Source organism: Camelus bactrianus, chromosome 18 (genome assembly GCF_048773025.1).
Source record: "Camelus bactrianus isolate YW-2024 breed Bactrian camel chromosome 18, ASM4877302v1, whole genome shotgun sequence".
Lineage (NCBI taxonomy): Eukaryota > Metazoa > Chordata > Mammalia > Artiodactyla > Camelidae > Camelus > Camelus bactrianus.
The window spans coordinates 21,243,640-21,387,818 of NC_133556.1; the positions used below are offsets into that span (position 1 = coordinate 21,243,640).

The 144,179-nt window shown below is 38.6% G+C and overlaps 3 protein-coding genes and 1 pseudogene across 6 annotated transcripts; 3 read left to right on the forward strand and 1 right to left on the reverse strand.

The window, feature by feature from the left end:
- Nucleotides 1-13,775: 13,775 nt before the first annotated feature.
- Nucleotides 13,776-14,453, reverse strand: LOC105073772 (protein spire homolog 2 pseudogene; annotated as a pseudogene).
- Nucleotides 14,454-23,139: 8,686 nt separating this feature from the next.
- Nucleotides 23,140-111,215, forward strand: SMG1 (SMG1 nonsense mediated mRNA decay associated PI3K related kinase). Of its 3 annotated transcripts, XM_074346281.1 has the most exons (64): nt 23,448-23,586; nt 42,912-42,970; nt 46,201-46,361; nt 46,900-47,055; nt 49,029-49,165; nt 50,133-50,191; nt 51,198-51,411; nt 53,591-53,716; nt 54,128-54,200; nt 54,864-54,961; nt 56,157-56,330; nt 58,196-58,420; nt 59,651-59,752; nt 60,431-60,700; nt 62,213-62,343; nt 62,507-62,668; nt 63,119-63,237; nt 63,711-63,798; nt 64,024-64,125; nt 64,600-64,740; nt 65,302-65,501; nt 65,907-66,103; nt 66,272-66,433; nt 67,353-67,507; nt 69,201-69,343; nt 69,483-69,684; nt 72,547-72,656; nt 73,349-73,496; nt 73,872-74,031; nt 74,756-74,876; nt 77,780-78,028; nt 78,345-78,629; nt 79,275-79,419; nt 79,541-79,679; nt 80,609-80,839; nt 80,953-81,130; nt 81,825-81,986; nt 82,538-82,755; nt 83,074-83,228; nt 84,691-84,913; nt 86,877-87,123; nt 87,550-87,779; nt 88,672-88,920; nt 89,399-89,537; nt 89,620-89,729; nt 89,850-90,068; nt 90,669-90,859; nt 91,602-91,774; nt 91,911-92,190; nt 92,642-92,914; nt 93,140-93,374; nt 94,483-94,709; nt 96,647-96,797; nt 96,916-97,105; nt 97,279-97,748; nt 98,444-98,581; nt 99,852-100,004; nt 101,171-101,350; nt 102,079-102,306; nt 102,953-103,164; nt 103,325-103,431; nt 104,197-104,376; nt 104,458-104,564; nt 106,629-111,215. In XM_074346281.1, the coding sequence occupies exons 2-64, from the start codon at nt 42,921-42,923 to the stop codon at nt 106,704-106,706; spliced, it is 10,938 nt and encodes a 3,645-aa protein (XP_074202382.1). In that variant the 5' UTR covers nt 23,448-23,586; nt 42,912-42,920; the 3' UTR covers nt 106,707-111,215. The 3 variants fall into 3 exon arrangements, with proteins under 3 accessions (XP_074202380.1, XP_074202381.1, XP_074202382.1); XM_074346279.1 differs by lacking the exon at nt 42,912-42,970 and having other exon boundaries at nt 23,140-23,586; XM_074346280.1 differs by lacking the exon at nt 42,912-42,970 and having other exon boundaries at nt 23,140-23,586; nt 104,200-104,376.
- Nucleotides 111,216-113,424: 2,209 nt separating this feature from the next.
- Nucleotides 113,425-121,688, forward strand: ARL6IP1 (ARL6 interacting reticulophagy regulator 1). Of its 2 annotated transcripts, XM_010961089.2 has the most exons (6): nt 113,425-113,581; nt 115,844-115,977; nt 116,433-116,552; nt 118,737-118,854; nt 119,480-119,564; nt 120,002-121,688. In XM_010961089.2, exons 1-6 carry the CDS (start codon nt 113,546-113,548, stop codon nt 120,118-120,120), a joined length of 612 nt encoding a protein of 203 aa, XP_010959391.1. In that variant the 5' UTR covers nt 113,425-113,545; the 3' UTR covers nt 120,121-121,688. The 2 variants fall into 2 exon arrangements, with proteins under 2 accessions (XP_010959391.1, XP_045377183.1); XM_045521227.1 differs by lacking the exon at nt 116,433-116,552.
- A 3,184-nt stretch (nt 121,689-124,872) lies between these two features.
- On the forward strand, nt 124,873-131,133 carry RPS15A (ribosomal protein S15a). Its single transcript, XM_010961090.3, has 5 exons — nt 124,873-125,016; nt 126,068-126,205; nt 126,662-126,741; nt 129,631-129,716; nt 131,001-131,133. The coding sequence occupies exons 2-5, from the start codon at nt 126,073-126,075 to the stop codon at nt 131,092-131,094; spliced, it is 393 nt and encodes a 130-aa protein (XP_010959392.1). The 5' UTR covers nt 124,873-125,016; nt 126,068-126,072; the 3' UTR covers nt 131,095-131,133.
- Nucleotides 131,134-144,179: the final 13,046 nt, after the last annotated feature.

Genomic DNA, 144,179 nt, shown 5'->3' on the forward strand with positions numbered 1-144,179 from the left:
TCTCTAGTTGGTCCCTCTAGTTAGAAGAGGGGACAAAAATTAGGGAAGCTGTCAGTAATTAATCAAGTCCTGGCTATCTGGGACCAGTTGTTATAGGGGTTATTATTTGGCTTCCTGGGCTGGTGGCTGGAGATAGTGGTCTGACTTCCTCCAAGTCTGACTTAGAGATAGCAGGCTGGCTTCCTGGACCAGTTCCTGGAGACGACGGGGTGGTTTCCTGGGCTGGTTGATGCAGATCTGCAGATTGTGAGTCAGAGTTCTATTTTTATACCCGATCTGGGTTGTATATTCATTGCATTGTCTGTTTGTATATTCAGTCTCTCAAGGTGCAGCGGTAAACACACCTGCAGGCCTGGCTCTCATGGCCCTTGCACTCACAGAGGTCAGTCAGGAATTATGCAAGCAAACAGATGCATTATTAAGACCCTTTTGTCCCGGCCTCAGTCCTTTCACTCTCCTATCAACTCATTTGTTTGTTTTATTTTGTTTTTTTCAGACACTTAGCACTGTCTCAAAAGGTCTTTTTTTGAGGGGGTGGTAATTAGATTTACTTTTCGAGGAGGTACTGGGAATTGAACCCAGGACCTTGTGCATGCTAAGCATGCACTCTACCACTTGAGCTATACCCTCCCCTTCAAGGGTCTTGATACTAGAAATTTGACAGGTTTTCAAACAAGAATATGGATGGGAATGCTCATCAGCCAGGCACAAAAGGCCACGTACTGCGTGATGCCACTTAAATGAAATATCCAGAACAGGCAAATTCATGGAGAGAGAAAGCAGATTAGTGGTTTCCAGGGATTAGGGTCAGGGGAATCGGGAGTGACTGCTTAATGGGTACCAGGTTTCTTTCAGGGCTGATGAAAAAGTCCTGGAACTGGGTAGTGGTTATGGCTGCGCAACATTTTGAATGTACTCGAGGCTACACAATCGTACACTTTAAAGCGGTTAAATTAATTAATTAATTAAATGGTTAAAATGGTAAATATTATGTGTATTTTAAGTGCAGGATCAGCTCTGAAGATTTAATTTGATTATAAACATTTATAGCCAAGTCAAAACTGATCAAACAGGAAAATTTATTTTTTTGGGAAAAAAATAACAATATTAGCTCCTGGATAATTAATAAACTTCGACAGTAAAATTCACAGTGATGCCTTGGAAAAGACAGTTTTCGCTCAGTAAGGACTTTTCACTTTCTAAACAAGCTAAATTATGATTCCTGCTCAATGGGTTATTATTTCCAAGACTTTTCTATGATAACAAAGCCAAAAATTAATCATGAGTAAAAGAATGATCTTGTATTTGCAGCTTTCACATTTGAAAGATAGGTAATGCAGAAGGGTAATTCAATTTGAATTGTTGCAAAGTGACTTTAATGACATAATAATGTAACCTCTTTAAGGGAACAGCAATGAGCATTTTTTTGGTTTTGTTTTACAGATACCACAGGAGACTGTGGGCTGTGCATAGTCACCTAATCTCCATCATCACAGTCCCCTGCAGGGTAAGATTTCTTCGCATTACAGCGAGGTGATGGAATTTGCCCAAATTCTCTCCAGTAGCTAATAATAGATCCAGGTTCAAACCTAGCTTTCTTTGATTCTAAATCTTATTCTCTTAATCAGCAAACTTGTTCTGCAACAAGTAAGTAAATATTTGAGGCTTTGCCAACCACATGGTCTGCTGTTGCAGCACAAAAGCAGCCACATTCAGCACACAAGCAAGTAAGCACAGCCATGATCTGTATTCCAGTATGGGCACTGAAATTTGAATTTTATTTAATTCTTTGTGTGTCATGAAATGTTCTTCTTTCACTTTCTCCCTCAGCAATTTCAAAATGTAAAAAGCCATCCTTAGCTTGCAGGCCATACAAAAACAGGTAGCAATCCAAATTTGGCCCAAGGGCTATGGTTTGCTGGCCCCCTGCTCTTAATCCCTGCGAGGTCCCCAAATCCAACATCTACAGTGGACAGGGAAATAATAAAGTGAGTGAAACAGGCTGGGCAAGACGTTAGGGGTTAGTGGGGACTGTGGCCCAGGACTGCCAATCCTTCCAGGTTTTCAAAGGAAAGAAGCTGGTAATTTAGATTTGTATTTGCAATCTCCCTGTTTCAGTATTAGCAGTGAATTTAAATTTCTGAAAGAAGACACTGTCTTGAATCAGATACGGTCCATAGGTCCTCTTGTTTGCAACCTCTTCACTTGGTTGTGTGGATTCTCCACCCTGGCTACCCTTGGGAATCACTTTGGTCTAAAAAATACCAAAACCCATAGAGCTGTCTGGGCCTCACCGCTAGAAATCAGATATAAATGGTGTGCAGTGAAGCATCCGTATATTTTTAAAGCCCTAAAGCTCTGTGCTCCCCCCCAACCAGATGCCACCCAGCTGGTTCTGAAATGTAGCCACTACTGCCTCCTTTGGCCGGTTTCATGTACTCCTCCCAGAGCGCTGTCCATACATCCTCCGGGAAGGCAGATTTCCAGCTGCTCTTGGTGCAAAAGTCACCTCATTTAAACTGTTCCTACGTCTACCCTAAAGCTACTGCATATAAACACCTCCGCCATAAAGGACTGGAGTCTCCTCTTGCACGTTAATCCTTCTACTTGTTAGGCACCAACACCACTCTTCTTGTTCGGACTGAGAAGCAGTACCCTAGTGACCCCTGGCCAGTGAAGCAGGAACGCACAGGAAAGCAGCTGTGGGGCAAATTTGGGAAATAGTGTGATGGCAGTTTTTCTCTGCACAGTGCTCTGCTTCGTTTAGAGTCCCAGGGTCCTTGAACCCTGGCTGCAGTCAAGGGAGCCCCACCCATAGACACAGGCCACTGCCTGGCTCAGAGGCCTTTGATTACTCTCTTTGTTCTTCACCTTGGCCTTCGTGGTCTGGTCCATGGCATCAGTCAGGGTTCAACAGAGAAACACTATGGATTATGAGATGAGAGATTTATTCTAGGAATTAGACCTTACAGAGCTATGGGGGGGGGCAGTCCAGGAGGGGAGCCGGGGGAGCAGAGAAGGCACCAGCCAGTCCACCTGGGCAGCCAAGCACATCCGGCCACCAAAATAGGACAGCCAAAGGAAGACCCTGGGGCAAGCTGTGCCCCTATGCAGTGCCACCACCAGACATCTGATGGTGCAGAGCTGGGAGCGGAGCAGAGGAGAGCAAGGACAAGTGGAGACCTCAGGCCTCTCGGCATCTTATTGTCTGACCACAGTGACTTTTCAGCGGTGGCGGCTGCACTTGAGCATGCCTCTTTCAGCCGAGTCTGACAGGGAGGAGGATTCTAGGAACATATTTCCAACTGAACCATTGACACAATACAAACCATACATCCCTGCCTACCTCTCTCACCTCTTTTGGCCATCACCCTCTGTGACGGTTCAGTTTAAGTGTCAGCTGGACTGGGCCACGGGATGCCTGGATACCTCGTTAACCATCACTCTGGCTGTGTCTCTGAGGGTGTCTCTGGAAGAGATCAGCATTTGAATAGGTGGTCTGAGGAACGCAGGTTGCCCTCACCATTGTGACTGGGCCTCCTCTAATCAGTTGAGGGCTTTCATAGAACAAAAACTGGAGGAAGGGAGCATTCTTGATCTCTGCCTGGCTTCTTAAGCTGGGGCATTGGTCTTCTCCTGCCCTTCAGCTGGGACTTACACCTTTAGCACTACTGGTTCTCAGGCCTTTGGGTTGGACTGGAACTACACCACCGGCTTTCCTGGGCTTCTAGCAGATTGTGGGACCTCTCGGCCTCCGTAATTTTATGAGTCAATTCTTGATAATACACTTCTCTTTCTCTCGCTCACTCCATATATATATATACATGTACTATTGATCCTCTTTCTCCGAGGACCCCAAGACACCCTCTCTCCTATACCATGCTTCTTTCAGTTTTCCAAAGTTGCCAAGTTCTTTCCCACCTCAAGGATCTTTCATTTCTAGGTGAAATATTATTCTCCTCACCAACTCTTCGCCTAGCTCCTTTTCTCCCATCCTCTAGGGCCCAGCTGAAGTCATTCTCCCTAGACTTCCAATACAAATTATCTTCTAACTGTATTTCTCTCATATACAACTTGGGGTTATATGTACAACAAAGAGGCAAGTCTCCACACGCAGCTCGCGGTTGTATATTTACTTGCAGCGTCTCTTTCTTGGGTCAGTGCTGAAGCTCTCTGAGGGCGAGGATTGTATCTGTTTTGTTCACCACTGTAAACCCAGTGCCTGGCACGTAGTAGGTCCCAAAACATTAAATGAACAAACATAGCCATTTTCAAGGCCAATGTTTCATTTAGTATTTTGAAGAAAAAAAAGATATCTCTGGCCTAATCCATGGCTTCATTTTGCTGTGTAATTTAGGGTCTGACATATAACATAACAACAAAAAATACAATACTTAAAGTCTCTGCCGGCAGGCAAAAATTAGCCATACCACCCAGCAGCCCTGAGGGACCTCACAGGCCTGGAGAAACCCTTGGAAGCAATTGCTCAAACTTTGTTGGTGGTGTAGTTAAATCACTCACTCTCAGCAGGAATTTTAATGGCCACCACACGAGGTCCAGAAAGTTTCTATGGCTTAATTACCTACATATATTTATAGCTCTGCGTGCTTCTTTAATGTTTACATCATTTTCTGTGTGAGGATGCTTTATCTTTAGTTTGCTTAAATTTTTTTTCCAAAAAAAATTGCAGACATTCACAGTTACAGTGATAACAGAGCTTTCTACTCCAATACTTGAGCTAATAAACACAAAGAGGTTTGTGGAATTCCTGAGACATAGTAGGTACTAAATAAATAGTAGTTTTCTTCCTACATCTCTAGGGCTGTTTTCTTCTAAGTATTAAACAAACTTGTAAAAAATAGTAAATAAATCCTAGAGATCAAATGCATAGCAGAATGAATAGAGACAGCAATGTATCATAATCACCAAACTTGCTAAGAGACGAGATCTTAATTATTCCAACCACTAAAAGGAAATGATAATTATGTGAGGTGCTAGTTAGCCCTACCACGGCTATCACATTACAATAGATAAATGTATCAAATCAACAAATTGTGTACCTTAAATGTATACAATGTTATATATCAGATATATCTCAATTTTTTAAAAAGTGCTACTTAACTCAGACTACTGATTATGAAAATGTCCCTCAAAGAAAATAGACAGGTAAGAAAAGGAATTTTCTTTGGGGAAGATACAAATGAATATTTGAAAAGAACTGCTGGGTCTTACCTCTGCTCCCTGTTGAAACTTAGTTATAAATCTATAGCATGCTTCTTTCTCCCTTCTTTTTTAATGTAAAAAGATGGAGAAAACATTACACTAAAGACATTACATTCAGAAAATAATTCTTTGGAATATAGAGCTCAGTGTTTTCAGGGACAATCCTGGAGGTTGAACATTCTTTTATCTGGTCCCCATAAAAGAATTCTTTCTTCTTCCACCACATCTCAGCATCCCTGTGGTACCTGAGCTCTTCCACCCTTTGCATAAGAAACAGGGTAGCTAAACCATCCCTGTGGAATGGAATCATAGGCTTTTCCTGAGGCAAGGGGGGATGTCCTACCACCGTCTGGACTTGGTGGGCGACCTGCAGCTTGCCCCAGTATAAGACATTCATTCTCCCCATCAGCATCACCTCTCTGAGGATGAGGCCATCACCCTCTACTCCAGAGGGGCTACAGTGGATCTGAACCATGGCAAAGGAGGTTGTCCACATGGAGCAGATGGACAGACTGGCTATCTGGCAAGTCATGCAGCATGAAACAGGGGCCATAGGCTGGCTGTAATTGGTGGACAATCCTCTCCATGTGGTATGAGAAGGACAGCCACTGCAGCTTCCAAACACTGGTAACTTATGCTTCCTTAAGTTCGTAAGTGAAGATTAATGCCACCCCTTAGTGACACAGCTCTGTGTTCCTTCTCCTCTTCCTCAACCCACAGACAGTGGCTCTCAAAGTATAATCCCCAAGCCAACAGCATCAGTAGCACTTTGTTAGAAAAACAAATTCTATTTAAAAAAAAAAGAAAGAAAGAAAAGAAAGAAAAAAAAAGAAAAAAGAAAAAAATTAAAAAAAAAAAAAAAAAAGGCCCATTCTCAAGCCCCACCCAGACCAACTGAAACCCTGCAGGGTGGGGTCCAGCAATCTATATGGTTTAACAAACCACAAACCCTCCAGGTGACTTTGAGAACTACAGCTCTAGTCTAAGGCAGTGCTTCCCAAACTGCTTTGTACAAAAATCTTTTGGGAAGCTTTGAAAAATTCTAACACTGGGGCGTCACCCACACTAATTAAATCAGGATCTGGCAGTGAGACTCGGGCATCAGGATTTCTTAAAGATCCCCCAGGTAATTCGCATGGGCAAGTGAGCTTGAAAATCACTGCTCTACTCTAGGGCCTCGCTGCTCAAGCGTGTGGTCTCCCGCCCTGCAGCATCCATTGACATCAACTGGGGGCTTGTTAGAAATACAGGGTCTCAGCCCCCAGGCCAGTCTGCACTTTAACAAGACCTCAAGTGACTCATAAGCACTTTAAAGTGTGACAGGGAGGGGCAAGGGTATAGCTCAGTGGCAGAGTGCACGCCTAGCACACCTGAGGTCTATGGGTTCAATCCCCAGCACCTCCATCAAAAAAGTGAGTGAACCTAATCACCTCCCCTCCCCCCAAAAGATAATAAAGTAAGAAAACTTTAAAAAAATAGTTGGACAAAGTGATTTTAAAAAAATAAAATGAGACAAGCACTGGCCTGGGGTACAAAAAAATGCAATCTGGTGAGCGTCTGAAACTTTCTGACTTCTAGATCAATGATTCACTGAAGCAGGTCCAGAGGTTGCTGCCTTTGTTTTTCTCATTCTCTGGTGACACTCCCCCTCCCCCATCAATGGATGCTCTGGCTGGGGGAAGGGGAGAGTGACTGGGGCAGGGGAATTAAATTCAATGAGCACCTCAGGAGGGCCCTACGGAGCGAGTAAGGGAAGAAGAAGCACTTCAATTAGCATTTGGACGTATTCTGGACATATTCTGTTCACTATATTATTAATTACCACGTTGTCTCATAAGTAGCTACTCCCAGGAGGCCTCCCCATAAACCAGCTGTTTCTTACTCTCTCTCCTCCCCACCCTCCAATTTCTTATTTCATAATTTCTCAGCATCTCACCAGACCACTCCCGAATGATTTAGAAAGTGAAACCAAGGCTGATTCAGAATCGGAATAAATATTAACCTAGACTTACTATTTCCTAAAAGAAGTAGAAAGAGGTCCAGATTAAACTAGAGCAACATCGTGACCAAAGGCAACCAAATAGAAACTTTACTGTCTTGCAGTGTTTTGAATCTACAAGATCATTTTTTTATTAACCCAATTCACATACTTACCCTTTGTCCTCATCTCAAAGGTGAGGCATGGCTGTACACTCTTCTCTGTATCCATGTGTTTGTGTTGTGTAGTCACGACAAATATGAATTCTCAGGATGCCTGTGTCCAGGGCAGTGAGGTGTAGAAAGAGCCTACGGCTGGGAGTGAGGACACCTGGGTCCCTTACAGCAAGTCACTTTTCAGTGCTGGGCCTCAGTTTTCTTGCTTCTATATTAAGGGACTTTATAGTTGAGGTTGCAAATTCAGATGCCTACAGGGGCCTAGGTAAAAATCTAAATGAGGCAAAGACAGCCCCAACTCAGCCCCTCTCTCTCCTTATCAACCTGTGAAAATGTGGGTCCAGTGCTGCCAGATTTCAAGGGAAGAAAAAAAAAATCTGGATTTTTGTTTGCAATTTCTCAGTTTTTGAATATTAGGAACTAATATAACTCTCTTTTTTCTCAGAATTTGGAAACCACACCAAACACTCCTGAGGCTATAGTCCATCTGGGGCTAGCCAGGTGAGGACTTCTAGACTCAGTGACATCCCTGGGCTCTTTAAAAATTCCAATTCTACTCATTTAATGAATTTGCTGTTCTTTGTGTAGTCATAAAGTTCATTCCTTCAATAAATATTTGAGTACCCATTATAAGCCAGAAAACATAGTTGATTGGAAAAAAAAAAAAACGAGGCAAGGTTTTTACTTTTAGGTGAGCAAATGGGAAAGCTAAATGAGATACCCCAGTAAATGATAAGGCTTCGTGAATAATTAGACTTGTTGAAAAGTCTAAGGAAAGACAGATTCGATTCTTTAGCTGGATACATAATCTTTCTGAGGCTTGGCATTTTCATCTGCAAAATGGACAACATAATATGTCCTCATCAAGCCTGTGTGAAGATTAAAATTCTGTCACATACTTGGCACATAGTAGATGTTCAATAAATAACGTCATCCAGTGCTAATACTTTAGTTACATTATAAACTTCTCGGAATTATGGGTTGTGTCTGATTAAAACCATACGATGGTGGAAGGTATAGCTCAAGTGGCAGTGTGCATGCTTAGCAAGCATGAGGTACTGGGTTCAATCCCTGGTACCTCCTCCAATAATAAACAAACAAACAAACAAACAAACAATCTTAATTACCTACCCCTGCAAAAAAAAAAAAAAATCATATGATGGCAGTTCTTGACTTGGAACCAGCAGGCTGTGTCCCCAGTGTGTACCTTCGAGATTGTTTTCCAGTGGAGGCAGCATCAATTGGTTACTTCTGCAAGCAAATCCAAAAAAGCCTATTTAAACTGTAGGATGGCCTAAATATTGTACAATTGCCATTAAAAAATAAACAAAACAAAACCAGAAAATAGCCCTGATGTGATGCAAATGCAGCAGAAGAAGCTCTTCCGGGTTCTTTTCAACAAACAACGTTAAAGGCTTTTTGCTTATTGTGAGTGGTGCTTGACCGTCTAAGGCAGATTTAATTAAAAGACCAAGAGCAAAGAGTTGCATACTTGATGATTCTGAAGGGGGCTTCTAGGGATGTTTAAGGGCCTTTAAGATGGATGATTCTACATTTGCTACTTTGTCTAATGGCACTTAAAAACATATAACTTTCTTTTCCCTTGAGCCAATTATCTCTAACATTGTTTTCACGCTTACCCTTAAAGCACCATCTTTAGGCTGATGACTCTCAAATTTGTATCTCTGGGCCACATTTTCATATATCCAGCTCTTGGCCTGGCGTCCCTACTTGAAGATCTTCTACATGTCTTAGATTTGACATGGACAGTACAGAACTCTTGACCCAAATGTGCCTCCTCCTAAGCCTTTCCTACATCAATAAATGGCATCACCATATGCTGGTTGCTCAGGTCAAACCCTGGGAAATATTCTTAATTTTTCTTATTCCTATCACCACATCCAATCCCTCAAATAGCCCTGTGTATTTTGACTCCAATACTCCATGGCATTATATGAAAAATGGGATCACTTCTCACCATGTGCACTGTAAGGTCAATTCAAGCCACCATCCTCTCTACTCCAGCAGCCTGCTACCCTTCCCTCTGCATCTCCCATTTCTGTCCTAACAGAGCAGCCACTGGAATCTTCTGAAAGCATAAACGACTTCTCTTTCTTGCTCAAAACCCTCCAAAGGCTTTTCGTTGCAAGTGGAATAAAACCCGGACCTGTTACCATACCCCACACACAGGTCTCTACGTGACCTTGCCTCTACCTGTTCTCCCCACGACTGGACTTACCAGCAGCTCAGAGCCCTCGCACATCTCCATCTCCTGCCAGTAACTTCTTTCATGGCACCCTGCCCCCTTCTCATCATTGTCTCTTCCTCAGAAGGGCCTTCCCTAACCTCTCTGCCAGAGCTTCTAGCTGTTTCCCGATACCCACTCTTCCCCTTTTCAAAGAAATGGAACCTCCTATTTTTAGCTGAGTCCATAATTAGTCTTCCTTAAACTGGTTATGGCTACCCAACTAAGTTGTCCAATGCAATGTAAGTGGAAATAAAATGTAGCAGCATCCAAGAACCATCCTTTAAATATCTTTGGTATATAACTTTTGGTCTTTTTTCCTCCCCTTTTATTCATTCTGCTGGCTGGAATATGACCTGACGGCTGGAGCTGGAGCAGCCACCTCAGACCATGAGGTAACCTTGGAAATGGAGGCCAATCACAGCAAAGCAACAGAATAGAAGGAGCTTGGAACACTGAGGACTTCGTGGAATGAACTGCCCTAACAGCCCTGGATTACTTGCTTCTGAACTTCTACTTGAGAGAAAAACAAGTTTTTGTTTTATTGAAGCCAGTTATTTTGAATTCTGTTACCAGCTTAATTCCAACCAATAGACTACTCTAGCTGAGGCGACCCTCTTTCATATTTATGTGAATTTTTCCTTTGAAGCACTTAGAACCTAAAATTACCCTGTATATTTATTTATGCTTTTATTCATATTTTTATTATCTGTCTTCCCCTCTCTGGAATATAAACTTCTTTTTTGTTGTTGTTTTTACTTTTTTTTTAATTGAGGTATAGTCAGTTTACAATGTTGTGTCAATTTCTGGTGTACAGCACAATTCTTCAGTCATGGAATATAAACTTCTTCAGGCCAGGGATTATCTAATGTTCAGTGCTGTATCCCTGTCTCCAGCAAGAGTTCCTAGTACATAATAGGTGCTTAATAAATATTTGTGGAATGAATGGGTAAGTGAACACCTACTGTGTGCTAGGGAGAGAGATACAAAGATGATTGACACATGTTTCCGGAGTCCCTTGCCTCAGAAGCTCACAGTCTAGTGGGAACTGACTCTCCGTTGGAAGGGGCAATCATTCTCATTGGGTTCGTCTAACCGTGGTTCTCAGCCAGGGGCAGTTTTGTTCCCCAAGGAGTGATTGTCGATATCTGGAAATATTTTTGATTGTTACAGGTTAGGGGATGCCACCAGCATCCAGTGAGTAGAGGCCAGGGAAGCTGCTAAACCTCCTACATTGCATGGAACAGCCCCCACAACAAGTAATTATCTGACCCCAAATGCCAATAATGCTGAGGTTGAGAAACCCTGACCTAGCAAAGGTCAGTGTCATTTAGATTTGCCAGGGAGTAAGTTGTTTGGGCTGCGTGAGAGTGGAAGCCATGGAGTGTAGGGGACACGTGCCATGTGGCCTGTTTGATGTTATTAGTGAGATTGTGGGATTAAGCCCCAAGTAGAGGTCAGCTGAGTTGTCAAATTCTGCCAAAGCTCTCCATTGAGAGGCTGGCTCCAATCATTAATCTTTACTTGTCACAGGGCTATGTTTTGGGGACATTCAGTGTGCATCCAGAACAGGTAAAGTTATGTCCGGAACTCTAGAAGCCAAGCCAGAGAAGCTCTTTGAACAGCATTTTTTTTTTGGTGGGGGAAGTAATTAGGTTTATTTACCTATTTATTCTTATAAGAGGTACTGGGGATTGAACCTAGGACCTCATGCTTGCTAAGCATGTGCTCTAACACTTGAGCCATACCCTCCACCCACTATTGTTATTAACATAGAAAAATCCTAGATGAGTTCTCAATTTGCCTGGCCTCAGGAAGGCTGAGAGAGCTCAGAGGCTCCACCGCTCTCTGCTGTAATAATTCTCTTCTCTATTTCTGTTCGGCTGAAAGGAGTATATCCACATTCACGGCTCTCCCACAAAATGTAATTTTCTCTTGCAGGTGAACAAATGATAGATGAGGGTAGTTGAAGGGACAGATTATGGAGGAGCTAGTTCTGGGCCACTTCATATTTTAACTTTTTTTTTTTTTTTTTTTTTTTTAGCTTTCCAATTTGTTGGACATGGATGTACTTGGTGACCTTGGGTAGGGCACTTAATCTCCCTGAGCCTCAGTTTCCTTATCAGCAAACTCAAGGGGTTGGGTCAGGCCATGGCTTAGTTGCTTCCATTCTAAATAACCATGATGACTCATTTATCACCTGTTAACCATCAGATAACTGATGGCAACAAATGCCTGGGTTTGAAGAAATAAATTTGAAAATAAGGGGAAGATTAGAGTGATTCTTAGCATCAAGGTTCTTCTCTGCCACCTGCCCCTGACCTGTGTTCAAAAACAAAACGTATCAGCATTAATCTCTGGAATGGTAGTTCCAGAAATATGTTTCTTAGAACATAGCTCCTTAAGATATGAAAATGGAACTCTATGTGAAAAAACAGAAAACAAAAAACAAAAGAACTGAGAAGCATACTAGCTCCCATTCTTGGAAAGTAATAAAAAGTCATTTTAACATTTTATAAACCCAATGTTTCTCACTTACTTCACTAGAGAATTCGTTTTTCCTTGAATGATTTTTTTCTTTTTAACATTCTGTAGAACTACAGAACTAGTATTCCTTGAAACTCACTTTTGGAATTTCACCTGCCTTGGTCTATAATGACATTACCCTTTGCTCTGTACCTACTTGGAGGAGTGATGGTACCTGCTAAAAAGTATCCCAAAGAAAACAGAAAATGTGCTTCACAACTTCCTTGGCCTTCAGTACAAACATGGGCATCACCCATATACCTGATATCAGGCGACGATAACATGCTTGGACACACTATTAATAAAATCTACTTATTGGTCTCATTTTGTTTTTACATAGCCTATGATGCTAAGAAATAAAAATTTAAACTTATGCTTCTTTGCTGAATTTACTCCACCAGTCTTATTCACTAAGTGACGCTATTGCACAGATGGCAAATAGGTTATTTTCTCTCATGACAACTTTGATCAATAGGTAGTAGCTGCCTAGAGCTCTGTATTAAAAATAATATTAAGACCTTGAATGGGCTTGGAGGGAAAAATATGCTGTGATTGATTCTTAATGTCTGTTGTGGGTGTACTGCTGTGATTGATTATTGATGTCTGTTGTGGGTGCAGACTAGTGAAAGGCATAGGATGCTTGTTGCATGTTTCCTCACCAAAAATCAGAGGCTTCTTACAAACTACCCACGTTGGCGTGGTTGGAGGGTTAATACACCTAAGTACCTAAAAGAGTGGCTAAGCTAATTCTATAGTGTTCGAAAAGGGAGAGTTCCTCCAGGTCTTGAGGTAAAGATAAACTGTATGCAAGAGTTGATTTGGGCCTTGATGGTTAGAAAGGTTAGGTCTTGTGAGAGAAAATTTTTAGCAGAGACAGTGGAAGTGCTGCCAATGCCCCAGGGATGGCTTGTATCTCTGGAGCTGCCCAGAGACAGTGTCAGCATCCCTTACACAGTGCTCAGTAAAGATGCATTTTTACCCTTTGTCTAGCACAGCTCCGTCCAATAGAAATATAATTTGAGTCACATACTTTTAAGCTTTCTGGTAGCCGCACTTAAAAAGTAAAGAGAAACAGGTGAAATTAAGTTTAATAATATACTTTATTTAACCCAATATATCCAAAATATTATCACTTCATATAATCAATATAAAAAATTATTAATGAGATCATTTACATTCTATTTTTTGTAATAAGTATTTGAAAGCTGGTGTATATTTTACCAACAAATGTATCTCAGTAGGAACCAACCACATTTCAAATGTTCAGTAGCCCCAGGTGGCTGGTGGCTACTGTGTTGGACGATGTCAATCTAAACTACCACTCTTATTCATATGTTGTGTTCTCCAAAAATTTGTTTGAATACAGTTAATTTAATTTCAGCAGTTTTCCCAAACTCTATGCTGATGGACACAACTGGTGCTAGAAATAGTTTTTAATGTAAAAACTATTCATTTAAATAGCATATAAGAAAAATCCATTAATTCATTACTTTAAGATAATTTAAATTATTAATTTAATATTTGAGATTGTTATTTTCGCTTCCTGTTAACATTAGGAAGACAAAGTTATTAAGTAGAGAACAGTAAGAGTTCCTATGACTTGTTATTTCTCTCTCTCTTTTTTTTTTTAAATCATTTTTTGGCCCAGTGTGTAGACGGGGATGTGTGCAAACTTCTTAGAAGGCATTTCATCTTTACGTGGCCGGAAGTGCAGACAGCTGTCTTGCAAAAGAGATAGGGCAGCCATGAGGACAGCGTGAACTCGGTTCCGTAGTAGCAGCAAATATTCCCTTCTTCAGGCCACTGAGGAGCTCCTTGTTCTGTAGGAACCTCTCCAAGTCGGCCTTCACCAGTACATGGCGCACATCCATCACCTCCAGAGTCAGAACAAGGCTCTCTACCTGGTGGCTGAACTCCAGCCACAGGTGATTGGCATCTGGGGCAGCGGAGGCCCCTAGCCTGTCTTCAGCTGAGCCCAGGTCACTGCGTGAGGGGCAGCTGGGGTCAGGTTAGGATGGGACACTAACTGGAAAGGAACCCTGCTGCTCGGTGCTCGGCCTCCAGGAGTGCACGCTACCCGCGCTGGGCCACAGTGGTGTCAACCCTCCTGAGGACCCAGTGGCCGGCTACAGGGCAGAGGTCGCTTCTCTCCAGAGCTGGGCCCAGGTCGTGCTGTGAGAAAGAACTGTCTTGTTTCAGCGTCACCTCCCTGCACGGAGACTCTTCCTCCTCGGACGTGTTCATCTCCTCCATCTTGGCCAAGGTGCGTGCCTTGAGCAGGACCTGGGGCCGCGGGCACAAGGGCTACTCCCTGCATCCAGGATGGATGGGTTGATACAGAAAGTGGACTTGACGTAACCAGAGGAGGTGTTGAAGATGCAAGGCACAGAGCCAAACCCCCGGGCATCCCAACACCTGCCCTCCACAGGCTGCAGCCTCTGTTTCTGCTTTATGTCCTTAATTGAGGTAAAATGTACATAACATAAGATGTACCATTTACATGTACAGTTTGGCGGCATTAAATACATTCACACTGTTGTTCTCTCACCAACGCATCTCCAGAACCTTGTCATTCTCCCAAATTGAAACCCTATACCTGTTAAACAATAACTCCCCATTCTTCCCTCCTCCCAGGCCCTGACAACCACCATTCTACTTCCTGTCCCTAAGAATTTGATCACTCTAGGTTCCTCATATAAGTAGAATCATACAGTATTTGTCCTTTTTTGTAGAGCTTATTTCAATTAGCATAATGTCTTCAAAGTTCATCTATATTGTAGCATATGTCAGAATTTCCTTTCTTTTTAAGGATGAATGATATTCCGTTGTGTGGCTATATTACATTTTATTTATCCTTTCATCCATCGATGGACACTTGGGTTGCTTCTATCTTTTGGCTGTGTGCTATGAATATGAGTGCACAAATATCTGCTTGAGTCCCTGCTTTCAATTCTTTCGGGCATATACCCAGAAGAGGAATCGCTGAATCATATGGTAATTCTATTTTTTAATTCTTTCAGAAACTTCCACACTGTTTTCCAAGGTGACTGCTCTATTTTACATGCCCATCAGCAATGCCAAAGGGGTCTAATTTCTCCACAGCCTCACCAACACTTGTTATTTTACATTTGTTGATAGTGGCTGTCCAAATGTGTGTGAAGTGGTATCTTATTGTAGTTTTGTTTTTAATTTCCCTAATGAGTAGTGATGTTGAGCATCTTTTCATGTGCTTTTGGCTACTTTTATGTCTTCTCTGTTTTATTGAAGGATAGTCCGTTTACAATGTTGTGTCAATTTCTGGTGTACAGCATAATAGGTCAGTCACACATGAACATACATATATTCATTTTCATATTCTTTTTCATCATAGGTTACTGTAAGATACTGAATATAGTTTCCTGTGCTATACAGTATAAACTTGTTGTTTATCTATGTTATATATAGGAATGGTCAGAAAAAGAGTCCTCTTTTATATGCCCCTCAAGTGGTTTTCAGGTATGGGGTGTCTTATCTTTGACATCAATAGCCCAGTGTTCAAAACCAGGTTCTACCCCTTACCATCTGGGTGGCCTGGGGCAAGTTACTCACTAATCTTTCTGAGTTGCAGTTTCTTCCTATGTAAAAAAATCAGGATTTGATACTATTTACCTCCCAGAATTTGAGGAATGGTGGCAGTTAGAAATAAATATAATTAAAATTCTCAGTAAGTAGTCATTATTACTTTAACAAAATGGTGATAAAGGTGGTTTCTACTTTAAAATTAGAAAGGGTGCTCAGGACCAGGCTTTGTCTTTTCTTAGCTCTTTTCCATACCCAGTATTTGCTAGGAATAAACACTTTCCAAACACTTGCTGATGACTTGGAGACTAGGCTATTATTTTCCTACAATCCTATTATTTTCACATTTTTCTGTTTCTCTTACCCAAGGTGATGTCATACTCAGCCATCTGCTTCCCCTGCATCCAAAAGCCACCTCAAGTCATGCTTTTTCTGAGAAGCTTCTTCCGGGGGCCCAGCAGGAGGGTCCTCTGGTAGATGGTATGTCTGGGGGATGGTCCAAACACCATGCAGAGAGCAGTGTGACCTTCAAATCACTGTAGCACAAAAGACCTCCCAGAATAAGCTTTCATTTGCCTCCTTGGCTCTGGACGAAGGTTTCAGTTACAACACATAGAGCAGTCTAGTAAGAGATTGAAGAGTTCTATTTCAGCAAGATACTCTGAATATTTATCCCTCCCTTACTTGGTAGGCTCTTTAACTCTTTAACCCTAGTGAATTAAATTTGTGGCAACTGATTGCATCTAAGAAAATGGCTATCACACAAATTGATAAATTAAGTTGATTGTTGGCTAAAAATTTAATGATAAGGGCAGCATGGGGACTGGCAACTGCATGTGAATTTAAGCTTCATCTCTACTGTGTCACCTTGGGCAAGTCATGTCCTCTGTAAACCTCTGCTTCTTCATCTGAAAAATGGGACTAAGAGCAACCAACCTTATGTGGTCATGGTCACTGAGGATTCCATGAGCAAGGAGCTAGTTCTTGTAGAGACCTTAGCACCATGCCTGAAAAATTGCAAGAGCCCAATAATTGTTAGTTATTGTTACTATAAATTGTATCATTGTATCATTATCATCATCACCATCATCATATTTGGGTGACTTCCAACAGTGACAACAAATGCTAAAGCACCACTCTTCTTTGCCCTGGGTTAACTTCCATTTGTACACGTCCTCTACCCGCCCCCCCCCGCGCCCCCCCCCCCCCCCCGTTAATATCCTTTTTCTTCAATCCAATCCTGGTGGGCCCTGACTTTAGGCAAGACGTTTGAAAGGCTGGAGTTTGGTAAGAGACCAGGAAATGACACTTAAAGCCACAGATTTAAAAATGAGGGAAAACCTAAGGTTACACTGATAGGAGCTTCTACTAAAAATCGTGAGTGAGAAAGGAAGATACACTATCTCTGGCCAGACAATGCTTAACATTTAGCATTCGAACTAAAAAGTTTTGCTCACCTACAATCCAATTCTTCATGAAGATATTTACTAGGTACAGGAAGGAGATATATACAGGACATCTTTTTAAACTATTAAATGATAACTGTATAAACAATAGACAGCAATGACTTGCTGGGGAGACTATTTACATAATCTGCATTTTATTTGCATATGAGCCTGATACTGCTTTAATCCTTTATTTTTTTTTTTCCTCCTTTATGATATTGCTTTAATGTTAAAAAGCAAAGGGTCTGGCTCCTTTAGAATCACCATGCAAATCCCTGGGCACCTCAGAGCCAAGAATGGGGGAATCTCACCCTTGTGGTTTCTGCACTTTATAAGTCACAGATAGCTTTGGATGAACATCATTGTCGTCCTATTTTATTGTTTGGAGTGTGCAGGAGTCACTGGGCAACACATCTTGTGCCCTGATTTATAGAAGCTTGGCCTTGCCTCAAGCTGAGGCAGCCTGAGTGCAGATTTCAAATGTGTCTAAAGGTTTCCCAGCCAAATTCCTGCAGCACCAACTTGAAAACTCGCTATAAAAATAGCCCTTACTGAGGGAGCCTGACCTGTGACAAAGCTTTCCTAGCTGGGAGCAGGACTAAGAGGGCTGCTGTTTTTCTTTTCAAAAAATTTACTTTAATGTCTCTGTGATGTGGATTTGCTTTTAACATTGTGTTTTAAAAATCACTCTTGTACTCCAGTCTCTCGTGTGAGAATGAGGTCCTTCATTTTTGGAGACTAATTGGGGTTAATCCTACACCAGGTCTGGGGATTATAGGAAACAAAAGAGCTTTATTGTTTGTTTACTCAGGATATAAATTTGAGAATCTATCTAGGAAATTTGGAAGATCTATCTAGGAAAATCCTGGTGCCTGTGTTCAAATCTTGATGCCAGGGTCTTTCAGAAGTTAAAGGCTCAGGTCAACTTACAGCTTTTTGGGATTTTTTTAAATTTGGGTTTTTTGGGGGGAAGGTGATTAGGTTTGTTTATTTGTTTATTTATTTTTAGAGGAGGTACTGGGGATTGAACCCAAGACTTCATGCATTTTAAGCATAAGCTCTACCACTTGAGCTGTACCTTCCCCGCAACTTACAGTTTTTGAGTTTCTGAGTGTATTAAAAATTTAAGAAATGGCAAACAGAGCACAAAATTTTTGGTATATTTTAAGAGTTTCCTTTTTGCAATTGGCCACTTTTTTTTTACAATTGAACACAAGGAGGGAAAAAACTGCAATGCAATAGAATTACCTACTCATCAGGTGAATAATATAATGTATTATTAAGGGTAAATGCAAAACCCCCCAAGGTGTGTGCACTGGGAAGGGGACACTATTTTTAAAATCTGGGCATCTTTCCTGTCAGTGTGTCTCTGGGACTCTGTGTATAACCTCATTAGGCAATAACGTCAAAGGTCTAATCTGAGGCCTTGACGAATGTGAAATCGGGACCAAATGTCCCTTCTGTCCCTGCCTGTGACAGTCCCTGCCTGCTACCAGCTGGGCAATTTTGGACAGGCTGCTCAGTTTCTCTTGGCATCAGAGACACCTACCTCATAGTGTGGTTTTGGAGAATTCCATGAAGTAAACTGGTAAATTAGGCATTAGTAAATGCTCAATAAATATTAGCTAGATTTGGTCACCACTATTAGAGCTAAGACTCTGTGCCTTGGCCAAAGTTTATTTAATTGGTCTCTGTGGGTCACTGCCACATAAGAGTACTCCTACTATTCATTCATTCGACACATATTTATTGAACGCTTTCTCTTAGTTCTTTTAAATTGTGCTTTCAAATACTACTGCTACTTTTTAATTCGAAAACTAGCAAAAAGCAGGGTGGAAATATCACCCATAATCCTGCTTATCACAGGACATCAATATTAGGTGAATTTAATACAATTTCTTCTAATCTTTTTTCTATGAAACCTCCCCCTCCCTTTTTTAACAGAGCTGAGGTCATAGCACATGTTCACATTTCAATCTCATGCTTTTTTTAAAACATGTAAACAGAATATTTTCCTGATTCCATTAAAAATTCCTCTTAACTATAATGTTTAGTAATCTGCAGAAAATTCCAAGTACAAAAGTACTGTTTCCTAATCAGGTTTCTATTGTTGTGCTTTGAGATAATGCTCTTTTTTTTTTTTTTTGGCTACTAATATGTAAAACTGAGACCCACATTTTTATATCAACCTTGGTCCATATTTTAGTTGATTTCTATTTCATTCCTTCCATTAACAACTGTTTTTTGAGTGCTTACTCTGGGTCGGGCTCTGTGCTGTGTGCAGGGGATTGAGGGCCTAGAGGTGGGACAGCTGTGGACTTGAATCTGACAGAGCTCATATCCTAAGGGTGAGACAGATAATAAATATGCAAAGTAACCCAATACTTGCAGATGGTGATGGGTGTTACCAAGGAAAGAAGTAGGGTGTGTGACAGCATTGGACAGCTTTTTGGGGCAAGGAGGTTGAGGAAGACCTCTCAGAAGACTTGACATGAGCCATGGAAAACAGGGCCAGGACTAGGGTAAGACAAATGGGTGCCTCAGGGCCCTCATGTAAGGAGGCACTCACTCGCAGGCCCATGCATTTGCAGGGTTGGCACTTGACCGACCTCGAGAGTAAGTGCCTCCTTGAATTTGGTACCAGAGGTACACTGCTCTTTCCATCCCAGTCCCAACCCGATGGGAACAAATGTAGGAAAGGTATTCCCGGCAGAGGGAACAGCAAGTGCAAGAGCCCAGGGTCTGGAGAGGCTCAGTGTGTCTCAGGAACAGAAATTCTGTCTCTCTGATTGACATGGAACCAGTAAAGCAGAATCACCAAAAGAAATGAGAAAAAATTCTGGGAAGTTTTGATCGTTGATCATGTTTGATGTATATATATATTTGAAGTATCCAAGTAGTTGCCAATGGGAAAAAAAATGGGCTTTTAACTCCTTTTTTCCCGGTGGTTTAGAATTGTCCTCATAACCCACATACATTGAGAGGTAAGCTTGGGGTGGGGTCCCCAATAACTTTTTCAGTGCTTAGGGACTCAAAAGTGGTGTTTCTCAATCTTGGTGGCACATTAGAATCCTCTGAGAAAGTCTTTAAAGTACTGATGGCTGGGCCCACACTGAGAGTTCCTGAGTCAATTGGGGTACAGCCTAGGTGAGAGGATTTTACTATGAAGACAAAATTTAGAACCATTGTTAGAATCCTGTTTTGGGTATAAGCTGCTGTGGGAGGTTTGCAATGTAGGAGAAACCAGATTTTCACAGGCTCTTAGTAATGATGAGTCTGGATTTATCCTAAGAATGGGAAGCCATGGATGGGTTTTAAGTAGGATGGTCACATGATGTGATTTTTATTTTAAGAAAATCACTTTGTCTGTAGTGTGGCAAATTTCCTTAGGACAGATTCCCAGAAGAGGAATTACTGGGGGGAAAGGGTATTAATTTTATGTTTTTGGACCACACACTTTTAAATTCCTTTCCAGGAAGATGCTGCCAATGACACACCCACTTGTGTCCTCACACCTTCCCGGGGCCAACACTGTTTTTGAGGGTTAATTATTTCTGTGAAAGAAGTACAAAAAACAATGATAACGAAGAAGCAATTATTTGAGCCACTGGGCACAACCCCTGCCAGCTCCTTTTTTTCCCCTCCTTCTTCATGGGTCAAATATTATCCAAATAGCCATTTTCTTCAGAGAAGTTGTAGATCTGTTTTTTAGCTAACATTTTTCGATTGCTTACCCATGTGGCAGGTCCTGTTAAAAAGCACTTTACATGCAAGATCTCTATTACTCCTCTCAACAGCCTCAAGAGGTTAGTATTAGTACTATCACTTCCATTTTACAGATGAGAAACTGAGGCACTGTGAGAGTCAGGGGCTTTGCTGACGCTCCCTCAGCTTTCAAGCGGAGGAGTTGGAATTTAAATACAGAACCCTTCCTTGACTCACTCTGCTATTGTTTTTGCAATTTGCAAAGGTTAAAGGACTCCTGACATTTTTCTCAGGGGTCTAAGTTCTAGTTACCCTGCTGCAAATCATTTTGGAATCTGAACAACTGACATAATTTGGTCACTGCTCCATTGTTGCAATCAAGTGTTGAAGGAAGTCAAAATGATTAATTGGCCATAAAATCAGCCATTTGCTCATGAGTCTCAGAGTCCCAAAGAGGAAGAAAGCATCAAATCACTTGGAGCACAGAAAGAAAAGGATTTGAGAAAAATGGGTCCAAGAAAGGTCAAAACTTACAAAAAAAAAAAAAAAAGGCTTTGGGAGAGGGGGCCTTTTTAGTCAGATCATGACACAGGCTGGTAACATGGTGGGGAGAGGGGAAATTGATCAAATATAAATATTTCAGTCATTTCCAGTAATAGAGCTATCTGTTTGATCTGTGCTCCCAGAGTTCTTGAGGACAGGGATTGAGTCTGGATCACTGTCCCTGTCCCCAGGGCTTAGCTAATAGGTGCTCAATAAATTTTCCTGAATGTAGAATGAAAGAGTAAATCATGATTAGGGTGTACATTAAAAACATATGTGAGGACAATGTATTCACTGTCGTTTATGTAATAGACATTAACTACAAATAAACCAAAATACCTTGTGGCAGGATTAACAGTTCCCCAGAGAGGACCATACTGAGTGAGGGGACCCTAATCTTGGGACTCCATTCAAAAGGGAATTTTTCTCTTCATAGGAGACTAGGGAAGAAAGGGCACCTCTCATAGAGCTGCTTTTACAACTGATGGGACCCTTTATCACCAGCAAGTGTGGGGAACCTAGGGCAAATTTCAGGTTGGAGTGTGTACCTGCAGCATATATTCCTCTTCACTCAGGTATTTTATTAACATTTTTTTTTTACACATGTGGGTGACCATGCTTGGGTCTGATATACTGGGACTTTCTCTGTTGAGTCAAATAGCCCCAGTTCAGAGAAAGAGTTTCTTTTCCTCTGAATGGGTGGAGTGGGGGAAGGGGAGAAAAGTTTACTTGAAAATCTAACTTTCCTTTAAAACTGGCAGGATCATAACTTAGTGGGGAGTTGGTGGGCATCAGCAAAGAGCCCAGGGTCTAAGGGGGGATGTGTGGAACACCTCATAGTCGCAAGTACTTTTGGTAACAATTTTTAGTTACACAAGCAACATATATAAAGACTTTCTCCTTACAACATAAAACAGGTTAAGACCCTTGGTGCACATAAAGGTAAGACCCTCTTGACTATCCACTCCCCTAAAGGTAACTTGTGTTACTTGTTTGATGTGCACTCTTGCTGACCTATTCTCTTTATGTATGGCATCGGCATTATGTATCAGAGGCTTTAGTGAAGTCTTTTGGGATGGGGAACTGTCCGGGGTCAGGGGGAGAGTGGTCAGGTTTGCCCACCCCTCCCTCTCCCTTTTTGGAGGGGAAGATAGGTGTTGGGATGAGAGGATTTAAAGGAAATTTCAGGTTGCGGGGTACAGGCGTTGGTGGTCGTTGAGTACTCCACTTTCTTCCTCTATTTAGTCGTTTTTTGCAATGTGAAGAAATGGTGGTGTCAGGAATCCGTGGGCACTTTTCAAGTGGGGACAGGGCAGATGGGTATCCACCCCCTCTCTGTTATTTTCACTTTTCACCGTAGAAGGTGTGGAAGGTGGACGCACGTGAACCTAAGGGCACGCCTGTGTGCGAGCGCACGCGCGCACGCGCGACCACAAGCTCACCCCGGGTTCTTGATTGGATGCCAGTTTACACCTGACTGCCCGGCCCTCAGGGGTCAGGTGCTTTCCCGGGCGTGTGTGGGAGGGTGTGCGTATGGGGGTGGGGGCGGAGATCCCCTCTCCCGTGATCCCTCGCGGCGGGGCCCGGACCTCGGCGCGATTCGCAGAGTGAAGGCGAGCCCTTAACGCGGGGGGGCGGTCCGCCTGCCGCGCTCGGCCCCGCCCTCAGGGCCCGGCCCCGCCCCTCTCCTCTGGCCCGGCGGGCGCCGGCCCCGCCCCTCGCTCCCAGCATGCCGTGCGGCAGCGGCGCAGCGGGCGGAGCCTGGAGGCGGGGAAGCCGTGGCTGTGTGAGCGTGAGGAGCCGCTGCCACCGCCTCCTCCTCGCTGTCCTCCTCCTCCTCCTGGGCCCCGGCGTTGCGGGCCGCGCACGGCCCTGGAAGAGACGTCGCCTCCCCTTCCTCCGCCTCCTCGTCCTGCGCTGCGGGCTCAGGCGGAACCCGGAACGGCCGTCCACCTCCCCCGCCCTCCGCCGCCTCTTCCTCCTCTTCGGCTTCCTCCTTAGCCCCGGGCCGGAGCAGAGTGTCGGCTGCGGCCGGTTCGGGCGGCGACTCGCGCTTCTTCGGGCGGCGGCGCTTGGCCATGTCGTGTCGGGGAAGGTAATGAGCCGCAGAGCCCCGGGGTCTCGGCTGAGCAGCGGCGGCGGCGGCGGCACCAAGTACCCGCGGAGCTGGAATGACTGGCAACCCAGGTGGGTGAGCCGGCGCCCAGCCCTCCGCCCCGACCCCGGGCCCCGCCTCGGGCGGGCCGAGGCCTAGGGCCGCCGGGCTGGGAGGCGCGGCCTAGGCTGTCCACCCCCCCACCCCCCGGGAACCGGGCGCGGCTTCCTGGGTCCCCTCCCGCCCCGGCTGGGGGAAGAAGGCCGCTGGGAGGCGAGGCCTAAATGCCTCCCCTCTCCCTGCATTTTAGCCTCGGGGCTGGAGCCGAGACCCAGGGGCTCCGGGAGGAGGCACTGGCCTAGGAGCTGGGTCAAGGAAGGTGAAGGAAGGGAACCTGGTTGTGGGGGCACTTTTTCTTGCCACCTTCCCTTCAACTTGGGATTTGAGTTGGGGGATCTTGAAAGTACGGGACCCTTTATGTTACCCATTCACTTCCCTGGTCCCTTACTCAGTTCCCACGTGAAAGACCTCCTTAACAGTAATCCCTTCGGTGACCCCCACGTGTTAATATTAAAAAGCAAAAAGCCAAAAAACCCCCAAACACTCCAAGGCCTTACTCTGACTTTAGGCAGGGCAGTTGTGGGCCATGAAATGAGACTGTGGCTGGATTAATGAGGCCGACCCACTCTAGTTCTGGAATTTGAAGTTTTCCCCAAGAGTAGGGACAGTTACTCTAGCTGAGATCAGTTCTTACCTGAACGCTTGAGCGAGCACTCACTTAGAGAGTAGAGAATTTGATTAAACTTGTGACAGATTTGGGGCCTAGTTGACTATGAATATATTAGGAGTTTCGACTTTTTAAAAAAATTTAATTTTCGTGTCTTTCTGATTAATCATGGGGCACTTGTACCTAACTTGGGACTGATTTATTCTTACCTCTCTTACTGAATGAGTACTTGTAATACTCAGACTATTTTGGAACTTAGGCCAATACCTAGAAGAACTCCCTAAATGTATATAATGTTTTAGGGTTAGTTGATTCATGGAGCTTTAATATGTTGAAACACTTGTATTAAGATTGTCCAGGAACTGGCCAAGTAAGTGTGAGAGACACACGTTGTTGGGATGACTTTTGCTTCCTGGTGGTTTCATGTAATTCCAGTAGTGTTTGGAAATTGGTATGATGTTGGAATGTTAACACTGTAAGACTTGGTAGAAAAATCAGAATAATCTTTTGAATGATGGTTGGTACACCTCTTACTCTATTTATTAACATGTCTTCCCAAATGCTATGTCTGTTGAGAACTGATGTAGACCTAGATGACTTTAAAAGTTAATGCCTGAGTCTGGAATTGAGATGGTAAGTCATTTTTAAAAAGTTATTCGAAAAGCATCGTTTTACTTTGCTTAGCTGCTTTTTCCTTTACCACTTAGGGTCTGTAAGTGCTTTAAAATCAGTTGACTAGTTTTTGTATTTTTATCTGTAATTGGCATTCTTAGTTGTACAAAAGTACATATGTTGTAATATGTGATTTTTTTTGCATGTAATGAATTAAGTGATAAATGAGCTTGGATTTGGCATTTGAGAGCTTTTTGACAGTGGATTGTACATTATTTTTTAGTATTGTGGTCAACATTGAAAGAATGTACGTAGTATCCGTTTAGAGGACTAAATGAAATGCCCTTCACAGATAATCCTAGAGCTTTTGGAAAAGAATAAATTGTAGCTTGTGGTTCTAAATAAATGAAGTAGTACAGTTGCAGCCATGGGTTGAGAGCACCTGGCTGCTTTTGACAGGTATGAAGCAGAATGCCTTATATAGATAAGGAATATGTGTATGGATTATTAATATTATCTATGTTTTCTTTTTTCATGTACTTTATTTCTTACCTGTGTGTGGGGGAGGATGAATGCATTTTTTGAAGCTGTGTTCTGTAACAAAGTCTCAGAACTTAATGCCTAAGTAGACAGATACTGTGAGATGCACTTGGTTACATGGAGTAACAGTTGATTAGGATGTTGGAAATACTTGACTGTTCTGTAGAGGAGGGAACAGAGAAGTATGGATAACACGCCATACATGATTTCTTCACACAGTTGCCTAGTTGTTTTGTTAAAAAGCCAATAAAAAACCGCAGGTGTTTGCCAAGTCATACATTTTCATGAATTAAATTTGAGGTTGTTATTCTGGCCCCTATTCACTTCAGAAAGGTGACAGACTCCAGTTAACTGACAGAATGGAGCTGGATTTTTCCCCTTGCTAAAATGGGGGTTTATTTTTCTAAATGTCTTCAAACGCAGGCAGATTCTTTACGGTTCATTTGAATCATTTTGGTTTAAAAAAATTATTTGCCTTTCTGTACCATTCCTTCTCTGATTTTTTTGGTTCTATTTTTGTAGACTTAATGCTTTGTAAAAAGTAGGACTTAAAAAAGTAATTCTTGTCCATTTCTTTTAGTGTTAGTTTGTCAGTTAGTCTGGAAACTGACTGTTGGATCAATCATGGCCACACATGATACTTCACATATTGACAGGAAGTGTTCCACGTGGCTGAATAGATTAGTGTCATATGGCAACAGAGGAAGCCCACCTTTGCTAAAAGCATACCTCTAGCAGAAACTATTTATATAGTACTGGCTTATAGTCTTCCTTTTAGTTTTCTTTTCTTTTAGTTTCATCCGTTAACATTTTAGTATTCTCCGTTAACATTTAAAAATGATTAGGCAAATGAGTAGTTTTTTATTGCCACTAGCCATTCTGTCCTTTTCTTGACTTTATTTTGGGAAGTAATCTTCTAGGGGCACCAGTCAAGATAGAGATAAGAATGATTTGTTTTAAAATTACATGTATAATTAGTTATATTGTTCATTTTAATACTGCAAAGTGACATGATTAATTTGACATTGGAGTTAAGTATAGATTAGTTCAACAAATAAGAGGAACCATTTGAGTCAACAGAAAACAGATTTTACTTCTATACTTGGGAATCTTTTAAGACTTTATTCATTTAACAGATACATATTGGATGTCTTACTGTGCCCAAACTTAGGTTCTTTTTACAATTCTAAAAGGATGAAACTGTATATTAAAAATAGCTTCCATTTTTGGTTAAAATGTAGACAAGATTAAAGTTCTCACAAATACAAATACCTTCATTCTCCATCACAGACTAGAAGATGGGGAAGAAATGGTGCTGTGAAGATAGAAAAGCCAGACACTAGTATTCTGACAATGTGAGAAGCTGGATTTTTGAAACCAGAGTTGTCTGTTCAGCCTTTTATGAATCTATACTGTCTGATGTCCATAAGTACATAGCATAGTGAAATACACAAAGGATAAATTAAGTGGAGTTACATATTTTATTAACTATAAATAGGGCTTTAGTTAAATAGAATTTAATGATTGCCAGTTCTCTACCACAGATTTCCAAGTATACTGAGTTTCAAATAATTGTGTATGGGTGTTGAATTTTGGGACAAAGTTTTTTTTCCCCATTATAGAATAAAGTATATTCCTTATGAAACATTTGTCAATAGTATCTTTAAATTGAACCTTTTTTCCCCTTCCCTTTTGGATCCTTTCTAAGTTGGGAGTATAACTGAAGACTTTTTTAATAACAAGATTATGAAATATTCTAATTAAATGAAAATATTGTAATTCAAGAAATAGTGATGCTGTAAGGATTTTTATGACTAGTAGAGTCACTGTCTTTAAGGTGGTTAGTGGTTAATACAGGAGATAAGAAAGGGCTTTGTAAAAGGCAAAGCACTATATGGGTATTAATTGTGATAAAATTCTTGATATAATTATTTTTATATTTTATATTTGTGATTAGCAGAGTTTAAAACTTGGAGAATCAGGAAGGAAAGCTATACAGTTGAGTAGGGGCCAGTGGGGTCATGAAATTGATCCGTACTATTTTGGCAGTAAATTTGGGGGAAATCTCTCAAAAAACAGAAGGAAGTAGGGAGATGGCAAAGTGCAGGTTGTGGTTGGTAAAAAAAAATTCCCAATTTGGTTAGAAGGACAGATACAAAAAGGAGATGAAGCTCAAGAGCTGGAGTGGGGCTGTGTTGTAGGTCTTGAATCAGTGTGTAGGTGTCTTTGGAATGACTTTAGGGAACCATTGAAGTTTTACCAGCATGAAAGTGACATAATTGAGGAAGATTATAATTAGTTGGGGTGTGTGTGTATGTGTGTGTGCATATGTAACCACACTAGGAGGCAGTTGGAACAGTGTAGACGAGAGACTTGAGGACCTGAATATTCTGTTTATAATTCATGGCTTTAATTCAGACAAAAATATTCAGCTCAATATGTAGAATTTCCATAATCAAGAGCCCCTCATTTGTTTTTTGGTGTTGCTTGAGGATAATCACTAAAGTGATACTTTTTGTCTGCTCACAATTAAATTCAGGTTAGTACACTTAAATTATATGGAATGATCATACCCATAAAATGGAGTGTGGTTGCTAGTGGTATTTTTGTGTGAACACTGAATTCTCTGTCACAACGTTCAAATTTAGGATTTCCTGCCTTTGCTGCATGGCATATAATAGGCACTTGCTTATTCGCTTTTCTTTCCCTATCCTAATCGCCTAAAATAAATCCCTGAGGCTCCTTCTTTCAATGGACCTTCCTATATGGATTCACACAAGCTGTCATTTGTTTGGTGTTTCTTCATATTGTTATTCTGGTTACCTGTCTTTGGCTATCTTAAAGTTTTCTCAGGACCTATTTTATTTTGGGGACTACAAAATAAAATATATCCCCTCTCGTATCAAAGTCTGTAACAGTGAAGATTGTGGGTATCTTGTGGTTTAACTCCTATATGAAGTACTCTAGCTTATTTTATTTTATTTATTTATTTAAATGTAGAGGGTAACTAAATTTTTATGGTGACATTTGTGTTTTTCTTTATTGAGGTATAATTGACATACAACATACTAGTTTCAGGTGTACGTATGTTTTTATGATCTGCTCCATCTTGTATTAGTTGATTGTACTTTTCCTCTCTTAGTTGAATTCTTTTTGAACTCCATTGTGTTACCTTTTTAAGATAAAACTTATGCATGTATAGGTCTTCAGTTCAATGATTTTGGAAAAATGTATACACTGTGTAACTTCGTCCCCAATCAAGATACAGATACATGACGACTTTGCAGTTGGATTACTCCCCTTCCTGCTGCCCTCCCCCACAAAAAAACCGAAACCCAAAACCCCTGGCAGAATGTACAGGTAGATTTTGCCTTAAAACTTAACATAGAAAGGAAATCTTTGAATACCAAATTACGGTCTCTAAGGATTGATAACATCATCTTCAACATAGTTCTGTTATTTCTCTTTTGCTATAAACATACTTGGGATATCTGAAGATCCTTGTGAAAACAGTTTTAGATGGTGGATCCACTGTTTACGTTTTCAGGCATTTGAGTCCTTTCCTGAAACACAGAGGAGCTCTTCTAAGTTTGGCTAGGCTGACTAAATTTATTCCTGTGAGCTACAGGTTCATGGGCCTTTCTTGAACCTCTCACACCTGCTGTTGGTTAGGTCTGTTTTTTGCGCTCTCCCCAGTCTAAATCTTGTGTTCCCTTAAGACCTCTACCCTGCTACCTCTGCCTTCTGTGATCCCTCTCGTTTCCATATCTTGCCACAGGTCTGCAGTAAAAACTAACTGTGCTCCAATCTTCAATTTTTTTGGTTCCCCCAACTAGTTTAAGTCCCTGAGGGATGAGCCTGAGTCATTTTCTGTACTGCTTCAGTGTATTTGCCCTAAAGCACTCTGAAAACTCATTTCTGCTTTAGGGCCTTTGCGTATGCTTGCTCTTGTTGCATAGATTGCTCTTCTCAGAGTGCTTGGCCTGGGTGCTTTCATGCTATCTCAGCCTAAATGCCACCCCGTCAGTGAGAAGCAGCAGCCTTCTCTAATAACACTTCACACTGGGCTTTCTTTGTAGCATATACCACTGTCTGAAATTTTTGTGTGTGTCTTCCTCAGTAAAACATAACCATTATATGTGCATGCATCTTGTGTAATGGTTTTACGTTCGTATCCATTCTTGCCTACCTATGCATCAATAAATACTATACACTCTAGTGTGTTTTCTCAAGTAAATACATGAAAATGGAATTCTGCAGGTTTGTTTCTGTATTTATAGTTAACTCTAGGGTTTACCACACTGTTACTATAGGAGGCATTTTGAAGGAAACTATCCCTTGTATAACAGCCTGGTCGGCCTGAGGCAGCAACTTAAAGCTGATTGAACAGGTTCAAAGGGACAGTGTTCTAGTGGACTGAGGTGGCCAGATCTTTCGTAGAAGACTATGGCCATTTAAGATTCATAGGTTTTATCCATTTTGAAAAAATACCTTGGTCACATGTTTAAAATTACTTTGCACATTGACAGTTTATCCCATATCTATTGTATCTATTTGTATATTATTTAAACAGCCTAATCACTAAAAAGTTAAGCACTGGATTGAACCTTTTTGGGCATTCCATTAGAATGCCCGAGGAAACAGCTCTTTTGCCAGTTGTGTGCCTGCTGATTGGGGAATGAGTGAAACCCTAATTTTGCAGAATCAACAAGTTTCTTTCATAGTGAGTTCCTTCTTATATATTGATCTTCATACCTTTTGAAAAAACGAGATTTTATTCCTGTTAAAAGTTATTCCTTTAGAGGTTAACGTTGCTATTCGTAGTATGTCTAGGACCTTATGTTTGTTATTTACAAATCTTTTACCAATTTTTTCGTGTTTATGACTTAAAAACCTTTTTCAAAAGAGAAGTTTCTGGTATCAGAATTATAGATTGCTTTTTGATATGAAACTTACTAAATTATGCTGTTTCTTTCTTTATAAGGAAGGGCACTACTTTTTCCTTTGACCCTTTTTTTCCTTTATCATCGTGAGGAACCTCAGTAGTGCTCTTACAGGTCCACAAGAAAATTATTAAAGGTTCTGTAGTGGCCTAAGGTCATTGTATGTATATGTCCACAGATCTTAAAAAAAGTTGTTTAACTTAGTATTTACTAGATTTTACACACACACACACATACACACATATATACATATACACAGATACTTTTTCTGTTGATTAGGCAAAAGCCTTCACTAATAAATGTCTTGAACTTTGTAGTGATGTGTATTAGTTTTTCCTTCATGTTTGACAACATTGGCAACATTTTATTTTTTACTGAAGCTCTTTGAGTTAAAAAATTTCCCTCTTATTTAATTCTTCTCTTTAGTGTTTTAATCTTCTGATTTTAGAAGATGTGTGTATATGGTTGTGTGTATGTGTTTGGAATTTTAACTTTCATCTTGGAATATTTAGTTCTTTGAAGCAACCTACGACTCTTACTATTCAGCCTCTGAGGGCCTCCCTGGTTTATATTTCTGATAATATGAACCCTGGCATCCTTGTCTGAAATATAACACTTTATTTCCAGCCTCTCTGGTTTGATTCTAACACTGAAAATTCAGATTCATTGCCCTAATAACAGAGTCTATGTTGACTTCCTGCAGTTTGCCAGAACTTTGCCGGAAATATCTATTAATTTGAGGAAAGATGTCAAGATTTTTTTTGTCTGTCCTCTATAGAATGGGACTCTTTCCTGATTAGATGACTAAAAAGATCCAAAAATGATCCCCTGTATCACATAGTACGGTGCAACTGATTAATAATACATATTTAATTGGAAAGAAAACACATCTTGAATTTTCTTTCCTGAAACCATCGATTGTTTTTCTTGCCTGTCCTCGTATTCTTTGGATGAATATGAAGAAAGGTGAAAATGGTTTCCCAACAGTAAGACTATGAAACTTGAGATTTAGTGTCTATTCATTAGCCAAGTTTAGAAGAATCTACCGTGAAACACAGTTGGTATCGTTTTTGAAGGACTTGAGTTAGGATTCTGACTGTTTTATAAATGATTGTCATTATTTGAAATATTGGTGTCATTTTAATATGTGGAATCTTGTTCCTTTTTGAAAATTAAAGATGAACTTATGCTTAATAAAGGTGTATATGGGGGGTAATCAGTTGACCGACTATAAAACAAATTTTTGTAAAAGAAATGTTTATTTAGAGTGGCCTGTCTTGTATAGTTACTATAATAGTAGTATCCCTGTGTTTTTATTCTAATCTTATTGAGGATATAAAAATTACACCATAGTGCTCTTTTGGTCCATTTAAAAATCCACTTGTTGTCTTAGTGTAATTGCATTGGAGAAGTAAGAAGTAGAACCAGAGTGTTTTAGATTCTTCTGTAAGGTGTATTATTTTTAAGAATGTGTGCATTTTTAGTATTGATCTGTCACAAATATTTATCTTAGGAGAGGCTGGTGTCATGAAAATAGCAGTGGACTAAGAATGGGAAGACAAAGGTCTTTTGTACTGGCACTGCCAGCTGTCCCTCTGAGGAGGTAATTCTTGCCTTCCCTAAGACAAAGGGTTATGAAGGTTGAAGGTAAAGTTTTGGAAATTACTTTCAAAACTATAAAGTGCTACCCAAATGCTATTTATGTTGCCACACTTTAAATCAAATTTAGAATTTTAAAGAACCTCCCTCTTTTTTTTCTCTTCGTCTTTAGAATTTACTACACACATGCATCCACATACTGGTTGAAATTTCACTTTTCTAGTACTCTGAGACTAGAGTGTGTATGTGTATTAAAAATTTCCATAAAAGGTATTTACATCAAGTCTTTTAGAGGATGCATGACTGGAAGCTCACGTAATTGTTAAATTCCTGTTAAGTATGACTTTTGCCATACTTAATAGCAACTTATATGCATTCTTTTAGAAGAATATTGGTGGAGATGCAATTAATTGCTCTCCATTATAGTGGTGGTTCTCTTTCTACATTTTCTACTGTAGGGTTCTAGGGAGAAAATTTCCATTAAGCTGTAAGCCTGTTTCAAGTTAGGTAATAAGGAATTTGGCTGTAGATCTGCATCCTTTATTATTTTTTGCCATGTCTTATTATTCACACTTTAAGAACTTGATAGTCAGTTGAAATTGTGAGCCAGCAAAAATAATCTAATCTTTGTGACTGCATTTGTTGTAGGGCAGGTGCAAATGGAGTTAAATAGAGACAGAGTAGGTTAAAAGGTAGCTTGTACCTTGCTTAACTTTCATTATATAGTTGAAATTTAAAACCTAATTCTTTTAAAAACGTCAGTTAAATGCTGCAGTGCTCTTTCTTCCCTAATGTAGAATGTATGTATATTTGTTTTAAAGGGAGTAGGGAGGATGGTCATTGATCATGGAAAGGATATACTCTGCCAATATCATAGTTTGAAGTACTTTAAGAAAAGAAAACCACATGTATCTTTTAAATAGATAGGAATTAATGAAATTTTGCATCATTATATAATGTATATACAGTATTAAGCTGTCATGACTGCTTAGTACCAATAGAATTTTGGTACCATTTTAAATTATGGTGCTATAAATTTACTCAAAATGAGTAAATGCTGTCTCCTGAGGAACTTCATATATAGAAACATTGATTTTTCTCTTTTATTGCACAAGGGAGTAATGGAAGACTCTTATTTTATACCACTTAAATCAGTCTATCAATCTGATAAAAGTATGTTAATATAAAATGTTACAGGAGAAAAAGATGGTTTGTATAGACCTTGTGAGTTTAAAGTGGCTTAAGTGAGGATTTTGAACTGTTTCATGGCTTTCTCAAACTTAAGGCTGAATACTTCAAATACCTCAGTATATTTCTGGCTACTGCTAAGCACAGTGGGAGCATTGTTTCCTGGCTCTTGATTGCTGCTTACTAGTATGTTTCAGTAACTACCCGAAACTGTCTTAATAGCCCTACAGTTAGAAGAATTAATAGAATTTTTCTACAAAATATCTTCCTTTCCCAACTATTTGACTTAGGAGTCATATCTTTTGAGATTTATTTATGTTTAAGTAGGAGGAAATGGCTATTTCAAGATCACTTCTGAAAAAGAAGTCCCAATGCTTAAGTAGGGGGGTTTACCATACATATTTTACCGCAGGTAGTATGTTGGTGTTTAATAGTGTATTTCCTACCACAGGATACCTAAGGAGATAGGTCCTAGAGGAGTTACTGGAGATGTTGAAAGGAACCAGAGTCCATTTAAAAATCTGCTTGTTGTCTTAGTGTAATTATGTTGGTAAAGTTAGAAATACAACCAAGATGTTTTAGATTCTTCTCTAGGTGTCTTCATTTGTTAAGAGAGTTGGGGTGGGGGTCATGTGTATAATTTGAGAATGCCCTAAAGATATTTCTGGTAATGTTTTTCTGTATTGAGGATCATGTGTGGAATATGAAATATAGTGTCTTTTCCATATTTGCCGTTATATTTAAGATATGTTACATGATAAAGGTTACATGCTAGAATATAGATCTTTTGATGCCCAAATCCTTGACTGTGCCCAGGATTTGAAGGATATGCATTACCATTGTGGCAGTTGGGCCTAACTTGATAATAGTTTTCTTTGAAAGTACTTATATCTAAATGGCATAGTATTTTTTTTTAATGTGTTACGAGTGATTTTTGGCAATCACGTAATTTTTCTTGACTTGTTTAAATTAAAAAAAAAGGCGGTATTGTTGTTATTTATTACACTAAATTTGTTTTTAAAAGAGATCACAGTGCTTTTTAGAATAATTCTTTAAAAAAAAATTTTTTTTTTTTTTTGTGGGAGTTGAACCCAGGACATCCTGCATGCTAAGCACACACTGTACCACTGAGCTATACCCTCCCCTCTTTTTACAGTAATTTTTAAGGGAAGATGTAAAATATGTAATTGTTAGAGAATCTCACAAACATGTTAGTTCCTTGGGAATATGCTTGAGTCTATTAGCTAGAAGAACTTTATCAGAATAACTCTACAGCATTACTCGCCTGTTTTCAGGACTTTTAAAAGATGGTTGCACACATTTCTTATAAAATACTGCGTTTCCTTAATTAGAGTCTCACTCTGGTTTCAAGACTCTTCCTTTTAGGATTCCTCTAGTGTTTAACTCTTAATATTCTCTGTCCTAAGGGGCTATGTTTGGCATTTAACCTGGAGATTCTGGGTGGGGGAGTGAGGGGATGGGACTTGGTTCTTTGTGGACTTTTCAGTCTTTTTGTCCTTCCTCTGCTAGGGAGGTCATGGAGTAAGAGATTTCCTTTCAATCTTGGCAATTTCCCAGGCTGAATGGGATGTTTCTAAAGTACTTCCAGGACTTGCTGACAAAAGGGGAAGATAAGTGATGCAAATAGTAGCCGAAACAGGGTTTTGTTTAAGGCTGTAAACTAGCTTGGGTTAAAAATAAAGGCCAGGAAGAAAGTGAGTCAAATTGATGTGGAGCCTTAGATCCAGGGGCCTTTAGGTGAATGATTATTTAGCATAAACAGAATTATTTTTGTTAAATGCTGAACATTGAATTCATGTTTGTATCAGAGGTTAAAAGCATACCAACTTTCCTGACTATCAATATTCTTAATGCCTAGTAAGAAATAAATTTATGCCAGATGAGATATAGGACTTCAGAATACTTAAATATGTAAAATAAATCATAAGTGGATTGCCAATCTCTCTTGGCCCATAAGCTTCTGATTTTGTCAGCCGTAGTGCTTTGACTCTTTAAATTTTTTTGAAAGCTATCAAATGGGTAGGCAATAAAATATTAAGAATTTATTAGGTTTTTTTTTTAAAATAAAGTGCTATAAAGACTTATCTCAGGCATTGATAAAGAGTAAAATGGCTATTTTGCTGGAAATTGAGAACTTTTAATATTAGTATAGGTAACAACTCTTTTACTGATATGAGTGCAGTTTTATTTCTTACTGTACCTTGGCTAGGTTAATCCTTGCCAAGCTTTAAAGTTCCAGCTCTTATGCCTGATTAATTCGGACACTAGCAGTCATTGGTTTCATAGAAAGCATGGTGACTTTAAACCAATGATACATTTCTGCTTTTCCATTGAGAATGGCTACTAAAATATGGTTGACAATGTAAGACATGAATCACTGAATTATGAAAAATAAATCAGTTATTAATAACTCAATACTTTTATGTGTTTACTATAAAGAAGTACACTATTTCCTTTAAAATCAGGTTTATTGAGGTATGATTTACATGCTGTAGAGTTCTCGAGTTCTGACAGTACTGGATAGTATTGTAACTGTGACCAACACAATCAAGCCATAGAATGCTTCTGTCATCCCCCACCGTTTCCCTGTGCCCTTATGTAGTCAGCTTCGCCCAGTCCTTGGTAACCACTGGTCTTTTTTCTTTATAATTTTGCCTTTTCAGGAATGTTATAAATAAGGTTCTAAAAAATTTTGGTAAAATGTACTATTTCACAATTTAGTGGTACTAAGTACATTCACAATGTGTGCAACCATGACCAGTTCCAGAATTTTTATCGTCCCAAATGAAAACCCAGTACAAATTAAGCAGTCACTCCCTATTTTCCCCTCCTCTCAGATGCTGGCGACTACAAATCTACTTTTTCTATGGATTTGCCTATTCTGAATATTTCATATAAATGAAATCATATAATAGGTAGCCTTTTGTGTCCAGCCTTTTGTGTCTGGCCTCTTTGATTTACTGTAACATTTTCAAGGGTCATCCATGTTGTAGCAGGTATGGCTGAATAATCTTCCATGGTATAGATATACCAGTTTGTTTATCCATTCCTTTGATGGACATTTGGGTTTCTGTCTTTTTGCTATTGTGAATACTGTGGTGATAAACATTCATGAACAAGTTTTTGTTTGAACACCTGTTTTCAGTTCTTTTGGGCATATACCTAGACGTGAATTTGCTGGATCTTGTGGTAATTCTATGTTTAATTTTTTTGAGGAACTGCCAACTATTTTCTAAAGTGGTTTGTGCCATTTTGCTTTCTCACCAGTAATATATGAGGGTTCCTGTTTCTCTACCTCTCACAGTATTAGTTGTTTTCTGTTTCTTTAAAAAAATTATGGTTATCCTAGTGGTGTGATTTCTCATTGTGGTTTTCCTAATCACTAACGATGTTGAGCAACGTTTCATGTGCTAATTTTCCATTCGAATATCTTTGGAGAAATATATTTGTTCAAGTCTTGCCCATTTTTAAATGGATTGTTTGTCTTTTTGTTGAGTTATAGGAATTCTTTATATATTTTGGGTACTAGATTCTTATGAGATATATAATTTGCAGATATTTTCTCTTGAGTTTTCACTCTTTTTAAAATTTTATTGTATTAAGTTATAGTCAGTTTATAGTGTTGTGTCAATTTCCAGTGTAGAGCACAGTTTTTCAGTTGTACATGAATTGAGTTTTCACTCTTGATAGTGCCCTTTGCACAAAAATAAATAAGGCTTTTAAAATGCATATTAAGTAGGTAGAATTTTAGAATTCATTAAAATATATTGCTGAAGCCATCCCTTTCTATTACTGGCTTTTTTTGTGTTCAGAAGAGTTACTCTGAAGATCATGTACATAGACCAAATTTTAGTTATGGAAGTTTTAACTTAGAAGATGAAATTTTTACTTAATTTAAATGGTTGTAATGGATTTTGATCCAAGGTCATTTTCTAGTCAGTTCCCCTTCCCTCTCCATGCAGCAACCACTGTGCTGTTCTCTTTTCTCTATGAAAGGTGTGTGGTGCTAGGTAACTGCTTTTAATACTAACATCTCAAGTGAGCAAATTGAAGCTATTATATACCTACTAAAATGCAAGCTAGTGTGGTACACACTTTGAGTGCTGTAAGAGTTTGATGAAGGAGCTGAATGATGGGATTTTTTTTCCCCTGAAATCACAGAGCATTTTATACTCCTGATTGGAACTTATGCTGACTTACAGTTCTTTTCTTTTTAGATTGTAAATTCTGAGAGGACTGGAACTATCTTAGTTCACCTTTTGAAGTCATTAGCTTTTAATTACTGCTCGTGTTGTAGAAAATAATCAAGAAAATATTGTTGATTTTATTTTTATTTATTTATTTTTATGGAGGTACTGGGGGTTGAACCCAGGACCTCATGTACTCAGGCTCTGCCACTGAGCTATATCCCCACGCCTTGTTGATCTTAATAGAACATTTTGGAGAGGGAGTATGGGTTCTGAGTTAAGAAAAGTTAGTGTTGGGTTAGGTTAGGGGACTGCATTACAGAGTCAAGAGAAAGGCCTCAGTTATGATAGTAGGGAATCACTTAGACAATAAGTAATTTGTGTGCCATCTCGGCAGTGGGGTTACAATGATAAGCAACATTGACAGACTCCTGCCCTTCTGGTATCTACAGTCTCCTGGCAGAACACAGTTTAAATAAGCTTCTCAAATGATGTAAGAGCTAAGGAAACTATTAGATTCTCCAATGGCACTTATATAGCAGGGACTACTAGCCAGCCTCAAGGTAATCAAAAACTTTGCAAAGAAAAGCTGAAGCTTGAAGGACAAAGAAATTAGCTACGGTCAGGGAGGGCTGAGAATGAGGCTGTGCCAGGCAGAGACTGAGCAAGGAGATTCTTTCTAGGGCACTGAAAGATTGGGATGGATGGGGCATAGAGTGTAAAAGGACTACGGGAGTATAGATATTTAGCTGAAAAGGGAAGTAAGGTACATAAGATGATAAATGAAGGACATCAGATTTTATAAGAATTGTTTGTGTTGTAACATGGAGGAGAAATGGGATAGAGATGAGAATTGGAGGTGGGGAACGTACTATGTCTGACAGACCAAATAGTGCCATTTATTGGAAAATAGCTGATGATGTTACCATTTATTATAATGGGAGTTCTGAGAGAAAAGAAGCCAGTTGTTGTGTTTGAGGCATTAGAACATGAAGATTGTTTTTTTGAACTGTTGGGTATATATAGGTCTGGGCCTCAGAGTGGGCAACTATGATGGAGGCCAAGATTTGGGAGTCAGTGTCATACAAGTGATGAGTACTGCCATCAGCATAGATTGAGGGAGAGAGTACCAAGTGAGATGAGTAGAGGGACCAAAGGCCAGGCTTTGAGAAACTCCAAGATTTAATGGTTTGGTAGAGGAGGCTGAGCAAACCTTCAAAGGTTCCTGAAAAAGCACAACTAGAGAGGTAGGAAGAAATGCAGAGTATAACATCCTATAAGCCAAAGGAAAAGAAGAATTTGGTTACTTTGAATTCTCGGGATCTGAGCGCAAGTTACTATAAGGATTTTAAAAAGAAATTCTCATTCAGCTCACTTCAATCCTCTGCAGGGCACCTTTGTGCAGGCCACAACCTGCTCAGCCGTTCTCCGCAGCCCTGTGAAAACTGCTGTGAGAGAATAAGAAAGAAGCAGCCTGAAATATATCTTGCATTTAGCAACCTGGAGGTCTTAGTTGGTTTTGCCAAAGGTGTGGGGGCTGGAGTTGAATTAGTGTGGATAGAGGAGCTAGTAGAGGTAAAAAAATGGGATGGGAAGTGGAGACAATTCTTAGTTTGACTGCAAAGAGCGAGTGCAGATTGGTTGGTTGGAGGGATATGGGGTTGATGGTTTTCCTGTCTGTGTATGTGTGTGTGTTTAATATGTTTTTATATTTTTAAATGGGAGATATTAGAAAATTTTACATGTTTAGAGAGAGGATTCAGTTTGATGGGAAAGGTAGACTCCATAGGAGAAAGAATATTTGAAAAAACAAAGTAGAAATAGATGGAATCCTAATCAAGGCCTAGAGCTGGCTGCACATGTGTTATGGTATTTTGCCGTCCTTGGTCAAATAGAGGGAATGTTACAGAGTTTGTATGTGTGTTGGTGGGTAGGGGGGAGTGATGTGGAGGAGAGGAGGAGAGAGAGGGGGAGAGGGGGAGAGGGAGGGGGGAGAGAGTGTGTGTGTGTGTATGTAAGGGATTTAGGAGAGTACTTTGGAATGAAGAGAATGGGAAGGTCTGAATAGTGCATGTAGAGAATGGGGGATGAACTTTAGAAGACCTGGGAATGTGGTGCTTACTGGTGGATGATGGATAATTGATAATTGGGTTTTTCCAGGGTTAGGAGTTTACCAGATCGGTGTGAGGAAAATATTAAGGGAGGTTAAAGGAATTGGCAAGAGTTATTGAATGATAGGCCATGATATCTAAACTGGTTAAAGAAGGAACTGAAGAAGAAAGAAAGTACTTGGATTGGGAAAAGTAGAGAAGGGCACTGGAATTCAAGTTACTAAAAAAAACCCTTTAGAGTGGCATTGAGAAAGAGTGTGAGTAGAGAGTTGTGAAAAGCAAGTCATCAGGGGGCATTGAGCAAAATGAACTGAAAAGGGCTTAAGGGATTTTAGAGGCAAGTAGGCCACCAGCGACAGTTGCTGTTTTGGCAGGAATAGTTTAAGTGGAGTGTTGAGGGTGGGACCCTGGTTACAGTTAGTTAAAAAGCGAGTGAAGGCAAGGAAGGTAAATTTTTCTCAAGAGGTTTGGCTGTGAAGAGTCTATGTAAACACTTAGATTTAGAAGGAGAAAGAGAGTTAAGGTTTTGATTTCTTTCTTTCTTTTTTTTTTTTTAAAGGAAAGCCCTGAATGTGTTCGTATGTTGAGGATATGATGAGCAGTAGGAAAGTTGGAGATCCAGGACATGCCTCAGAAGAGTGCATGGATCCCGAAGGTTAAAGCAGATAGGAGGTTTACTTGTTCCATTATGTGAGTGTACTGGAAAGAAAGGCTGTGTTTCCAGATATAGGTGAATTTGTGGATTATTGGAAGGAAGTTGTCAGGCAGTGGTGGAGTGTTGAAGAACTTGGGAGTTAGAACTGAGTTTGAGTTCTTGCTCTGCCTTTTAGTAGCTGTGCAACTCTAGGTCATTTATGGAATCTCTGTTACCTCATCTGTAAGATGATAGTTTATCATCTTTAATAATCACAATAGGATTATGTTCCAGATTAAATGATATGATATATGTATGTAAACTGCTTGGGTAGGTTGCTTGCCAGACTTGATACAAGCTCAAAATTTACCTCTTACTATTGAATGTGCTACAGAACAACTTTCTCATGTAGTAGGACTCTGTAGGATCATCACTGGTTGCGTGAGGGAAGGAGGAAGGTGCAGAAAGTTTGAAAGCTGTTTTGGAAAGCAGAGAACCCTGGCTAGGGGATTATGGGCAACATTGAAGACCCAGTTTGTAGTCAGAGAACTACATGGGAGTGGTGTGTTCAGCGTTTTCACCAAAGACAATTGTGCACATGAAGCAAAGGTTAAAATGTAACGTAGTACACTCCTAGTTACTTGGTTTGTTTGTCCCTTCTGGTCAATATGATTAGAGGTCTATCAGTAGGGATTGTTTGAGATTCCTTGGAAGGGAAATAAACTATACTGAAGTTGAATCTTTACTATGTTTTGTAACGATATTATTTTAAAACAGTATTTAGAACCTTTAAAATTTTGAGTTAGAGTGCATTCAGTGATTTTATTTTTATTTTTATTAAAAAAATTTTTTTGGTGCGGGGAGGTTATTTACTTATTTATTTTTAATGGAGGTACTGGGGATTGAATCCAGGACCTTGTGCATGCTAGGCATACACTCTACCATTGAGCTGTACCTTCCTTCCCAGTGATTCTAAATATAGGTGCTGAGTCAGAGGGAGCATATCCATAAGACCACCCTTATTTCTGACAGCAGTTGCAAGTTTGGGGTCTTGAAGACCATTCTTGGATTAATTCACCGGAAGGACTTGCAGGACTCATTGAAGGCTGTTCTACTCATGCTTCTAGTTTATTACAGCTAAACGATACAGATTAAAATCAGTCAAGGATAAAGGCACATAAGGCAGAGTCTAGGAGAGTTCCAAATGTGGAACTTCTTCTTGTGGAGTAGTGAGCAATATTACTTTCCTGGTATTGATATATGATAATACACATGGTGTATTACCACCCACGGAAGCCAGCCTTGGAACCAACCCAGCCTTGGTGTCCAGAGTTTTGCCTGGGGCTCCGTGATCAACTGCCCAAATGCTTGAACTTAGTCTCCAGCCCTTCTGGAGGTTGAGCTCATCCATGTGACTCAAAGGCCCCACCATAGATCACACTGGTGTGGCCCAAAGTTCCCAGGTAGACAAGGACACTCTTATTAGGCCTTATAATCTTCTAGAAGTTGAAGCTTAAGTCCAGACCTCTAACTGGGCAAGGTAAAATTCTTTACAGTTTTACAACAGTAATTAAATATATTTTGATATTTTGAAGCTGCAGTGACTGTTGAGGTTTGATGGTTAAAAATTGGTAACAAAGAACCTATAAATAGAAAATTAAGGTTTGGTATCATAGACACTTAATACTTAAGTAGCTAAGGAAGTTTCATCACGAAATTATATTAACTGTTAATATTTCATTATTGCATTATTGCAAAACTGAGGTAAACTCATTCATAATTTTGGCATGGTAGTTCAGTTCTGTTTTATTAAATTTGAACTTACAATTGTCTCTGGTGGGAAGAGTTTAATATAATGAAGTCCTTGAGCCTCCCAAATGAATTTTTAGCCATAGACTCACATTTTAGAGCAATGTTTTTAATGTGAAAGTGTGATGTACAGGAGCCCCAGAATTTTGCATAGTTTCACTTTTTCTCTTATCCTTTTTAAAGCATGCCCGAATCCAGGTGAGTAAGAGACATCACAAGGATAACCTTGAATTTATTTCTAAAAGGCAAATCATTTTTAGTGATATTAACTGTTAGTATGAAAAACTCACAGCATATCCTACAACTGCTTTGTGACAGTGATAGTATCTTTGAATACCATTGCTTTAGAGAATAAATGCATTCCCAGCTCATTGGCTTTAGTGCAAATCTCATTTCCTGGTTGATATCCATTACAAATTAGATCTCACCATGTGAGTGAAATCCCTTAATAAGCCTAGTTAAAAACAACTTGAAGCAATATGATGCTTATTTTGGTGGCACCACAAGGTGTGGTGTTTGCATCAAGTCATTTTGGGGCGCTTTATGGAAATCCTTCCTGATAGGGAATACCCTGACTTTATACTTCCAGGGTGGCTTTTTTCCTGCCCCTTAGTTGCTTTTCATAATGCTTATGAGAATTGGACCACAAGACCACATTTAGCCAGGAGATAGTATGTATCCCCGAACATGTGCTAAATTGTTGATGTAAGCTCTGAGGGTTTGGGTCATTGAAAATTTATTACATTTTCTGTATATTGAGAATAGGTAACTAAAATGAGCAGTAACTATATTTGCATGTGATTTGTATGTTATAGTTAACATTTAAATTCTCTTTTGTACTAAAAAATTTTTTGCTGCCACAGTAAGCCTCTATCCTCTAAGGCACAGAGTGGCGTTCCATCTCAATTTTTGCTTCAACATATGAACCCTGGAGGGCCATAGTGCAACTAAAAGCACCTAACCCATGAATGATATTTGCTTCATGTTTGAACAAAAAATGCTTTTAACCCACTGTCTTCACTAATATTATAACTACTGTCTTACAGATTGACTTGATGCAAAAACATCACAAAGGCTCCATATTATACAGTATGCGATTTTTGAGGTATGAGCTTTAGAAACTTACCTCTCATGTGGCATATACATCAGGCTTTAACTTCAGTTTAATCATTTTGGGAAATTTATGCATTTCTTTTTTTTTTCCTCTCTCTCTCTAATATTTTTAGTGTGTTAAAGGGGCTGTGGAGGTATTTTTGGATCCTAGCTAGGATACTTAGTCTTAACAGATAACATTTTCTTTTATCACTAAATTGAGACACTAATTCTGGCAGATGGTAGCTTTTTCAGCCCTTACAACTAGCTTAACATTTATGCCTGCCTCTTTGAGTTCAAATTTTCATTTTCTATTTTGTGCCTTTGATTGCCTTACTATAAGTACTCATTTCCGTTCTTAACAATTTTCTGTTTATTGAACTGGGATGATCTTGTTGGTGCTAACAGCCTGATACTGACTTTTTGAGAACTAAGCCATCTAGATATTATAAAAATTCATATAAATGCTAAACCATTTTGTGCTTTTGAGTTCAGAATACCTAAAACTTGAATTCTGGCTAGAAATGTTTTGTAATAAAAAGAACCTGGCAACCAGGGAGTTTTTAGACAGTTCTGAGACAGTAGTTCTACCCTACTGAATTTTTTGTTATATATCTGAAAAACCAGATTCTAGGGGGGAAAATATTCATGTTTATAACTCATGGGATTTAAAAACATATATTTCTAACAAATTGAGAAGTGTTCCTGTTTTGTTTTATTTTGTTTTCAGTTTAGATTGAAATCAAATGCTTCCTAGTTAGAAATGGATTTGTTGGTAGCAGTAGATTGCTAATTTCTTCAGTGAAGAACTTAAAATTAGCTGCTGTATATTAGAGTGTAAAAACTTGTTTTGATCATATTCATAGGCTTATGAACTGCTTATATTTATTTATCTGTTAGATTAGAAACCTTGAGTATATTTAGTATTATGGTCATAATAACTTTGAGTGTATTTTCTAAGCTAAGTATTTCTTAAGAATTCATTATCTTTAAAGACTCGCAATAGCCTTACATGTTAGATAGGTATTATCCCCATTTTATGCAAGAGACAACTGAGGCTTGCTTGTAAATTAAGTACCCCCTGCAAAGTTGCACATACCTTTTCAGTGCTGGAGTTGGGATTTGAGCCCAGATCTTTTTTTAACCCATATTCTCTCTTGCCTTGTGTTTACTGCTGTGTCACTAGAAAAGGATACAGATATTTAACTCTTAACGGTAAGAGTGGTATGTGTGATACATAAGCATAATGAAAACTGGAAATACAGAATATTTTAGTATTCATTTAAATGTTGATAGACTTCAGTTATCTTGATGTTTCTCAATTATTTTATTCATTCATTTGCTAACAGCTTACTTTTCCAGGTTGTGTTAGATACCATACATACAGACAAGTTCATGTTCTGCCAGAAAAAGTTCATAAGTTCTCTTTTTATTTTTCAATTTCCTTTTAGAAATTAATGGTATGTTATGGTTTATTACAGGTGCTCATTTAGTCTACTGTTTTTAGATACACAGGGAATGTCATTACATTAGTTTTTAAAAGTTCTCATGCTCCATTTAGTGGAAGTTATTTAAATGCTTAGAAAATATCCTCATACATTTTTTTTGTCTTGAAATTCTATAGATTTTACTTTTTCATATCTTGAAAGTTCTGAGCTTTGTCTGCAAATGAACTCAGTATTTGAAGATATTCCACTGTGAAGCTTTAGTTATATTAATATGCTAGGGTTATGGAATTTTGTCAAGTTTCAGATTGAGAGCCTTTAGGAATAATTTAGACTTGTGCACTTAGGTACCTATGTTCAGTTGAATTTGTTTGTCTACGCTCTGTGTTAACAATGGTTGCAGTGGGTACAGCTCAGGGTGTCTGAGCCTATGTAGCGTTTCATATGTAGTATTCTTGGAGGGGAACAAAAGGATGATAAACTAAATGAAATATATACACAAACACTGCAGTCTTTTTACACATGGTGGAGGGACATCGGAGTTGAGGAATAGCTTAGTTTCTGCTTTTGCTAGCATCCTTAACTTTTCCGAATAATTATGGGCACAGAAAGTGTTTCAGTAAGTATCATAAAGTGATTTTTTTTCCAGAAAGATGTTCCTCTCAGAAGAAATATCAGTAGTAGAGGCACTTTTTTTCTTGGTATTTTTCATATGCTGACACAGAGTAGTTAATGTTGCCTTATTTTTTGATACCTTACAGTTGATGGTAGGAAGAATAAAGCTTATGAAATCATAAAGCTCAGTTCCCTATTTTACTGATGAAGACGTTGAGGCATAGAGCTGATTCTTAGATAAAGATACTAATTTTACCCCGGGGCTGCACCACTTGTTTATTAATATCTAAGTATCAGGGATTATTCTAGGCTGTACTTAAATTTCAAATAGATTACAAACTGCAACCTTGAGCTTTATTGGATTCCTGATTCCTTACTTTTGTTTTCATCACTTTTTATAATTTTAATAGATATTATTTATAGACAGAATATTCAATGAAGTCTTCAGTATTGTAGTACATTAAAATAATCTTTGCAGCTAATGTGTTCTTTCGTTTTATCCTGTTTAGCTTGCTTTCAAATTTCATTCTGTAATTTATTTTCTCACCAAATAGTCAAGTTACAAACTTAGGTGAGAGAGAGAGAGAGGGAGAGGGAGAGGGAGAGGGAGAGGGAGAGGGAGAGGGAGAGGGAATGCCACATTGCCATGAGGCAGTACTTTAAAAATAATTTGGTAACGCATTGCCCCTGCCTATTAGGTTGCCAGTGTTTTTTTTATTTTTGTGACTGGGAAGACTGTAGTTTTCCCATGGATTAACCCTCTCCCGGCAGGAGGAAATTTAGGAAGAATTATTCCTTTTATTAAGTCATGTGAAAAAAATCCCAGACCAGGGTGACCAACTGTCTCAGTTTGCCTGGCAATGAGGGAATTCCTAGGACGTGGAAATTTCAGTGCTAAAACTTGTTTTGAGGAAAGCAGGATGAGTTGGTTACCCTATTCCTGGTAGTCACTCATATTTCTAATTGGATCTTTAGAATAGTAGAAGGGGCTAAAAAGCTGGTATTTCATCCACTGACAATCCCTTCCCTGTTGAAAGACTTCTTATTAGACACTGGAGTGCTTATTTATAATAGTAATGAGAAGAGAGATGCTTGTATAAAAGATTATATTTTTGGGTATTATAATTTGGGTTGTTAAAATGCTTGTTTAAAATTGTAACCTTATACCCTTCTCTCTTTGCAGAACTGATAGTGCATCAGCCGACCCAGATAATTTAAAATATTCTTCATCCAGAGATAGGGGTGGGTCTTCTTATGGACTGCAACCTTCAAATTCAGCTGTGGTGTCTCGGCAAAGGCACGATGATACCAGAGTCCACACTGACGTACAGAATGACGAAAAGGGTATATATATTTCCTTACTGCTAGGGGCATTTTTGTGTGTGTGTTTGTTTTTTTAAACAACCTGCCTCTCCCTCCCTTCCTCCTCTTTCCCTCTCTCTCCCTCCCTCACTCCTCTCTTTCTTCTAATATGTTTAAAATATAAATATTAAACACAGCGCCAGTTTTGAAACTTCGTAAGTTTACTCCCTTAACTGAAAAAAATTTTTGAATGTACTTTTCACATGCGCAATATGTAAATGCAGTTTCCTTGTCCCCTGAAATACAGTATTATCACTAAGACCGTAGTCTTTCCTGACTACGGCTTCTCCTCTAGACTTCTAAAGTTTTAAAGTGCAAAATCTGAGTTAATTTAGTTTTCATTTCCCTTATATAACTTCTACTGAAGACAACACAATGGAATCAAGGTATGCATCACAAGGAAAGAGTAGAAGCAGAGGCTGGTGAGCTGCAGGTTGGATCATAAGAATCTAAACTGTCAGGAATTGATTGAGTGAAACCAAGAGCCCTATTGAAATAACGTAAATGTTGCTGTCTTTAGGTGGCTACAGTGTCAATGGAGGATCTGGGGAAAATACTTATGGTCGGAAGTCGTTGGGGCAAGAGCTGAGAGTTAACAATGTGACCAGCCCTGAGTTCACCAGTATTCAGCATGGCAGTCGTGCGTTAGCCATCAAAGACATGAGGAAATCACAGGGTAAGGCTGGGCCAACTGCAGGCAATCACACATAACTCCACCGAGACGTTTCTTAAATGCCTAATTTCGTACCAATACCTTGCACATGTGTGAGTTGGTTAGCTTACTGTGAGTTGAAAAACATGTGCAGGTGATACTTGTTTGCATTCCTTTTCCTGTGAACTGTTTCCTAGAGTAAATTCCCACAAGAAAGGTTTTTAATGCTTTAAAAAAGAGAATTCTCTTAAAATAAGATTGGGAGACTGGGTAAGATGTTAAAGAAAGGATTTTCCTGATTATGGTGGATACTGTGTGGTGTATAGTGGGCTCTTACTGCAGCAAGTCCTTGAACTCTAGGGCATGGTGAGGGTATGGGTGTTTATGGAGTGGGCCCTTTTCTAAAGTTAAATACACAGTGACCTACTTCTGCCTATAACACAAGCCTCAATGTATAGGTAAAGAGTCTTGAAAATTCTTGGGATTAGAGGTAATGATGATCATTTTTTTTTCTAAAAGAGAAATTTGTTTTATTGGTAGAGCTGATTAAGAAATCAGGATTTCTGGTTTATACACTTTGTCAGATATACTTACTCTTGGGACATTTAGATTATGACCATTTTTTCCCAGTGAGGGGTATGAATTGTGTGTATCTTGGTGAACATCTTTGGGTATATAGCTTTATTTAAATATAGCTTTTGAAAAATAATTTCTTTAAGTAAATTTTCAAAAGTGGAATGACTAGTCTAAGCTGTGTTTTTTTTCTTTTTTCTTTTTTAAATTGAAGTATAGTTGATTTATAATGTTATGTTATTTCAGGTGTATAGCAAAATGATTCAGTTATACATTTAAATATGTATTCTTTTTCAGATTCTTTTCCATTATAGATTATTACAAGAAACTGAATATAGTTTCCTGTGCTATACAGTAGGTCCTTGTTTATCTGGTTTATATATAGTGGTGTGTTATCTGTTACTCTGAAACTCGTAATTTATCCTTCCCCCATCTATACTGTTTCTTAAAAGTATTTAAAGTCTTAGATTTAGGTGTGATAGAGTTAGAAAGGGACTTTAAAGCTAATTTAGTCTAGTTCCTCCTTACAGGCTCAGACTTACACAGTTTGATAGTGGTGGAATTGTAAATAGAGCCTAGATGTCCTGACTAGTAACCTAAAGACATTTTTGGTATTCATCCTTACTGAAATACTCTATAAGCTAGGGACTTTCAAAAATCTCATTCCTTCTCTGAGATGTTATACTTTCTTTTATTATCAGTTTTCCTTTCATGCTTTAGAGAGAAATGAAACTGTCAGACCCTTTAATGTAGTTTGTGTTAACGTACACTGGTTAATTATGATAAATAGCACAGCTGAAAATTTAAAAAGAAAAAATTAGTCCTTAAATGCATCTTTATTAGCGTTCTTGCTTGTTCTTGTTATTAAAAAAGGGAAGAAAAGTTTGATTTGCCGCTTTCCTATGACAGTGTGCCTTGCACATGGTAGGTGGTAATTAGACATTGGTTGAGCTGAATGTGTGATTGCAGTGCACCAAAACTTTGTCCTAGGAAAATGATGATGATGTGAACAGGCGACTCCCCTCCAGTGAGAGACCTAGGTGAGAAATAGAAGCATATAGCATGTTTCTGCCTGATAAAGACTTTATCCCTAACCTATAGAAATTTCTTACCCATTCACACTTTTACATGGATGTTGAAACAGTTTGGAACAGATCCAAAAAAATAATTTCTAAGCATTTTTTTTCTCTGTCAATTGATCCTCTGAAATGAGGTACTTGCTTAGGTTTATCTTTTTTGAGGATCTGTGCCTGACAGTGTGCTGGGGCTGGGTTTGTAGTGATGAACAAAAGTGTTACAGGATCTCCATTCACTGAGCTTTTATTGTCCAGTGGACTCTGATTTTTGATATACTTCGAAATATTTGGACTGTAAAATTTCTATGCTAATTCATAGTCAGTGGATAAAATGTATATTATCCACAGAGCGATCGATGTCTTATTCTGATGAGTCTCGACTGTCGAATCTTCTTCGGAGGATCACCCGGGAAGACGACAGAGACCGAAGACTGGCTACTGTAAAGCAGTTGAAAGAATTTATTCAGCAACCAGAAAATAAGCTGGTGAGTATAATATGTTTGGAAATGTTGATAAGTTTTGTATTTCCGTAGTACAGTAGCTAATGTTATCTGGAGTGGTTTAAGAAGGGAAAAAGTTTGCTTCTAAGGAAAAAATAACAGGGATTTCTTACTCAAGGTTAATTTGGCCTGTATTATAATTCTCTATAACTTAATGCCCCTAATGTGTAATTTATCTACAGATGTTGGATCCATGTTGGTTCCTTCTGCAATAAAGTGCTTTTAACCTTTAACACATTTATTCTGCTGTCCTCAGAATTTTTTTATCGTGTTCCAGGACAAGACTATCTCTTTGTTTTTCATATGTGAAATTGGGGTAGAGGGTACATACTTTATTCATGGGTAAGTTTGATCTAGTGGCCAGGGCTAAATAAACAGGAAAACAACAAAGTGCAGGAACAGTTGCAAATTTCTTTCCCCTCAAGTAATTCTCCTAATGTTAAATTAAGAACTTGATATGGAACAGGAGAAAATGAATGAAAATAGTATAGTGAATCAAATAACATATGGTCCAAAGCAAGCTTCTTCTACCTGTCCTTCCCCATTTTATTATGAAAATTTAAAAATACGCAGCAAATCGAAAGAATTTTACAGTGAATACCATAGCATCTAAATTCTGTCATTAACACTTTACCATACTGCTTTCTCATATATCTCTCTACTTAATCAATTCATGTTTTTAAAAAATCCATTTCACAGTAAGTAAAACAAGCTTTTTGAGCTTATTTTTTTCATTGGTGATCATGGCTATATATTTCCTGTGGATAAATTTCTGTCAGAGTCGGAAAGGAAACTTACGTCACACCTGATATATGCTGATTGGGGCCTGGGAATAATAAGGAAAGTAAGGTGCTGTGCAATTATAATTTGGAGGGGAACACAAGTTAAAAAAAAAGTACACAATATTATTCTTAAAGAATAGGAATCTGAAGTTTTTATTAATTTTTTTAAGGTACTAGTTAAACAGTTGGATAATATCTTGGCTGCTGTGCATGATGTGCTTAATGAAAGGTAAGTAATTTAAAAGACTTTAAAATACATTTTTAGAAATTACTAAACATATACAAGAAGATAAATTCATTGACTTTATATTTATGAACATCTATTTAATGTTTCACTGTGTTCTTTTCTCATCTTTATTTGTTGTTTATACATTAATTACCACTGAATACAAATGGAATCCACTTGAAAGGGAAAGCCATTTTTTTTTTTTTTTAATTTGTCTGCATGACTGAATAATTGAGGATTGACTTATAGAATGACATAAACTCTTAATGCAAGCATGAATGAATGCAATTAACTTTTGTAAACTAGAGCATTTTGAAACTGCTTAGAGAGTAGAGGTAAAAGGGAGCGTCCTTCTTTGGGCAACAGTGGATTCAAGCCAGCTATTCTCTGAGGCTACTGGGGTTCTCCAAAGGTGTGCAGTCATTTTTTTCCTATGCTGATTCCCAAAGAATTGCGGTGTTGGAAAGCATCCAAAACTCGTCTCAGCAGGTCATAACCTTACTGCTTTTTGATGGTTTTATTTTATATAGTTTATCATTAATATTATACTTAATTCAGTGTTACCCTTTTTAAGTTTATTGTATTTAACTATTACCATTTCCTATTTTATAATCCTTACATATTGAACATTACATAGTATGAAATTATATAGTGTGTTTTATCTGATCACTTTTTGCTGCCCTTTTCTATGAATCCGTTAATGTAGTTGGAGATAGAATTTGAAGCCCAAGTTTTATATTTCTAGGCCTATCCTTACTATTTGTAAAGAATTGACTCTATAAAAGAAAATATAAAGTCTAACAAAGGTACTTTGGGGTACTGCAGGATACAGAGAATACTTAAAGTGGTTACAACTTCAACCTTTTGTGTAGTTTGAATAGAAATTAAAAAATTATTTAAGACATTGTGTTGTAAGATGTATCTATCGTTCTTGTCATCTTGGAAAACTTAAGCTTTTTGTGTGTTTTGTTTCTTTGTGTTCTTGTTGTTTGCATTAAAATAAACACAGTAGCAAATTGCTTCAGGAGTTGAGACAGGAGGGAGCTTGCTGTCTTGGCCTTCTTTGTGCTTCTCTGAGTTACGAGGCCGAGAAGATCTTCAAATGGATCTTTAGCAAATTTAGCTCATCTGTAAAAGATGAAGTTAAACTGCTCTACTTATGCGCCACCTACAGAGCATTAGAGACTGTAGGAGAGAAGAAAGCCTTTTCATCTGTAATGCAGGTAAGAGTGGGCTGGGGGGGATTGATGATTGGCTTGGGGAAAAAGTTGTCCTTAACACACAGCCTTGAAGGGGAGCTTGAAGAAAGGAAACTTAGAATAGGGGTTATCTAGTGACAGTACATATGACGTAAATAGAATTCCCTTTTCTGAATTTGAGGAAATGATACACATTAAAGGTAGATTTTAAATATTATTATTATTATTTAATTTTGTCTTTTAGCTTTTTTGGAAGCTTTCCTTTGAATTTACTTGGTACTAGAATCATTTGTAGATTTGGAAATAGAATCTCCATGAGGAAAGCCAGATAGACTGGGACTTCACATTTTTTTGAAGGAGACAAAAACTAAACATCACAACTTACTTCAGGCGTTCTTACGTTTGATAATATGTCAAAAATTCTAATTCCATGTGATACAAAATTGTGTATCTGAATTATTAAAAAAATCATTCCCAATTTAATTTTGAGCAAAGTTATAAGTAATTAAATTTTTATTGAGCCAATGTTTTTAAAAATTAAGATTTGGTATTTTTAGGCTTATTTGATATCTTTATTTTTGCTTTTTTTTTTTAACAATTCATGATATATTTTATTTTGGTTAATTAAAAAACATGAGAAATTATTCTGCTCTTTAAAAATTTCATTTTTCCTTGTTTAAGAGATGATGAAAAGAATTTTGGGAAGGATTCATAAAATTATCTGTAATTAACAAGCATGACACCAAATTTGGCTTATTCTGCATACAGTTTTTATATTATGAAGATTTACCCAAGTATTTTGAAAAATTTCAAATCCACAAGAAAACAGATGGGACAGTACAATAAACACCTATGTATCTTTTACCTAGAACTGTTACTTATTAACATTTTGCTACAGTTTTATTTCTACACATACACATATGCACGATTTTTTGTTGAACCATTTGAAAATAAATTACACACATCATGATGGTTTACCCCAAAATGCTTCAGCATACATCTCCTAAGATTAAGACTAATCTCCTGTATAACAACGATATTAAAATCATACCTAAGAAAATTAATTTTATCACATAATACAATCCATATTCAAATTTAGCGATTGCCACTAGATGCCTTTTACAGCTTTTGTCTTACCTGAGCCAGGATCCTATCAAGATTCATGCACTGATGAATCTTTAATCTCTGAAAGATGGCAGTGTGCCTCTTTAATCTCTCCTAAGAAGAACAGTTCTCTGCACCTGTTTTGTCCCCCTTATATTGTAGAACGTTCTACTTTTTTGGGTTTGTCTGATTATTCCTTTTTGATTAGATTCAGTTCAAACATTTTGGTCATGAATCCTTCATGGGTTCATACTTATCATTTTATCGTACTAGCAGGCACATGACTTCAGATTCACATAACTCTGAGATGAACAGTTTCATCTCCTGCTTAAGGTGATGACCAACCAGATCTTCCCATTGTGAAGGCTTATTTTTTCTCCCTTTGTAATTAGTTATCTGGGCATGATACTCTGAGCCCCTCTGAACATCCTGTTTTTCTTTGTAATATTTCACTTGATTTTAGCATCCATTCATGTTCTGTGCCTTGTATAGATTATAACATTGGCTGTTGCAAAATGGTGATTTTCTAGTTTTAGCAGTCCTTCTATATTTATAAAATCATTCTTTTGTGAAGAAGAGATTTCCTTTTGGGGAAAAAATGGGTTTTAACAGCTGCAAAATATTCTATAAGCAGTATGCCATATATTTACATTCATCCATTGGGGCTGTGCTAATCTTCTCTAAGTCATTCCAAATTGAAGCAAGTACTGATACCTTAAAGCACAAATTGTACAGCATTTGCGCTCTATTTTGAATTGGAAAGTAATTCTGGTACTTTAAAGATAAGTTTTGCAAGCACATCTTAGTTTTGTTACTTGAAATTTTAATCACATCCATTGTATTGAAGAGAGCACTTAGAAATAATGTAAACATGTTACTTAGGAATAATGTTAACAGACATTAAAGAAGGAAAAAACAGTATTTGTTTTCAGCCTAATATATTAGTGGATTGAAAAGTATGGGGAACTGGAACCATAGAATTTATTTCTTTGATATCATAGTCAGTTTTGAATATAGTCACTCTTAAATAATGAACCTAATTTGCTTATTTTCTCCCCATTTTCTTAAATGTTCACAGTTTGTAACTTTTATTTTTTAGCTTGTAATGACCAGCCTGCAGTCCATTCTTGAAAATGTGGATACACCAGAATTACTTTGCAAATGTGTTAAGTGCATTCTTTTGGTAGCTCGATGTTACCCTCATATTTTCAGCACTAATTTTAGGGTGAGTTCCCTGACCCCTTCTTTTCAGATCATGAGGTGAGCGATTGGTTGAATGTATGAGGACTTGGGGTAGTAGAAAACAAACTTCTGTTCCTTCACATATAATCAGTGATGTTTTAGGGCCCAGGATTGAATGATCTAATAACATTGTTTTTATAAAAAATACCACTTGTACTTGCTGACACCAATACCTTAAGATATTTAAAGAAAAAAAATAATTTCATTAGTGTCATAAACAAAATTCCATTCTTCTACCCTGTCCCCCCACCCTAACCCCCTTTAAGTTCGTATAATGTCTAGCAGGTAGGATATAAAATGCTCTTTCTAGGATCTCTGACTATGAAATGGTCCATAGGTGGAGTAGCAGTAAGACCTTAAAATGACTGGTTCCCTTCTCTTTGTCTTCATCCAGGATACAGTTGATATATTAGTCGGATGGCATATAGATCATACTCAGAAACCTTCGCTCACACAGCAGGTGTCTGGTGAGTCATTCAGAATATACCAGTCACTTAAATATTGTGGAAGGAGTGCTAGTCCCTTAAAGACCAGTGGTTAATTAACTGTTTTTTGATAATGCAAGAAAAATAATTGCTTCAGAGAAATATTTTGGTGAAGATTACTTGTTAGCTAAATGTATCTTTTCAAAGGAAAAATGTTCCAGGTGCTATAGTTTCTCATAGTTCATTTGGTACAATAAACTTCTGAAGTTAAGATACACAGGTGAGAGTAGTTCATTCAGTTCCGCTGGTGAGTGAGTGGTCCCATTTTCACTGGCGAGATGAATGTACACTGTTGGTGGCCAGGTGTGGCCTTGGAGAAGAAAGCCAGGCTGGTCGTATATTGTGGCATTTTAGTCTAAGCCATGTGTGTAGTGACAGTATGGATATTAAATCTGCTTTAAAAAATGAGAACATGAGGTTGTATTTTAATTTCTGGGGAATTTTTATTTCTGCAGCATTAAAAGAGGTAGTGATTAATCATTAGTATATTTAAGTTAACAGTCCTAATTTTATTTTGTAGGGCATGTTTAAAGGATGGGCAACTTGAAAACTAGATCCCTTTTAAAGGAAGTCTCTTAAATATTTTTTTTACCTTGGACTTAAAAATTTTTTCTACTCTTTCAAAATTTCTTACATGCTTTCTAGGCTGGTTGCAGAGTTTGGAGCCATTCTGGGTAGCCGATCTTGCATTTTCTACCACTCTTCTTGGTCAGTTTCTGGAGGACATGGAGGCATATGCTGAGGTGAGTAAATAAAAAAACTAAGACATTTCCTAAAATTCAGTTAAGAAGAAAACAAAAATAAAAGTCTAAAGCAGGGCAGATTTATTTTAAAATAATTCAGATCCCCTAACGTTTAAGCAAAAATTACAAGACCACTGCAATTAAAATTTTTTTTTCCAGATGCTTTGAAGTTACTAGTAAAATTACCAGAAGGACAAAGAACAATGCAGGCCTAATTTCCCAAAGCTTGAAATAATTTTGATAGCTGGTAATTTTCTGAAGACATTTTCTTCAGCTATATTTCACTTGTATTTTTGGTTATGAAAAGGGCGAATCGATGTTGTATAAAAGCCCCTAAAAACTTTTCTTTTTCTTGTTTTGGGAATCTTGGATCTGGCTTCAGAGGACAAAGCTTGGCTTCAGCCCCTTTTTGAATATGACACTTTTAACAGTGTTGCTGAAGTTTGTTACTGGTTCTCGGATTTCCTGGCCACCGTCATGGCTTAAATCTCATGTCTGAATCTCTTAATGTTTGTTCCTTACTCAGATGGTAATTAGCATGATTCTTTTTTGGTGATCAGGCCTTATGTAAAGATTTAGCTTCATCTTTTCTTTATACTTTCGCTGTTTGTAGCAAACAATAGAATTCACTACTTTTAACTGTGCCTGTCTGTTTGCTCCCTTTCAGAGAAAAGTGAGGGAATATTTTGCTTTCCACATGCTTCTTTACCCCCACAGCTAGGATGTTTTGGTTCCTAGCTCATCTTTAAAATTGATCTGCTCATCAACCACCCGTTCTAGTTTGTAGAGACTTCCCTTTGATATCCCTCAGATCTAACTTTCTTCGGTTGTTTTGGTGCTTAATTATATGTAGGTATATATTAATTCTAGTACCTCATTTTTTGCTTATCTTTTCCTTTGAGTATATCTAATTTCCTCAGCTAGATTATAAAACTAGGATAGTTCTTATAATGTTGTATAGTTTTTAAGACCAACCCTTTCATTGTTCAGGTTCAACGTATTGTTGAGTTGATTGGCTCAAAGAATACCTGGAATGACATTGTTAGCAAAAACCAATTCAGGAGTGGCAAAAATTTCTGACTTTATTTGTAAAAATCTATCATAAAATTAATTGATTTAAAAGTTGGGAGTTGCTTTTTGTTTGTTTTTTAAACAATGTCCTACTTCAGTAAGAATGCTGTGAATTCACATCTAGGACCTCAGCCATGTGGCCTCTGGGGAGTCAGTGGATGAAGACGTTCCTCCTCCATCAGTGTCCCTACCAAAGCTGGCAGCGCTTCTTCGGGTATTCAGTACTGTGGTGAGGAGCATTGGGGAACGTTTCAGCCCAATTCGGGGTCCACCGATTACTGAGGCATATGTAACAGATGTAAGTTTTAGTAGTCTTTAGTATCATTCAGAAAATTGCTTTTTATTTTAAATTCTTCTCTTTACCTTGTGAACTATGTTATTAACCCTTCCTTTGTTTAGCACGTATGTATGTGTGGCTACTTTCTTAAATAGCCAGAGAAGTATGGAATTCCATATCCCACTCTCCCTCATCCCCCTAGTCTCCCCATGAAAAAAAAGTCCACTCTGAATTTTTAAATGTCCATGAACTTTTCTTTTAGGGGGTCCTTTGTAGGTCCATTTAGTCTTGTTCTTAATACATACTTTTAAATTCTTCAATTTTTTAATAATAATTAATTTTTGCTTTTAAATTATTGCATCTCCTTTTAGTTTCCAAATACTAAGAATAACATGTATAGAGAAACTCCCAAAAAATAATTTTCTTTAAGCATAACAGGATTAAATAACTTGATAGCCTGACATCAAAGGCTATAAAGATGTAAGAACTTAAAATATGTAGTAGTCTGAGACCAATTATTGAGGTGGCTAGATTGCCACATTTCAGCAGCCCCAGATGTCAGCTGTATGATATTACAGTCCAGTGAGTGGTTCAGTATAATGGATGTGAGAAATGAACCTCCATCCTTAAACTCTACTTGAATGAATAAGAAGGGCGAAACCTGTGTGATAAAGTCATAAAAGATTTAACCTAAATGATTAAACTTTTACGGTTAGAATAAAATTTTAGTTTTTATGACCATTTACTTTTTTGAACACATTGCTAGATAAAGTTGAACATTAATTACATATGTAATTCTTGATAAGTTAATTGTGTATTTCAGCAGAAATGTCAGATCCTGAAGATAATTAAAACCAGCATGTTGATATTTTAAAACTGGTTAGAATGGCTTAATATTTTTACATGACTTTGTCAGTATTGAAATAAAAGTGGATGTAAACCAAAAAGGAAGGAAACATACTATTTCTAGGATATTTTATTTATTAAATGTACTCTTTTATAAAGGTCCTTTTAGACCTTTTAAACTTACATGTAGGTTTAAAAAAACTTCTGTGATAGTGGTTGTTGAATATTACAGAAAATTTTAAGAAATACTTTTTGTATCAATTTGTTCTATTTTTTCCTAAGTTATTTTTAATAGAAATTTAGTACATTAATGTTGACTATTATAGTTTAGTGGGGTTTTTGGTAGGAAATGATAAGATTTTCATAATCCTGAAATAAGTATTATATATTATGAATGAGAGTATTCATCTTTACAAAGAGACCATCAGCACATGAACTTTCATAAGCTAAAGCTGTCTTGGATAACTAGTTTTAAAGGGTTGATTAAAAGCCCAAATGCTGCAGGGAGCTATGTTCAATATCTTGTAATAACCTTTAATGAAAAAGAATATGAGAGTGAATGTGTGTATGCATATACATGACTGGGACACTGTGCTGTACACCAGAAATTGACACATTATAACTGACTGTACTTCAATTAAAAAAAAAACCCAAATGCTAGACTATGGAAAGTTATTCTCATGTCAGGTTATTCCCATGCTATTCTGAGTTCTGGTTTATTTTATGATTATTTTAAGGATTCTCAAGTTTAGCCATTTAGTGACTTCGATGGGGTGTAGGAACTGGGTATGAGGGAAGTACAGGATGGCAAATTCCATTTCCTGTCATTATAGTACTTGAGAATTCTTTAAGCAAGATCCTTTTTGCGTACTGTACCAATGACACCCTTGTTATCCAACCACTGAGAACTAGAATATTAAGAGACTATTGAGAAGGCAGGCAGTTAATTTTCAGTTAAAACGGAATTAAACAGAAACTATTTTCTTACTCTGTGGAAGAATAAATTTTTTTAAAAAGCTGCTTGTTTTCCCCATTTGCAGGTTCTGTACAGAGTAATGAGATGTGTGACGGCTGCAAACCAAGTGTTTTTTTCTGAGGCTGTGTTGACAGCTGCTAATGAGTGTGTTGGTGTTTTGCTCGGCAGCTTGGATCCTAGCATGACTATACGTTGTGACATGGTCATTACATATGGATTAGATCAACTGGAGAATTGCCAGACTTGTGGTACAGATTATATCATCTCAGTCTTGAATTTACTCACATTGGTACATGAATTCTTTTTTGTTGCCTTTTAATATATTGATTCAGACCCTTAAATTTAAATTGATATGGAAGAAATTAAGACCTTGTTGGGTTTTTTGCATTAATTAGTCTTATTTGTATAACCTAGTTTTTTGCCCTATTACCTATTTAACTTGTAGTGTTTAATAGCTCATCCCAGTGTAGCTTTATTCATTTTTTTGATGAAATTATCATCCTTCACAAGACTATCTAGCATTCCTGATAAACACTTTATAGAGAAGGTACTTGATAGCTATTTTGAAAAACCCTGTTATGTTTTGTTTCCCATATTAAACTTCTTTTTACAGTTTTTATTCTTTTTTGACCATAAATATTCCCCCTCTCTCCACCTTTTACTGTGGACATTTTGAACCATTTTTTAGAAAATGTAGAATAGTGTAATGAATCTCTGCATACCTAATACTCAGTTTCTGTAATTAAAAACAAATGGCCCATGCGGTTTCACCTAGGCCTCCTACTCTCTGCCTCCTCCTTGCTCTCCCTCCATCCACAATGGGATAATTTCAAAGCAAATTCTAGAAGACATTGTGCTGAATGTTTCTGCCATAGTTAACACTTAACCTTTGCCAGTGTAAAAAAATACCCCTGATTAAGTGGAAATATAGATACATGATTTAGGTATCTAAACATTTTAATGTCAATAATGTTAAGGCCTTAAAATATAACATTATTTTTTAATTTAATAGACCATTTTCCAGAGCTGTTTTTAGGTTTACAGAAAAATTAAGCAAAAAGTAGAGTTCCCATATAACCTCTCCCCATAGTACTTTCCTCTGTTATTATTAATATCTTGCTTTACTGTGGTACATTTATTATTACTGATGAGCTAAGTTGACACAGTATTATTAACTGAAGTCCACAGTTTACTTTAGGATTCACTCTCTGTATTGTGCATTTTGTGGGTTTTGACAAATGTGTGGTGCTGTGTATTCACCATTATGCTGTCATACAGATTAGTTCCACTGCCCTAAAAGTCCCTTGTGTTCCTCCCATTCCCTCTTCTCAGATGGCTGACAACCACTGATCTTCTTACTGTCTTCATAGTTTTGCCTTTTCTAGAGTGTCATACAGTTAGAATGATATAGTACGTAGCCTTTCCAGATTGGCTTTTTTCCTTTAGCAATATGCATTTAAGACTTGTCCATATTCTTTTGTGAATTGATAGCTCATTTCCTTTTATTTTGTTCTTTTAGATTGTTGAACAGATAAATACAAAACTGCCATCATCATTTGTAGAAAAACTATTTATACCGTCATCTAAACTACTATTTTTGCGTTATCATAAGGAAAAAGAGGTAAGTGACACACTGATTGGACTTTTGATGACTTAGGTCATTGAAGAATTTGACTCATGTTACTTAATAGGCTACATAAATCAAATTGAAATGATAAATATTTGATTTAAATACAGGAATTATAATGATTCACTTAATATTTGTTGATTGCATACTGTGTACCTGGATGGAGTGATGTGCCAGATAGTTTTTCCAGATTTCCATCATTTGTTTTTGTTAAATTTATTTTATTAAATTTTCATAAAGGCCAAACAGATGTGTTTGTAAAATTATAAATGCAGAAGTTCTGTGTATGTTTTAAATATAACTTCATTATTTCCTAACTGACTCCCAGTCAAAGCCATTATATAGACTTTCCAAGTAGCTGTAGTAACACCTATCTTAATGAACTGCTGTTTGTATATGTTTTAATACTGGCTTAAAAGAAAAAAAGACCTTTTAAGAAATTAAACATCGTCATTTGTAATTTAGAGGACCTTTTTTTGGTAATAAAGCTTTATAGATTTTAAAAAGTTTACTGATATATGTAGGTTCCCTAAGTTACTTTTTTAAAATTTAAGGTCTTTGGTGTTTTGGACAGTGAATTTATCAATCTTAAACTGATTTTCATCATCACCATTATGCAGATAGTAATTTGCTTTCCATTTAATTTTCATTTGCCTGAATTCTCTTTTTAAGGTTGTTGCTGTTGCCCATGCTGTTTATCAAGCAGTGCTCAGCCTGAAGAATATTCCTGTTTTGGAGACTGCCTATAAATTAATTTTGGGAGAAATGACTTGTGCCCTAAACAACCTGCTACATAGTCTACAACTTCCTGATGCCTGTTCTGAAATAAAACATGAGGCTTTTAAGAATCATGTATTCAATGTAGACAATGCAAAATTTGTAGTTATATTTGACCTCAGTGCTCTGACTACAATTGGAAATGCTAAAAACTCACTAATTGGGGTGAGTCTTTACTTGTAACGGCTTTGCTTTATCCACATTTAAGCCTCTTTCATTGCATGTTAAATGTTTCATTTGCTATCACGGCAGTGCGTCTACAGAATCAGAACAAATGGCTAATATTTTGGACATACCTGGATAACTAAAGTTGACAGGAATATTTTCTTGCCAAGTTTAGCTCTCACCTTCCTTAATAGGTTTTTTTGTATTTGTTTTATTTTTTTAGAAAATTCTTAATGCTTTCTCCTGTTTACTCTAGCATGCTTGTAGAAAATCTGTCAACATTTTCCACAGGACAGATTTGTATAGTTCTTTTAGTATGCAATCCCTTCTTTCTTTGGTATTTTTTTCCTGCTCCCCACTAGAGTTAGTGCTTACATATGGTCCTTACTTTTTTACTACCTACGTTTTTCTAGGTGCATTCATATATTCTTGGGAAAAGATTAAAGATTTCATTCCTTTAAGAAATTTGAAGTGACCCTGCTTTTGATTTATAATTATTGCTATTATTGGTATATTTCTCCCTCCTATGGGACCTTGCAGGATTGAAAAACGTATTATTTATAATGAAAAGTAATAGGATATAATTAAGTGGAATAATGTTTTCAAGAGAGAAGGAGGGAAGAGTCAAGATTTGATGTTTATACTTGCATGCTCTCCATGTTGTTAGATTAGGTTGCCTTGTGTCCTTCCATAGCTGCTCTTTCCCTCTTTACTAGGTATGGCTTATGTTGGAAGACTGCAGTAGACTCTTCCTTTCTTTGCATTCTAAAAATTTGGTTGTTGAGGAATTCACATTGTGTTCAGATTAGAAGAGGTTTACGTCCTTCTGGAAATGAGGAGGCCTGGGGATAGGTCAGTCAGGTGGAAAGGAGTATCTTAGCAATAGAAAGAAAAGGATGGAAAAAGCTTAGTGTGGCAGGGTGTGTCTTTTTTCTCATTGGACAGGGCAACTTGCCATTTGCAGTATATGGAAAATTAAGGAAGTTTGATCTGCATGGAAGGGTACAAGGGCTTTGTTTAACAGACGAGGGATTAGCAGACCACAACCCCGGACTAAATCCTGCTCAAGATCTTTTTTTTTTTTTTTTTAATCTTATTGAGATAAAATTCACATATACAGTACCCATTTAAAGTTTACAATTCAATAATTTTTCAAGTATATTCACAGAATTGTGCAACCATCACAAAATGTCACCCATTTTTGTAAAGTTTTATTGGAACATAGCCACTTTCATTCCTGTTTTTTTGTCTGTGACTGCTTTCTAACTGCAGTGGCAGAGTTGAGTTGGACATTGCAACAGAGGTGTCATGTGGCCTGCAAAAGCTAAGATGTTTACTCTTCACAAGAAGTGTTTGCTGATTCCAGGTTTAGTGTACCTAGATTGTTTCCAAATTTAAATATGTCATTTTAATTTTTCAAAATGTGTAGAGATATTTTTTGAAAGATAAACTCTTTCTATGCTTATGTATGTCTTGGAGGAGCCAAACATTTACTTTTTCATATCTCATCAGATGTGGGCACTGTCTCCAACTGTCTTTGCCCTCCTGAGTAAGAATCTGATGATTGTGCATGGTGACCTGGCTGTTCACTTCCCTGCCATTCAGTATTCAGTGCTCTACACATTGTATTCTCATTGTACTAGGTAATGTATTTACAAATACTTCTTATGGAAAACTTTTGCTTTTAAATTTTTTAAGGGGAAGATGGGCCCTTTAGAGTATACATTTTTAAAAAAAAGTGTTGATTTAACTTTGGAATTTCATTTTTTTAAGTGATAGATGAAAAGATTAAATTTTGTCTTGCAGGCATGACCACTTCATATCTAGTAGTCTTAGTTCTTCCTCCCCATCCTTGTTTGATGGAGCTGTGATTAGTACCGTAACTACAGCCACAAAAAAACATTTCTCAATTACATTAAATCTTCTGGGAATATTGCTTAAGAAAGATAATCTTAACCAGGACACAAGGTAACTAATATTTTATAATGTATTATTAACTGTTTCTAATTTCTCTTAATTTGGCATTATAATTTGAGAAACGAAATGAAGACTATCAAGGTGGGGTAGAGCAGCTGCTTTACAATGAAACACTTTAAAATTTTGTTTTATTATTGAATCTAGAATTTCTTGTTCTTGAAAGAATTACATGAAACCTCTCCATCCTGCAATATATTACAGACAAATGTTTCTGTAGAGATTTTAAAAGTTTTTTTGTTATAATATATGCTAGTTTGGGGAAATACTCTCAAAAGACAATTTTGACAAAGTGATTTCTATAGTTTTAATGTTTGTTTCTTATTGCTTGAGGTATTTAAAAAACCAAAAGAAAGCTAATGTAAAAATAATAGGTTATTTAGGTTGTTTTTCTTTTTCTTTTTTTTTTTAGCTGTAAAATCAATTGTATATTTTGCATTTCAGGAAACTATTGATGACCTGGGCTTTGGAAGTGGCTGTTTTGATGAAGAAGTCTGAAACATACGCACCTTTATTCTCTCTTCCATCTTTCCATAAATTTTGCAAAGGCCTTTTGGCTAACAGTAAGACTCTGTGTTTCTTTAACTTTGTTAATCAGTGCTTAAAAGGGATCTTTGATAATTGGAGAAAGATAGTCACTTCAGTGCTTTTCATGACTGGAAACGTATACTCCCCATTTTAATGACAGATGCGTAGTCTGTCTTAAATTTTTTTTTTTGCCATTCTTAATATGTGAAAAATAAGTTGTTTTTAAGTTGTTGTCACATTTTTAAGCTTATGTGAATGTTTATACGTTAAGTATACTTTAAAAACTTCCTTCAGAAAAAGATTTGGGTGAAGGCTAGTCACCTTAAGTGGATTTTGTTGAATATAACATTTTCCGAAATGTTACCGCAAGTGAGGGTTCCAGGCAGGAGCAGCCCCTCATTCATTGTAGACATTCATTGTTTGTTGAAATGAATGGGTTCAGAAAATTATGATATGCTGGCATATAATTTCTTTTGGCAATCTGAAAATATCTTTTAATTTTTAATAGCTCTTGTTGAAGATGTGAATATCTGCCTGCAAGCATGCAGCAGTCTGCATGCTTTGTCCTCTTCCTTGCCAGATGATCTTTTACAGAGGTATGTTTTTTTTTTTTAATTTGAATTTTCTAAGATAATTTTTTTTTTTAAATGAAGGTCCTGGGGATTGAACCCAGAACCTCATGCATGGTAAGCATGCGCTCTATCACTGTTCTATACCCATCCCCCTATAGAGGTATAGTTTAAGGATCCAATCTTTTGACCCTGGCCCTAATAACTTGGAAATATTGCCACACTTGTCATACTCTTTTATTTTTTTTGTAGGTGTGTTGATGTTTGCCGTGTTCAGCTAGTCCACAGTGGGACTCGTATTCGACAAGCATTTGGAAAGCTACTGAAGTCAATTCCTTTAGATGTTGTCTTGAGGTATAACAGTTGTGTTGGGGCAAAGACATCCTACTATGTTTAGTTTAAGAAAAGACAAATTACCTATTAGTGGAGTAATGTCACATCTTGTTTACTTCTTAGTGATTGAAGAGATGTCAAAAGATCAAATTATGCAGATCTAGAAGAAAATAACAAAATTTTATAATTTTTGTAAACTTCTAGGCTTGTGATAATTAGTATAGAATAATATGTATAGTGCCAAAATATGTTTCTCAGTAGCTCAGTTATTTGAAAAACTAAACTATCTTCTTTTATAGTTTTGATTAGGTAAATTTTGGAGCTTTAAGAACCTGAAATTTCAAAGTTGTAATAACATCTCTATGTATTTTTAAAGTCTTAATTTTATATTTTTAACTTTCAAATTTAGTTGGTAGGGAAATAATTCATTTACAGTATGAGCTAACCTTTTAACTAAAACATTTTGTGTAACAATGTTTTTTATTTTGTCTGCAGCAATAACAATCACACAGAAATTCAAGAAATTTCTTTAGCATTAAGAAGTCACATGAGTAAAGCACCAAGTAACACATTCCACCCACAAGATTTCTCTGATGTTATTAGTTTTATATTATACGGGAACTCTCACAGAACAGGGTAAGACATTTCTTTGACTCTTTCATCTGGGAAAAGTAATTGAAATACGCTTGAATATCTGAACCCTGTGCCCAGTTTTGAGGAGAAAATATGTCAGGGGTGGCAGAGCAGAAAATAATATTCTTCTCAAACGGGTTATTTTAGTTTTCAGCAGTGGAAAGAATTGCTTTGAAGTTGGCATCTGAAGAAACAAAAATGGGCTTTGAAATTGATTGTGAAATGCGGTGACAGTTAACTGATCTGACCTGGTAGTCATTGCTCTGGGGAGAGGCTTGGGGGCATAGGCATTCTGGAGATGTTTAGTTGCAGTGCGTGTTTTGTCCTGATGGCCAGATTATCTTGAGCCTTTTATCCTAATAATCCACCCGCATCATACCCCATTCTGTTTCACTTGAAAAGACCTCCTCAAAATGAGAGGTGGGGATATAATGCTTCCCAATTTTATATGTTTTGCCTTTTTCAAGTAGAGAATATTGTTGTCCCTTACTCCCATTTCCCTTGCAAATTTTTTTTTTAAATGAAGTTGTCATTGTCTGTTAAATATGAAACTGCTTTTCCCAGGAAGGACAATTGGTTAGAAAGATTGTTCTATAGCTGCCAGAGACTGGATAAACGTGACCAATCAACAATTCCCCGCAATCTTCTAAAGACAGATGCTGTCCTTTGGCAGTGGGCTATTTGGGAAGCGGCACAGTTCACTGTCCTCTCTAAGTTGAGAACCCCACTGGGCAGAGCCCAGGATACCTTCCAGACAATTGAAGGTAATCGACTCTGTGCTTTTTCAAACTTTGTTATGTGAATACTTTTAAGCTTATATTAAGAAATAATGAATTTTTTATCTTTGGTAAAAATTTGAGAGTATATAATTTTTTTCTTTAATACTTGAACAGTTAATCTTCTTAGATAAATTTGTTAGAATAAGCGTCCATTGAGTAATTGTGTTGGCAACATTGTTATCTGTTTGTGTTCACAAATTTAGGAGATTTATGTGGGGAAAACATTTTTTTCCTCTAAAAATGAAAAGATTTTTCATGGTGGGAGGTTTGGTTTTAAATGATGGATATACAGAGGATACTGGATATATGTGAATTTGTGAAATTATCTCCAAGAACTTCTAGACTCTTTGAAGATTCCTTATAAATTTAGAATGTTGTCTTTGGTTTTAGGTATCATTAGAAGTCTTGCAGCTCACACATTAAACCCCGATCAAGATGTTAGTCAGTGGACAACTGCAGATAATGATGAAGGCCACAGTAGCAACCAGCTTAGACTTGTGCTTCTTCTGCAGTATCTGGAAAACCTAGAGAAGTTAATGTATAATGCATATGAGGGATGTGCCAATGCATTAACATCACCTCCCAAGGTTGGTTTCAGTCGGCTGAATGTTGCTTTGCAGCAGTTTCAGGGTCAAATCTGGTAGTGTGTGCAGAGCTGAAATCACAGTAGACATGTGTATGTGCTTTATGTGTATTTGAGATATCTCTGCCTATAATTTGAACCCGTTCTGAGCTCTTTTCTCTTAATTCTAAAGGTCATTAGGACTTTTTTCTATACCAATCGCCAAACTTGTCAAGACTGGCTGACTCGAATCCGACTCTCCATCATGAGGGTTGGATTGTTGGCAGGCCAGCCTGCTGTGACAGTGAGACATGGCTTTGACTTGCTTACAGAAATGAAGACAAATCCGTCTCAGGTAACGTGTGTGTGAAGTTAATTGTAAACCTTTAATTAGAAAAATTAGGGCTTAATTCCTTTGCTGTGATTTAATCTATTATAAAATAAGTTAAAGGTTCTGTTCATTTTTAAAGCTTTTGATCTAATATTTTTGTATAATAATTAACTTCCAAAGTCACCTACTCATATTTTTTGCTCAGAACATGTGAAAATGCTCATTACTTATGCTTAAGGGTTGTGTATAGAAGACAATATTTTTATAATAATTTGTAATAACTGTAATGTATAAGAAAATATAACGTTATATGTGGAAGTATAATACTAATAATGTTATAGTGTACGGAAAAAGTGCTGCCTTGTAAGTGGGCTCAGTTAAGTGGAATCCAAAAATTGCAGATGTTTGCTGGTAGAGTAATGTCAATAGGCAATAAATCAAAGACATGCAATTAATCATTCTTTAATTCATGGTTATTTATATTTAATTTTTGCTTTATATTTATTTCACGTGCTATTCCTATAGATGCCACAGTTTAAATGTTAAGTACCTTTTTAAAAATTTTGTAAAGACTAACACCTTGTGCTATTAAGGTGTATCATCCTCCTTTTGTAGTTACATTATATATATTTAGGAAATTCTAATAATGTAATATTGTTGTAAAAATAATTGTTAAATAAATTGGACTTTAAATAGGTTTTATTTTTAAATTTTATTCTTTTTTTTTTTTTTTTTTGGCATGGGGAGGTTTATTTGTTTATTTAATGGAGGTACTAGGGATTGAACCCAGGATCTCGTGCATGCTAAGCATGCGCTCTCCCACTGAGCTATACTTTACCCCTAAATAAGCTTTAGATTATGAACAGTAGTTGTAAATTTAGTAGAGACTTGAATTTAAGGGTATTGAGGTCTGTGATTGATTTTTTCCTAATTCCACTTTCAGGGGAATGAATTGGAAGTAACTATCATGATGGTGGTAGAAGCACTGTGTGAACTTCATTGTCCTGAAGCTATACAGGGAATTGCTGTCTGGTCATCTTCGGTCGTTGGGAAAAATCTTCTCTGGATTAATTCAGTGGCTCAACAGGCTGAAGGGAGGTAAGTTGGAGGGCAAGAAATGGATGATAGGATTTCTTTGTGTTAAAATTTATTACAGACTAACATTAAATGTTAAAAATATTGTTCAATTTCAGCAGTTGAAGCTTAGGAGGCATCTTTAGTCAAAATTAGCAAAATTTAGGTACTTTTCCTCTTTATGAATTAATAGGAAATCTTCCTTAAAACAAGATCTGCCACATTTGTTTTATAAATTCTTTTGAACTTGATTCTTATTTGATAACCTTTCATGTCAGAGTCTGTTACAAATTATCCTTTATGGCCAGAGTTCTTACTCATTAGCCTTGTGCACTCAACGTTCATATTCACTCGATTTCACTAGGTAAATAAGCATGTACCAAAAAAGCCTCTGTATATTTATGTAAATGTTACCAAATCTGGAAAATGTAGGGAAAAATTTTAAAATGGTTCGTAATTCTATCTCCTACTGGTAACTTAGTTTTGGTGTATATGCCTTTTGAGTTCTTTTTTCTTTCATATATAGTTTTCTACCCTCTTTTCACAGAAATAGCAGTGTTTCTGCTGGTCACATGGTTTTTACTTTTTCTACTCAGCAATGTTGTAAAAAATATTTTGCCATGTTAAATATTCTGCAGTGTGATTTTTAACAACACATCTTTGTGGTGTGTGCACCATAATTTAACATTCTTTACTGTTGGACAGTAAGATAATTTCTAGTGTTATAACTCATCTTACTGCACCATGGCACTTAATTCTTTGCTCATGGTTGTGATTATTTTCTTTGAACACATTCCTGCAAGTCGATTTACTAGAAGAAAGGCTATAGACCATAAGGCTTATGGTACATGCTATTGTTGATTTACCCTACATAAAAAATGGTTTCATTTTGTATCCCTAGCAATAGAGTATCCCCTTCCCTTCACCTTTGTGAATATAGAGGACTGCTTACTGAGGAACAGGACCCCTAGCACCGTATTAGTGAAAATATATGTTTTAATTTACAGTTTTTAAATTAATCAATAATAGGACTTTCCCCATAGGTTATTGACCATTTATGATTTTTTTTTAAAACATAGATTATGTCTTTGTGGCCTCTTATTTTTTTGGTTATTGATCTGTGAAATTTTATTACACACTAAAATTATTGATGCTGTCTAATTTCTTGGTTTGTAATTTGTTTTTGTTTTTTTCTTCTGGGACAATAACTTTTTTTTTTTAATTGAAGTATAGTCAGTTACAATGTGTCAATTTCTGGTGTACAGCATAATGTCCCAGTCATGCATATATATACATGTATTCGTTTTCATGTTCTTTTTCATTAAAGGTTATACAAGATACTGAATATAGTTCCCTCTAATTTGTTTTTAATGTTTATGGTGTGGTTTTTTTATGACGAGAAGTTTCAAATTATGTTGTTCTTTATGTATTCTTCCTTCTGTTTATTCTTCTGCTTAGTCTTTGTACACATTGGGATCAGATACTTGCTGATATTTTGTTAGTTATTTTATACTGTTTTTTTTTTTAATATTTAATGATCTTTGTACTTATTTTCATTTTTTGTGAGAAAGAGATCTGAGTTTGTGCCTCAACCTCATACAGAATAATCAACTCATTGTCTCAGCCCAGCTTATTGAGTAACCCATTCTTTTTAGTTTTTTTGGAAATGAAATATGTGGGTAATTGACAAATAAAGCTGTTTGAACTTGCATTGAAGGTTTGAAAAGGCCTCTGTGGAGTACCAGGAGCACCTGTGTGCCATGACAGGTGTCGACTGCTGCATCTCCAGCTTTGACAAATCTGTTCTCACGCTGGCCAATGCCGGGCGCAGCAGTGCCAGCCCCAAGCATTCTTTGAACGGTGAGCATTCAGGGTTTAAATAAAAAGTTACAGCCAAATAGTTGGTACGGATGATCTTACTGTATGTTTTTAGATACCTGTGCTCTTTGAAATATTTATAACTGCTTCAAATCTCTCTGACTTTATAAAAAACTGTCAGGTGAATCCAGAAAAGCCGTGCTGTCCAAACCAACCGACCCATCCCCTGAGGTAGTCAACTACTTGGGGAACAAGGCGTGCGAGTGCTACGTGTCAGTTGCAGATTGGGCCGCTGTGCAGGAATGGCAGAACGCTGTCCATGACCTGAAGAAGAGCACCAGCAGCACTTCTCTCAACTTGAAAGCTGACTTCAATTACATAAAGTAAGAATTTCTTTTCACTTATAAACTGATCCTTAACCCCGTTAGACAAATTTTCGGTATCTTTAAGGTCTTCCTTTATGACAGAAAAATATTAAAATTGTCCCATATTTACTATAGCAAGATGGTTGTAGTTTTAGTAATACTTCCATTCTAAAGATGACTGCAATGAGAAACCAACATTTGTGGTGAGGAAGGTATTCATGCAATGAGGAAACAGGTTTGTAACTGTTGAAACAGTCATTTGGTGCTGATTCTCAGAAGCTGTCATAAAATCATAATGAGTAGAAAGAGAAATTTGTCATTGCTTTAGAAAGGATAACATATGATGACTTTGTTCCTAAGTTAGGTGTGACTATATTAAAAACATTTGTTCTAAGGAGGACAGAGTTTATGACATTTGTAAATTAAACTTCCTTTCCTATTTTTTTCTTCTCCTTATTCTTCTGTGCATTTATTAATCCCTTAATTGAAAATTTGAGTATAGGCTTTGTCCCAGACATTTGGCTGGGAATGATAAGGACCACTAGCTGTCCTGCCATCGAGGAGCTCAGCTTCTAGTGAGGAAATGAGTAGGGTAATTTCTCCATTGAACATGTGCTAAGTGCCAGCCAGTGGCATGCAGCACTATATAAAACAGACACAAATTCTGGTGCTTGAGGAGCTGACCTTCTAGTGAGGGAGAGACACACCAATAGACCAGGTTGGGAAATGCCATCAGGATGTCATTTGAACACAGACTTGAAACATACCTGATGCAAGAATGATGGGCTTTTGAAGGGAGGATATAGCTCAGTGGTAGATTGCATACTTAGTGTGCTCGAGGTCCTGAGTTCAATCCCCAGTACCTCTATTTTAAAAATAAATAAATAAACCTAATTACCCCCCCAAAATTAAAATAAAAAAAGAAAGATTCGTATTAAGAAAAAGTAATTGTTATAAAAAAAAAGAATAATGAGCTTGGAGTGTTCTGGAAATACCTGGGAGGCCACTGTGTTTGGAGCAGAATGAATAATAGGAGACAAAGGTTAGAGAAGTAGGTGGGAACTGTGAAAAAGACTTGGGCTCCCAATAATTTAGAAAACTTTAGGTGGGATTTGAACAGGAGAGATCTGTGGGGGTGAAGGAAGAGGGAGGAAAACATGTTACTGAAGTAAGAACACACAGAGACCAGCGAACTATGTTTAAGTTACTTGAAACGTGCAGGTGAGATTGTTTTAGAAAGCAGTTAAGAATTGGATTTGGAACTAAGGTGAAAACAGAGAGAGATTTAGGGATCCTTAGTATACAGGTGATAAAGGCCCTCTTCCTTTTCATGCTTTATACCTCAGAGCCTTTGTAAGCCACAGGTAAGGGGGAGAGTGAGTGAAAAAGAGAGAAGACCAAGCTCAGAGTCCTTTTGAGCATCTTTGTTAAGGGATGGGAGAAGAAACTGTTGAAGAAAACACGGGAAGGACACTGAGGAAGGACATGTCTGAGATGTAAAAGAAATCATCAGCCTTGTAGAGAGATACAGAGAAGCAACCAGGTTGAGTACTACAGAGTGGTGGAGAAATTTGAAAATGAAAAGCTTTAGTTAGGTTAATTGGGTAATGAAGTCAAGGAGAGAGAGCTATGGCTAGAGGAGAAGATTATGTGTTTATTTTAAATATTGGGGAGATTAAGTGTTCTTTTGAGCCAAGAGGAAGGAGCCACTAGAAAGCAGGGGTTGAAGAAGCAGGAGAAAGAACATTGAAGCATTAACTGGACCCCATCTTTCCTGTGCCTCAAGGAAAGCAGTTAAAGTTGGATACAGACAGTTTTGGGAGTGGATGGGGGTGAGGAGGATAAGGGTAGAGGAAATGAAAGTCTGTTTTTATTTCTAAGGAGTCAGTCAGTAGTGGAAAGTCTGAGGGCATCGTAGAGCATAGTGGGGACACAGCAGACCTGCCATTGGAGAGGATGCAGACCCCGTGGTGGCAGAAATGATAAGTGTGCTCATCTCCAAACTGACAGTTCATCAGTGTCCAGTGATTATGGCTCACCTGAGAAGGTGATGGTTGTATTGACCGTAGCTTGGGGCTTATTAAGGTAGAAGCAGGCACAGTCAAGTAATACACATTTCTAGTGCTGTATTCAGGTTGAGTGGTAAGGGAGGTGACGCAGCGAGAGGGACAGGAAAAGATGAGAGATTAATGGAAAAGAGGGAGATTGAGAAGCTATAAGTCTTACAGGCTGGAGAGCAGCTGTAATAGGAATGGGAACTGAGTGAGAGATCTGAAAGTAGCAGTGGAGAGCTAGGAGGATAAGGCCTCTTATGCTGGCAGTGACACTGCAGACTGTAGAAGGAGGTTCAGAGGTGTCACCTTTTTCAGATAGAGAAGGTAAGGAAGAATTCTTTGAAAGAGAGATAGACGCCATGAAACAGTGGAAGGGAGAGGAGGGAGGCCAGCAGTGAAAGAAGGCAGAATGAGGATATCAGGTCGAGATAACAGGATAGAAGACCTACTGGGGCTTATGCTTTAGGTGAGGAATGAGGCCATGATGGGGATTTAGTGGTAGCTTGGGGAGAAGTAGCTCTACTGTAAGTTTTTTGACATGCCCGGAGGATAACAGGCTGCAGAAGAGAAAGGAAACGTGGAGGGTTGAGTTTGCTAAACTGAATGTCTATAGCTATGACTTTCCAGTTTGCCACTCCAGTTTTAGTGCTAATTAAGACAGTGGTCACGTCTTCAAAATAAAAATAAAATGATGCCTACGTGGAAGGAATTTCATCAAAAGAATGCTGTATAATTGCTTTTTTCACCTAAAATTTGTTCTACTTTTTTGAATGTCTCCAAAGGCTGGATAGAGTGTAGTACAAGCTAACCAATATTTTAATTACAGATCGCTGAGCAGTTTTGAATCTGGAGAATTTGTTGAATGTACTGAGCAATTAGAATTGTTACCAGGAGAAAATATCAATCTACTTGCTGGAGGATCAAAGGAAAAAATAGGTATTTGAGATAATAATTTTAAAACGAAGGATTTTAATGGACAGGTTGTTTGAATATTTTTGGCTTAGTGCATTTTACTGGAAAATCTGGAATTTTTTTGTATGTTTATTGGGGCAGAGTGTGAAGCAAAAAATTAGGGCTGTTCTCTTTACATTTGATTTGACAATTGAAAAAGTTTAATTAGAATTAAGCAAGCTAAAAAAGGCTACTGTAATACTTCGATATTTATCTAGCCATTTTCTTTGAAACAGTACAAATAGTGTTTAAATATTTTTCTTGCTTGACATCTTGATATGGTTCATTAACTTCTTTATCACAAGGAACATTTTGTAAAATGTTATGCTGAATAGTTAGTATTGTATTTTGTGTATTAGCATTGATTTGCTAAATTCAGTAAGATTTGCCAAAAATAGGTCTAGATTTGCCCTTTTAAATAGTAGGTTGACCTACTGATTTTTGAACCTTTGAAAATAAACTCATTTTTGTGGGCCTGAGGTATTATTTTACGTGAAGAATTTTTATATATCTATCAGAAATGCTTAATCATAGTGACTAAACTTAATATGAAACTGCCTGAACTTAAATATGAAAGGAGGTATTCATTGGGTGATTATTTTTTAAAACTGTTAAGGTATCTTGTCACTCTTGTGACAAGCAAAAGTAACTTACTGGAACCTATTTAATATCTGTAGATATGAAAAAACTGCTTCCTAACATGTTAAGTCCAGATCCAAGAGAACTTCAGAAATCCATTGAAGTTCAGTTGTTGAGAAGTTCTGTCTGTTTGGCAACTGCTTTAAACCACATAGAACAAGATCAGAAGTGGCAGGCTGTAACCGAGTAAGTTTACTCCTAAGGAGGTGAGTGTGTGCTCCGTGTGCTGCATGATGAATGTGTGCACTCTGGCGGGGGTGGGGCAGTTACCAGAGCACTGCACCGCAAGTCACGATAGCTTCATTTTAGTTGCAGAAGTTGTGGGATATGTGAATGCAGCTTGCCAACATACAGAGGTTGAAACTGAAATGAAACGTTTTATATCCCCAAAAGCATACATCTTGACTTGCTTACGTCATTTTACTTAGGAGCAGGCTTCTCCTTTTCCTTCCCCTGCTTTGGATGCCAGAGTAGTAGCATCTTGTCAGACTGCTTTGTCCCTTCAGTGGTCACAAGTTGGAAAATACTATTTATTGATTAGCGATTAACACTCTGTTTCAGAAACGTGGTGAAGTACTTGAAGCAGACATCACGCATAGCTGTCGGGCCCCTGAGACTGTCTACCTTGACCGTGTCGCAGTCTCTGCCGGTCCTGAGCACCTTGCAGCTGTACTGCTCTTCTGCTCTGGAGAACACGGTGTCCAGCAGGCTTTCGACAGAGGTGTGTGTATGTGCTTCTACCAGGATAGTCTTCTGAACATTAATAGGTTTTAGGAACAGAGACTGTTTTTTGCTTTCCAGGTAGCATTTGTATCATTTGTTGGACAAGCTAGTAAACCTGGAAATCTAAAATGCCATTTTCAGAAAATTTTCATTTGAGAAGTGTGTGAGGAAGATAAACTCTAAGATCTCAAGGATGGCTGATTGTCTAATTGTGTTGTTTTGTTTTTCTATTTTTGGAAGAGGCGTTGGGTATGTAAATACATACCAGATGATATAAATTTCAGACTTGACTGAAATGAAGACACTATGCCTCCTCCTCCAAAACAGGTTAAAGTTTAACCAAAGATGGGCCCTTTCCAAGGGAAATAACCTTTGAGAGTCTGTTTATGAAGCAGTGGTTTTATGTTTTTCTGTAATTTAGCTTCTGCTTTATAATAAACATGCTGTTTATTTTTTATAAATATGTGCCTATTTTGTTGATAAATATATTGATAAGTTGGATTTAATTTGAAAAAAAATTTTTTCTTTTGGCAAAAAACAAAAAGAGTTTTTCTCTTAGAGTGTCTTCTCTTGTGATTAAAAGGTACAGAGAAAAAAAGGAAGAGTTTAATTGATAAACCTGGAATAGATAAAGTAGCTTACCTTCAGGAATGTAAGTGAGCTCAATCTACAAACAAATAAGGAGCCGTTTATGTTAAGCAGTTTTGGTTTTTATCTGGCAGGACTGTCTTATTCCACTCTTCAGTGAAGCTTTGCGTTCATGTAAACAGCATGATGTCAGGCCTTGGATGCAGGCATTAAGATACACCATGTACCAGAGTCAGTTGTTGGAGAAAATAAAAGGTAACTAGGTTGTTTTTATGTATTTGTTTATTTATTGCTTTGTTAAGATATACTTACACATTTTAAGTGTATAGTATAGTTCATGAGTTTTCACATTTCTTCACCTGTGTAATCACCAGTACAATCAAGATATAGGAGGTTTATCTCACCCCAAAAGGTTTTCTTAGGCCTCTTCCCAGTCATTTCTCCCATCTGCCCTGCCATGGGCAACTGCTGATTTGCTTCCATCACTATAGATTATAGGCTTGTCTTTTCTATAAAGTTGTGTATAAATGGTGCAGTATGCTCTGTATCTGGCTGCTTTTGCTCAGCATTTTGTTTTTTAAGGTTCCCTATGTTGCACGTCAGTAGTGCCATCCTTCCTATAATTGAGTAGTGGTGTTCACTTTATATGGCAATTTATCTAGTGAGCCTTTGTTGGATGTTTGAATTGTTTTCAGTTTTGGGCTATTATATATAAAGCTGCTATGAAATTCATGTACAAATCTTTGGGTAGGCATTTGTTTGCCTTTCTCTTAAGTAAATGCCTAGGATTGGAATTATTGGGTCATATGGTTTAACTTTCAAAATAGTTTGGCAGTTTCTTATAAAGTGGTTGTACATTTTACATTTCTTCTGACATCTACATACTTGCTATTGTGGGTCTTCAATTTTAGTCACTGGAGTGAGTGTATGATAGTATTACTGTGGTTTTATTTGCATTTTCCCGATGGTTAATAATGTCGAGCATCTTTCCATTTGTGAAGTGACCACTGTAGATCGTATTTTGTAAGTGTTCAACTCTTGGCCATTTTTAATGAAGCCATAAGACTTGTTTACGAGTTCTGCATTCAAATTCTTTGTCCGATATGTTTTAAATATTCAAATGAGTAGTCAGAGAATTGGTATGTGTATAAACATTTACATGTCTCATTTTTGAGAAAAATAACATGTTAAAGGGATGTTAACAATTACTTTATTGCTTTAAAATGGAAACATTGCCAGAATTCTGTAGAATTTTAGTCAAAAATGTGATAGCTGCAGTTACTGAGTAAATGTGAGTATTGAATTTCTGGTAAACTAATGCTGGGATATTGACTTATACTGCAGGTTGATTACTGGCAACTGTGACTCACCTGGACCCTCAGTGCCAGATAGACCTGGGTTTGGATCATAGCTCAGCATTTGCAAATCGAGGGACCTTAGGGCAAGTCATCAAACTTCTGAGTCATTTAAATTCCTTTTCAGTTATGGGGATTGCCCCTCTCGTGAGATTCTCGTAAGGATTATAGGAGATGAGAAAAGGTATATAAAAGCCCTAGCACAGAGCATGGCATATAATAGGACAACAAATACCATCTCCTTTCCCGTTCTGAACAAGTTTTAAAATTGGGAAGGAAAAGTCAGCAAACCAGCAGTTGCATGTGGAGACAGAACTTCACTGCTCCTCACTTTTCTTTCTTTATTCAGCAAGTGTTTATCAGGTATGTGCTTTAAGCCAGGTACTGTGTTTTAAGTTGAGATGTAATGGTGAATAAGACAAGCCTGTTTTCTGCATTCCTAGGACTAAAGGGATTCTAGAATCTTGCAGGGAAAACTGTCATCAGACAAGGAACAGCAATATGGTGTGCTGAATGGAAGTGCACATGTATGATGCTTAAAATAACACAAGGGCACCGATTTAATCCTAGAAATCAGAAAAGGACTTGGGGAGGAAGTAACATGTAAGCTGAGATGGAGGGGAAGTAGAGATGAGAAAGAAGGCAGACTTATTAGAGAAAATACCATATGTGAAGGCCAGCAGTCATAAGAAAAGATTCTCAGATGACTCATTTCACTAAAGGAAGAATGGGAAGAGACAATCTGGGTGAGATTGAGATTAGAAAGGAATGAAAGGCATCAGTGCTTTGCATAAGCCAAATTGAGGAGTTGGGGCTTTGTCAGAAGGGCTGTAGGAAGGCATGAAAGGAAGTATTTAGATTTACCTTTGTGTAAGATCAGTTCAGTTGCAAGCTGGAGAATGGATTAGAAGAGGCTAAGACTTGGGGCAGAGAGACCAGTTAGGCTGAAGTCCTGGCTAAACGTAATCAAGGTAGTAGCAGTAGCGACAGAAAAAAGCAGATAGGGTATGAGGGTTGAAAGTAAAGTCTAAGATGACTTCCATGCACCCGCTCAGGTAGCCAGGTTGATCATATGCCTTTCCTTGAGAAAGAGAAAACAAGAGAAGGAAGTAAAAGATTTGGAGGATGGTGGAGAATGGATTCTACGTGACACAGGTTAAAGTGCCCTTGAAATATCTAAATGTAGGTGACTGGTAGGCGAGTGGGACTCAGATGTCAGTTCTGGGCTAGAGATAAAGATTCAAGAGTCATCAGCATTTGTATGGTAATTGAAGCCACAGGAGCAGATGATATTGTCCAGGGAGAGTATGCAGAGTGAGAAGAGTAGAGAGCCTAGGACCGACCCCGAGGAACATCAATTTTAATGGATGGGTAGTGGACGAGAAGGAGACTGAGAAGGATTCTTCAGAAAGGTAGGATTAAACCAGGAGAGCATGGCACGGTAGAAGGGCAGAGGGTACTTACTCAAGAAGGGAGGATGGTCTAGTCTTACACTTATCCCCCATCCTTTGCCCTAGGCACTTTACTAAGAAGATTCAGAAACTATAAAGTTGATTTCTTAGAGTGAACGATTTTTACTTCTGTCTGCTCCGGTCTATACATTTATTTTAACAAACATTTGTTTATTGTATGCCAGGCACTATGCTAGCTGCTAGGAATTTAAAGATGATAAAAAAACAATTTATGTTTATTTAGGGAGATGGTGGGGAAGGGCATAGTTGGGGAAGAATTTTTTTGCCCATGTTTCCGTGAAGTCTGTGATTAGACTGATCAGGGACTAACAAAACATTTTCTTCTCTCCAGAACAAACAGTTCCAATTAGAAGCCATCTCATGGAATTAGGTCTAACAGCAGCAAAATTTGCTAGAAAACGGGGGAATGTGTCACTTGCAACAAGACTGCTGGCACAGTGTAGTGAGGTTCAGCTGGGAAAGACCACCACTGCACAAGATTTAGTCCAGCATTTTAAAAAACTATCAACTCAAGGTCAAGTGGATGAAAAATGGGGGCCTGAACTTGACATTGAAAAAACCAAATTGCTATATACAGCAGGTTAGTAAAATGAATTATTGTTAATACTAGACTATAATAAAAATCATGTGTATGAATGTTATTGTGTATGGTGTAAGGCGGTAGTGGAAAAGTTGATTTTTTTTTTAACTGTTGCAGAACATTTTGAGTCCTGAATAATAAGTTATGTGTAATTGGCTTATCTCTATAATTTGGTGCTTTAAAAAGAGGTAATTTTGTTATTATTAAAGAAATGTTTTCAGAGATTATTGATTATCACTGAATTTATAATATTATTTTACCCTGAATGTCATTTGTTTGCTGGTAAGGCTTTTAAGGGCTTTTGGTTTTTCTACAGGCCAGTCAACACATGCGATGGAGATGTTGAGTTCTTGTGCCATATCTTTCTGCAAGTCTGCCAAAGCTGAACATGCTGTTGCCAAGTCAATTCTGACATTGGCCAAATGGATCCAGGCAGAATGGAAAGAAATTTCAGGGCAGCTGAAACAGGTTTACAGAGCTCAGCAGCAGCAGAACTTCACAGGTCTTTCTACTTTGTCTAAAAACATACTTGCTCTAATCGAACTACCATCTGTTAATACAATGGAAGAAGAGTACCCTCGGATCGAGAGTGAATCTACAGGTAGGATTTCATTCTATTAGCTTTAAAGTATTAATTTTAGAAGTTATTTTCCACTATATTAAAGTTTACAATGTTATGCTGGCTATAATTTGCCACAGAAACCGTCTCTGTGGAAATTTATTATATTTCCTCGAAGCGACTAAAGCACATTTCTCTAGCATCTAATACCACTGTGAAAGTCATTGAACCTCACCTCCCAGGCCATACTTCCCACCTCGCTAATTCAATGTGACTTAGATGTTTTTGCCGGCAGTAAGATCCTGCCCGTGATATCTGAAATTCCACCTTACACTAGGAAGAACAGCAAAGATGCAGAATAGTAGCCTTTGGTCCCCTTGAGTGGTGAAGCACAGAAACCACAGAAAGATTCAAGTTTTACATTCTGACACTAGTGCTAGGAACAGAAAAGGTACTCAGCAAATAGTGCAGTTAATTAATTCCGTCTTTGAGTGTTGTGGTGGACACCATTGTCCAGGTTTTACACATTGGGAGACAACTAACCTTTCTGCTAAAACATGAGAATTTTGTTCCTGTTGTTCATTTCATTGTTGTGAAGCCTGGAATTTTAAAATCTTAGAATGTTGATGGGAATGCCATTAGAAACTTAGGAGTATAACATCATTATTTTTTTCTCCACCATGGCAGTACACATTGGAGTTGGAGAACCTGACTTCATTTTGGGACAGTTGTATCACCTGTCTTCAGTGCAGGCACCTGAAGTAGCCAAATCTTGGGCAGCATTGGCTAGTTGGGCTTATAGGTGGGGCAGAAAGGTGGTTGACAATGCCAGGTATGTATGTTGAAATGTATTCATTTACTTTAATGCATTGCAAAATAGAGATTTTAAAATGTCTGCTGGCACAGTAAAATTTTGGTAGCTGAAATACTGATGACTTGTTTTATTTTTATAGTCAGGGAGAGGGTGTTCGTCTGCTGCCTAGAGAAAAATCTGAAGTTGAGAATCTGCTCCCAGACACTATAACTGAAGAAGAAAAAGAGAGAATATACGGTATTCTTGGTCAGGCTGTGTGTCGGCCGGCAGGGATTCAGGCAAGGAAAACATATGCAGTGTTTGGGGGAAATAAGTGTCAAGATCACTGTTCTAAATCATTGCTTTTGAGGAATTTGATCACATATTCTTGGTTAAATGTTTTCTTTCAAATAAAATTTTGATAAGATGAAAGTTAAAATATTTTTCTAAGAAGAATGATTTCTTAAGAAATCTGTCATTTCCTTAGGGTTCTGTTTAAAAAAGGTGAACTTCCTTTTATATAAGGTAGATTTCTCTCTTAGTTGCTCTTCTGATCAGAAATTAGGTTTTCAGTTAGAAAAATTTTAATTGGAAAATTAGCTTGGAAGCTTTTAAAGTATCTAATGCCAGTATCTAAGCTTCATCCTACATATTCTGGATGGAATGTTTGTGTGTAGAGGGTCAGGGGATGTCTTTAAGCTTGCTAGGTTATTCTAATATACAGCCAGAGTTGAAAACTAGCAGGCTAGATGATCTGTAGGATTTACTCCCTCCCCTCTCAAAGTTCTCCCACTTCTAGAATGCTACAGTTGTAGACTTACAAAAGAGTGGATTTTATTTGCTGAGCTGAAACCGTCTTGACTCAGTTCTTGCTCTGGACTTCAACATACGTCGCTGTCTGCCAGAGCTGGTGTTAAGTGCAAGTGCAGCACCGTGAAGAGAGCGAGGCAGGTCTGTGCGGGCAGAGTGTTGCACCTCGGAAGTGCTTGAAGTCCCAGCATCAGAATCTTTCATCTTTGCCCAATGATTGTGTTCTCCTTCCTTAGCTACGTTAGTGAATATGTCATAAAGAGAAGCATATTTAACACTGATTTAGCGTGTGTAACACTCTCTGGAGTACTTGGTCTTTCAAAATGAGAATATGCTTACATATGTCGGGAAAATTATGCACCCTTTTCCCTTTTCAGTTTGTGCTTAAAAATAGCATTTTTTGCCAATTTTCCTTCAGGATGAAGATATAACACTTCAGATAACAGAAAGTGAAGATAATGAGGAAGATGACATGGTTGAAGTTATCTGGCGTCAGTTAATATCAAGCTGCCCATGGCTCTCAGAGCTTGATGAAAGCGCAACAGAAGGAGTTATTAAAGTGTGGAGGAAAGTTGTGGATAGAATCTTCAGCCTGTACAAACTATCTTGTAGTGCGTATTTCACTTTCCTGAAGCTCAATGCTGGTCAGGTAGGTGGCACAGTGTTCTGTTCAGGGAAGTTTATTTGGAATTTCTTTTCTAGTGGGTGAAAACAGTATTCTGAATTGTTTTCTTATTTCTTCCTTTTGTCTTTCATCTTTAGATTCCTTTAGATGAAGATGACCCGAGGCTACATTTAAGTCACAGAGCGGAGCAGAGCACAGATGACGTAATTGTGATGGCCACATTGCGATTGCTCAGATTGCTTGTGAAACACGCTGGTGAGCTTAGACAGTATCTGGAACACGGCTTGGAAACAACACCTACTGCTCCATGGAGAGGTGATGATCTAAATAAAAAGTTTCAGGAAAAATTATTTCTGGATGGGATTATATAAGACAAAAAAAAATAGTTCTATTGTAAACTGAATATACTTCAATAAAAATACATATATACAAGAAAAAAACCAGAGACCCCACAACAATGTAAACTGACCATACTTCAATAAACAAATAAATAAATAAGTAAATAAATGTATACACACACATACATATATGAAAAAAATAGTTCTTTTATGTTTACTATTTGAATGTTATGGAATAGCTATATTAGTCCATAGGATACCCTGGACTGCTTGTTATACCACTTCCCTCCCTCCTTTCAGAGAAATGAAAGGCTGAGAGGTAGAAGCTTTTAATTTACAAAAGGGATTTTGAAGAGGGTGGTAAAATAAGTTTCAAAAAATTTCATATACCCTTCGTAAAAATTGTCTATGTCTGCCTCCTTTTATAGGCATTCACAGAAAAGACATTTCTCTGTAACATTTTTGAATTGCTCTAGATTTTGAGTACAGCTCTGTACCCTAACTAAACCTGCAGATCAAGAACTGTTGTGTATTGTTCTTTGTTATCACAGGGAGAAATTTGTGGCTCTTAGAACTCATGCTGACACATACTAAATTTTATCCTTTTGCATCCACTGTGTTGACAGTTTTTTAATAACTTTAAAGTATTTTTCTTTCTTCTTATCCTGAAGGAATTATTCCACAACTTTTCTCACGCTTAAACCACCCTGAAGTGTATGTGCGCCAAAGTATTTGTAACCTTCTGTGCCGCGTGGCTCAGGATTCCCCACATCTCATATTGTATCCTGCAATAGTGGGCACCATATCGCTTAGTAGTGAATCACAGGCTTCAGGTACGGACTATTAAAATACTGCTACTTTAAGTATAAATTAGTTTGCAAATAATGTTTTGTTAGGTAAAATTTTTTGAGCTTTATGTTCCAGAATTGATAGAGCTTGTAGTTTTTTTCCAATAATAATAACAGTTATTGAGCGAGTGCCTGCTATGTCTGGTGGTAGGATACGTGCTTTACACAATATCTTCAGTCGCACAATAACCCACCAAGGCTTGGAGGCATTGAGTCACTCTCTCAGGTTCGCTGAGCTGAGTAACTGGCAGATAAGGATTGAAACCAAGTTCTGGGGTCTGGATGGGAGAACACTATTTGTTTGTTGTCATTATCTTTTCCCCTGTTTATCTCCTATTAGCTTATAATATTAATAAAGATAAAAGCTCAACCTTTATAAAGTCAAAATGTCAATGATGTTTAGTCAGGTTAGTGTACAAAAGGCAAATTGGTTTAATGAGTGCTCTGGAACCAAATAGGTTATTGTTTTCTCTAAATCAAGGTATGCGTGTGGGAGAAACAGCCAATGTATACCTTATTCTCCCATGTTATTATAGGAAATAAGTTTTCCTCTGCAATTCCAACTTTACTTGGCAATATTCAAGGAGAAGAATTGCTCGTTTCTGAATGTGAGGGAGGAAGTCCTCCTGCTTCTCAAGATAGCAATAAGGATGAACCTAAAAGTGGGTTAAATGAAGACCAAGCCATGATGCAGGATTGCTACAGCAAAATTGTAGATAAACTATCCTCTGCAAACCCAACTATGGTGTTACAGGTACAGAAAGCCCCTACTCTTTTTATTGTAACGAACTCCTTCCTTCCCTCTAAATCAAACAAACAAATAAACAAAAAAATCCCCACCTAAAAACAAAACCCTTAAAAACGATCCTGGAAATTATATTTGAGGACCAAAGCTTTAAAAAAAATTCAAAATCGATTTTATATATCTGTACTGGTAGAATTACTAATCAGGGTTCTCTAACTGGATAATGAACAAAGCATGCAAACATTTCACTTGCAATTTCCAGTGTTTGCAGAACTGTTCTATGTGCAAACTTGTAGATGAGCATATTTGAATGTGCCCTGTGTACAGGTTCAGATGCTTGTGGCTGAGCTGCGCAGGGTCACTGTTCTCTGGGATGAGCTCTGGTTGGGAGTTCTCTTACAGCAACACATATATGTCCTGAGACGAATTCAGCAGCTCGAAGACGAGGTGAAGAGAGTCCAGAACAACAACACCTTACGCAAGTATGTTTCCAAACACTTACACTTCAGAAAAGTAGCTGCCCCCCACCCCATGTAAAATGCATATAGCATAAAGTTTGCCATTTTAACCAATTTTAAGTGTTCAATTCAGTTGCAGTAAGTATATTCGGTGTTGTGCAGGCATCACCACTGTCCAGTTCCAGAACTGATTCTTCATCCCAAACAGCAGCTCTGTATCCATTTAACGGTACTTCTCCATTCTCCTCTAACCCCAACCCCTAGTTACTGCTGCTCTGCTTTCTTTATGAATTTGACTGCTCTAAGTACCATGTGTGACTGGAATCATGCAGTATTTGTCCTTTTGTGTCTGGCTTATTTCACTTATAATGTCTTCAACGTTCATTCCATGTTGTAGCATGTATCAAAATTTCCTTCCTTTTTAAAAATGCTGAATAACACTCCATTGAGTGGATGTACCACATTTTATTTGTGCACTCACCTGTCAGTAGATCCTCACCTTTATTTTGGCTGTGGTAAAGAATGCTTCTGTGAACATTGGTCTACAAGTATCTGTTTGAGTCCCTGCTTTCAGTTATTTTGTGTGTATGTGTGCGCACGTGCGTGCCAGTGGATTTGCTGGGTCGTATGGTAATTCTGTGTTTAACTTGTAGAGGAACTGCCAAAATGTTTTCCACAGTGGCTGCACCATTTTATATTCCCACCAAGAGTGCACAGGGGTTCTAATTGCTCCGTATCCGGGCCAAGATTTTTTTTTTCCTGGTAGTAGCATCCTAATGTGTCTGAAATGGTATCTTATGGCTTTGATTTTCATTTCCCTGACAATTAATTATGTTGAGCATCTTTTCGTGTGCCTTTTGACCATTTGTGTATCTTCTTTGCAGAAGTGTTTATTCGAATCTTTTGCCCATTTTTGAGTTGTTGTTGCTGTTGTTATTGATTTTTAAGAGCTTTCTATATATTTTGGGTATTCTCTTATCAGATACATAACTTGCAAATATTTTTTCCCATTTTGTGCATTGTCTTCACTCTCTTGATAGTGTCTTTTGATGCACATAAGTTTTTAGTGTTGATGTAGCCAAACTTATCTATTTTTTTCTTTTTTTGTCTGTGCTTCATGTCATGTATAAGAAATCATTGCCAGATCCAGTGTCAAGAAGCCTTTTCCCTCTGTTTTCTTCTAAGAGTTTTAAATAAAGTCCTAGATCTTACATTAAGGTCTTTGATCCATTTTGACTTGTTTTTTGCATATAGTATAAGGTAAGAGTCCAGCTTCCTTCTTTTTTGTAAGTGGATATCCAGTCTTCCTAGTACCACTTGTTGAAAAGAGAAGCTGCTTCTTTTATATGCTGGATTCTTTACTGTTTAAGTTATTTTGCTAATGTTTTATTACTTTATTTTGACAATTCTTTGTTACTGCTTACTTACATATGACAATTTAAATTGTTCCTTGTTTGTATTAAACTCTTCATGTCTTTCTGGTCAGAGAAGAGAAGATTGCGATCATGCGGGAGAAGCACACGGCTTTGATGAAGCCCATTGTGTTTGCGTTGGAGCATGTGAGGAGCATCACAGCGGCCCCTGCAGAAACGCCTCATGAAAAGTGGTTTCAGGATAACTATGGTGATGCGATTGAAAATGCCCTAGAAAAACTAAAGACTCCATCAAACCCTGCAAAGCCTGGAAGCAGCTGGATTCCATTTAAAGAGGTATGGAAAAATCTCAAGAATGCTACTGAAATGGGAAATTCCCTCGGATATAAAATTTAAGTAAGGGGGCTCTTTTCCTTAGAATATAAGAGAAGATTTTATAAGCCTGTGGAAGGCAGCCAGTGACCAGTTGCTTGTAAGGAATTCCTTATTTTGAGAATTTGAGGGTGAGTGAGCCTAGGGTGGTTAACTTTTATCTCTTGAGGATTCACACCAGGGAAGGATACACTGTAAGAAATTAGACAAAAAGGGGGCTCTGGCTTTGAGCTAAATATTGACTGCCTGCTGTATTCCTCTTATAAAAGATTAAGAAATTTAATCTTGTACATACGTAGTTTTTCATGGCAAACAGGGATTTAGTATTTCTAACAGACAAAATACTCACATATAATGATGTCATCTTCTGTATATATATATATATATATTTTTTGACAGCAGTTCTGCATAGGCTATTTGGGAGATGATTAGTGTATTTAAATATTTGAGAATCCTTATCTTTTACGTTTTTGTCCCCTTAATTCTGTATTTCCTTTGGTTTTTGTCTGTTGAAGCAAAAGCACCGCCAGTTGGGGGAGCTATTTATTACCTGTAACTTTTTCTTTTTCTTGCCTCTTCTTTTTCTATCCCATACTTTTATTTCTCTTAATTGATTTCCTTACTTTAGTAATGAGAAAACTATTAAAAGATACAATTTAGAGACAAAAAGTACACCTGACTTTAACCAGTCTAGAGAAAAGGCTAAATTCAGAAGAAACGGCTAGAAGCACTAGACAAGAACACTGACATGTAAGATGAAATTTATTACGTGTTGCCTAGCCAAAACTTGTTTCCTCGTGTTTCAGCAGTAGGTTTTTGCTTCTTTGTCTTCTTAGTAAATCAACTAAGAAACACAGAGGAGGAGACAGGAGGAATACTTCTTAAAAAGTGTGTGTGTGTGTGTGTGTGTGTGTTTGAGAAGTAAGTCATAGAGAAAAAATTTAGAAGTCCCATGTCCCTCCGTAATTATATTTCCTTCTCCACAACCACTATTCTGAGTTTTGAATTCATCATTATTTACTTTTTGAAAAATAATTTTTGTTGATACATTTTTAAGTGGTGTGTTGTTTAGATTCCCCTGTTTTTCAGCTTCATATAAATGAGCTTATTTTATATGTGCATGTCTGTGTTTATTACTTCCATAGTTGTTGGATCAGCATTAGGTCCCCCTGCAAATGATTCATCCATATTTTCTACGCAGCTAAACATTGATGAATTATGGGAAAATACCACAGTTTATCCACCGACAGGGCATTGGGGTATTTCCAGTTGTCTTTTTCCTTTTATGAACACAGGTTGTAAGCATTGATTAAAACATTTTCACGTAAAAGCGGAGCCTGGAGTTCATTAATTAGGTGTAGGTTATTGGATTAGCTACAAGTAGGGATACAATTATACATGTGACCCACTCCCTGTGAGTTATTAGAAGGGATTGTGGTGGGTATTTTTTTTTTTTTTTTTTTTTGCATATTTCAAGTGGTCAGAGCTCTAAATTGTTAACACCTTTTTAAATGGCTTTCTAAGGGTGTGTACCTGACAGCCATCAGCTTGCTATGGCTTTTGCTCTACTGCAACGACTGAAGTGACTTGTTTTGGCATTGATTGGACATAGCTTAATAATGGGGAATTAGTGTGCTACAAGCCTTGAATCTTGTGTTTACAGTAGTGATTTCCTTCTATCTGCCGTGATTTCATTGCTGTTTGTACAGAGGAGGAGGGAGAGGTCTGAACAAAGTAGAAATTACCTGGAGTGTATCAGCACACCAGTGTTTCCCCTCTCAGGATGGCTCAAATATGTAACATCAAGTTAAATGTAGAAGCTAGACAAGAGGTGTTTGGTATTTTAAATTTATCTTTATGCCAAATTCAATGCAGAGGAAAGTAAGTGTTGCAATGATAATGTAAACTTTTCCCATCTTAAATGTAGATAATGCTGAGTTTGCAACAGCGGGCACAGAAACGTGCAAGTTACATCTTGCGTCTTGAAGAAATCAGTCCATGGCTGGCTGCCATGACTAACACTGAAATTGCTCTTCCTGGAGAAGTCTCAGCCAGAGACACTGTCACAATCCACAGCGTGGGTGGAACCATCACAATCTTACCTACCAAAACCAAGCCAAAGAAACTTCTCTTTCTAGGATCAGATGGGAAGAGCTACCCTTATCTTTTCAAAGGTGGGATTTAAAAGAAGAACATTAGTGTGGTTATTAATGCTGTGTGTGTGTGTGTGTGTGTGTGTGTGTGTGGGTGGGTGGTGTGGTGTGAGGTGGACTTCTGTATGTCGTAAACAGCCTGGAGTGTCCTGTGTTTTGATGGAAGTTATTGGAGGCTGTGCAGTAAAATTTTCCATTCCCTCCTCTCTTTTGCTTATGAATTTATACAAGCAGAGCACCTGAGGTACAGTTAATAATGCTAGTATCTAATACTTTGTGACTGAACAGAATGTTCTCTACTGCTCTTAGTGTGCCTCTTTGGTTGTCAGTTCTTGACTGCTGTTGCTAATTGAGAGGGGCATAAAAAGTGGGGTTTCCAGTCCCATCTCCATTGCACTTCACCCCATTTGGTCACCTGCTTTAGCTACTTTAATTTTGTTTCCACAGGATTGGAGGATTTACATCTGGATGAGAGAATAATGCAGTTTCTATCCATTGTGAATACCATGTTTGCTACAATCAATCGCCAGGAAACACCCCGTTTCCACGCTCGACACTATTCTGTCACACCACTAGGAACTCGATCAGGACTGATCCAGTGGGTGGATGGAGCCACTCCCTTGTTTGGTCTTTACAAACGATGGCAGCAGCGGGAAGCCGCCTTACAAGTACAAAAGGTTGATTAAAATTAAAATAAGTACTCCTATTTGAATGTTCATAATCTAGTCTATTTATTAGTCTGTTTTCTGTTATACATGAAATAGTTCTAGGCTTGTTGCACTTGAGCATTTTTGCAAGTTTGTAAGAATTAAGGAAGGAGTAGATACAACTTTAAATTTGGAGTTAATCATTGTGGCATCCTGTTTTGTACCTGTTAAATTTATACTTTGATTTGGACCAGTTTTTTAGAATTCGTTTTAGCTAAGTTTCTGAGTATTTAGTATATGATAGGAGTAGTACTGAGTGTTACGGAGATGAAGATACATTTTTAAATAGCCTCAACTTCAGGTTCCCACATCTAGACAAATAAAGTGATTCTAAGTAGGGTAAGTATGGGAAGGAGCAAGAGTTTCAAAGGAGTCAGATTTTTTATGTAGGCATAGGAGACTATAGGACAATTACTGAAGGGTAAATTGGAGATGGAATTGGGGAAGGGCTATCTAAAATTTTGTCTAAGGTGTTTCTGAATATGTTATAATTGATAATTAAGTCACATTGGTGAAGAATGAACTTTGTGCATAAGTGAATGATAAATTTTAAACAGAATTGTATGTTACAAAGAAGAATGTAACTTGGATGTTGAGTTTGAATTGAACTTCAAGAAAGTAGAACAGTGGACCAAATTTTCAGTAAAGTGATAGTATCTGATTAAGAGAAGGATAACGTAGACGGTAAGAAAGATCCGTAGTTCAGAAGAGTTGGCTGCATGATGCATGAAATTTGGATGGCTAGGTGGAGAATGCTGTTGAAAAAATGAAATTTTAGAATACTGTTTTACAGTCAAAGTGATCTTTATACTCATTTAACTAAAGCTGATCTTTCCTTTAAAGAAAAATTTTTTTTTTAAAGGCCCAAGATTCTTACCAAACTCCTCAGAATCCTGGAATTGTGCCCCGTCCTAGTGAACTTTATTATAGTAAAATTGGTCCTGCTTTGAAAGCAGTTGGACTTAGTCTGGATGTGTCCCGACGGGATTGGCCTCTTCACGTAATGAAGGCAGTGCTAGAAGAGTTAATGGAGGCCACACCCCCAAATCTCCTTGCTAAAGAGCTTTGGTCTTCTTGTACCACCCCTGATGAATGGTGGAGAGTCACACAGGTGTGTGTTTTGTTTTGGACTGTCATCACTGTTATTGCTTCTTTGCCTGCTTCCTGTCTTGTCTTGTTCACTCCTCTTGCTTTACTCCAGATTTGGTAGTTTAAGATGTGTATTTGAATCTTACATTATGCTTTTTTTTATAAGGCTTGGCCATGACTGTATGAGGGCAAAATGGAGGGGGTTATGGATGAAATGAAAAGGAGAGTAGAAACTTTAGAAAGGGAAAAACTAGAGAGAGGCTGAAGAATAGTTGTTTTGTTTTTTTAAATCCTTCATTCTGATAATGATTAAGTAGGACCTTGGTGTTGTATGCAGCTGGTCAGTGACCACATGCTGCGTCTCTGAAGACTGCTAGCTATTTATTTAGAAATAGGGAGTAGGATTATGGAGATTTGTAAACACTTTAGAGAATCAAGCCCATGGTGGAAAGAAATTTACTAATGCTGCTTAACTTGCTCCCCCAACCCCTCTTCTTTAGTCCTATGCCAGATCTACTGCAGTCATGTCTATGGTCGGATACATAATTGGCCTTGGAGATAGACATCTGGATAATGTCCTCATAGATATGACGACTGGAGAGGTTGTTCACATAGATTACAATGTTTGCTTTGAAAAAGGTAAAATTAAACTGGATTTTTTATATGAGGGTCAAGTGTATTTTGGTGAAAGGACAAAAATATAATGATTTGTCTTTTGAAGGTAAAAGCCTTAGAGTTCCTGAGAAAGTACCTTTTCGAATGACACAGAACATTGAGACAGCACTGGGTGTGACTGGAGTGGAAGGTGTTTTTAGGCTTTCATGTGAGCAGGTATGTGGTTTCTCTTACAGCTCTTAGTATACCTGTTAAAGTAACAAGTTTTGTGGAATGAAAAAGTACATTTTAATGAGGAAACTTGTGATAAAACATTTAAAACTCTTCTGGAAACAGGTTCTACACATTATGCGGCGTGGCAGAGAGACTCTGCTGACGCTGCTGGAGGCCTTTGTGTATGACCCCCTGGTGGACTGGACAGCTGGGGGCGAGGCCGGGTTTGCTGGTGCCGTCTATGGTGGAGGGGGCCAGCAGGCCGAGAGCAAGCAGAGCAAGAGAGAGATGGAACGAGAGATCACCCGCAGCCTTTTTTCTTCAAGAGTAGCTGAAATTAAGGTGAAGCTAATGATAATAAGTCGTCATTATCTTTCTGTTAATAGAATGAACATGTCCATAAAAAGTTGAGTAAAACTTTTTCTGAAAATTGTTTTTGCAAGACTGTAGTATATAATATTTAAATGGCAGTGCAATAGGGCAGTCTCCTGTCATCTTTTATTAAGAAATGCTCCCATGCAAAGACATACAGTCATACTCACACTTAGGAGGTGGTTAATGATTTGAAAAAATTATACCTTTTTTAATAGACTGAAATGTGTTTACCAGTGACTATTTTAAGTGTTCTTTAATTGGGTAGCCTCCCTGCTTCTTGATTTTAACATCCTGGTAGCCAGTGATGCTAATCTTGTTTTGTGTGGTGTGGTGGTAACTATGTTATCGTGGAATTGAGTCTTCATTCATGGCCGTGTGAATTGAACGCATTAGTATTTTTGTAAAAATATAGGTGATGCCATCCACTCCTCAGGGCTTTGTTGAGATTTAAATAGAATAATAAGTGCAGGATGTCCTTCTAACATAATCAGACACCATCTGACAGGCACCATCATATCTCAAAGTTGGCGCTGTAAGAATCTTCCTAACCATAATGTTTGTTTACAGGTGAACTGGTTTAAGAATAGGGATGAGATGCTGGTTGTACTTCCCAAGCTGGACAGCAGCTTAGATGAATACCTGAGCTTGCAAGAGCAACTGACAGATGTGGAAAAGCTGCAGGGCAAACTGCTGGAAGAAATCGAATTTCTAGAAGGAGCTGAAGGAGTGGATCATCCTTCTCACACTCTGCAACACAGGTTTAAAACAAGTGTTGAGCTCTTATTTCTAAATATATACCATTAAGGCGAATTTTCATATAAGTGTAAATATTGTCAACTTGAATTAGAATTATTATAGTAAGTCACATAGGTAGATAAAGCTCTCCCAAGAACTGCAGTTTCATAGTGTTAATAAAGCAGAATTCACTTAAATTTTCTGCTTTATTGTACTTAATTGTTTGAGAAATGGGAGATGGTGGACATAGTAGTAAGCATACTGGACTTGGATTCAGAAAATGTGGGGTTTGGTTTTCTCTCTACAGTTTGTATCTGGATACTTATTCATTTGTACAATGGCAGTGATTTTGTCTACTTGGCTGAATTATTTTTGAGCAATAAACTAAGAGTGATATAAGTGAATGAGCCTTACACAGAGTAGGTACTCAGCTCAATGAAGGGTAGTTAAAAGTGCAAGTGCCAAACACCACAGAAGACTCTTGAGATTACAGAGATTTGTCAAGTCTCAGTCTTCCACACTTCAAATAGTTCAAATGCTGGCAAGTGTGGTAGAGTTTTGTTTCAAATGTTGTGAGTATATAGTTAGGGAACTGTAGGGTTAGGAAAAACCAGGGAAAGGAAAGGACATTTGAGCAGTGCCCTCAAGATTGAAAGGGAGCTTATCAGGCAGTCCAGGTGTGAGCAGAATATCCTTTCAGGGTTATGAAAGTACACAGAAGGAAGAACAGCAGCTGATTTTTAAATCTCTCCCTCTCCCCATTAGGTATTCTGAGCACACTCAACTACAGACTCAGCAAAGAGCTGTTCAGGAAGCAATCCAGGTGAAGCTGAATGAGTTTGAACAGTGGATAACTCATTACCAGGCTGCTTTCAGTAATTTAGAAGCAACACAGCTGGCAAGTTTGCTTCAGGAGATAAGCACACAAATGGACCTTGGTATGGGTTGACTTATTTTAGATGCACATGTGAGCATGTTGTGTATTTATGTGTGGGGTTCTGCTGTGTTCTCCCGTTCAGTGACTGCTGATTGGAAATGATTTCACTGTCATTAATAATTATCTCTTACCAAAAGGTCCTCCAAGCTATGTGCCAGCAACAGCCTTTCTGCAGAATGCTGGCCAGGCCCATTTGATTAGCCAGTGTGAGCAGCTGGAGGGGGAAGTTGGCGCCCTCCTGCAGCAGAGGCGCACAGTGCTACGAGGCTGTCTGGAGCAGCTGCATCACTATGCAACCGTAGCTCTGCAGTATCCAAAGGCCATATTTCAGAAACATCGAATTGAGCAGTGGAAGACCTGGATGGAAGAGCTCATCTGTAACACCACGGTAGAGCGCTGTCAGGAACTCTACAGGAAGTAAGTTGATAGCTGTCTGTTTTCTTTACTTCTAATCGGGACTAGAAACAAAGTTGTGTTCAGATTTTTAGCTGCATAATATTCTATTTTTCTGAAGGAAATGGTTGATAGATGGAATTTGGGTGGAGTTACTTTTCTCTTGATTTTAAGAGGATTTGAGCTCATGTTTTCCTTTATAAGACAGTGTGTTTCTTCCTAATTAATGAAAATGTATCCCAGTGTTAGAGTGGGGCATCAGGGTAAAGAGAGCTGAATTGAAACATTGACTCTGTCACTCACTAACAAGTCATCCTAGGAAGTTACCTTCACTTTTGAGACCTTATCTGTAAAATGCAAATAATGATTTCTACTCTTCAGGGATTGGGGATCAAATGCAGTATCACATGTTATCTTTTTTAATATTTTGTCAAATGTGAACTTTATTTACAAGCACCTCTTTCCATTTTTATAGATATGAAATGCAGTATGCACCCCAGCCACCCCCAACAGTGTGTCAGTTCATCACTGCCACCGAGATGACCCTGCAGCGGTATGCAGCAGACATAAACAGCAGACTTATTAGACAGGTGGAACGCTTGAAACAGGAAGCTGTCACTGTACCTGTTTGTGAAGATCAGTTGAAAGAAATTGAACGTTGCATCAAAGTTTTCCTTCACGAGAATGGAGAAGAAGGCTCTTTGAGTCTAGCAAGTGTTATTATTTCTGCCCTTTGTACCCTCACAAGGTGAGTTAGCTGACCTCATTTTGAGATGCTTTCACTGTCTTGTAAACATTGATGCTTATTGAGACGTCATGTGTGCTTTGTTTAATCCCAAACTTAAGATATCTTTTTATTTTCAGTAGTTTTGCCCAGTGTAGGAATGCTTTATTTCCCTTCAGATTTTGAGATATCTTTCATTTGTGTGTTTAGCTAAGTCCGTTTGACTATACAAGTATTTATTGCATTCAGGCGTAACCTGATGATGGAAGGTGCAGCTTCGAGTGCTGGAGAGCAGCTGGTTGATCTGACGTCTCGGGATGGAGCCTGGTTCTTGGAGGAGCTCTGCAGTATGAGTGGAAATGTCACTTGCCTGGTCCAGTTACTGAAGCAGTGTCACCTAGTGCCACAGGACTTAGATATTCCAAACCCTATGGAAGCATCTGAGGCAGTTCACTTAGCTAATGGAGTGTACACCTCACTTCAGGTGAACAAACATAGCTTACATTTTATAAATTTGTTTTAGATATTGGATATTGTATTTCTCATCTCTGGTTCAGAAAAGCAGTTTGACTGCATCCCCCCCTCAAAGACTTTTTATTTTGAAATAATTTTTACAATTACAGAAAAATTACTAAAGTAATACAAGTTACTAAAGTAATACAGAGTTCTCTACAGTTTCCTTTATGTTAACATCTTATATAACTATAATGCAAATACCAAAAGTAGGAACATCTTATATAACTATAATACAAATACCAAAAGTAGGAAATTAATCCTTGTACAATATTGTTAACTCAACCACCGACTTTCTTCAGATTTTGTCATTTTTTAATACTAATACCCTTTTTATGTTCCAGGGTCCAATCTAAGACCCCACATTGTGTTTAGTTGGCATGGCTCCTTAGTCTCCTCCAGGCAGCTCCTCAGTCTTTTCCTGTCTTTCATTATCTTTACACTTTTGAAGAGTCTTGGTCATTTATTTTGTAGAGTGTCCCTCAGTTTGGTTTTGTCTGATGTTTTCTTACGATTAGGTTTATGTTGTGCATTTTTGTTGATACCACAGAAATTTATATGCCTTTCTCAGTAGTCCATCATATGAAGGGCTGCATGATATGACCCACTGTTTTTGATGTTACTCTTGATCACTTGGTTAAGGTGGTGTCTGCTGGGATTCTCTAATGTAAAGTTACTTTGTAGCTTTATTTTTTTAATTTGTTTTAGTTTTTATTTGGGAGGGGGTAATTAGGTTCATTTATTTACTTGATGGAGGTGCTGGTGATTGAACCCAGGACCTTGTGCATGCTAAGCATGCACTCTACCACTTGAGCTATACCCTCCTCCCCTCTAATGTAAAGTTACTTTGTAATTAATATCTTGGGGAAGACCTTTATTTATTTTTTATTTTATTTGTTTTACAGTAGTCAGTTTATAATGTGTCAATTTCTGGTTTATAGCATGATGTTTCAGTCATACACATACATACATACGTTCTTTTTCATATTTTTCATTATAGGTTACTACACTGCATCCATTTTAATGTTGCTTTATCTAAACTCAGAAAACATTAAAATATGTTTCTCACATATTTTTAGGAATTAAATTCAAATTTCCGGCAAATCATATTTCCAGAAGCACTGAGATGTTTAATGAAAGGAGAATACACATTGGAAAGTATGCTTCATGAACTGGACAGTCTCATTGAGCAGACAACTGATGGTGTTCCTCTGCAGACTCTAGTTGAATCTCTTCAAGCCTATTTAAGAAATGCAGCTATGGGACTTGAGGAGGAAACACATGCTCATTACATCGATGTTGCCAGGCAAGTGAATGCTAAGCTATGCTCTCTTGTGAAAGAGATAAGAAGCCACGTAAAAGTTTCCTGAACACTTACTTTATTGTGAGCGTACTTTTAATTTTTGGAGCAAATATGTATACAAGCATAGATAAATAATATCTTAAAAAAAACTTCTATGTGGAAATATTACAGATTCATAGGAAGTTGTAAAAAAAAAAGAAAAAGTGTGCAGAGAGGTCTTCTGTACACTTCGTTCCTCCTCCAGTGTAGCATCTTGCATACCTACAGTACAGTAGCAACTCCAGGAAATTCACAGTCCATAGAGCTTACTCAGATTTTACCAGTTACTCATGTGCTCATTTTGTGTGTGTGGGTGCATGCGTGTGCATGTGTGTATAGTTTTTATCACATGTACACATGTATCCTTTTAGGGCTGTAGTTTTACAGTATGTTTGCACACACACAAAGTGGAGTGTGGTATTTTTTTAAGCCACCCTTTGGAACTCCATGGAAGCATCTGAGCTAGTTGGTTTAGTGAGACACCACGCTTCCTCCCATCGGAAGATTCCAAGATGAAAGACAATAGAGAGAATAGTGTAATGAACCCCCATTTTACCCACTTCAGTAATTTTCTGCCCCTGGTCAGTCTTGTTTAAATTGTACCACGTGCGCTCCCACCTTTGCCAAATAAATTGTGCTGCCCCAATTACTTTGAAGCAAATATCTTTTTGTTCTTAAGCTGCCAGAAGTATGTATCTAAAATATACTTACTTTTCTCAATTATGGTGCTGTTATTTCACCAAAAAAAGGTAACAATAATTCCTTAATGTTTTTTGTTATCCTGCATTCAGAATTTTCCTATTTTCTCATGTTTCTTTAGAGTTGTTTTACCATAAAATTTTAAAAATGAGTATAATTAGTATAGCATAAATGTCAGCTAAACAGTGATTTAGATTATTTGCATTAAGAGCTTTATCATAAAATTTCAAGCATTGTTTGAAAAGTTAGATGTTAGATCTATATACTTTTCTGTCTCACAAAGTTTCAGCCCTATCTATTTTCCCTTAGTATCTAATCCACATTCCCTTTACCCTCAAAGAGGAATGTTTACTTTCATGTATGCATTGTGTGATAGACTTCATGTTTGATTCTGTTACAGCCTGTTTGTACCTTCTTTCAGAGAAACTTTTTGATAATGTCAAGGAAAATTTTATACCATTATGCTCTTTTTCCAGTAGAAATTTCTCTGGTAGCCTAGCTTTTTAACTTTTCTCTTAATAGTTTTATAGTTATTTTTGTAAGTGTGTGTAATGAAGTTGAAAATCTAGTTAACATTAGTTTTACTGATAGTAGTTGTAAGTACTGGGAATTGTATGTTTGCTTTTTTATATAAAATACTTAGAATAGTGCTTGGATACATAAACACTGTGCAGCAAGTCTAAAGTAATGATGTGAGGGGTGAATTTTTGAAGACCTACATTCAAACTGTGCATGATTCAAAGCTCAGCATGCCAGTAATGACAGGTATTTCCCTTCACCGTCCGTGCTTGGCTCTGACACGTGACAGTAGTGTGAACATCCTTGACAACCTTTGCTAGATCCACCAGCTTTAGAGTTTTGTGATTCTTGACATTAAAAAAAATATATTGGGGGTTTATATTGTTTTACATTCTGTGTATAAAGTGAGACTGTAGTGTTTCATATAGTTCTTTTTTAAATTGTCATAAGTTAAATTTACATAAAATTCAGTCCCATGAACAATTGCTAATACTGAATTGAAATCACTGACTTCACATGGTGATTGACTTTAGATACCATTTTATCATAACACTCCTTCCTTCATGCAAAGATACTTTTTTCCTAGACTTTCCATTGTAGCTGTTGGACTCGTTGATCTTACATTTCCCCACAAAGTTATTACTCTTCAGCGAGGATTCTAACTCCCTTTTCTTTTCCTCTAGAATACTTCATGCTCAATATGGTGAATTAATCCAACCAAGAAATGGTTCAGTCGATGAAACACCAAAAATGTCAGCTGGCCAGATGCTTTTGGTAGCGTTTGATGGCATGTTTGCCCAAGTTGAAACTGCTTTTGGCTTATTAGTTGAAAAGGTAAATTGGGGTTTATGAAAATGCTGACTTGGCTTTATGAATAAGGCAGGTGTAGTAAAGTAGCTGTTTAGTGTGTGAAGAGCGGCGAGATGAACTCTCTCTACTCTCACTTACACAGCTAAACAAGATGGAAATTCCTGTAACTTGGCGGAAGATCGACATCATAAGGGAAGCTAGGAGTACCCAAGTTAACTTTTTTGATGATGACAATCACAGACAGGTGCTAGAAGAGATCTTCTTTCTAAAACGACTACAGACAATTAAGGAGTTCTTCAGGCTCTGTGGTACCTTCTCTAAAACTTTGTCAGGTAATATTTCACACTTAAACAAGCTGGATTCAGTCGTGTAGTACTTTGGAGGGGGACAGTATAGAGTAGGCTTAATTGTAAATTAAATTAAAATCTTAAGTGTTTAAATAAGCAGCATTATTACCTTATTTTAGTTTTGCATGAAATAGTTAAAGAAAAATTTCCTTTTTTAGGATCAAATTCACTTGAAGATCAGAATACTGTAAATGGGCCTGTACAGATTGTCAACGTGAAAACCCTTTTTAGAAACTCTTGTTTCAGTGAAGACCAGATGGCCAAACCCATAAAGGCATTCACAGCTGACTTCGTGCGGCAGCTCCTGATTGGCCTCCCAAACCAAGCCCTGGGCCTCACGCTGTGCAGCTTCATCAGTGCGCTAGGAGTAGACATCATTGCCCAAGTGGAAGCAAAGGATTTCGGTGCTGAGAGCAAAGTTTCTGTTGATGATCTGTGTAAGAAAGCCGTGGAGCACAACATCCAGATCGGGAAGTTCTCTCAGCTGGTCATGAACAGGGCAACTGTGTTGGCCAGCTCCTACGACACTGCCTGGAAGAAGCATGACTTGGTGCGCAGGCTGGAGACCAGCATCTCCTCCTGTAAGACAAGCCTGCAGCGCGTTCAGCTGCATATCGCCATGTTTCAAGTAAGTATTTTTCTTCATTAGGTGTTTTTCCTCAATGTAGGAATTTGAAAAACTGGAGGATTTTAATATAAAACAATCTAAAGAAGAAAAAAATATAAACTTCCTGAATTGTGCCATCCCAGAGCAAACCCTGCTTTAGCATTTCTGTGCTTGCTTTCCCAGTATTCCTTGTTTCTTTTATGTAAGTTGAGACCATTTTGTGTTTACAGTTTGTGTCCTATGAATTAGTTTCCATCAGTGTTGTATGGTTCATATTATCATTAAGTATGACTTGTAAATGTAATTTCCAATGGTTGAGCTTATTTGTGAGTGGATATTTCCCCCTGTACTGTCTTACTGGGCATCTCTTCCCCACACGGTGCCTGTTTCAACTTCTTCACTGGAGATTATATTTTAGAGGGGTTGTGTAATAGTCTTTTACGTAGACTAGGAAACTTCTTCAGACTTGAGAATTACTATTTAGTGTTGCATATCACTGGTCCAGGAAATTTATCAACCATTTTCTACCTCAGAAAATTTTTCACCTTGTTGATTCTTTTATGATGTTTCTTTTATTACGCTTTCCTACCCACCCCACTATGTTACAGCTGGGTTTTTTCCTCTCTTCCCCCAGCCCTAAATCACACCTCCCCTCCCTTGTTTATCTAAAGGTCTTCTCTGTGTTTATTTTATTGCATTTCTTTTTCTTTGTACAGTGGCAGCATGAAGATCTCCTTATCAATAGACCACAAGCCATGTCAGTCACACCTCCCCCTCGTTCTGCCATCTTAACCAGCATGAAAAAGAAACTCCATACTCTGAGCCAAATTGAAACTTCAATTGCAACAGTTCAGGTGTGTTTTTGTCAGATCTTCCTTTCGGCACATCTTACTGTGGTGAAGTGTTAGTGCTCTGTTGTTCAGTCTGTCCTTGGCTTTTAAGCCAAGGTGCGTAATTCTTTTTCACTTTTATTTTTAATTTATATCTTTTTTCTTACCCTCCAGGGTAACTGATTCTTAGCAGTATATTTTGAATAGAGACATACTAAATATTTCAGGTTTTTAATTAATTTGATATTACTATGCCTTTATACATTAAGGGACCCCTGGTGATACTTAATTTGTTTTCTGAAATGTATATAAAGCAGTTATATTTGGCTTACTACTAATACCCAAGAAACGTAGGTATTTCTCACTTCTATGTGTAGTTAATGGAATTTTGTAATGTCACAGGCAGCAGAACATTTTCCCAAACCATTACTATTGACTATTTCTTTGTCATTTCAGCAAAATACTTAGTCTCACCTTCCTTTTTTAAATAAGAGAAACTGGTCTTGATGTTTTTATATGTACCTCTATAGTGTGTATTCTTATACCTCATACACTCAGTAGTAACTGACATTTTTCTGCTCTTTTTATAAATTAATATTGGTACAAAATCAAGTTTTATTACTTATATAATTTAAAACTTTTTAATAAAAATTTTCTGGTGTTCACTTCTTTAAAGATTGAAATGCCTTTTCTTTACACCATATTAGTTCTAGTTTTCAACTTAAGAGAATGAACTCTTCCCCTTTCTTTCTGATTTTAGAGGTGTATATGTATGAGAGAAAGAAACAGTGTGGGGGAAGACAGTGTGACTGCTTCCACTTGAAATGTTGAAAAAATAATGAAGTAACTTTGTTATATAAAACTTCCTTATCATAAGCTGGATGGATTTGCATTATTCATAAACTTTTGAATTTGTAGAAATCTAATTTCATCTTTCACAATCAAAAGTGTAAATGGATTTTCTTGTAGATAGCACATGTAGTGTTCTAGGAATTTAGTGCAGCAGGCATTTTGTTTTGTTTTAGAAACTATTTAAAAATGAAAATGAAACTTCTTTCTGAAAACTTTAAGGCGATAAACTGAAAGCCAATCTTTACCTGTCCCCAGACAAGTTTAGCCTTAAAAATTCAAAGTAAAATCAAGATTAATTCCAAAAGGTGACTGTTAAAAATATTTCCTAAATTGCTTATGCTTCACCCTGCTTCTTTTGAATCCCTTAAATTTATATAAATTGCTCGGTAAACAGTAAGTGGAGAGTGTCAAATATTCACTGAGATTCTGCTGGCTTTTATAGGAAAAACTGGCAGCACTTGAAGCAAGTATTGAACAGCGACTCAAGTGGGCAGGTGGTGCCAACCCTGCACTGGCACCTGTACTACAAGATTTTGAAGCAACAATAACCGAAAGAAGAAATCTTGTCCTTAAAGAGAGCCAAAGAGCGAGTCAGGTATGGGCACCCATGTGTGCCACCTTGTTTTCAGTTACAGGATTATTTCACTGATTGGAAGCTACATGTGGGATAATTAGAGGTAGCCTGAATGCCCACCCTCTAGTTCACAGCACTGCGGGGAGGGACTGATAGGCCTTGGGTGGGGGGCATCCTTAGGCTGACTCACAGCCAGTTATTTCCCTAGATGCTTATTGCCTCCCGGTTAAATATAAAGTGGATTCAGCCTCTTGGAAAATAAAGAGTTTAATTCCATATTTGTCTGAGATTCTCTTTATATGCAACTAATATGATCCAAAGATTTGAATATTATTTTTTCCACATGGCAATAAAATATCTTAACCTTGGGTTCTGCCAGAGGTTGTGGATTAACTTTGTTGTGATTGAGAGTAAAAACCCTAAAAACTTCTATGTAGTTTTTAATCAGGCACAAAATTAGACTAATATGATTATAAGAACTATATGAGAAGAGAATCACAATGCTGTTATCATGCCTTAAAAGATGTGCTTAATATTGTCAAATATCTGGTCAGTATTTTGTGATCTTTCTGATGAAGTTAGGCAGGAATAGAAGCAGAAGGCGGGGAACATTTCAGATTGGAATTTGGACATAGCACAAAGTGCAGCTGAATATGATAACAGTTTTACTATGGAGTAAATTTTTTGCATAAAAAACAAGCATGTAGAGGGAGGAGGTATAGCTCAGTGGTAGAGTGTATGCTTAGCATGCACAAGGTCCTGGGTTCAATCCCCAGTAGTACCTCTGTTTAAAAAAAAGAAATTATACCAGAAATTGACACAACATTGTAAACTGACTATACTTCAATAAAATTTAGAAATTATTAGAAAAAAATTAAAATCATAAATAAACCTAATTACCTTCCCCTAAAAACAAACAAAAACAATCATGTAGAAGATGTATTTACCTAATTCTGCTTAGGTGCTTTTGGCCATCTCAGACTTAACAGCATCAGCCAAAAAATGTGCACCTGTTTACAGCCTTTATAAGGAGTAGTTCTCTTTCTCACAAGGATCATACTTCATACATTTTCAGGGCCGATTGTAGTCCTGAATTCTGGAAATGAATTGGTAGTAGATTTTCATTTCATTAATTGCAAATTTTTTCCTCATTGTGGTGGTTCCATTCCTCTTTTGTGTCTTCACAGGTCACTTTCCTCTGCAGCAATATCATTCATTTTGAAAGTTTGCGAACTAGAACTGCGGAAGCCTTAAACCTGGATGCTGCATTATTTGAACTAATCAAACGATGTCAGCAAATGTGTTCATTTGCATCACAGTTTAACAGTTCCGTCTCTGAGTTAGAGCTTCGTTTATTACAGAGAGTGGTGAGTCTTGAATCTTGGTGGGAGTAAAGACACTTGATAATTAAAGTAAGACCAATTATATACCCGCAAAATCAACTGAATATATTCACTCAGTTTACCTTTATTGAGCACATGCCATATATAAGATGCTATAAGATACAATGATGACTGAATCTTGCTCTGAGCCCCTGAGGAACTTATTTACACAAATAATACGATGAATGAAAAAGTGAAAAGAACTCTCAGAGCTATAACTGGAAATACTGCGGAGGTTCCAAGGGGAGGAGAAAGTGAGCAAATGACTCAGGCGCACTGAGAACAGAGTAGCAGACAGAAGGCCAGCAGGAGATGAATACTGGAATATCAAGTTGATAGATTTGGCATTTATAATTAGTGGGAAGGCCTTAGGCTATGTATTAGGAAGCTATGGTTTCATTTTAAAGAGTGATTTATAGTAGGTTTAGGGTCTTGGATATGGATCATCATTGTTTTTCTAGATACATTTTCTTAGGTTTAAACTTTAAGCATTTATTCCCTGTATGGTTGTGCAGAAAAGTTAAAAACCTTTCGTCTGTATCTCATAGATTTTAAAAATTATTGTCAGGTACCATTTTGTAGGTAATTAATTCATGACTCAGCAACTGAGTTTCTTTGTGTCACCCTGAGTTATGAATATCTTTTGATGATAATGAAGAAGAGAATCTCATATTATTCCAGCTGATATTTAAACAAATGCTTGTTCTTTTTAGGATACGAATCTTGAACATCCCATTGGCAGCTCTGAATGGCTCTTGTCAGCACACAAACAATTGACCCAGGATATGTCCACTCAGAGGGCAGTTCAGACAGAGAAAGAGCAACAGATAGAGACGGTCTGTGAAACAATTCAGAATCTGGTTGATAATATAAAGACTGTGCTCACTGGTCATAACCGGCAGCTTGGAGATGTGAAGCATCTCCTGAAAGCAATGGCGAAGGTAAGACTAATACCACTGACACACAATTACTCCCTCTTTTATAAAATTACAAGTAGCTTTATTTATCAGGGGAAAACAGTTTCTCTCAGTTCACATCTTTCACTTTGTTTGTAACTGAGTTAGTTTGTGTTTTCATCAACTATTTTTTTTAAACAGATAATTAAGCAGTATTCTGATTTTGTGCACAAAGAAACCACAGCTTAGCAAAATGGATTCATCCAAAGTCACATAACTTATAGAAGAGCTGAAACTTGAACTTAGCCTCAGAATGTGTAGATCTCCAACCTCTCTTCCATCTCCCTGTACAAATTCATAATAGTTTGCTTCCAAAATAAATGAAATATTGCCTCTTGTCTCCAGTATTCTATAGACTCTAGATAGTAAGGAAACTAAATCCCCACAAAGGGCTGTGTTACTTCCTCATTGCAAAATAGTAAATCATTTACTTTTGGTATTTATTTTTACCTGGAGTTTTCATTTGTGCTGGAAACAAGATTCCTGCAGAAAAGAAGTTAAACTGTAATGAGCAGATTAAACACATTGATATTTGAAAAATACTTATTACCTGTTATCCAAAGGTGACTGTCTTAAGAGTAATTACTGACACAAATACCATTTTTCTTAATCATTAACATACTGATTCTAGGATGAAGAAGCTGCTGTGGCAGATGGTGAAGATGTTCCCTATGAGAACAGCGTTAGACAGTTCTTGGGTGAATATAAATCATGGCAAGACAACATTCAGACCGTGCTGTTTACATTAGTTCAAGCCATGGGTCAGGTTCGAAGTCAAGAACATGTTGAAATGCTCCAGGAAATAACTCCCACCTTGAAAGAACTGAAAACACAAAGTCAGAGGTAAGAATGCCTTCTGGCCTAAATTTAAAACGTAAGCAAAACATCTGGTATAGTAAGTTTTGTTTATTTAATTCATTTAATTTTTTTCAGTTTTGTTCATGTTTATAAGTGGTTATCTGCTAAAATATTTCATAAATGAGCCATTTATTTTGTATTTCAGTGTCTATAATAATTTAGTGAGTTTTGCATCACCCTTAGTCACCGATGCAACAAATGAGTGTTCAAGCCCAACGTCATCTGCTACTTACCAGCCATCTTTTGCTGCAGGTAGGACTCCCCTCCTTCAGAAAGACCTGAATCTTGTTCTACTAATAACCTATACATAGATAGTAAGGTGTTTAATATGTTTATAGTCGTCACCTTTTTAAAGGATTTCCCTGAACTGTTGTCATATCTCAAGCTGAACAAATTTTGTGTAATTTGAAAAGTATTTATAGGAGAGAATAAAAATACCATGTGTTCAAATACTCTTTAAATAATTTATTTTATGATTATAAAATATATGTCTGTTAGGGAAATTTAGAAAATAATTAATATACAAATTTGTAGTTAGATTCCAGTAGAGGTAAAATCACTATGTATTTGTTAACTGACTTCTCTATGTGCATGCACACACACAAATTTGGATTATTCTGTGAATGCAATTTTTGTTGCTTTTTCCCACTTAATAGTAAATTGATCATTTCCCCATCATTAAATAGTCTTTTAAAAAATGACTTAATGGACAAATTTAATGTGCTATTTTATGACTTTACTGTATTAATTGTTGGATATTTAAGATAATTATACTTTTTTAATGCCACAACAAGATAGTGAACATGCATCATTGTACAAATTTGTATCTGAATATCCAGCTGTTTAGGCTATATTTTTAGGAGGGCAATTTTTATTTTAAGGGACAAGGACTTTAGGGTTGTAAAATCATACCTATTTTCAGGGTTGTCCAATTGTAGTTGGTGATTGAGAGAGCATTGCCCTGCTCCTCCATTTTCTGTCTACGTGTAAATTGAGCTACCAACTCTTTCTCTGTAGCAGTCCGGAGCAACACTGGCCAGAAGACTCAGCCTGATGTCATGTCACAGAATGCTAGAAAGCTGATTCAGAAAAATCTTGCTACATCAGCAGATACTCCACCAAGCACCATTCCAGGAACTGGCAAGAGTGTTGCTTGTAGTCCTAAAAAGGCGGTCAGAGACCCTAAAACTGGGAAAGGTAATTAATTAGAATAAGGATGCCTTAAATATTTATACAAAGTGGTGATTTGACTTAACACATGTTTCCGTTGCTTCATAGCTGTGCAGGAAAGAAACTCATATGCAGTGAGCGTGTGGAAGAGAGTGAAAGCCAAGTTAGAGGGCCGGGATGTTGATCCGAATAGGAGGATGTCAGTTGCTGAACAGGTGACCATTTACTAAACTTAAGCTACACATTTTAATGCTGCCAAAACAATATAGGTTTAAAGATCCCCTCACCCGTATCCTTGGTGGTTTATTGGGAAATAAGGAACTTAAATCTGTTTTCAGGCCATGGGAAGATTTTGAGTAACCATTTCACTCTGACTTTACCCTATTAGTACTTTTCCTTTCTTCCCAGCCCTCTTTTAACAGATATTTAAGGTGTGACTTGACCATCTCCTGCACAAGAGGATGGTTAATTTGCATTTTTAATGAGGACTTTATGAAGGTTTCAGATGAAATGAGGATGACATTTTGGGTGCCATAGTATCTATAAAGTGTTCTTGGGTGTCAGTTTGTCTGAAGTTACTACTGTGAAATTTTGTCATTAGTATTATTAAAATTGTATATATAAATTCTAGAACAAATTCTTTTCCCCACAGCTGTTTATTTTGAAAAATTTCAAACTTACAGAAGTGTTGTAGGAATGCTCATTTACTGTTAACCTAGACTTGGTAAACCAGTTGTTAATGTTTTCCTACATTGGCCTTATCTTTCTGTATATATGTGTGTGCACACACAGCTTTTCAGAACCATTTGAGAATTAGTTGCAGACGTTGTGACACTTCATGCCTAAATTCTTTGTCTCTTAAAGAAAACATGAAACATTGTAATAATATACAGCTATGATTATAATTATATAATTATATAGTTATCAACTCAGGAAACCTAACATTGATGTTAACATTGACTTACCCAACATTGAGTCCATATTCAGATTTCCTTAATTATCATCTTAAGTCCTATATTATGTAGTCCTCCCTTGTTTAACATCCATGCCCCCCCCAACCCCTCCAAGATTTAGTCAAGGCTTACCCTGAATATACTTGTGCTACTTTTAGCCTCCTTTAATGTCTAGAACAGTTCCCGAGTCTTTTTTCTTTTTTTCTTTTATGATATTTACATTTTTGATGTGTCCAGACCACTTGGTTTGCAGAATGTGCCTGTTTGTATTTGTGTGATATTTTCTTCATAATTAGATTCAGAATCAACATTTTTGGCAAGAATACTTCACCAATGATATTTTGCATCAAGGGACACATGTCTCTTTGTGCTGTCTTTGTTGTTATTAAGTTAGGTCAAGGGCAGTGTTCTCTTAAATTCTCCAGTACAAATACACCTTTTCTTTAGTGGGGTGAACACTCAAGACTGAATTTTCTAATGGTTTGACATCCACAATTCAGATTTAGAATTAGCAAGGAAAGTTTTTTTTATTTTGAATAGTTACTTTGCTGTATAGGACCTGAGCATAAACTCTTCTTGGTCAAGAGTCATTCTTTAGAAGGAGTTTGTCAAAAACCGTGCATGATGTGGGCTAGGGTATCTTTTCTTTCAGAAGCTTTCTGGTAGGTTAATGGGTTGTGTGCTTTCATGACTGTCAATCTTAGGTCTCTCTCCATGTTTTTAAAGGATGCTTGGCTATTGTGCTTTTTATTCTGATAGTTATTAAATTTTATATGAAAGAAAGTTAAAGGGCTCACAGGAGTGTGGTAAGTATAGAGTACTTTGCACATGGCTTTTGGTGTAGGTTATAATTCAGCTGTATACTGAGCATTTACCACATAATTGGACCCTCATGGCTGCTTTGGATAGAGAGATGATTATATCTCAATATAAAAGGAAATTTAGCTGAGTCAGAACCAACAGATATTTAACACCAAACTGTGTTCCAGAATCTGCTGGGCACTTCTTAAGACACCTAAACATTTACCCAGTGAATTCACTTGTTTTAACCCCAAGAGCACCTGTGGGCTCAGTGGCCCTCTCTCTTCATCTGAGCGTTCATAAGGCTCAAAGAGGGTTGTGACTTTCCCAAAGGCACACATCTTGTATGTTGTGGAAGTAGGGGAGCTCAGATACTTTACTCCTTTTCCCACCATAGCAGCTATGCGTCTTTGGGTGATTAATATGGGTGATTAGAAATACTCTTAAACAGTTCATATAACTCATATGAACCTTTTCCTTTCAAGTTTTAAGTGGCTTTAAATACTATTCTGCCTATTTTTACAGGTTGACTACGTCATTAAGGAGGCAACTAACCTAGATAACTTGGCTCAGCTGTATGAAGGGTGGACAGCCTGGGTGTGAGTGGCAAGACAGTAGATGAGTCTGGTTAAGCGAGGTCAGACATCCACCAGAATCAACTCAGCCTCAGGCATCCAAAGCCACACCACAGTCGGTGGTGATGCAACTGGAGGCTTACTCTGAGGAAACCTAGGAAATCTCGGTGCGCTAGGAAGTGAATCCTGCAGGACAGCTGCACTCAGGGATACGCCCAACACCATGGCCTGCAACCCCAGGGTCAAGGGTGAAAGAAAGAAAGCTCACCGCCTGAACACGGAGATTGTCTTTCTGCCACAGAACAGCTGCAAACGTGTCAGGAGGTTAGCTGCAGAAAGAAATCAGGATGCCGCGGAGCACAGAGTGATTTGGAACTCCATTCCACCTGACCCTGTGTGTACAATCCAGGAAAAAACAAACCCCGCTCAGAAACAGAGAAAATTGGGGCCGCGAAGAAATCACAGCCAAGGAAGATTTGATGCATTCAAATTCTTGTGTAACACTTGTTGCTTGGCAACAGTACTGGTTGGGTTGACCAGTAAGTACAAAAAGGCTATGTGATATGAATTTCAGAAATGGACTGAAGGAGAGCTGTGTAACAGATACACTACATTGGAAGAACTTACTTCTGAAATGAAGGGAGAAAACCCACCCCATCGTCCTCCTCCCCAACCCGCACCCTCATCCACCACACCCTTTTACCTGATCTAGTAGATTAGCCGTCCTTCACATTCACTTTTATTTCAATCCTTATATTTCATAAACTTCTGTCTCGATGCTGTTAACAACTTACATTTGGAGTGATAAACAGAAATTTCTCCAAAACCACTGATAACATGGAAAATTCAAGGATTGTTTAAAGGTCTGATGATCACATACAAAATATAATTCTGGTTATTTTAAGTCATTTCTGTGATTCTATCATGTACAGTTTCCAGAATTGTCACTGTGCATTCAAAAGTAATGAATCTAACAGACATTTGATTTAGTATACACTCCCCTTTGCTTATAGTGTGCGTTTTTGGGAGGTCATTCAAATTTTCCCTCTTCTGTGATTGCTGTAGTTTCTTTCATAGAAAGTAGCTAATCCAGTGTAATCTTTTACCTTTTTAAAAACCAGGATAGAGTACCTATTAGAATTTTACATTGTTGATGACAGATTAACAATAAAGTGATGTTCTGGTGGAGGTAGAGTGAGATTTTTTTAAATTCAGTTTTCTCATTTGATACTTTTAATTTACAATTTACAGGGTGTAAATTAAAAGTGCTTTAGTTTACCTGGCATTTTAGGACATATACATGAAACAGCAAAAGTTTGAACCACCAACATCTTTTATTAAGTTAAATTATTAGTCTGTGAAGTACTTTACTTTTTGCACAATTTTAATAGTTTCCTGCTCAGTAATACATCATAGTGAAGTCATGATCAAGGTTTCTTTCCTTAAATTTAGCATTGCATTTCAGTACTCACTGGCTGTGTAAGCTCAATTGTTGACCCAAGAGAAAAATCCAGACTAGGATAGGATTCTTAAAATCACGTATGAACACAAAGTAAAACATGATTAAAATCTTGAGTACATTTTCCTGCATTTTAGAGATTAGGACTGTGATCACTTAACAGTTGCCAGTCTTCACAGACAAACTTGAAAGGTATTAAGAAAAAAAAAATCCACATAGCTCTGGCCTTTTCTGTATTCTGATTGCCACGTTAATCTGTAATCTTTAAATACTCATGAGAGAATGCATTTCAGTATCAATGCTTTTTTAATACTTTGATAAGTATTACAAGAAAGGCGGTATTTTTGAATACTCATGTGTCTAATAACAAGTTAAGGAAACTAGTGCATCGAAATTTTATTTCTTCATTCACTTTGAACCTTATTTTCACAATCAAAACAACCTATCTGGAATAATAATGCCATATTGTGTTTTGCACACTGCTTTATTTCCTAGAGGCTGTGGGAGCTGTTGCATTCAGCACTTGCTTACCTCTGCTCTCTCAAGATGAAACAGTCTTTTCAACAACATTCTTTGTCATAAGGAAAAACTTTTATCACGATGATAAAACTAGTTCACACTAGTTTGTCCCTATGGGTAGTATTCAGAAATTGCTTCCTCTGTATGAAATAGGTGCATTTTATTGCCTGTGAATTTCAGGCTTCAGAGGTACCTGGCACCTTGTCCAGTTGAAAACAAAACAGCTTTATATTAAAAACATGTGCCTCTGGTAAATTATTCATTGCTTTTATTTTAAAATGGTCCCTCAGAGAGTACTGTAGCATATACATGTTTGGTTGTGGGCAAATAGGAATAACTGGTGATTTCAAAGCTTGCTCTTTACTGCACTCTGGACAGCAAGACCCCAGTCTGTAGAGTTTGGCTGCTTCTGGGAAGTCATTTGGCAAGTAGTCTTTCCTTTTTTGAATTGTCATAAGAGAACTTAATGGTTAGAGATTTAATCAGAGGTGAAAGGCCTTGGTGATAAAGCAGATTGAGAAGACAGGGCTATATATTGGGGATTATCCTGTAATGTGAAGTTCAGAGTGCTGTGGTTATGAGGTCATATACTTTTGATGATACAAAAATGCCTGTGGAATACCAGGGATCTTCTCTCTCTCTGTCTCTGTCTCTCTCCCCCTCTCTCTCTGTCTCTCTCTCTCTGATCAGGGGGTACAGAATGACTTACAAACTCTTCAATTCAAAGTACCCTTGGAAACTGAAGTTTAAGTGTTTTGTTGTCTTTAATTTTCTACAGTTGCCTGAAGTTTAGCTGGTTTCTCTGCAGAGCTGTGGAGGCTTAGTAGTTTATGGAGCTGTCTGTGCTTTTTTTTTTTTTTTTTCCCCTTTGGTGTTCTTGCAGTATCTCATTATTTCTGGTCATGATTTCTTAACACAGTTTGCTTGATGATAATTAAGATTCTTTTGTGTCTGATACTTGTGCGTTGTTTTTGAGACATGTGAGGTTTCCGTATGAGAACTGATAATTAAGCTCTTGATCTGCTTCCCCTAAATTGCTTTTTTAGAGCCCAAACCCCAGGTTCAGGGTTTGTAATACAAAGACAAAACTTCCATCACTTCTGCCCTTAACACTTGCCTCTATTACCTAAGCTTAATATGTAGTGTTCTTAATATTGTCCAGTGTTTGGTGTTATCTGCATTGTTTTTGTTTTTTAACTGTGGTTGTTCTGATGTGTGAAATTTAAGGAAAGAGCCATTAAAAAATGCCAAGCAGGGCAATGCAAGTACAGCCAAATATTAGAGTTGATGTGCAATCTTAGATCCTTTTAAATTTGGGGTAATATAGGCAGTACTTTAAAATGAAAAGTCTTCCTGGCCTATTTTCCTCCATATATTTGTAGTTGCTCTGGGGGCTTACTTGTTTTGGCAGTACTAAAATCAAAGGAGCTGGTTCTTCTTTTCTCCCAGTTCTCTTCATATTAAAGCACCTGCAATTAGCTTGTTAGTCCTATTCATATACATCAAAAATCAGTGAATACTTTACTATTAGCCCATTTAAGTACCTTTGTTTTACATAAAATTAGATGAATATGGAAACCAATGACCTTACATTTATGTATCTTGAGCTTGCAAAAAAATGCCAGTAATTTAGAGCTAGGATTTCCCCCCCCTAAAATCGAGGAGGTAGACTATGTTAATGTAAGTTTCACTTAAAGAAGGCAGATTCTGTTTTTGTTTTTGTTTTCACTTTTGGGTTGTTTTAGATTCCTCCTATTGGGAAAAACTAGCTCGCATTACAAATTTTCCAAACACCGGGGAAGGAAATTCACTGTATTATGAACCCCAAAGGGTTTGTTGCACTTTTCCTGCTCTTTTAGGTCGGGGTAACAATATCACCATCTCTTACTTACAGAAGGGCAAATGGACTCCAGTTGAGAGAAGCTTTGTAGTTTCAAGGGTTAGTTGTACAACATGAACCCTTTAGTGTCTTGCTTTCCATGGGGATTTGACTGGGTTTACTAGAGAAAAGCTGTTTGTTGTGCTAATGTGAAAGTGTGATACAATTAGCTCAACTTTTGAAGATGGTAAACTTAAGGACTTGCATGTTCTGAAATGCAGACTTGCAGAATGTTTTTCTTTCAGAACAGGCTGATTTTTTTTCCCTTTTCCCGACAGTCCAAGTTTCAGCTCCTGTTTAAAGTTCTTGTGTCAATTATTTTTCTGGTTTAAATTTTCCTTATATTTTCACCTGTAATGTCAGTGGCAACATCATACATCACTTGTTAATTTACTTTACCCTTATAAAAGCAAATTGAGTTGAACTGAATCTTCCTTGTTCTAGTAAACATTGTATAAAGTGGCTTCTCTGTACAAAAGGTTGTAATGCCTCCTGATGGATATAATTTTGTGATTGTATTTAAAATTAAAAGTTGAATAAATCACACCAGCTTCCTGAAAATGTTCATAATGATCTTTTGGAAAACAAAAATACATGCCTACTTTGTGCATATTTGCATTAACATGGCAAAGACTGTATGAAATACCTGTTTTTCAAAAAATAAAGTCTTAAAAGACGTAGCATTAAAGCTCTGAATTTATTGGTCAAAGTAGGATCCAGAAAATTTTGGAATACAGATAGCTTTGTTTTTTAAAAAAGCATTAATACCTCCAAAAATTTTTTTAAAAATTTAAATCTCAAAAAATATTTTTTTACCCTCAAAGTTCAATAGGATTTTTGAACAGCAGTGGAAGTTTTACTTTGACGGGAAAGTTCTTAGTATTAAGGCACAATTGATTAGGCTTAATTTTGTAAATCTTTAAAAACTGTAGAATATTATTGACATGAATATTCCCTAGTGTATGAAAGCTCTGAAGGAAGGCAACTAAAAATGTCTAGCTTTTTTTTAATACCTGGAAATAGATTGTATTTGTTGCTGCTAGATTTTGTTAGGAGGATTACTGTTACTGTTTAGTCATCTGACATGTTTCAGAAGATTACGTCCTGCCTTTGTAGAACAAAAAACCGAACAAAACAAAAAGCTCAAAACAAAAACTCCAGAGAACACTACACTAAGGGTGGGTGGTTTTTAATAATCAGGGCAATTGGAAGGTTAAAGACCTTACAGCAGCGCTCCCAGGCAGTTAAATTGCAAATAAGCTTGGAAACACTTTCCCTAAGCAGCATACTCTATGGAGAACCTTTAGTTCCTTCAGTTTTTCTACTTAACCTTAATTTCACAAGCTGGTGGTCTTTCTTCTGAAGTTATACCTAGGGAACTTGGGTGAAAACAAACTTGGGGGCACATTTTGTAGCAAGAAGTGTTTTCCAAAGTACAAATGGCAGTTTTTAAAGTTTAGTAACACCATGCCCTCTCCTTGGGAAGTGGATGTTACTGTGCCCACAGCAAGATTTTTGCACTCAGTGCTCTATATATTCACGAACGATGTGGCTGCTGATTGGGACCTTTTGATTTTCTTTTGAAGAGGTAGCAGAGGGCCTGCTCCTAAAACTTAATCTTTAAAACCTCCACCAAATGGGGTATGTCAAACAGCTGCATTTTACCTATACACCTGTTTTCCCTACAACATTCCCCTAAGTGGAACTTTACTGAAGAGTTCCTCTTCCCCTGCAAAGGCTTTTTTTCCCCCTCAAGTGTTTATTACATGATCAGATGCTTTTATTTTTTTCCCAAAGATCCATGGCAACTTTCACAGCTTTCATGAAATTTACAATGCTCTGGTCTCCCCAGCTTTCTTAGGGGCAGCACGTGGTCTGTAGCTGTGTTGTCTCACACTTCTTTATACATTCCCTGAACTCTTAAGAACCTGGTAGTTATGTAAGGAATGCTTTTAAAATAAATTCGATGGCGTAATATAGATGACTATAAAAGACTGGAAGTTAAAAGCTATATGATAGGTTTTCCTGAAAAAGACATCTGACCAGGTCAGCATTTGACATTATTTTGTGTTGAGTAATGAAAAAGAAACCAGTCCCTTTTAGGAGAGGGAGATCGTAGTTTCTTAAATGAAGTGCCCCACAAAGAATTTACCCAAAGACCCCATGTAAATAAGCCAATTTTGTTAAGTCGGTATATTTTTCACACGGTCTCAAACTGCCTAGATTCCCCACCTCTACCCCCGCCCCATCAAACTAAACCCTTATTCCTAGTGGGTAGGAAGGAAACTGCAGAAAATCTACATAAATAGCCCCTTGATTTGTTCTCAAAACCTCATTGAAATAGGCACGAGTCTCCGAGTCACAGATCTGGGCTCAGCTGCTCAGTGGCCTGGCTAGGGCTGCCAGAGCAGGGATTAGAAGAAAGGTAAAGCCGACTAGGGGCACAGCGAGGGCAAGGGCCACCGGCTCAGTCTGGAAGCCGACCCCCTTAATGAGCTTAGCATCACATGCACATCTCTGCCCTCCGCCTGATACTGCGTGGCATATTTCCTCGAGGACTAAGTTCCAGAGAGGCTCCTTAGCTGCTTCGAGGTCCCCTAGAAGAATGTCTGAGAGCTACAGTGGCGGCAGGCCCCGGGGATGCTGAAGCCAGACCAGGCCCGGGCAGCGGCGGTTCAACCGCTTCTGAAAGGCCTGGGAGGGGAGTTGCACATCTCCTGGTAGCTGATTGGTCATTCCGTATCCCCGCCCCCTTGGCCTGGGCGCGGTCTCGCTCTCCTTTGACCTCGGTTTCAAGACATGCGCTGGGCAGCGGTTGGTCCGATTGGCTAAAGTTTGATCTCGATTTGCCCAATGAGGAGCGAGCTTCGCGGGGTCTGTCGGGAAAGGCAGCGAACCTATATAAGCAGCCTGAGGGGCTGCACCCTCACGCTAGGGTCGCCGTGAGGGACGCTGCTGGAGGCCTGTTTTGGGGACGGCTTGCGCTAGCTGAGGCTGCACATCGGGGACGATGGCGGAGGGAGATAATCGCAGCACCAACCTACTGGTGAGTTCTGGCACCTGGTTGCGAGGGAACCGAGTAGGACCTCCGCACTTTGGTGGGGTCCGTGGGACGACACTGCAGCCTCGCTCCTATCACCCGCGGTGGGTCCGGCCCTCCTCTCCCGGTTTTCAGGTTCAGGCGACGGCTCCTGCCCTTGGGACTTATTGGATAACCCCTGCTTGACGGGCACTAGTCATGTCGACTTTAACATCCCCTGGGGAAGGTGCGCAACGGGGCGAGGAGGGCGCGTGATCTTTCACCGGGAATACGGGTTCAGCGGGAGAAGGGAGGGGCTGTGACAGTTTGGGGTGTAGTCAGTGTTAGAGAGCCGCGAGGGGCCAGTCGAGCGCTTTTGTGGCCCAGGTCCCAGCCGTATCCGGGTTTCCCCTTCCTTGATCTTAACCAGAATGCCCCTTCGTCCTTTTACCCCTGTACTTGGGGATGGGGGTAGGTCAAAAGTCTGCTGCCGAGAATTTCTGTTAGAGCTGGCACAGCTTAAAACGGCAGGGAGGCTGCGAGCTCACCGCTGGGAACTGGGACTGGGGTCCTGCTGGAAGGACAATGGGAGGTTCTGGCGTTTGTCTAAAGCTTGTAAATCTTGGGGAGGGGGTGTCTACAGGACGACTTTAAAGTAAGCAGGGGTCCGAAGGAACTGCAGTGAGGTTGTATCACAGGCGGACAATTTTAACCTGACTACAAATCTCACCGCAGGATCTAGGCAAAAACGAGAGAAATACGTCCATCTTCTTCGTTGCCTTTCCCCAGAGAAAGGCAAGCCATACACCACAACCACCACAATGAATAGAGAAACCACAATAATTTAATTTTGACCTTTGATTTTCCAAGAGCCGGGGTCCTAACGAATTAAGTGAGTTTGCGGGGCACTTTTGATTGTGTGTGGTTTCATTTTGCTTTGTTTTTTTAGAAATGCATACCTGGAAAAAAAAAAAAAAGAAAGAAATGCATACCTGCACACACACACCCCTTCTCTGTAGTTAGCCTAGTTAACCCCAGCCAGTTTCCTTTTAGAAACTGATCAAAGCACAAAGAAGTTGCCCAGGTTCACACAGCTATTGAAACAACAGATCATGGCCTGGAGCTGAAGAGCTCTTTCAGCAGAGCAGTGTGACTTTAAGAACAAGGCCTTTGGCCTTGGATTTCCTGGATTCAGATCTGTAAACCTCTCTGTATTTCAGTTTCCTTATTTGTAAAATGAGGATGCTAACAACACCTTCCTTTCAGCTCGTTGAGAGAAGTAATGAAAGTATGGTATATAAATGTTTAGCAGAGTTTCTGGCACATGGTAAAATCTCTTATTTAGCTATATTAAATTAAGCATGATATACCAAGTCAGAAATAGTGAGGTCACTTAAGTGGTCAATGTGGCACAGATAAGCATCTTTATCAAGATTAAGCTTCACTGGCTCCTGTCATTTGCAGATTTCCCTGTGATAACTGTTACAAGGACACATAGGTTTCTTGTTACAATTTTTTTTTCCTCTACCAAAATCAGCTTAAGGGCTTTTTGCCACTTTAGCTCATCAGAGAAGTCTACTTTCAGCTGATTGTCAGATTTGTGGAGAAATTTGAAGTCTAACCAAAATGTCCTGATTAGTGTAAGAAGCATTTTATTGAGATATATTGGGCTTAAAATGCCTCATATAATTTGTTGAAAGCACAGTAGTTTTCCTTAGTTGTGCAAATGATGCCAACATCTAAATGATTCCATTACACAAAGAGCTGTTTTGGAAATTGAACGCTGTTCATGGAGAGGCTTTCCTAATGGATTCAGAAGTCCAGGTTAGATCAATGAAATGACAAAACAACAGATCAATTGTAACCACCCAAAATGAGCAAACTTAAAGTGATCTAATTTTATACTCAGGACGCTGCCACTTAGTAGTGTATGGCTTTGAGAAAGTAACTGTTCTGAGCTCCATCTGTTTAATTGTAAAATGGACCTAATTATTCCCAGTTTAAGGGGCTCTATAAGGATTATGTTACATCTTGCGTGTAAAGAGTGGCCCAGTGCTTGGACTTGGAAGGTGACCATTAAATGATAGATTTTTTTTCTCCACCGATTTCTGTCTTTGGTATCAAAATTGCAGTTTTTTTTTTTTTTTTTTTTGAAGAAACTGACTTGTTTGATAGTGATTTGTAAGAGCTGTTTCACATACTTGGTGCCTTAGAAGAATTTAATTCTCCAGGAGCCACAAAAATGTTGAGATTAGTAAAATGATCACTTTAAATGTTGCCCATATGTAGGCTGCAGAGACTGCAAGTCTGGAAGAGCAGCTGCAAGGATGGGGAGAAGTGATGCTGATGGCAGATAAAGTCCTGAGATGGGAAAGAGCCTGGTTTCCACCTGCCATCATGGGTGTGGTTTCTTTGGTCTTTCTGTAAGTGAGCTATTAAATTACTACAGATTGTGTTTGTTACTAAGAAGGGCTCGGGTTCCATTTATAGAAATGCCTGAAATCTTTCATAATCTGTAAAGAATGCCTTAGAGCAGTTTGCCTAGTTTTCAGAATTTGTAGTACTTATGTAAATTTGGTAATCCAAGGCAGTTAAATAAATCTGTGGCTCAGACTTTTTGGCCTTAGGACCCTTTACACTTCTAAAAAGTGTTGAAGACCCCAAAGAGCTTTTGTCTCTTGATGTTTATTTTAACCATTGCAGCTATGATGTCATCGTGTCTTGAAGCTTCTGGGAAACCACTTGCGAGAAAATTAGAGTGAAAAGGGCAAATAACATCTTTGAGAACCAGAGGACCAAGTGGATAAACATTTTCAGCTAGGAATAATAATAAGTATGTTTTTATAACCTTTATTAAAAAAATTTTTTTTTTGAACAGGACTATCTACTATCTGGATCCATCTGTTCTTTCCGGTGTTTCCTGTTTTGTTATGTTTTTGTGCTTGGCTGACTACCTTGTTCCCATTCTAGCGCCTAGAATTTTTGGCTCCAATAAATGGTAGGTGGCATATTGATTTGGCATTCTAGTTTCTGAGAGGTTACTGAACCTGGTGGTTGTGACTCGTATGCTGTAATTAAGCACAGAGAGTTGACTAACCATCACATACCTAGGGGTTAGATTACTGCTTTGATGTAAAGAACTTCTTACCTGCTTCAGGTATAAATCATGAATTTCCAGTACTTAATATCTCCATGGCTCTTTTATAATCTAGCATTTATTGTGACTTTTTTTCTTTCTAGACCTTATTGAAGTGAGTTTTTTTAAAGATAATGTTTTATCAAGGATTGCAGAATTCATGAGTGTTGCATAAAAGTCGTATGTCTACTTTTACATTTTCCATTGATATTTAAGATAATATGTTAATTTCATAGATTACTTCTGAATAAATACAAAAACAGTAATGTAGATTTTTTGCCTATTCATTAAGCAACTGTTCAAATGCCTACTTTTACGTTAAGCACACTGTCGTGGGTGCTGTGAAATACTTTGACTTTAAAGATTGATGCTGTGTTTCAGGTTGAGATGGTGAGTCAGTGCAGTGGTGGTGAGCAAAATGTGTACCAAGTGCTTTAGGATAGGTTCAAGCTGTGTACAAGTGGGTTGTCGATTTCATTTGTACCATTCTTTGACCTGGTTACTTATGAGTTGCCAAGATACAGTTAAGTGGCTGTGCATCCTGTTAAAATATTTTTTAACTTCCCTCTGGAACGTTGCATTTCTCACTTTCGATCCAGATAATGAATAAAAGTAGATGATGGAATGGATTTTTTTCCTCCTACCTGCTATTCTCCCATGGCTGTTTATTTTAATTTGATTAATGGTCTGCTTGTGCTTTTAGTTTTTTTGTTTCCCTGATAACAGTAAATTATAAAATAATTCTGTAAAAATAAGAATTTTAAATGTATGCCCTCTGGATCTTTGGGAACAGATTCACACATTTGGGGGGATTAAGTTACGAGATAATTAAACATGTTTATTTAAAGATGTTTCTGCCATCCTCAAATGAATTACGTTAGGAAATGTCCTTTGAATTGTTTTTCACATGGAGTAATGATGTATGCTGCTGTTTTTTGGGCAAGTTTGTAACTGCAATGTAACAATTTAGCAGAGAATCAACCTCAGACTCTGACTTTATTGGCCAGATGACAGTTCTAATCTGCTAATTCATAACTCCTGGAGAAGAGTTTTCAGAAGTAAATACATAAAGTTTCATGGTAATCAATGTGTGGTTCAGTATTATTGACGGAGCAGTTTTATTTTTTGACCTTTATGAGGAAGGAAGAACACCGTTGCATAGCCACAGCCCAGCCTTGACCATGGGCAGCATATGAGGTTTAATTGTTTACAGGAAGTTCCAGAACCCAAGCAGAAACCATTCTACTGTGTCTGTCGCTGCAGGTTTACAGTGACAACGACTAGAGAAAAGAAAGCAAATGTTTGTACAGCAAAGACAGTATAAAAGCAATTCTTTTTTTTTTTATCAGAACCCAGAATACATTATAAGTTAAAAAGGGCTTTCTTGGAGGATCTTTCTGTGTTTTCACTGCTGTTTTGTTTATGATTATACTTTCCCTCACTGGGACTAAATTTATAAGGAATTTGGATTTCAGCTGTTTGTTGCTGCCTTGACATCAATTGTATGAAGCCCAGTTGAGGGTTCTGTGCTTTGATTGTTCGTAGTTATTACCCTACTGAAGAGTGCTTACATACAGCTGTTTGGCAGAAACTTCACATCTTCCTCAAAAAAGTGGGACTCTGATGGGCTACAACCCAGGATTCATTGGAATTTGCAAAGTAATATAGGAATAGAGAAATTAATTCATACTGATTTCTGCATGGCTCATAGTAGTCATGAGTTTTTGGTTACTGTCATTGACCAAACATGGCCTTAGAACCCTAAATACCCATTACTTTGTACACACACGTGTCTGGACACTGTGCTGTACACCAGAAACTGACACATTGTAATTGACTGTGCTTCAGTTTAAAAGCAGCAACAACAACTTACTCCTGTTCTATAGAAGAAGTCTGAATGGTACAAGAACTTTTCTATGAGATAATGGTGAATCGTTTTTTAATTTAGATTTTCTTTAGAAGATAACTTTTTAAATTTGAGAGAATGGTTTGTTTCTGTTTACTGTTAAGATTTGCTTATAGTGAAGGGGAAAATTCTTTTTCTAGGACCACTGAGCAACAGCAGAGATTCCATGAAATTTGCAGCAACCTAGTAAAAACTCGACGCAGAGCTGTGGGCTGGTGGAAACGCCTTTTTACGCTAAAGGAAGAAAAGCCTAAAATGGTACTTTTTTGGTTTTGAATTATTTAAGTAAAGCAACATTTTAAGGTTGAGTCAATTTTTACTTCATTGTAGTGTAAAGCCTTTTCTGCTTTACTCTAGTTATAGTTTGATGTTTATCATTATCTGTTGGTGTAACTCCTGAGTGCATTCATAAATATTTATCTGTATTAGTTAGGCCTGAAGTTAAAATTACATTTCACATTTAATTTTTTACTCTAGTGGAGTGAATTTTTTGTTTTTTTTTTAATTTACTGAAATAAATGTAAAAGACATATACCTAGCATTTGTTCTCTTTTCTCTTAGCTTCACTTGAGTTTATTATGTGATTTTTTAATTGCAAAAGTAGTATAATTTATAGTATAAATTATTTTATATTTACATTATATATACACTATATATAATTTTTATATGGAATTACCATTATTGTAGGAGAGAATGTATCTAAATTCTGTAAAGTAGTTGTAAGGGAGTTTTCTATGGGCTTTGTATAATATATAGATACTATTTTTAAAGAAAAGTGATCATAAAAACTGAGTTATTTTCCAACCTTCGAAACAACCTCCTAAAGTGATGCCTCTTAGTCTGTTTCTAGGAGTTGACACATTCTTATTATTTTCATTGTCAGTACTTCGTGACCATGATCATTTCTCTTGCTGCGGTTGCTTGGGTGGGACAGCAAGTCCACAACCTTCTTCTCACCTACCTGATAGGTAAGTCTTTGAGGAAGAACTAACCACAGGCACATCCTGGCCAGTGAAGTCTACCTGGAATTTAGTAAACAGTATATTTGTGCTCACTAAGTTCCAGGCAGTGATCAAGGAACTGTGTGAGTACAGAAGATGACAAAAGCCCAGGTCTTGTTTTCAGTTAGTTTGTGATCTTAGAGGAGATTAAGACCAAGAACTAATGTCCAAGGTAGAAAGTAATGTGCACAAGGGAAAAATAAGCAGTGTGTGTTATCTGAGGTTGGGAGGCGTGATAGCGGAAGCTTCTGGGGATAAATACCAAAGGAAATAATGGATTTTATGTTGCTTCATCCCATTAGAGTGTGTAATAGTCCAAGAAACTACCTTCTTTAAAATGTAATAATCTTCAGGAAGTTAGTTGCTGCCTTCTTAATTTTGTTTGTTTGTTTGTTTGTTTTAAGTGACTTTCTTACTGTTGCTTCCTGGACTAAACCAACACGGAATCATTTCGAAGTACATTGGAATGGCCAAAAGGGAGATAAACAAGCTTCTCAAACAAAAAGAGAAGAAAAATGAATAAAGCACCTGCTTTATTCAGTGTGATTAATGCCGCATACATTGTCCTTGGGAACAGTGTGTGTTGTGTTGTCTGGATACTAAAATGTTAACAGAAGTAGCGCTTTGCTCTCCCTCATCCTGCCCTTAGTAGAAATTCCAACTTTCCAAGAAAGGCTTTGTGTCCAGTGTCTTCACGGGTGCCTTCTCATCAGCTGGCCCCAAGTGAACAACTCATTTGTGAGTAACCACTTCTCCCGGCTTTTCTCACCCAGGGTTAGTTGAACTCTTCTTTTAAAAAAATACAGTGGTGAACTTCACCCTTTAGTACAGTTTACAGTGACATGGGATAATTGTTTCAGTTGATCTTTGCTTTAGCTGGATACAAGATAGTGGTCTCTGGCTATAGGAAGCTGGTTTTGCCACAGGTTAAAAAACTGGTTTCGTGAATATAGAGACCAAGTTTACCATTTCTGATGAAGAGACCATTTCAGATTCATTCCTCATTCTGTTTCGATACCATGGGAGAAGTTTCCTCATGGAATAAAATGAAACTAATTCCATGCCCTAGAATGTGTTGTGCAGAATTTAGCAATTTGTAAGAAACAAGGATCTTTCTTCCCAGATGGAGAATCTGACAGGCTTAGAACACTTGTCCCTTTGCACTTAAACTTGAAATTAGTGTATCCTTAAAGGCGTTTTAGTAGCAGGCTTCCAAAAGTTGGTATTTAGGATTTTTAGCATACTTTTAATTTCAGATTTTCAGCTAACTGAAACTAAAGTACATAATAGGTTAAGACTCACGTCTATGACCTTCACTCCAAGACCAGCCAATGAAGGACAAAAGTCTTCCTGTGTTTACTCAAGATTAATTTCAGTAGAGAATAATCTTATCCTACTAATTGTTCAAGACCAGAATAAGCCTTTAAAGGTAAGCCTCAAGATTGTCATTTTATGGTAATGCTGGCTGCTTTTGGTCCCCATAGATTTAGCATAGGAGGTGGAGAGGAGCTAGCAGCTGACTTTTTCCCCAGCTATTTCTCTGAAGAATGCAAGGGCTGTTGGTGGGAGCAGACTTGTTGGTGATAGTTGGCCTCTGGTTTGCAGAGACTTCGTAATTCTTTGGAAGGCATCTTAGAATCATTCTCCCTTTCAGTAGCTAGAGAGTTAGAGTAGTTGAAATCTGTAGGAATGAACCTCTGAGGACTAAAAATGTGACGGATTTGGGAACAGTTCTTAAACTCTGATTAACTAGTTGTAATATAGTTTTGTGGATTTATTGCACTGATGCTGTAAAACCTGGACTTTGTGGTATATCTGTCCCTAAGTAAGTGTTGTTTTCTCTCCTTCAATATTGCTGTAAACAGTGGCACCCATGTAGCACATGTTTGATTTTTCTTTTTTAATGTTTCTATGAAAACTACAAACTACCTTAATTTACATGTTTCCTTATTGTAAATAAGCTTGTCTTCCTATCCGGATTTTTTTGTGTATGTGTGTTCTACCCATTAACTACTTTTGCAGTTTTAATCCTATATGATTTCTTCTACTTTGTTTTGTGTAAAGGGGGAAAAATAAAAAAGCTGGAATCTCTCCTTGTGTCCTACTTTTTTTATAGCTTAGCCAATATAGTGTTTACATGACTGGGTTTATGTACCCAATTAATGAACTACCCTGTGTGATCATTACATGGCCAAAAAGTGCTCTTTAAGAACAAAAGTAAGTAAAAGGTTTAAATTCATTCATTCAGCAAACATCCAGGCACCACGCTAGATGGAAAAGGAGATACAAAGAATAAGTGATGGCCAAAGGTGACGTGTGAGGGGGCCTGGCTGGAAGATCAGGCAGGGAGTAACGCGGATTCGGGAGATCACTTGCCCCGGGCCTCCCAGTACCCGACCTGGGCCTGGCTCAGAGTCCCGTCCATGAGGTGCTTAGTAAGTAACTGCTGGGTGACTTTTGTCTGCACTTAGAATTTTTTAAAAAGTAGCCCAACCCCTACAAAATGTCTGGATCCTTCTCTGGGGCCTCCTGGGGGTTTGACGGTGTTTAAAAAACGGAAATCTCAAACCAAAGTCACCATAGGTCTCCCCTGGTCACCTGATGCTCTGACATGCCATCTTCATGTGCAGCTGTGATCACTTTCCAGGTCAGCTTGACTTCTCCTGTGCCAGCTCTGGCCACAGCATGAGTCCCCTTTCAACTCTTGCCTTGGTACCACCTCTGGCAGAGGTCCTATCATCCCAGAGTTCACAGGATGCCAAGAGGCAATTTATGCACAGCCCTCTGCTCCATTTCCTCTCTACCCTCTTCCCACATCCAGACAACCATTGAGATTTCTAACCATCTTTATATGATTCCATGCCCTCCTGGCTCTTGGTTATAATATCTCTAGGCCCAAGCACCCTCCCTAACGTTTCAGCATCAGGAAAGCCCAAAACCCCACCACAAGGAATTTATAGCTTAGACAAGTTACAAGTGACCACTTTTTTTTTTTTTCTCTGACTTTTTAACCTAAAGTAAAATCTCAAGATTGAGTTAACTTCAGATTGAATTTAGTTTGCTTCCTCATTTGCCAGGTGAGGATAATAGTACAGATCTCACAGGGGCATTATGTAATTGCATGTGTTGGTTGGAGGAGTCAGAGTTCATCTACAGGAAGCACTTAGTGGCAGTTAGGAATTGGAAATTGTTAGTAACCTTCATGACACAGATCGAATGACAATTCCTCTGTGAAAGCTTTAGCAACTTCCAGGCCACTTCTCCATTCTCACGGCACTTCATATTGCCGCCCTATATGGTACACACCTCGGTATTGTGCTGTTATTTACAGAGGTGTCTCTACTGGGATCTGTACCTCTTGAGGGGCAGGAGCTGGTATTTTTATCCTCTCACCCGGTAAAACACCTGGCACAACACCTGGCACGTGGTAGGCACTCATGTTTGCTGAATGAAGGGATGAGTGAATGAATGAAGTGTGTGAAGAGATAGTGGATGGTACTGTTTTTCTATTTACAGTAGGGCTCTTGAAGTAACCTGGGTTTATCTCTCCACTGTTGGGGGGAGGGTATAGCTCAAATGGTAGAGAGCAAGCTTAGCATGCACAAGGTCTTTGATTCAATCCCCAGTGCCTCTTCTAAAAGTAAAAGTAAACCTAATTACCTCCCCCTGCCCAGAATAACCCCCCACTGTTGCTAAAGTCCTCAATTAAGGTAAATGCCAAACTTTCATTAAACAGAAAGTGTTGTAAGTGTACAGGGAACCAGTTCTTCAAGGAAATTTTCATTAAGAAAGCCAATGTCCTTTTGTAATGTAAATTATGGCCAGAGAATTTTATATCCCTGAGATGTTCATATTGGGACTTTGTTCTCCTCAAGGTTCTCAGGATCTGAGAAGTGGTGGGGGTGGGTGAGGTGTGCTGAGACATATGCTAATAACACGTTGATTGAGCACACACCCCTGTCAGGTTTTGTATGAGTCTCTTTTATTTGGATTATTTCATTTATTCTCCCAGCAACTCCAAGTGATTGGTAGTATCATCCCCATTTTACAGATGGGAAACTGATTTGCCCATTTACTTATTCATCAATAGGTATCAAGGGCCTACCATGTACCAGAAAACTTACCTAGCAGTTGTGGGTATAGTGGTGAACAAAACCTGCTTGCTTAATGGAGACAGACAGTAAATACACTTCCAATATGGGGGTGGGGGGAACAGGGAGGAGGTGTGTGAGTGTGTGTGACTGAATATAGAGCTGAGGGAAGTGGGGGCAGGGAACAACCTCCCGGCAAACTGGGGGAGGAATGTTCAAGTTAAAGGGAAAAGCAAATGCAAAGGCCCTGAGGCGGAATGTGCTTGGAATATTTTAAGAAAAGCAAGCCAGGGGAGAAAGGTGGGGGATGAGGGCTGCTGTTCCCACGCAAGGAGGCAGGTGTGCAGGTCAGGGAGGATCTTTTAAGCTTTTGTAAGGAATTTGGACTTTACTGAGGATAATAGACACTGTTGGAGAGTCATAGACTGCCTAAAGTTTTAAAAAGATTATTCTGGCGGCCATGTGGGAAAAAAGGGGAAGAGTAAGAAGGGAGGGTAATGGTGAAAACAGAGAGGAATGAAGTCTATGGCAGAAGTTTCAGATATTAGGCAGCTAGCCTGAGGTCACTCAGCTCCACAGAGGGCGGAGCCAGAATTCACTCCCACCCAGGGCTTCAAGCAGTATCTATTGGGTATTTACTCTGCCAGACATTTTGCGAGCCCTTTGCCTCCATTATCTCGCAATAACCTTTAAGAGGCTGAGCGTTTATTTCGAAACAGTGTGGCTTTCTTGCAAACTGTGTATCTCAGAACTCGAAAGAAAAGTCTGGACCTCTAGTAAATAATTTCGAATATTTAAGAAGAGTCAGAAAGGAAGCACTGATTACAAAAAATATTTTTAACTGCTTTAAAAAAATAATCTATACATATGTTTCAGAAGATAAAACGAAATAGTTTTGGGTGAAAAGCAAGTATTTCATCCCAGTTCCTAACGCCCTCCCAAGCGGCAATTACCGATTTCTGTGGGCCTTCCAAAAATACTGTAAATACGCACGTATCAACATTTATTCTAAATGGTGAACAGTTATTGCAATAAAAATTAGCAAATACCTAGACCCTTGTCAGCTTTTTATTTCTACGGATTAGGTGCTAGAAGGTTATCGAACCTACGGCTAATGCCGCACCTCTACTCACCTGGGTTATGTTCGATTCCGTCGACTCTCTACTATCCACCCCTGAGGAGGCTCCGCCCCTTTGCCCACCTCCTTCCACTAGGCAATCCTTTTTTTGTTTTTGGCGGTCCTTTGAAAGTCTCGCGATAGCCTGACCGCTTCCCATAATTCCGTGCGCTCGCCCCTCCCGTCCTCTTTCCGCCATCTTTCCGTGCCGGTGAGTACCTTTCTCTGAGCTGTCCAACATCATCCGTCGGTTATCAGTGCCATCCTGCCACCTGAGGTTTGGCTTCGGTGCTCTGCGAGGATGCCGGAGGCCTCCTGGGCCGGGGATGCTGGCCTTGTGGGGGTTTGGGCAGGCGGAGGGGAGAGACATGCCCGGCCATCCCATGCTCTGCACTCTGGGGAGCTCGGCCTTTGGGGTGCAGGCCGCAGCACTGGCGGGACCTGGAGCTTTCGGCCGTCCGGAGGGGCCGTAGCCCGGAGTTGATTGACTGCCTCAGGACCTCTCATTAGTGGCTGAGGTAGCTCCTTGGCTCCGAGAAGCTTCGGGGACCGTGGCGCTGGCTGGGACGTGCAGCTTCCCATTACTGCTACCGCGCTGGGAGCTTGGGAGACTAAACGACCCTCAGCAGGGAAAACTGCTTCCTGCCTGGGGTGGCGGTTTGCTGGGAACTAACCTCATCCGGGCTCCAGGTTCTTCCCTCAGACACTTTGTTGAGCTTGAGGAAGTAGGTTGAATCCCTACTATTTGCATTTGAGACGTGCTTTGGTCTCTGCCTTTAGCTTTCAAAACTTTATTAAACATAGTTCGTGCTCATTGGGATGGAGTCCAGTCCTGTGCGTTTAGGACGTTCCTATCTGCCACTGTGGTACGTTTGCTGTTGGATATAGCTTTGGGTGGCACAAGAACGGACGTTTTAGTTTCAACAGTAATAGATGAAAGTTAAGCAGTGTCTTTTGCATATTAGGACAAGGCTGATATCCGGCTAGTTGGTTTAAAGGACAATGTTAATGGTACAGACGCTGCTGGATTCCTGTAGTTTGGGAAACATTGTTGGTCATTATCAGGTCCCGTTCTGAATAACTAAGTACCTTAGCTGATACTCTTGGTAGTTGACATGTTCCTCTGGGGAACCAGCCTGCTTAAAGATAGGGAAATTTCGTCATGACAGAGGCAGAAAGAAAAGGATGTATTCGCAGTGGAATAGTCGGGTGTCTGTTGATGGCAATGTCGCTAAAATTCCTGTTCTGTCTTCCCTGAACAGCCATAATGGTGCGCATGAACGTCCTGGCTGATGCTCTCAAGAGCATCAACAATGCCGAAAAGAGAGGCAAACGCCAGGTTCTTATTAGGCCGTGCTCCAAAGTCATTGTCCGGTTTCTAACTGTGATGATGAAGCATGGTAAGTGTGTTGCTGGGTTTTATGTTTTGATGTAAACATACTAGGGTGTGGGTCCTGTAGAAATTAAATGTTCGGGGAGAGGACTGGGAAGATAGGGGAGCAAGGTATCCTTCAGTTGACTTGGGCTGTGGACAGGATAGTCTGGGTAAATCATGCTGTTCAAGAAACTCTGAGTAGATCAGGACTGTGGAGGTTTGTGACGGTTGCCCTGCTAGGTGTTTGGCAGCTAAAATGGTCTTTCTCTAATATTGCAGCTGCAACATGTCATTGAAAGGGCCCCTGGGCTCTTCTAAGAGCTTGAGATGGAAAGGAGGATTGTTGCACGTCTTGGGCACGAGGTAGCCTTTGGGAGTGGGAAGCTACGAAGGGGCAAGGAGGAAAGAATCCCCTTTTTGGAATTGTTTTGGGTGTTGTCCCGTAAACCTTAAATTTATAACAGTCAGTTGTATTCTGTAGGTTACATTGGCGAATTTGAAATCATTGATGATCACAGAGCTGGGAAAATTGTTGTGAACCTCACAGGCAGGCTAAATAAGGTAAGAATTGATTATTTTCCACATTTGAGAACCTTAAGAATAGTCTAACATGGTGTCGTAATTGCTGTTGTAAAACCAAATAGCAGTGTTGTGCTTGTTTTACCTAGTTAGGTTAAAAAATTAGAAATTGATTAGAATCATTAATCTTTGTATCACGTTTTACTTCATTGGTTCTCCAGGTAGAATTGTGAGTTGGCCTAGTGTTTGTGGAATAGGCTGTCTGAAGGGAGGGAGACCTGGGAGGGTGGGGGTGAAGCAACAACTGGTGGTACTGGTGTTTTGAATCTTTAGTGGTGTAAACTGTCCACCTCAGTGGCTTGAACCTGGGTGGCTCAAAGCCACTAATCCTGTCTGTGTAAATATCTTTGGTCCTTCCTCTCGGTTATTGTATTGGATGTTCTGAGCCAAATATGGGATTTTCTAACAATATAATACTTATGGTTTTGCTGTCATAGGTTGAATGTTTGCCTTTGAGGTTTGTTCTCCCTTTCAGTTTGAATTGTAAGCATAACCTAGTTTGATTCTTTTCACTGTGGTTTAACTACCACGTATTTGGGGGGCAGGTGTTTGTCTACTAGCAGATTAGGGTCTCTGAACTGCTACTTTGCTTTGAGTTCAGGTTTGTAGCTTTCACATTTGCAGGGAGTCTGAGATCCTGCTGACCAACTGAGTGGGGAAAAGCGGCCCAGAAAGTGAGTGGTTAGTGGTGGGGACAGATTGATTGGTGAAGTTATTTCCTGGTCCAACAATTTCTACTTTACAAAGTTGCTTCCCTAGATAGTGAACTTGCTTCATGCGTGGTTAACTTCTTAGTGTCAGGTGAAAACTACTGGATGCGAAGCCTTTGTGGAGAGATTTGAAGAGTTTTCAAAGGTAATTTTGGATCTGTGTCTTGTTCTGTTGTATTGTAGCCATTAGATCCCAATCCCAGAGAAGGATGTGGATTTACTATTCTTTCTCCCCTGACCCTCACAGTGTGTTTCTGAGGTAGAAGAGAATGTGTCTGTTGTTTTTTTCTTTTCTCTATTTTTAGGAGTTAAGCTGAGATCTGAGTCCTGCTCAAGGTCTCTGAGCTAGTTAGCCTGGGAAAGAGCTGCTTCCAGTGTATAGTTTATAGTACATCTGAAAGATTGGGTTGATGTTAAAAAGCAAAAAACTCGATTGCAGAAGTGCTGTTTCAAATTCCTCTTGAACGTTCACTATACATAATAGCTTGAGAAATAAGTTTGAAAAGAGCATTTCTCAAATGGAACTCATCTGTGGCATCCTTGTTCTGGGGTATACTAGTTTGAAAAATTCTGGCTTACTGGTAGTTGGAATCCAGGCCTTGCCACTTATTTAGCTGACTTTAGCAAAACAAACTTAGTTTGGGGTTTCTCTGAATTTCGGTTTTTTTCCTTTATAAGAAGGAATTTGCCCACTCATGCAACAGATGAATGTACCTTCCTGAAAATGTAATGGGGCTGGAAAGTAGGTAGTGTTTAAACACTGTAGATGAAGAAAATTCTGGCCTTAATCATATCCTCTTAAGATTGCGAGAGGGAATTCTGGAATTCTGCTAGAGGGATTTTTGCTGCTGGAATAAATAAAAGCCTGGGAGTAGTGATGTGGTGGCCTCAGAAAGGCCTTTCACTTAGCTTCCTTGGGTTTTCCTTATTCCTGTCCCTGTATTCTTTCCATCCAGTGTGGGATTGCCCTTGGCACCTGTAGCTGATAGTATAGTATTACAAAAAGAACCTGAGTGGGCTTCCTGCCAGAGGGCAGTTGGGCCTGATAGGTCATTTTCAGTTTCTGTGGGTTCGTATCTGTTCGGTGATGTGTAACTGCTCCAAAGACTTAAGTAAGTTCTAAATTCAGTCTCTTTACTGTCTTGGGATCTTTTTAATGATACACAAAACTGCCTGTCTGCTTTTTTAGCTGATTGAAGTATACACTTCAATGGTACTAATCCTGAGTGCTCACGTGATCGTTTGCTGTGTGTAGATAGTGGGAAACCTGCTTTGATATTTTTTAGTATGCTGGTGATTTTTAGAGTAGTGATGTGAGCGGCTGGCGGCGGGGGATCATGTTTAGCCCAGATTAAGGCACCTTTGGATCCCCTCATCTTCTTCCCAGTTGATCTAGTCATAGACCTCGTGAACCCATGGGTAGGCTCATGTAGCCTGTTAGAGGATGTTTGAACACTTACTGTGTTTTATGGCTTAGATATGATTGATTACAGTGCTTTGGCTCTTAGAGAACTCTCACTTTGGAGGATAGTTGTTGCTGTTTTCCCAGTAGCAAGCAGATGGGATAACAAAATCCTTACCGCTTTCTGCTTTCCTATCCATTTTGCCAGGTAATGTTAGTTTGAGAAGATGTGGGGTTGTGGGATAGTATGCTCCAGAAATGGTTACTGGTCCTTCATCGGTGTGGAGCAGCAGTTCTTCGTTTTTAGTTTAGTGCTTGTGGAGCTTGTTTAGGAATTCTGACGTTACGCGTTTTAACTTACAGGAGGAGGATTTGGGTTCTCACGATAATTTCAACCTTAAGTTAAAAAGTTTGACTACAGTTTTATTTGTCTTAAGACTTCGTCTCTTAGCTCTTTAAAATTTGGTCATTTGTCTCCAGGCTGTAGGAATGCACACTGGTGACCTGACACTGTCAAGAGATGCCTTGTGTTCTACCTCTTTTTTGACTTTTCCAGTGGTTTGGTTTTTCTTCCTGGTGTAGCCTTAATTCAGTATTTTTTTTCAAATGGCATTTATATCAAAGATGGCACGGCATAGTTACCTATTGAATGTTCAGTTGGTTGGTTTATATGACTTCCGTTATAAATACTTTTTAGTGTTACTCAGTTTTTCTGTTATTGGTGAAGTGTGAAAAGCATTTTCTGTTTTGTTTTTACAGTGTGGAGTGATCAGCCCCAGATTTGATGTGCAACTCAAAGATCTAGAAAAATGGCAGAATAATCTGCTCCCGTCCCGTCAGTTTGGGTGAGTTGATTTTCCTTTTGTAAAAGAAGTTAATGCTAAGGATTGCTGTGATGTAATTTGGCTTGAGTGGAGTTACTTTTTAGTTACAGCAGTAATTGTCTCCATTCCAACCAGCTTGACCTCAGGATTAGCTCCTGTGTTGCCACATTTCATGTGTTAGGTCCAGGTTCTGGGAGGCATGTGAAAGCTGAGGCTATGGTTTGTGCGCCTTTCAATGTCTGCTCTTTCAGCTCAGTGCATATAGTTCATACATGTTTGCTGTGAATCCCCTTGTGTGGCCAGAATCACTTCTAACCCTAGACCTTTGGGGAAACTCAGTTTGAAAATATTCATCTTTGATAAGAGACTGAGTTCAAATCCTTGTTTTTCTTTTAAGGCTATGAGGCCTTGGGCAAGTCATAGCCTTCATAGCCTTGATTTCTTCATCTTAAAAGTGACTCTTAAAAGGTATCACCTGATTTAGTTCTGATAAAGCACTTTAGGATCTGATGCAGTGTTTATTTGTCTGTTGTTGATAACTTAGCCCCCAGTCATATATTTGGCAATGTTGGAATTTGCTGTCGCTTCATGGTTACTCTATGTGAACAGTGATTTCTGATTGTATTTATGATACTAGTTCTAATGCCTCACAGTTGGCATACCATCTTACATGCCTTATTTTGATCCCCATGGTAATTTATGGGGTAGCTGGGCCAGGTGGGACTCCTTTGTCCAATTAGCTGTGTGTACAATAGTTTGTGATCATGTGTACATTAAGTGGCAGAAATAGTTCAGTCAGATTTGTATCAGTACTTCCTTAAGAGTAGAGTGACATTTTGAAGCTAAAGGAGTTTGTTCTTTCTGTTTTTACTTTTTTTGAGTTAGTCAGTTTACAGTGTTGTGTCAGTTTCTACTGTAGAGCAGTTTTTCAGTTATACGTGAACATATATATTCATTGTCACATTCTTTTTCGCTGTGAGCTACCGTAAGATCTTGTATATATTTCCCTGTGCTATACAGTATAATCTCATCTATTCTACATATGCCTATGGTTTGTTCTTTGTCTTTGACTAGACTGAATAGCATTGTTTCTTGCTGTCAGCTGAGGGCAGGGCTGTATGAGCGCGTGTAGCTGAAGCCTCTGTTTGCGTCTAGGAGCCAGCCCGCAGGCGGCAGCAGTCTGTCCGTTATGGGAAGGCATCTTAAGTACTGATGAATGTTGCTGTTTTTTTGTATTAAAAAGCAGCTCTGTGTTGAACTATGTTTAGGAAAACTCACCAACATTTTTTTTTTAACTTTCCGTAGTTTCATTGTACTGACAACGTCAGCCGGCATCATGGACCATGAAGAAGCAAGGCGAAAACACACAGGGGGGAAGATCCTTGGATTCTTTTTCTAGGGGTGTAATACATACGAGCAAATAAAATGCCTCAGTGGACTCTGGTGCTTCCCTCAGTCGTTTTGAACTTTGTACAGCAGAGTAGCAGGAGCGTCTGCGGCAGTGTACAGCCTTTGTGTTAATTGGTGAATGCTTTTTCCCTGAAGTAAACAAGAAAGTTGATTTGGGATAACTTACCCCATCACTCTACTGGCTCACCACAGAGGAGGGTGTCTGACCCCGGATGGTTGACTCTGGCTTGAGGTCCAGGTGGTGAAGCTGACCCTTTCTGGAGTCTTACTTAACCCTGGAAGGAATTGTGCCTTTCCTGTTTTTAGCTTGAAAGAGTACACATTTCATGCCCTAAATATATGATATGGCTGCAATTAACTATGTAAATGCTTATAAGGAAAGGGAGCAGATAACGAGAGCCCACAGTTCACTCAGACTTCTCTTGAAGTAAATTTAGATGGCGTATCAGTGACTTTAGCAATATGTGTTTATAAAATGTCATTTTAAAAGAATGAGACATCTTTTAAAAACTAGTTTTACTATAAACCTGTCATCAGGTGTATTCTGGAATTGGGGAGAATTCGTGTACTGGACCACTTCACCTGGGAGATGCCCAGCGTAACCACCAAGGCTGGCAGGCTGGCTTCTGTGAAGCAGACCGGGGCTGCACTACCGCTTTCTAAGAGCAGTGCTGTAACAAGAGCAACATGCGTAGTTAAGCCTTCTAGTAGCAACAGGAAGACAAGTAAAAAGAAATAGTTGGGAATGATTTTTAAGTAACATTTTGTGTTCAGAAGGTTAAAAATTTTACATGTAATTGATATGAAAAACGATTGGGATTTTTACTCTTTGTAATGTCTTTGAAACGAACACTATAGTTATTTACACCTAAAGCACATCTTATTACGACTAGCCTCCTTGTGGCTGGTGTTCCCCATTGGACAGCACAGGCTGGACTCTTGGTAGGTCTGAGGGTCTGGCTAAGGAGAAGGGAGGCTTGGAAGAGGACCTGGATGTGTTAATGGTGTTCCTAGCCACCTGTATTTGCCTGGCATAGGAGTGGGATGAATGTGGCAGAAAATAGCCTTACAGAAAACCCAGCACCTATTTTTTTCAATTATTTTCTGGTCATGTGGGCCAAAGTATAAAAGGCTACCAGATTGCAGGCCTTATTACAAGTTAAGATGTTAGGTACTATAGACCTGTTTGATGTATAGGTTTGATTTCTTTTTTTTCCAGAAAAGGGTAAGTTTCACTGTTCTCTCTTGGGATTGTCCCGATAATTTTCCTAAAGGGCTATTTTCTGACTTGTGGGCTGAGCAGTTAAGTGAGCACTCAGGTATCTCAGCCTGGGTGGGGATGCCGACTCATTGCTGACCTGGTATAAGCTGAAGTCTGGCAAGTGACAACTTCTTTGAACCCCCCTTTCTGTAAAAAGGGAGAAATTAACCTCATGGGGTTGCTGACAGTGCCTGGAGTATGGTTAGTATTCAGTAACTTAGTAACTTTCTGAAGGGAGGGCCTAGGTGAGGCCAGTGATGACCACATGTGGTGGTCCCACTTGCTAAAATGTAAGAAGAAAGCAAGTTGAGAGGCACGTCTGGGTTTGGAGCCTCTGATGCTGGAAGGCCATGAATAATGAACATGGGTTTGGAGGGTTCAACAGACCAAAACAGAGGTCTGCTTTTCTGCTTAATAGCCTTGATCTCCTCATCTCTATTGTAGACAGTGGAAAACCTACCTCAGAGTTGAGGTAAAGATGAGATGATGTAAAATGTAGTTATTAAGCACTGGACAGTCATATTAATGCAGTATTTGTCAGGCACAGAGGTGAACTGAGTACGGAAGGTTCTTCAAGATCTGATAGTTGATTATTTCTCTTTAAATTTGTAATTTTCAGATTTATACATATCTCTTAAAAATTGTAGTTGATTTATAGTGTGTTAATTTTTGGTGTACAGCAAAATTTGACTACGTACTAGGACTACATACTAGGACACAGCAAATTTAAGAGAGTAGAAGTGATTTCTCTTAATGCCAAGATTGTAAGCTCTAGGTGGACAGGGGCTGTGTTGGTTTTGTTCACTGCTGTATTTCTGGTCCCGAGCCCAATACCTGGCATGCTTCCGTAAGCATGTGCTGATTGAATCATCTTACTGGGCATTGACTTTAAATACTGAAGTAAGGACAAGAAAATGCCCCATTTGCCATCACCATTTAGTGGGGAATCCTGTGTCCTTTGACATCAGGAGTGAATGTTAGTGAGGAAACAGCCTTAGTCCATGTTTCTGAGACCACAGTAAATCAGTTGTGACCTGACCTGGGGCTGGTTGGCTGAGGCTAGACCCTTGGGTTTTGAGTCTGGAGACAGTTGCTGGCAGGATGACTTGGCTCCGAAGCCAGTTATACTTCCCTGTGGTGTGAACCCAGCCTTCCCTCGTGTGCTACTGCTGCCAACAGGCAGAGAGACCTGGGGCTTGGTGTAGAACAGTGTCTAGATCTTCCGGGTACACCAGATGCACAGAGTCATAGTGTTCAAAGGGGCCCAGCACCTACCCAGACCCTGGATTCTTAGCCTAGACTCTAGATGGCTGTCAGGGAGGTGATGAACTTTCTGAAAAAAAAAAATTGATAACCTGTGTATTTTTCTAGAAAGATGTTGCATAGAGCACAGAGGCTTTGATCAGAGGTTGAAAGAAACTTGTAGTTTGATAGGTCATAAAGAACACTGCCAAGGATGTCCACATCTTAGCAGTAAGTCCATGGTCGTATCAGTGCGTGCTGTGTCCTCGTTTAGAGGCTGTTTTGCCTTGCCTCCAGGTAACAGGTAGAAGAGCACTCATTTCTCTGGGCGAGCCAGAGTTACAGTCTTGGTCAGGTGAACATCTGAGGAGACTTTTTTTCTTTATCCCAAGCTAGGAAGTTTGCCTTCCGCTCCTGATCCAACAGAAGACGAGTTCTAGGAGAAGCGGAATCTGATTCTCATGTGGCTTTCCAGTCTAATCCACTGCCTCCCAGGACGTACCTGCCAGGACCAGTTGTCTCATCTGTGATACATATATATAGGGATGATGCTAAATCCTAGATCAGCCCTGAGTCTGTCTTTATAGCTTACCCTACCTGGAATCCCTTTGCCTCTCCCCTAGCTTAAATGTCACTTTTATCCTAAACCTTCCTCCAAAAGGAACATGTATTATTATACTTTATCTTTTCTCTCCTAAAAATACAAAAGCCTTAAGACTAATAATAGTTTTTAGTGTTTGTTGAGTCTTTACTACGATGTGCCAGGCCTGGGACCAAGAGCCTACATATGTGTATATCATCTCATTTTATCCTAATTCTTAATTCTGCATCATGGCTACTATTACTGGCTTCAGTTTTCAGGTGGAAAAAGTGAAACCCAGAGCTGTGATGCCATTTATTCAAGATGCTAGGACGTGGCAAGGTCAGGATTTAAATACTTCCACCAGTCTCCCTGTGTTGAGACATTTATGTTCTGTCGCACATTCTCCTTGTCTTCAGTGTAACTAGTATTTATCAGATGATTACTATATCCGGGCACTTGGGGTACAAGGGTGCACAGACACCTAGTCCAGGCCCCACAGTGGGAATCCTGTTACTCATCTCCATCCCCAGCATCTAGCCTATCCAAGACAGTGTCAGCATGTTTAAAAAAGTCATCTCTGACCCTCATGGCCACGGGAGAGAGTATGGTTTTTAAAGTGTAATCATTCAGCACCTGTGTTACAGTGTTGTGTCCACGGAATCCCATGGTCCCCCAAATCAGTCTCAGGTTGCATGGGAGTAGAGTGGGACACGGGCAGGCTTCAGTTCAAGGTAACTGTCTTGGCACCCAGGTCCCCATTTTTATGTTTTAAGAGATCTAATGGCCAATGGAAGTGCTGAAGACCACACAGAAGATAAGCCAAGGGAGGCAGTAAAGAGATAAATGGTTAATAGAATGGACTGTAGAGTCAGATGCTGCCCTCGCTAGTCACACACATGCTGTGTGATCTTGGGCCAGTTGCCTTGCCTTTCTGCGCATCAGTTTCCTCATCTTTAATGTGGGGATAATGGTAAACTTCCTGTGGTGAGTGTGAAGATTCAGTATAACGCTTGTAAAGTTCTGGGGTGGTAATTAGAGCTGTTGGCAAACTATCCAGTTTCTCCACTTGCCAGGCATATGTACTTTCCAATGTGGTTAATTCTGGCCAGTGAATGAACTGTGAGTGGAACTTCCAAGATGAAACATTTAGTGGTTGGTGAGAGACCTCCAGTGTGCCCCATTTCTTTCTGCCATGGAATGGGCGCTGGGCTCCATTAGGCCTGGCTTGGGAGTGTGGGTGACAGTGCAGAGATCCAGCCATCCAGCAACTGGAGTGTAGGAAGAGCAAGAAATCCCCCGTGGTTCGGGTTTGTTACTGACCTACTGATACAGGTTCCTAGAGCAACCTCTGAAACTTAGTCAAGGCTCATCAAGTTACACAAAGGAAATGGATGGGCTATAGAAGAAAAGGGATTATTTTTCTTTTAGTGGATGTCAGGAGACTATAGTGCCCTCTGTTCTCAACGTAGCTTTTCCGTTACCTACCGCAACTCCCTCCATGCGTGCACGTGGCTCTTTACCCCTACCCCCCAGCCCTCTGCCACAGATGATCCCTAGGTGGGGCACCTGCCTCAAGCCAGGTTGAAGAAACCTTAGGATATTTCGAACCTGGGAGATGTGAGATTTGTCTCTTTAAAGTGGTGGAAATTATAATATTTAAAAACCTTGAGTGCTGCTGATTGTCATGATTTCTGCCACGTGGAAAAAGCTACTTGGCGTGATAACAGAGAAATGTCCGTGAGCAGACAGACAAGATGTGTCAGGTCCTCATGGTGTTTGAATCTGGCTTCCAGTTTTCCTGAGATGCAGCTGCACTCCTGCCCTTCCTGTTTGTATTCTGTGAGCAAAGGATACCACTTTCTCTTTTTTTTTTTTAAAGCACTGGTTTGAATTAAATTTAGTATATTTAAAGTAAATTAATAGAGCTAAAATTAAATTTACTGGTTTGAGCTAAATTCTAGTCACTTGCAAGCAAACTAACATGGCCCTACTTCCAGCTCTTTCATTGATCTGAGACTTCCAAGGGATCAGTCTTGCCATCTGTCAAATGGGGGCTGGGATATTGGTTCTACCTGCTTTATTAGTCAGTGTTCTCAGTTGCAAAAAACGGAAACTGCTCTAGCTAGTTTAATTTATTGTAGGATATAAGGTAACTCACAGAATCTCTGGAAGGGCCAGAGAATTAGTTTGGAGGCTTTCAGCCAGGAATGGTATTTCCATTATACCTCTGGCCTATTCCACTGCAGAATTTAGCTCCTGAGTTCTTTGCCCCTGCTGTTTCTGGATGCTTGCAGTTTCGCTATCACCCTTACCAGCATCAGTTCCACACTGACTTTCTTCATGTTATCCTCTGATGCAGGGTTTCTCAACCTTGACACTATTCACATTTTGGGCAGGGTAATTCTTTGTTGTGGGTGTGTGTGTGGGGGGAGGGTGGTTGTCCTGTTCATTGTAGGATGTTAGCAGCATTCTTGGCCTCCTCGTATTTCATGCCAGTTGAGACAAGCAAAAATGTCTGTAGACAATGCTACATTCCCCTGCAGGGCAAAGTCACCCTGGGTTCAGAAGCACTGTTCTATTGGATCAAAGCTTCATACTCTTAACTGCAAGCAGACAGTGCCAGGGCAAGAGCTGAAAAAGAGGCCTGTGTGTCATACATTTAAAAGTTATAAATCAAGCTAACAACAAGATGTTTAGTAAAATATGTTCTATTCTATACTGACAGCTTCATAACAACAATGAAACCCTAAACAAATTTGGTTTTATATGATGAAGTTGGCAGAATGTCAAAACTGAATTATTGCATATATTCTGAACAAGTTGATGGGACAGCAGTATTTGGCTGAGAAATAAATACATTCATAACTCATAAACTATTACATATTCCGTAAAATTTATTTCTCTTCACTTCATTTTCATAAAACACTAAATATGTTGTTACAATAAAAGTTTGCATAATTTATGTTGTAAAGGCAGTAATGACCCAAGTGATGAAAAATAAAGTATAATTCACTTCAAAATATAAAAATTTGAATATGTTTTCGTAGAAAGTATAAATGAAAGTAAATATAAAAATTTAAAAAATTTAAAGCTTGAAAGCCTCAATGAAGTTGCTTTTCTAAAGTATTCAAAAATATTAAAATTACAGGGCAAAATACAAATTATGTAAGTACTGAATATCAAAGTTTTAAATCAAAGTTGTTAAAAGCTGAAAATTTTTAGTATTTTGAGAACAACTTTATTAACAGTTTTATTATGTAGTATTTCTGTTACATAATGTTTTGCAATTCTCATATTCAGTGTCAGTCTAGTTGCTAATATAAATAATTGCTGTCACTTTCACATCTTGTGTGAAGAAGATAGAAACTTCTATCCAAATAGAAATCCTGGATCTTGTATATACAAATGCGAGAGTGATATGAACTACTTAAATCGCTAAATGTTCCTCAGAAACAACGAGCAGGAACATGAAGAGAAACAGAAAGATGGATTCTTAGTGCTGCTGGAAAGTGATGCTTGTTATGCTAGAATCTATTTCACACATGCTACTTGAGGATAGGAGTTAATTAAGAAGTTAATTAATTTGTCCTCTCACTTAAGTGTTTTCAGTGCTCAAATGCTTCCCATACTCTGAAGCAGTGTCAGTCAGCAACACTGCAGAAGCCACGACCCACAAACCTTTGTGACATTCAGATACAGTTGCCTTTTGTTTAGAGATTTCAGGCTAAGAGGTGCGGAGAGCATTATTGGGGCCTGAACAGTATTATGAAATGGGATGTTTAGGATTACAGTTCATGCTGAGCCAGTGCTAAGCATACGATCCTGAGTGACAGGAGCACGCTTGTACACCCTTAATACATTTATTCGCAGATGGATTTCTGAGATACGGGGCCAGTCTTGCTAGGATCTAAGTCCACTGCTGGGTGCGAGGAAGATGGGGAAAACAAGTCCTGGGCTTCCATCCTGGGGACTCTTTAGACTCACAATGTAGGAATTTCCCCAGAGAAAGAGTGCTCAGAAGGTGCTGGGCAACCAAAAATGGTGGAATAGGAAACCCAGGGCTTTATCCCTCCCCTCAAACAACTAACAAGCTGGCGAAAACTGTCAGAACCAGCTTTTGAAGAACTCTGAAATCTAGTTAAAAATTTACAACCACCAAGGGAAAACTTGGTGAAGAGAGAAACTGCTGCTTTATGGTAGGAGGGTGCAGTGGCATTTTTAAATTGCCTACCCATCATCCCCCACACTCCATGACCATGAGGACGGTGGCCCAGACTTCTCGTGCTGGTGGCTAGTGCCAGAAGAACTTGTTCTGAATGAAGTGTGGTGGGTGTCAGCCTGCCTGGTGGCTCCTTCAGGACAGATGGAAAGGCTTCCTGTTTCTTCACTCAGGGCATTCCCAGGGCTGGGGTGACTTCCCAGGTGGCTTTTGCTGAAATTGTTTAAAGGCACAGGTACTGGTCTAAGCAGTCTGGGGCAAGGGACAATACTTGGGACAAGTAACTGACCAAGAAGCCCGGGAAAGAGGTGTGTGTGGGAATAGGGCTTTTCAAAGTATCCACGTATGCCAGGGAATCAAGAAAGTCATGTGCAGGCTAAGAGTGAGACACATGCTCAGAAAAGGCCTGAGAAGACTGAACGTTCATTTCTTGCTGGCCTTCAGGCTCTGTGCAAGCAGGAAGTGAAGCTAAGGCAGAGTTGCAAACAGCCTGCCCAAGTGTTAAAGGAGTTCCCTGACGTGTATCTAGTTTGCAAAGACTAGGAGTGTAGTTTTTCTTTCCTTTAAAAAATTTCTTCTTCATTTCTTTTTTTGGCTCCAGACATTTAAGGTTAACTGTCAAAACAGCAGTTGTCCAATAAGCTAAAGGAACATAGAATTTAGTGGCAAAGACTACAGACCTTACAAAAATAGTTTAGAAAATCACAAAACAAGCAAACAATGGTAACCTATAATAGGCAGCAACAATAAACCCTGGAGAGGAAGGAAAATCTGACTTCCAGGGCTGCCACATATTCAAAATATCCAGTATTCAGAAACAAAACAAAACAAAAAATCACGAGTCATGCAAAGAAACAAGACATTGTGACCATTCACAGGAAAAAGATGACCATTCACAGGAAAAAGATAAGTTAATTAATAGAAAGTGCCTATGAGGCAACAAGATTGGACTTATTAGATAAAGACTTTAAATCAGCTATCTGAAATATGCTCAAAGAGCTAAAGGAAACCAGGAGAACAATGTCTCAATGTATAGAAAATATCAATAAAGAGACAGGCATTTTAAAAGGAACCAAATATAAATTCTGGAGCCGAAGAGTATAATGACTGAAAGGAAAAATTCACTAGAGGGATTCACCAGCAGATTTCTGCAGGCAGACGGAATCAGTGAACTTCAAGACAGGTCAGTTGAGATTATTCAGTCTGAGGAGCAGAAAGAGAAAAGATTGAAAGAGAATGAACAGAGCCTAAGAGACCTGTGGTACGCAGTAATCCTAGCATGTGCATAACTGGAGTCCCCGAAGGAATAAACACAAACATAGTAGATCAGAATAGAATAGGATGACAGTCTAGAAATAAACACATACATCTATGGTCAGTTAATTTTTGGCAAGGAAGCTAAGACCATTTAATGGAGAAAGAACAGTTTCTTCAACAATTAGTGCCAGGACACCTAGATACTCACATGCAAAGGAATGAAGTTGGACCACTGACTCACACCATATACTAAAATTAATTCAAAATGGATCAAAGAGCTGAAACTGTAAAACTTAGAAGAAAACATAGGGGTAAAATTTCATGACCTTGGATTTGCCAATGGATTTTTAGATATGACACCAAAAGCATGAGAAACAAAAAAGTAGATAAATTGGACTATGTCAAAGTTAAAAACTTTTATACATCAAAAGATACCATCAAGAAAAGGAAGACAACTGACAGAATGGGAGAAACCATTGCAAATCATGTATCTAATTAGGGTCCAGTATCTAGAATATATAATGGACTTTTATATCTCAAGAACAAAAGACAAGGTAATTAAAAAATGGGCAGAGGATGTGAATAGACATTTCTCCAAAGGAGATACACAAATGGCCAACAAGCACATGAAAAGATACTCAACATCATTAATTGTAAGGGAAATGCAGTCAAAACCACAACGAGATATCATGTCACACTCAATAGGATGGCTGTAGGGCACTATATACAATAGTCAAGACATGGAAGCAGCCTAAATGTCCATCGACAGATGACTGGATAAAGAAGTTATGGTGTATTTATACACAGGAATACTACTGAGTCATAAACAGAATAAAGTAATACCATTTGCAGCAATATGGATGGACCTAGAGATCGTCATTCTAAGTGAAGAAAGCCAGAAAGAGAAAGAAAAATGCCATATGATATCACTCATGTGGAATCAAAAAAAAGAAAAAAGAAAAAAAAAAAAGGACACTATGAACTCATCTACAGAGCAGAAAAACTTGCAGACATAGTAAACAATGTTATGGTTATTGGGGAAAGGGGGTGGGAAGGGATACATTTTGGAGTTTGAGATTTACAAATGTTAACCACTACATATAAGAACAGATTTTTTAAAAAGTTTCTTCTGTATAGCACAGGGAACTATGTTCAATATCTTGTAATAACCTTTAATGAAAAAGAATGTTAAAAAGAATATATGTATATATGTGCATGACTGGGATCTGGTGCTGTGCACCAGAAATTGACACATTGTAACTGACTGTACTTCAATAAAAAAACAAAAAAAACCCACAATCACCTGAAAAATTAATTAAATTAAAAAAAGATAGGATGGTTATAATCAAAAGGTAAAAAATAATGTGTTGGTGAGAATGTAGAGAAATTGGAACCCTCAGACATTGCTAATGGGAATGTAAAATGGTGCAGCCATTGTGGAAAACAGTTTGGCAGTTGCTCAGTAAGTTGAACATAGAATTACCACATGACCCAGCAATTCACTGAGGTATAAACCCAAAAGAATTGAAAACAGATGTTCAAACAAAAACATGTACACAAATGTTCATAGCAGCACTATTCACTACAGAGCCAAAATATGGGAACAACTCAGATGTCTGTCGCATGATGAATGAATAATCCAAATGTGGTCTTTCCATAAAATGGAGTATCATTCAGCTATAAGAAGGAATGACATACTAATACATCCTGTGATGTGGATGAACCTCAAAAACATTATGCTAAGTGAAAGAAGCCAGACACAAAAGGTCACATATTATATTATTCCATTTATGTGAAATATTCAGTATAGATAAGTCCATAGAGACAGAAGACAGACTACTGGTTGCCAGGGCCTGGGAAGAGGGCAGAATGAAATTGTCTGCTTAATGGGTGTGGGATTTCGTTTTGGGATGATGAAAATGTTTTGGAATTAAGTAGAGGTGATGGTTTCACAACTCTATGAATGTGCTTAATGTCACCAAATCGTGTATGCACTTTAAAATGCTTAATTTGGGAGGAGGGTATTAGCATATGCTTAGCATGCACGAGGTCCTGGGTTCAATCCCCAGTACCTCCTCTAAAAATAAATAAACCTAATTACCTCCCAGTGCCTCCCCCCACCCCCCTGCAAAAAAAGAAAGCCCATTTTTAAAAAAGATGGTAACCACAATTTGTAAGCCCTACTTGGGTGCCCTCTCACAGAGCATAAGACACCAGAGGAAGGACTCATCCTCCCCCAGTCTCCCAGGCTGCCGTGGGTCTCTGACACAGGAGGTCCCCAGGGCGTTGGAAGCAGCCCCTCAGGGGGTAGGTGCTTCCTGATGGGGCAGGACTGACTTGTGACCATATGTAAGGCACCACGTGGGGACTCCGAGGGGTACTTAGGAGCACTGTGGGAAGTGTGGACCCCTGGGAGCCAGCAGGGCCCTAGGCCAGTGAGATGATGAGTTACCATTACATTACGTGGATAGCAAACCCTCAGATAACAGTAAGTCTCTGTTGTAAGTATTTCAAGGATTGCTTTAACCTGGGCAGAAACTACTCTCAGCAGAGGTGAAGTCCTGAACTTGGCCTGGTGCCTGGCACGTAGAAGGTCCTCAAGAAATATTTTTTGAGTAAATGAATTCTCTCATGTTGTGTAAGTTCTTTCTAATGGCCAAAATTTCTTTTCTATTTTCTTCTATGGAGAGGAATTGGAGGAATGGCATAAGGGAAAAGTGAACCAAAATAGTCTTGAATTACCAGATAGTCCTTCTCCTGTCTCCTTGCCTTGCTAAAAATATAGGCCTGTTTTGGGGCCGTGAGGATGGGATGTGTTTACAGTAAATGTACACATGTGCGGTGACACTGAGGAACCACTGCTTCATGCGTTCTCTGGCTGTTACGGTAACAACATGGGCTGGTCTGGATGGATTGTATTTCTGTATCCTCTTAGAAAAGCACGCAATGTGGCAAGGAGGAACCAGTGAGAGCTCCGAGGAGTGCGTGGTTCCAGCCTAGAAGGTGGTGTTGTGGATGGGTGGGTGGGGGCCCAGCTGAGGTTCCAGAACGATCGCTTCCAAAGCAGAGAGAAGACATGGTGTCCCTGCTTCCTGAGGCATCTAAAGGACGGGGGCTTATAGAGTGTAATCCAGCCGCTGTGTGCAGGGAGTGTAGGGGAGGACAGGGACTTGACCGTGAGGTTGACGGTAGAATGGACTGTGGGGGTGGGGCTTAGCCTTCCTGCCTTTGAGCTTCCATTGTATCATCTGCGAAGATGGACGATGGTGATGGCAGCCGTACTTGTACTGTGCCTGCTGTGTTCCGGACACTGTTCATGCCATAACTCATTTAATTTCCCTCTTAGTATTACAAGGTCGGTACAGCTGTTATATGCACTTTAAGGATGAGGAAACGGTCAAGTCACTTGGTCATACAGCTGGAGGAGGCAGCCTCAGACCCTGGCCTCTGTCGTAACCACTGCACTGGCGTCATGGGCTTGTCACGAGGGTTAAATGGGTGAACACATTAAAAGCTTAGTCCAGTGTCTGGCACAGGATACGTGTTCAGAAAATCCTCACCGCTGCTGTTACCAGTATCAGAATCCAAACGTACACGCGGTGGCTTTCTCCAACTCCCTAATGTCAGGTGTGCTTGTGTAAATAGCCACTTTTAAAGGGGAGTCGGAAACATCATTTTGCATCTATCTGTTGAACTGGTGGATCTTTACTAAGAACAAATACAAAAACCTCTGTGCCGTGTGGAAGGTAAAATTTGCTCAAGCCTTCCCTTGTTTTACCCCAGCCGAGTGGGCTGGGTGACTTGACCCCGCTCTCTGCCATCCCCACTGGGCACTGATCTCACAGGTGTCTGACTTTCTGGTCATGAGCTAGCCTCTCCCGTTAGCCTTCAAAGGATCCAAGAAGTTCACAGGAGAAAACACAGGCTGTGGCTGGTCCTCGGTGGGTGATTCCAAGGGACCCCAGTGTAGGTACTGGGAAAATGTGGGCAGCCCCTTCCCCAGTCTGCTTGTTAGAGCAAATCCAGATGTCAGAGAATTTGATTTTCTTTTTTCTTTCCCATGAGATAGAACGTGAGTCTGGTGTGAGGGAAAGAATCTTGTGATTCGTGTTTTCTGCTTGTTTGGCTCTGGGTGAATGGGAATTTGCATTCCTTTATGTCTGGCTTTGGAATCAAAATAAGTTTCCTATTCAATTATTAAGCAAATTTCACAGCTAAAGAATCCTCCGGTTTTTACAAGTGGGATTTTCCTTGGTGGAGGGTGTCTGGATTCTCTGAGTATTTGATCCTTCTCACTGTCCCCATCTGTCTGTGCATGAAGATAAATTCCTTCATTGACAGGCTGGGAGCTTCTAAGAGGGAGTTTGGGAGACTTTGGCCTTTCAAGCCAGGGATGAATTCTTTGTGTGTGTGCGTGCGTGCGTGCGTGCGTGCGTGTGTGTGTGTGTGTGTGTGTGTGTGTGTTTCTAAATGTAACATGCAGTATTTGTCTTTTTGTTTGGCTTACTTAAT

Excerpts from the sequence above, each read along its gene's own strand:
- SMG1 (XM_074346279.1), top strand. The coding sequence starts at position 23,498 with ATGAGCCGCAGAGCCCCGGGGTCTCGGCTGAGCAGCGGCGGCGGCGGC. Across the intron at positions 54,962-56,156 it reads ACATGGAGGCATATGCTGAG|GACCTCAGCCATGTGGCCTC; the intron begins GTGAGTAAATAA and ends ATTCACATCTAG. Across the intron at positions 73,497-73,871 it reads AAGTGGCAGGCTGTAACCGA|AAACGTGGTGAAGTACTTGA; the intron begins GTAAGTTTACTC and ends ACTCTGTTTCAG.
- RPS15A (XM_010961090.3), top strand. The coding sequence starts at position 126,073 with ATGGTGCGCATGAACGTCCTGGCTGATGCTCTCAAGAGCATCAACAAT. Across the intron at positions 126,206-126,661 it reads AACTGTGATGATGAAGCATG|GTTACATTGGCGAATTTGAA; the intron begins GTAAGTGTGTTG and ends TGTATTCTGTAG. Across the intron at positions 129,717-131,000 it reads CTCCCGTCCCGTCAGTTTGG|TTTCATTGTACTGACAACGT; the intron begins GTGAGTTGATTT and ends AACTTTCCGTAG.
- ARL6IP1 (XM_010961089.2), top strand. The coding sequence starts at position 113,546 with ATGGCGGAGGGAGATAATCGCAGCACCAACCTACTG. Across the intron at positions 118,855-119,479 it reads AGGAAGAAAAGCCTAAAATG|TACTTCGTGACCATGATCAT; the intron begins GTACTTTTTTGG and ends TTTCATTGTCAG. Across the intron at positions 119,565-120,001 it reads TCTTCTCACCTACCTGATAG|TGACTTTCTTACTGTTGCTT; the intron begins GTAAGTCTTTGA and ends GTTTGTTTTAAG.